The sequence below is a fragment of the Haemaphysalis longicornis genome, unplaced genomic scaffold, assembly GCF_048455015.1.
Source record: "Haemaphysalis longicornis isolate Haplotype H1 unplaced genomic scaffold, Haemaphysalis longicornis Haplotype H1 scaffold_8, whole genome shotgun sequence".
Classification (NCBI taxonomy): domain Eukaryota; kingdom Metazoa; phylum Arthropoda; class Arachnida; order Ixodida; family Ixodidae; genus Haemaphysalis; species Haemaphysalis longicornis.
Window position 1 is genome coordinate 65,499,262 of NW_027526445.1, and position 127,820 is coordinate 65,627,081.

At 44.7% G+C, this 127,820-nt stretch overlaps 2 protein-coding genes across 2 annotated transcripts; one reads left to right on the forward strand and one right to left on the reverse strand.

Moving 5' to 3' along the window:
- Positions 1 to 12,139: 12,139 nt before the first annotated feature.
- On the reverse strand, positions 12,140 to 29,241 carry LOC144148315 (PI-PLC X domain-containing protein 2-like). The gene is made up of 3 exons (XM_077679869.1): positions 29,211 to 29,241; positions 27,345 to 27,398; positions 12,140 to 13,484 (listed from the first exon to the last, which is right to left on the reverse strand). The coding sequence occupies exons 1-3, from the start codon at positions 29,239 to 29,241 to the stop codon at positions 12,247 to 12,249; spliced, it is 1,323 nt and encodes a 440-aa protein (XP_077535995.1). The 3' UTR covers positions 12,140 to 12,246.
- Positions 29,242 to 51,767: 22,526 nt separating this feature from the next.
- LOC144148759 (peptidase M20 domain-containing protein 2-like) lies at positions 51,768 to 96,545 on the forward strand. Its single transcript, XM_077680274.1, has 8 exons — positions 51,768 to 51,873; positions 59,736 to 59,784; positions 72,466 to 72,801; positions 75,329 to 75,474; positions 81,810 to 81,959; positions 91,042 to 91,183; positions 95,533 to 95,775; positions 96,180 to 96,545. The coding sequence occupies exons 3-8, from the start codon at positions 72,573 to 72,575 to the stop codon at positions 96,509 to 96,511; spliced, it is 1,242 nt and encodes a 413-aa protein (XP_077536400.1). The 5' UTR covers positions 51,768 to 51,873; positions 59,736 to 59,784; positions 72,466 to 72,572; the 3' UTR covers positions 96,512 to 96,545.
- The last annotated feature ends 31,275 nt before the right edge of the window (positions 96,546 to 127,820 follow it).

Sequence of the window (127,820 nt, forward strand, 5' to 3'; positions counted from 1 at the left end):
GGGCAGACGTGTTCGGTCCGTGTCCACATGTGGCCTTTTCGCCGTATACTGCCGCACTCCCATAGCTATACAACGGCAAGTGTCCATCGGGCAGTCGACCGGCTTATGTTAGCACGCCCGGATTCCAGCCGCAGTGCTCTGGCCATTAGACAGCCACTCGTGTGCTGCCGAATTATGGCCTCCGGAGGTCAGCCGAGATACGGATTTTGGACTCCACCCTGCTTACCGCTACCGGAAGGTATGCCATGCTACCGGCACTGGAGTTCAGTCAGAATACCTTAACTGTACTGAGGCCGATGGGCGACCACTGCAAGCCGCACTACCAGCTCAGTCATCACACTGAGCAGCAGCACGAACCCAGTATTTGGGGTCCACTGCATCCACATGAAATTGATCCCGCACGACACCACCAGCCGTCCAGCCTTCAGCACTGCCTTGCGTATTGGTCAGCCTCAGTTGACAGCAAAGTCAATTTATTAAACACAGCTCAGAAGTGGTCGTCCCTAGAATTGTTGTGCCTCTTATTCTGTCAGATATAGAAAATGCTAATTTCCTTGGTATAGCTGGAATTGTTGTATCGCTGTAACTTGCAAAGTACCGCCATCTCTTTTTCTCCGCCGCCGTGAGAAGCAGTGACATTCTTGGGACCGTTTCGGGCACGTAAATCGCGGCGACCAGCCTCGGTCCATCTGCTTGGTTCTCCTCGTCAGCGGCAACACGCATCACGCGTAAATCAGCTTCCTGCTTCGCTCTCATGTGTGGGTTTGTTACAATGCGTTTTACAAGGCAATGTATAGGTTTACATCATCTCATGGTGCTGGGGGTTAAGCTGTAGTAACCAAAGGGAGCTGGACAGCACTTATTTTGATTCCAAGAGTTCAAGGCAGATGAGAAGCTATCAGTGATATGGATACAAAAAGATTCGACGGGACTTACTAGAATTTATAGGGTATGCCAGTCTGTACGAGGGCTTTGGGTACGGCGTTCCAGTTATTTCCTTTCATATTTGAAACGCGTTGCAGCGAGATCGGTGTTACTGACAAACGGGATGGTTAAAGAGCCTAATGGCGGAAACGTTACGTGTGCGGAGTCGATTGCACAGCTGACACCGGTTTTGCTCGAGGGGCAGTAAAGAACGTCGACAAATTTTACTTGTTTTCCTGTGCTTCGTTCTGGCCGGGTCAGTTTTATCGTATTCCCCTACCCCCATCGCTAGCCAAAATAACGAAAACGCATGAGGTTGCGGAGAGTATACTTCTCGAATGTGAATTTTTAATTAGCCTACATTAATCATCCAGGGCAGGCAAAATGAAAGCTGCTGTACATTGGAGGTCGAAAGAGCATATACCCCTCAATGATTCTACATGCTGCTTGAGCTGACATGTTTCGCATTTAATTTGAATGTAATACGGATAAGCTCGAACATATCATAATATACGGTAAACAAACAACGCAAGTTCTTCGCAAGTGGCTGTGAAATGAAGGCGCCCTGACTTTCCCTCCTACCCATTATTATTTTGCTAGGCAGTGTTATATATCTTAGATCGAGGCCACCTGGAGCTGCCGATGATAGCTATAAGCATTTTCAAATTTTTCAACATTCAAAGTGGATTTCTTAATTGAAATTGTTGCTTTTTATCTGTAGGTTTTTCATTTTCATGAGTAGCCTCTTCGCCCCGAAAACACGAAAACAAAATCCTTCAGCAGTACGCCTTTGCGCATACTCATAACCTAGATCTTCCCTAATAAGCATCCCACGGATCACTGCCTGTTTCAAATCTGACATAATAAATGTGGTGGGACTTGGAACAATTCGGTAAAACTAACCATTTAATAGCGATGATTTTCACCAAAGAGTTCGTCCAATTTTAAGGACTTTAGAAACTAATAGCGGGCGACTCCATGGCACACACAAAAAAGCTTGTTTTTTTATCTTGGCGTTATTGTCGGTTCCATGCAAATAATACTCTTTTGAAGTCTCTTTTAAATTTAGTTCGTAAATTACACGGAATTTTCAAAAAACTTCCGAAAAAGTACTGAACCACCATCTGTAAAATATTCCTCAGACGCTCGAACAGCGATTGATACGCGTAGCAGACGACACGACCGCCGTTCTTGACCTAATTTTGGCATAACACTCCATTGTTGCCCGCACGCCGCCCACGCACAGCGCTACCTTCTTTTAAATGCAGAGCATTTCTTTAACTCCCGCTGTCACCCGGCGTTGGCGTGCCTCGGCATCCGCAACAGCCGTTCCAGGTGCGCCCTCTCCCCCACTTCTCCTCTCCCGCATCACGCTACCCTCCTCGCTCTCAACAACAGGTCCGCACCCCTCCCCCTACACTATATAAAAAATAATACTTACCGGCGCCTGGTTTCGATCCCACGCCCCTGCGGGCGGAACGCAAGGTACATGGTGCTCTACCCACTGCGCCACAAAGCCGACACACAATGGAAGGCTACGAACGCGCCTTATATCCTTGACTCATTCAAACTACGTCAAGAAGCTGCTGATACAACCCATTCACTACCTGTGGGCGGAACACGAGGTACATGGTGCACTTCCCACTGCGCCACAAAACCGACACAGAATGAAAGGCTACGAACGCGCCTTATATCCTTGACTCATTCAAACTACGTCAAGAAACTGCTGATACAACGCATTCACTGCCACCAACTCCCCAAACACTAAACCTTAACGCAATACACCCACCCCCTATGCGACGCATTTACTCGAGTCCCCCCCCCTCGCGGGGAGATGGGCCCTTTTCGTGAAAGACAGCCTACCCTCCCAAACTGTGACAATCAGTACGAAGCTTGAAATTCTTTGCATTGAAATAATCCTTCCCTCGTGTAAAAACATTCTTGTAGCCTGTTTTACAAAGAATTTAGCATGGTGCAGTGAAACGCGGTAAAAGTGAATTGACTTGAGACTGCCTCTGGCGTGTTCATCATAGAAGGAGCGAGTCGGAGAGGAATAGCATAACAGGTGTTGGGGGAAAGCAAAGGGGGCATTCATGTCGCACACGATTATCGTCTTACAACAAGATTTACAAATGGGTGAATTGTAGTCTCGCAGTTATTTCCACTTGTTGAAACAGGGGTAATATATATAGGAGTTACTAAGCTCCCCATTTCCCCAATGCACGACAAAAATCCCGCCATCTCCACGAAGTGAATGATGATGAGTGGAGAGAAGTTCCAATGCTTATCGGTAAAACCGTGAAACATTCGCCCACACATCATATAAAGACTCAACACGCTGTTATAGGGTGATTGTATTTACACTTACATACACGATGCAGATAGGTGGCGCGGCAGTGGAAGTGGTAAGCGAATATATCTACTTAGGCCAAGTTGGGACGCCGGATCCCAACCATGAGGCAGAGATAATTAGAAGGATCAGAATGGGGTGGGGTGCATATGGCAGACATTCTCAGATACTGAATAGCAGCCTACCGTTATCGCTGGAAAAGAAAGTGTATGACAGCTCCATCACCTACGCGGCAAAAACGTGGATGCTCACTAAGAGGGTTCAACTTAAATTGAGAACGCCTCAGCGTGCAATGGAGCGGAAAATGATAGGTGTAACATTAAGGGACAGGAAGAGAGCGGAGTGGGTCAGGGAGCAAACTGGTGTTAAAGACATATTAGTAGAAGTTAAGAAGAAGAAATGGACGTGGGCAGGGCATGTAATGCGAAGGCAAGATAACCGCTGGTCATTAAGGGTGACAGAGTGGATCCCTACAGAAGGCAAGCGTTGCAGCGGGCGGCAGAAAGTTAAATGGGCAGATGAGATCAAGAAGTTTGCGGCGATAAATTGGTCACAGTTGGCACAGGACTGAGGTAATTGGAGAATAATGGGAGAGGCCTTCGCCCTGCAGTGGGCGTAGATAGGCTGGTGATGACGATGATGATGACACGATGTTTATTATATAAATATCGATGCAAATAAATACACCTATATACACACAAGATGTAATCATTGAAATATCGATGAAATATATACAAGGAATACACAACTGATTAAAAAGCTGTGGGACGCGTTTTCCTTTGAAGATTTTGTGGTCGGTGAAGTACGTGGCGAGAGGCTCTTGGATGAGAGGTTGTAGTTGAAATTTCGAGAAGGCGATGTCGACACAGGTCTTTCTGATGGTGGTAGGACGCTTGTGGTCATACGAGCTGCACCAGAGACCGCAACGAGACATCATGTGAGAGAATAGCCAGGAGTCGTCAACCGCCATGATGTCCACATTGAAGACCCCGAGGAGCAGGAATGGACCGTGTTTTAATTCGGTTCTGTACCGATGCCTTCTCTTCTCGATGTAACTAGCGCGTGCGCCCGAGTATGCTACGGAGCTGCGGAGACAGAGGAGTACAGGTGTATGCTGTGCCGCCTTGAGCGGTGGCGGGTCAACTAGCGGGCGACCTATGAAGTATTGCACAGCTGCGCGAATAGCGGTCGCTCGAGAACTATTGGACACGGCGACGGCGTGACGAAGGACTTGCCCCGAGGAAGAGCAGCTCCGTCCCTAAAAGCCGCCCTACGACTGGCCCACTGTTCTCAATTTTCCGTACTCTGGTGGTACGTGTTGGTGACAAATTGGGCAACACAACGTGCTTCGCTGTTCAACTGCCTTGTGGCGCAGCACGACTCTGCGAGAAGCAGCGCTCGATGATAACGGCGAAAAGTGGTACTTGGGGGTTGGCTAAAATTTTTTGTTTTGTTTTATTAGAGCCCAATGCGCTCACCCTCCGAGAGGTTTATGCGCATTCGAAGTAATACTAGGCAAAAATTGCGACCGTGCTCTCAGCGATATGCGCATTCCTTTCGCACTGTAGTCTGCAGCGCATCCTCTGTTGTATTTCGGTGGCAAAAATGAATTCTCTATTCTATTTTACAGCTTTATGCGTGATTCAATGGTTTATTCAGAGCCACTTGATTACCGATTAGATTAGTCTTGACATACGCTGTGGATTAGGCAAAGGGACAACTGCAGATGTTGTAGGTCAGTTAGGACCTTTGTTACTGCAGGCGTGCCCGCACCAGCGCCAACTGTTTGACGCACTTGCGCAGACGCGAAACTTATCGCAACATTAAGACACATCATTTGACGAAAGCAATGAATGTGTTATGAACTCACAAAAATAAAGAATTAGGACCCCCAAAATAAACCGTACCGTCAAATTGTCAGTTCGCATAATAAGCAGGCTTTTGTTAGTTTGAGCGTTTGGTGGCCGCGATTGTGGCGCCACCCTACGCGCGATTCGACCTGTTATAATCCAGATAGGCCGTTTATTTCGCACTTTTTTTCTGTTTTTTTTTCTTTTCTTTGTTATTTTCACGGAGTAATTGTAGTTGCCTAGTTCAAGCAGACTGGTTGTGAAATAGCTACCTTGCGGCTTCGAATATAAATCATTGCAAAATATTCGCCTTTGTTCTTCCTTTATTATTGCCATGGTGCGTAAATGGATCTATTATGCCGTTAGGCGCTCCCTCTGAAACGTCCTGAGACCAAGCGGAAGTTCTGGTTTGTGAATTTTCGTGAAACTCCTAACAATGACTGGTCGTAGCAGTTAGTAAATTTGCATGCAGTTTTCTGGTATCACACAATGCTATGGCATGGCACAGCGTCGAGACATCTGGGGTTAAGGCCTCTGTGTAGGCAGATGCCGCTGAAGCACTGATGAAGAGCAATTGTTTAATTTTGTAGCGAAAAGAATGCCCACCGATTAGAAACTATAAAATATTTTTTGGCTATACCGAACAGGCAAAACATTAGAAATTTGTTGATGCAAAAGCAGCTTTTAATTTTGTTCCTCTCTTTCAAGAAGCGCTCTGTGGTTGAATTTCGTTGTCACCGAAATCCCTCATGCAAATCAGGAAGAAAAATAGACATAAAAAAGCCATGTACTATCTAAAGATTACTTCCACTGTCTTTGATCAAATTTTCTTCTTTGTCAATACACTATAAAAGTGCCAATGCTGTGCAAAAAATTGTTTTCATTGAACATCCTTTGCACTTGGCAGTAGCACGATTGTGGATATGGGCAAGCCTTGACATGTGGAGAAGAGACCTTGTTTTAGCCTAAGTAGGAGGTAGCTGTTCCCTTTTTATGGTGAGGAAACCAGAGTGTGTCGTCTTCCTCACTGCTTGAGTCGATCCTCTGGGCCACAAGAACGTCCGCTACAGGCATCGGAAAGTCTGGGAAGTTGAAGATGTATTTTTGTACATTCTGCAAGATGGGAATTCTTGTGAGTTAAGATCCGTGGGTTCTGGAGTGTCATGTCGAACAGTGAAAAAATACAGCTGATGGCGCTCTTAAGCCTTGGAGGCGTCCGGCCACATCGACCTTCCCCTGTTAGCATTGTATGCCTGCAAAATGTGGGCCTTGGACATCCACATTCGTTTATTCTTGGGCACACCAGCACCGGCACATGTCTTCTCGTTGTCTTTCATTCCACGGCGACATGAATATCATTGGCTTGTTGTCGCACCGCGTGAAACAAACCTGTTATTCGTCGCTTCCTAAACACATCTCTTATGTCCCATGCCCTCTTACATTTGGCTGTTATTCAGAAAAAATATTTTCACTGTTTGGTACGAGGAAGTTGATAGCTAATCCGGTTGCTGCATCAACTTTTTCGTCCAGCTTGTCAATTATCCCCGAGGAAGTAAATATCGCCGTCCTTGTGGTTACACTCTTTCTCAGTCTCAGGACTGCACATTCCTTAAAACCTGACGTGTCAGGATGAAGATACAATTTTTTTGCTATATTTGGAAACATGAAAAAAAAAAGACTTTTGCACCATTTTGGGTGGTGATTCTGGGAAACAAACTGCTAAGTTTAATGCACCCACCTGATGGTACATCCTAATGGTAAGACTTACTTGTCAACACTACCATGTCCTTCACGATGAAGTTTGCTTTACCTTCACAACTAGTTGTTCCTTCCACAACCAGGGGCCATATCGTCCACAACCTTTCCTTCGCTTTTTTGACCTGATCTACTTGAAGGGCAAACACGCCCTTAATGCGCCAGCTTAGTTTGAAATTGCGCCTCTCTCTAATGTTCCTAGCAAACGAACACGATCTTATTCCTTCTTCTTACTACATCCGAATTTTAGGTCATAGAAGAGCGAACTTTGGGATAGAAACCGCAGAAACTAGTTTCAGCTGGCCCGGATACGTGCATAGGCTCTTTCCAGTCTCTTTCACATGAGCTGAATTCATAGCGGTTGACATAGTTTCCAGCACTAAATCCGCAATGTACCCTTCGCGCTTCTCGGATGGTCGCCACGGGGTTAGCACTTCACTGTTGTCTGAGGTTACGCATTCCTCCACCCGTGTCCGGGGAGAACCGCAAGTAAAGTTTATGAATTACTCTGCTGTTACAGCGAAATCCCCAAACAAAATATCGGACTTTTCAATCACAGGCGAAGGCTGTATTGTGCTCAGAAAACACATTTGTAAAACGAAGCAGACGAAATGTCTGGTTTGAAAGTAAAGTATGCTTGCGTCCGTCCCATAAAATGTCAATTCTTAAGAGTTGCTGATTTTTCAAAGTGCCGCTCGTTTTGTAGATACAGCCACGGCGTTTACATGTTCCTGGCAACTGATGTCATTAACCGGTTTCAATTTTTTGAGATCGTCCTAAACAGCACAGTATTCAGGAACTTCTTCATCCCTCCTGGACAGAACGAGGTCAATGGATTGCCCGGCTGCAATTCACCGAGTATTCACTCGGTCTCTCGGCCGTTACGTCAAATACATCCGGTCGGTTTCTCGTAAAAGTAGTCACAACTTTTTTATAGAAAATGAGGAATATTTCGAGAAACACGCAGAGCATGAAGTAGGTCAAGACAGGGTGAAGGAGACGTGGGCTAGGTTTCGTTGTCTAACATACTGAACATCTCTTTTGCACGAAGCTGTTGAAACAACTGATGCAATCATGGGCCTCCGTCAGTAACAGACGCGTTCTTAGTACGTTAATGCTTTACTTCTAGGCGTACAAACGAAAAACACCGAATGTCAAGAAATTGAACTTACTAGTATACGCGCTGCAACAAAATGTGAACACAACTGACGGCTGCAACCTTGACTGCCTTCCGCATCGATGGCTCAATCAATAAATACCTCGCCGCTGGTTGCGCTACTCCTCACCACAACCATCAGTCCGGTTTTGTCCTATGCAGTAGAATAGCCTCTCTCAAAGATCTCCAACCGCGCCTTTCGAGTGCTTCCTCCAAAACTTTCATAGCTGAACTCTCCATCGACTCCTTGGTTTACCCTTATTGCATTTACGGTTCATTGGAAGCCAGTCTGTTAAGCAGATGGTCCAACTGTTGTCCAACGCGCGCATGACGCGACCCTCCCTGCTAATTTTTTTCGCTTAATTTGAGATATCACCCACTCCACACAATTGTGTTCCTTAAAGGAGCCATGAAAAGAAACAAGTTTGCTTCATTCGAAAGGATGCCTCAATGGAATCATACAACTTTTAACGCACAGTTGGCTCAAATAAGGTATATAATTAGGGAAAAAAGGAATGGCCATGCGACGCAGTAACTCATTTCCCGAAACACAACCTATGATGTCATAAGCCCAGCTGTGCGATCGGCTGAAGCTGGCAAAAGCAAACGCAATTTAGGCAGAGCTTATAAGCTTGCCGAACGAGCTATTTGCGCTTAAATGCAATGCATATCCTTTTTGCAGCAGTAAAGGTGGAGCGGTAAACAACAAAATTACGAAAATACACGTAAACGTAGAAGTTCCAATGTTGGTACTGTGAGCACTATGCTTCTTTTAGCTGCACAGAAGACCGACGTTCTGAAGTGGTCTTATACGACGCTGACCGATTGGCGTAAGTGACGTTGCCTTACGTGACCCTGTTTGTCAAGCATACCCCACGTTACATGAAGCGACATCACTTTGTGTTACGGTTGGAAGTAATGTTACGGTTGAAAGTAATGTGACATTGGAGCCCTCGTCTGTATAATGCTATTACTGTACTACTTTTTTGGAATGAATAATATACTGAAACTGAAACTAAAGCAAAAAGAAGCCAGGTGTAAATGCGGTCAAAAACAAACCAACGGCGGAGTGCTGAGTATGCTAGTGCCACCTGCGAGTTTTGACGGCAAACATGGCTGCATACCCGAATGGCGCAGTGGAATTTTGTTTGTATACGCGCCGTTATAACTTCATTGTAGACGTCACAAAAACACACGAGAATCAAAATTTTAACTTTATTGGTTAATTTCTCACAGAATGCGGCCTCATTTGCTACCGCGCAAGCGCAGGGGACGCTATAAAACACGATATCTTTCGAATAAAACCAAGTTGTATTTTGTCTTCATGGCTCCTTTATTACAGGCAGTTTTTTTTATTCCTGAGCGGGACCACTACCAATCTGTTTTTCGTAGACTGTTGCGCCGTTCTGCGTTTTCTATCAAGTCGTTTCTCCAGACAACAAGATTCTCCCCCCTAGGCCGTAACTGGAAGAATGCATTGGTTAAATACCAGATTTGTGATTGACAGAGGAACGTTACTACTCAGGTCAACAAGATGCAAGATGCAGTGCAGCCACCAGTTGATAAATTTGTTGGGCATGGGGTTTAAGGGAATTCAAAACAGCCATTTTTTCTATACTCGTCAACAGCTGTTGCCAAATTTATTAACTAATGGTTGTGGGCGTTCACATAATTAGAACAGGGGGGACGCAAATAGCAGAATGAATGACTCGAATGTATAATTCGTTGTAATCAGTAGGACTTTAATAAATATTTGAGTAGTAATAGACACAGCCAGTAAAGTGCATGTAATGTACAAAACTGGCACCGCCGTTCTCAATGAAAAAAATTATGGGAAATATTCTAAGCCAGTACTCTAAGTAGAAGAAAGGGGACGCAAGGACGGAAGAATATTTTCACTTTACAGGTGGTGACGAAGACTGGGGCCGGTTTTTTTTTTTTCATGAAGTAATGGGTAAGAAAAAAGGAAAGAGTTTCCGTTACATAGCCTCAGAGCAGTGATGCCTCTCAAGCGGACACGTCATACGTCGCTTGTTGAAAGAGCATCAACTATATCAACACCCGCGCAATTTACTTTAAAAAAATTGACCGCCTATGTGCCTGCTCCGCTGTTAACTTTGCAAAACACAATATTTGCAGATGACCTGAGGAATGCTGTCGCTCGACGTCACTAATCTGTCACCGCTGTCATTTAAGTGGCTGTCGCCTCTTAACCGCCTCAAGTTGTTACCCGCCTCCTTCGGTCATTCCGTAAGTAACAAAACCCGTTGTGAAATATAATTCAATTCATTTCTTTTCTAGCACACCCATGATGCGCTTTAAGTTTGTACCATTGCCTAATTTCCTGAGCAACTACCCAGATCAACGCTATTCCGGGAGCCCTTCATTTATGCAATTGCTAAAAAATTATCTTTATTGCTGTGGTTGCATGCGGCAAAGTAATGCCCTGGTTTTTTTTTTTTCTAAATCAATGCTGCAACTGCAGTCTTGCCTTTTGTGGCCGTATTACTAAAACTGTTCCTTCTCCGGAACTTTGGAAAGTGTAAAGAGTTGTTTTTTGTTGTTGTTTTTTAATTTAACGGACGTTTTGGTTCCTGCTACTTCTGCCTAAACCGCCGATTGAAAATGCTGAAGAAATGCCAAAAATTCTTGCATTTATGCAGCCCAAGAACACTATCGTTTTAAAGTGATGCCGACGTTTCGCTAACGTGGGTCTCCATTCTTCATTATTTTTACGACTTCATTATAATGCCTTCATGCGTGGTAAATATTGGACGCGGCTGCCGCAGAGTCTAGTGAACCACTGCCAAATTAGAGGGAAAGCTCTCCTGGGGTGCAACAGCCGTTTTGCTCCCTAACAGTATCATTCTATCACCGACATATGTGCCCTGTTACTGGTAACCCGCATCACAATGCAATATTGTGTATGGTGTTGTCCCGGCACTCGATGTAGCATATTGTATGCTTCTTGTTGCCAGTTATTTTTGCATGCGAATGCCTTTCGTTTTTCAGCGTACACGCTGTACGAAACGGCCGGTTTTTGCTGGAACAAAACTGAGCTGTTGGGACATCTTATTGACAGTCATCTTCAATTCGGTGTATGGCTAACGCCTAAATAGTGTAGGTAGGAAGTTTAATGTCTGGCGTCGGTTTTATATGCTTAATATAAGCTTCAACATGGAAGTTTATGTTCGAGTATGGCCGTGAGCTCCAGGGAGGGGCCCTTGCGTGTGAGACCGCAACAGTAGCCTGTGAGTATGTACCCGGAAAAAAATCATACACTCAACAATGTTTCAACACTGCGCACTTAAAGCTCGTGAAATCTGCATCCATGAGCTCACCTGTTGGGGCAAGCTTTGAATCTCTGACTTTTGTAGCCCTGTGCACGCGCAAAAGTACCCACAACAGTTCATGGACCGTAGGCGCACAGTCTATTATATTCCCTTGTCTAGCAGACGCTCCAAAGCGCACGGGTCGCTGGGAAATTATTGTCTTCGGTAGAACGCGATAATGTGGGAGTCAACGTGAAACACTTAATCAATATGTAGCTCTTCCTTCAGAGCACTGCAGTCATCGTTCCTGTGAGGCCCTCTCGCTATATCCTGAGCCGACAGACCGTGAAGCAGGGAAATCCTCCCATTCCACATAAAGAAGAAATCGTACATTATTTCACCGTGTAACAATTCTTAAAAATAATATTTGGTATTTGTGCGAAGCTACGCTGTGCTACTACGGCAGATGTGTTGTGGAAATTCTTCACCTAATCTTCATGGTTGTTGCCCATTGGAAATGTTTTGTATGTCTCTTATTCAGATGTTTTTTGGCTGCAATGATAATGAAGCATAGTGGCTAACTCGTGCTTGTGTTATCGGAATCTTGTTTTGTTCTGTGTATTGCTGCTTTTGAATAAGGTAACAAGCTCTAACTAGTTCACATAGCCCTGCTGCTGTCGCTTTTGTACTATTTCCGAGGTGAAGGCATGAAATGAAGGCCTTTAACTTACTGAGTCTTAGATTCACTACTTTCATTCAATATTAGCATCCAAGGGAATCCATCTCCTCCACATATTCTGGCAATATTTTTCTCGGCGCATACACTACTGCAAATAATTATATCAAAGTTTATTATCTGCATGCGGAGAAAATAATATTTTGCTAGCAGAAAGTCTATACCTGTCAAAGACAACTGTAATATCGATTACTTTAAGGCCATTAATGCCCGCATTTTCCGCGTTCCTCGCTGCGATCTTTGATTGCACCTCTGACTTGATTCGCCTCTATGGCCAGCTCAATTATGCCGGTACCAAGAAAGTAGTCTGACGTTACCACGTTTGTACAGTTCCAGTATAACTCCCGAAATGCTTTTGTAGCATTGAAGTTGACGAGCTCTGCTAACTCGCGAAGAACGTCGATTTGCTTCGGAAATTTGTCTGTTAGTTCTGCTTGCGCCGAGGACAATGTCCCAGGTGTTTTCCGACAAGCGGCCTTCTGTAGGTACTTTAACAATGTGTTGACATCCTGGGCGTCTGCCCAGTTCTGCACAAGTCCTGGGCACAGAAACTCAGAGTGTGGTCCTTGATACTTATAGTTGTACATAACAAACACCGTGCTGTTAGTTTCGTAAGTTTGCAGAAGCCCGCAACTGCTGAGTATGCTTTCAACTGTGACATTTAATAAAGCCCGTGGTGCCACCAGACCGCCAAGAGTCTTCAGTATCAGGTTAACGAGCATGCGATGACGTTCCTCGACAGGATCCACCCCTTCGTGAAAACCCAGTGTGAAGCGGTGAATGTCTAAGATGACAATCTCTCCCGTCGTCATAACAAAGTTCCTAACTTGTTTCAGAACTGCTTCAACAGTGACCTGTGCCTTGAACCTATCGTGAACAACCCAGAAAACACCATCGATGAAGCCCACCCTCAGGTCGAGTGACCTAATTCCGAATGCGAGCTGCTCCAGTATTGTTTGCTCCTGGGTAAAGATGAATCCACCAATTGGCCAACCGGATCGCACCCGATACATGGCCGAGTCATGAGTTCCAGGAATGAACAGTTCATCCAGTTTCAGTCCAGCGATATGGCAGCAATTTTCCCGCATCCATCTAGGGCGTCCACGCAGGCAGGATGAATCCACAATAGCTGCCTTTTCGCCGTCGTCATTCACATTTACCAGGACGGCCCAGTACCCGAGACATTCGCCGGTCATCAGGCGCTCAACTTGAAAGCCTGGGAATCCAACCGATGTTTTCACTCGTCCAACGCTTTCCGTTATCGGATACTTGGGAGAAATATTCCAATCAGTGGACTTAGGACTCTGCCGTAGAATGGCTGCGAATGTTCTGTTTTGATGGGCGTCGTCCACTCCATACCAGTTAATTTCAAATTGGTCAGGCTTGTGGAATAATCCTCCGTATGAGGACACGGTGAGGTAGACGCCCCGTGGTTTTAAACCTGCAAAATTCAAGGAGTAAATTAGCACAGAAATATTTACCAGGATAGGTCCTTCCAAATAAAATGTAGGGATCAAAGCTCCAATAAGTAAGAGCAAGCTTAGCACAAAAGGGCTGGACCCCGAAAGAAATTACTGTATTGGTTCCTCAGTAAGGGTAACTAAAATTGGTGCATAGAGAAATGACCACTGAGTATGAGGGCACTCACAATAAGTCTGCTGATCCTGAGAAAACTTTCACTTGCTTACAAGGAACGGTGCCTAAAATGATTTGATGCAGGATTAGAGACCACTGCGTACGTCTACGTTCGGAAGAAAGTTACGTTGACCTTAGCCAATCATCTTTCACTGGTCCTCCAGGAAAGACACCTAAGTTAAGGAAGCACCAAGTAGGGAAAAGTTAGCACGAGGACGGTCGGAAAAAAGCTCTATTTATCTTAACGCACACACTTCCTCTCGTTCCTATACTGAACGGCACCTAAACTTGAGGTGCCCGGATTTCAGGAGCATTCATCCCGATAACGCTCAAAATATAGGGTCGTTGATCCCAGAAAAGACAATTTCCCTCGTTTTATGCCTATCGCCACATGTTTGTGTTTAACACGGTGATATCCTATGAGAAAAATCCACCGCTCTCTTCACTAACGCGCAACCTGCGGAGGAGTGAACAATGTGGTGCATAGCTGTATTCTTGGCGCATTGGCGTTTAGCGTACGCAGATTTATCCGTAGGGGATAGAGGTATACAGCTTTGCTTTAACAAGAAGGGTTCTAGCAAAAGGCCTTGAAAAACTAGTAACGTGGTGCGTTCTTTTTTTATGGGGTACATTGTATTTCGAGGCGCTGGAAAAACGAGTGCCTCGGTGTTTGGGGATGGTGTTTGCCGTGACTACGACGACGACAGGAAACGCCGACATCCGATCCCATAAAGGGCTTCGTCCCTAAAAAAATCTCTGTTCTTGTCACGCGTCTCTACCGGCTGGGAAAGGACATGAGGAAGCTAGGAAAGCTTGGAAAACTACATTTATGAAAGAGCTAACTTCGAACAAACAAAACCCAGTAAAGAAAACCACAAACGCAAACAATCAAACTACCGAACCATTCACACTAATATATGTACAATTTCCTAAGACCCTTCTCCCTAACAGCCACAACTATGTCCTATAAAGATACACCAGGTGAGGCTTACAAAAATTCGGGGTGTGGACGGATGAAGCTGGTTGCTGGGGGCCGCATCACACCTTCCCGCGGGCCGCATGCGGTCAGGATGGCGCTGGTTTGGGATTTCCGCTTTAAACGGTAACCCCACTTAATACGGGAAGTTGAATCTGATTTTGTATTCAAATATAATGTTCGGTTTTTCTCTCGGGGAAACCTATTTGCCCTAATATAGCCCGGCATTTCGATAGCTTATTTGTTACACAAGGACTGTTGCTGTTCACGTTTGCGGAAATATATATTATAGGCGAGTAAACTTATTTTTTTCATATTGAGCAATTATTGATGTTTTTCCCAAACGTTGGCTGGCTCAAGTGATTTTGTGTCTCATATCTACGCTTTTCATCTGGTATGTTTCGTTTCATTCAACTTGCACTGAACATATTTTCCTTAAGCGGTTGTAGTTGTGCCGTGTGCTGCTGCTCTGAAATCAACAAAGCTAATGTAAATTGGAAACACCCGTGCACAAAACTACAATATATATTCATTACAGAAAAACAAACGCAAATGATCGGCCTACAGTACACCTTTCAAGCGAACCCACACTACTTATTACGGCTGATTTGCTATGTAGCCTTGCGCCTTGCTTTTATTTTTCCCCAAAAAGTATATGTCAATTTTGTTATTTGTTTTCATTTTGAGCATTATGTTTTTTTTACAATTTGTCTTTGGATATATTTAAAAATAACACTAACAACCTGATACATATGTTTGACGTAGTCGTTTAATGTCTCTTAATGTTATAAAAAATGCATCGGGGGCGTTTTTCGTATTTCATATAGGATAAAAGACTCGTGTGACCTACAGTGTTCCAGTTGTGTTAACAGTGCATGCTCAAGTGCGTTCATGTTTCGTCATTGCGTTTGTGTAAGCATTTGTGTAGTGTGTCTGTGTCATTAACCTTTATTTCACACTAACAAAAGGGTGCGAATACTTATTGCAGCATAACTGAGCGAAGCAGTGTCTGTCCATGCAAGAGCTGTAGGATAGAGCTATGGGATATTTGCCACTCTCAGTATACTTCAACATCCCCAGATCAGCCCAAATGCCGTACACAGTAGATGTGGCATTTATTTCGCAAAAAGGTGGCTGATTCTTCTTTTCAGGCAGAAAATTGTGGTCATTAGCTGCCATAATAATAAACTGTGCAATCTGCACTCATCATAAACAATAATACTCACTCTTATTGAACGTCCTTTTTAGCGCAATCTGTTTTGTTTTTAATTTGCGAAAGAAAACCGATATCAGAGCTCAATTTTGTGACGTACAGTGGCTTCGTGTTTTGGCACCTCCATCTGGAGTCTTGTACTGAGAAATAGTCGTCATCGAGAATCGCATTCTATCTGGGAAACAATGGAAATATATAAATACCTGATGTTAACATACAGAGCGGGAAAGAAAACAGAATTTTTGGCCGTAGTCGGTGTACAAAAAGTGTGTCAAAAGAACAGCAATCCTGAAAACGTAGGCGCTTGGGCGCCGCCACAACTTGTTTGAGCGAACATCAATGCACGCCACTCTGGGAGGTCTTGGAGTGACGTTATGGAATTTAAATTTGTGCGGCGGTATTTGTTACAGCTTTTAGTCGCCGTGGTTGCATTGGGGAAAGGCAGTGTGCCAGTGATCCCAGGGATGCGGTTTGAATGCCCTCACGGGAGCTGTTTTTCCCATTTTCTTCCAAAAATAGAATAGGGCCCGCATGGCAAGACTTGGGGGAGGATAAACATCCTGAAGTTGTAAAACTTAGCGCAAATCTCTCCCGCAGGGCACGTCCCATTGTCGAGGTGCCGTTTCAGCGATTTAGATTGCGGAAATTTGGAGGTATTTCTTAAACAGATGGCATTTAACAACCTTAACACGGAACACGCAGAGCATTTCAGTGAGGAATGAGATTAGCCAATCGCTTTGAACTCACTTCGGACGTGCGTGAATCCAATATTATGCACTATTGCATATTTTAAAGAGACACTAACGTTATTTTGAAGCATTCTGGGATTTCGAGTGCAAGTTGGACTCTGGGGCCCGATCACTATGTTTCGACCATTCTCGATTTGCTTACGATACTATAGCTAGTACAAAACTCAAATATAAAATGCCTTTCTCCTCTCTGCATCACAACGGCTGATTTTCGTATGCTGTTTCATATTACGTTCACTCGAGATTGATTGGTTTGACTGCCCTAGAGGGCGGCTCGCCGACCATACGCAGAGTGAGTACGCCGGCCCCCAGCGGGTCGCCGCAATTCTTTCGCTCTGTTAAGACTAAGCAAAGAAACGATCTGTGCTTTGAAAATGTTCGTTTAGTTCTCGTGTAGACGGTGCCAATCTTTTCAAAGCGTGTGAAATCAAAGCACCGCCACACAAGTGGACATGCGCTGTTCGCTGACTGGTACACTAGTAAAAAAATATGAGGCCAAGAAAGTCCGTCAAAGAGTTCAACGAAGTATTCTATGGCAAATTGTGGAACCACGGGATGGGATAGAAGCACTATTTGCGCACGATGAATGAGCACGGAGGACAGCAGCCCGGCTATCCATTTCTTATCACATTTCCGGCCGAGGAACGCAGCCTCTAGAAATAAGATAAATGCAGCAATGAAGATGATGCTTGCTGAGCGAACGTTATTCAAGAAATGTTAAGCGGAGGTGCTGGAATTGTTGAAATAAAAAGACGTTCGGCCGGACAGATGATATATACCTTATATTCAAATCTGCGACAGCCCTGGGTCAATAGCTGAGTGTCTAACAAGGTGCATTATGTCGCAGTTGGCACGTTCAAATCTCCAATAACAGCCTTTTAGGAGTACATTTCAGGCACATATGTAGGAGTTTCTATACTGAACGCACCATTTTTTTGCGGCATCCTCCATCGCTTCACGAGCGAGTTGGCAGATTGCGTGGAAATGGACACTGACCCATTGGCGAGTTCTCGTTGACGGGGGGTTGACTTAAGAAGCGACTATTTGCGAGCTCAGCGCCGAAGCAGCAGACTCACGGTGTTGTGCGGACACCACCCTTACGCCCATGGCCGACCCAAGCAAGCTTCAAAGGCGGGGTCGGCGCGCCCGCACGTTTGGGCATCTCCGATGACCTGGATGGCGCACAGTCAGTATGTACGCCTCGGCTAATAAATATTGCGATTCTAAGCGGTACTGACAGGCTTATTTGACGCATTCAATAGCTGACAACATGGCCGAAGTGCAATATGTCTATTCCTGAGATATTGAGAATTCTGAACCAGCCATGCTAAGCATGTTGTCGCTCAAAAGAGAAACGGAACATTGTTGGAATTTGAATTTTGGACATCGTCCATAGGCATCGTTAAATGCGCGTCACTACCTTTAGTTGCTGCGGCTACTTCGAAGGGTGCATTGTATTTTTATTTCTTTCCAGGCTTTATAAACGAAGTATTGCTGTAAGTTGTTATAACGAACCCTGTTATAGCGAATTATCGGGTATAGCGAACTAAAAGCGGACTTTGCTTGGTCACGCTTAAGTTCAATTACATTTATTCATTTCAAACGAAAGTGAAACCGTGAGAACCGTGCACAGTATCAGATATAACGAGGAAATATTCGGCCAACAGACAGAGAAGCTACTTGGAGTAAGGACGCCGAAACTGCAGAAGCAGGAAAGTGTGGAAAGCTTCCTCCTGCTCAGTGCTGTGAACAGCCACCAGACCAAGATCACACATTGAACATCGGTAAAAATTGAACGCAGGCGTGTTTTGTCAAATGAACCTTGTTCTGTTGTAATTTAAGGGTTCGTGTTATGGTTCATTGAGCTTGAAATGGCACAAGAACAAAGCCAATGGCTACATTGTTTATAATATGTTCAAAAATTCAAATATTGCGTTTTCGTATGAAGGAGTTTCGCGCGAGCCAGATTACCCATTGTTTTGAATCGATTTTTAGCTTACGGTGAGAACGTATATCAATTGTAACGAATTAAATCAGTGTCCCGATACTAATTAGTTATAACCATGTTCGATAGTGCTGCTGCATAGACTGGATAAAGGATGACAAATTGTTTATTTGGGCCAGTCAATGCAATGGAAGCAAAAACAGAAGTATGGCAAATTTCTTTCAGTGTTCTTTAGGCCTCCTTTAAGGGTTTTGTTGTTGCATCATTATATAGAAAGGGTACTATGGGCTATAATTACCAACCTTTTCCCGAAACGTGTTGTCCCATGGTCGTCAGCACAGCAGCTATATATACGACCGTCTTCGTTTTCATTTTGGAAATTCCTGAAAAAAAAAACGACATTGTATTTTAGCCTTTCTATGCGTTCTGTCTACGTGCTGTAGATACGTGGTATTCTGGGCAGCCGGTTATGATTATTTGATCTGCGGCTAACCAGTGTTATACACATGGACTAATTGGAAAATTTCATTTTCTAGTTAGTCGATGTTTGAGATACACCCAAAACCTAGTTATAAAATAACGGAATGCAAGGAAATAAGGGATATAACGAAGTAAATGAAATTCCCATTGAAATTTTCATAGAGAACGTTGAATTTGACACATCATTCTAAATGATGTAAAATTCGCGTTTCAATGGATATAACGAACCATATTGGTCTCCCCCCCCCCCCCCCCCCCAAAAAAAAAAAAAGATAAAAAAACCCGACCGCAGTGCGTGAAGTGTTCCGCGGAGTACAACACTCGTTCGGCGCGGCTGCTCCAAAACTCCCGCGTAGACCTGACGGCCATGCGCGGCCGAGCGAGACATCCTCCTCGGTCAACCAGCCGGGAGGAGCGAGCGGGCGAACGGGCGACGTGACGGCAATGTGAAGAGGCGTAACGTGGTTTCGCTCAGCGCCGATGCCGACGCGGTCACCACGGAGGAGCGCCCGACGGTGGGGTTGTCGCCGATTTCGCCGTACAGACCAACGCAAGCGACGACGAAGGCGCCGCGGTCTCGTGTGCACACACGTTCGACATGACAACTTCTTAGCAGCGATGAGATTGACACTCTACGTCATTTCTTCGGCGTTCATGGCGAGGTTGAAAACGGGATCAACGCGGTGGCGACCCCCGAAAGAAAGTCTTCGCTTGCTTTATCCGAAACAAAAGCAGTATCGTGGATGTTTTTCAGAAATATGTAGCGGGCAATAGAATAAACGGTGTGCGCCTGAAGAAGCAAAATGTTTTGTCTTCTGTTCAATAGCCATCGCATGCGGGATCGCTCAATTTTACTGCAGGTCGCGACGCGGTTTTCTTCTTGGCATGCCAGTAGTTGTGCACAGAACTCAGCATACATTGTCATAAGCTGTTACAACTGATATAACGAATAATGGGTATGACTAAATATTTACGTCTTCCCTTCAACTTCTTTCTGACGAGTTTAGAGCGCACGCTTCAAACGAGTGTCTCGATAAACGTACGACTCGAGCTTTTTTCGTATAGTAACATCGTGCGCAAAAAGAAAGAAAGCAATCTATGATTTCAGTAAACGGCATGAACCTATTGAACTATAGCAAATCGATCACAAAAACGGGCACTGTGGTATTTGTTCATTAATGGCAAGATTTGCAGGTACTTGCTGCAGTGCCTCACTCACATTCGCGTTTTTCTGCAGAAATCTGCAAACGTGAGAACGCGCTGCAGAAACCACGTGTTCAAAGAAGGTTTTTTTTTCCCTTTCGCAGGCTGGACCCTTTGCATTCAGAAAAAAAAATGCCATTGTCACCCATGGCGCAATCAAGGCGGCCAGAATTCTTGTGTTTGTCGGAAAACATACACATAATTACCACATCAACGGTCACTTAAAATAGTTTACATTTTGCGATTTCGGTAAACCTGCACCGTGGTCAGCAAGGAAACCCACGCCGGTGGTCGGCCAACCAACCCCAGGCCAGCAAAAGAGCTGAAATATTTCCGTGGCTAAAGTTATCAGTGCAAACAAGAATGCGGTTTTCTCGACATTGTTGCAAACGGAAGCGTAATTGTAAAACGACAAAACGACACGACAATTTGCATGCATATATGCCTGTTTTTAGCAAAAGTTCAATTCCTGTCGTTCGGATTTCTCTAGACTTTATCTGCATAAAATCCCGATTAGATGGCTTTAAGGCACTTCTACGCCCATGTTTCTGTTTTCATTAGAAGGACAAAAAATAAAGCGAACCTAGAGTAAAGCTTCAATACGCAGCAGAACTTCGATTATACGACTTTCTCGGAACTGTGAAAAAGAAGCTTCCTACAAAGCGGGCGTCGTTTTAAGCGAAGAACCAGAGGCACGCTTATCAATACAGTTTCGCGTGACGCAGTTGGAAGCCAAAATCAATGTAAACAACAACGGAATGCTTTATAGAGCTGGAAAAAACCAATTGAATAAAAAAAGTAAATGCCAGAAGAATAACGCAATGTAAGTCCCAATCACGCTGCATAAAACCGGGCCTTGTAACAGAGTCGAATTCAACGATTTTGGCACGCCAGTGTGAATCCTGGCAAACAAGACCTCGACAAACACATCCGGAAGATTAAGCCTCTCAGCGTAATCTCGTTGCTGATTAACTGTTGAGTTTGCGAAATTTACACCTGTTGCACAATGTGTCTGCCACCTCTACGAAACAAGAGACGACACCAGCGAGAAGAGGGGAAAGCGACTGTGAACAGGAGAAAGCGCCTGCTGGAGGATAGAGAAAGAAAAGGTGAGACGGACAAGAAAGCAATGCTCACAAAATCATTTGGGCACGCTCAACGCCCAGAGAAACTGCCCACGGAACTTTCATTTTGTCTGTCGGTTGGTAGCGAACTTCGAGCGGTTCGTTGGATACCGTGGGTCAGACATAAAGCGGCGTTTGATTACACAAAGTATTATTGCATTGTTTCTACGTGCACTACGTGGAGCACGAGTAGTCCGCTGTAAAACCCGGTTGGTAAAACCCGGGTTCGTATAACCAGGTAACGAGATTCCACTTTAATATCATGTGTACCTTCAATGTTAAAGGTACCTACCTTACAGCAGAGATAAAGCGTTGGTAGTCGTTATGTGTAGTGGTGAACTCTGTTTTCTCTGGCAAATTATATCTAGTGTAAGAATGTACGTATTCAAGAAGTCCACGAGGTAAAATTATTGACTGGACTAGACCATCGTAAAACCGGGCTTATCCTAATACCGGGGACGTATACCGGTGTAACCAGTATGCCATTGTACTAGCATGTGTAACTCCAGAATTCTAACGCGGAACGCGGAGATAAAGTGGTAATATTGTTTTTTGTAACGGTGAACTTTCGCTATTTTTTCGGATGAATTCTGTTCTAGTGGTAATATTGTTTTGTTTAGCGGTGAACTTTCGCTATTTTTTCTGATGGATTCTGTTCTACCGTCAGATTGTACTTACGCATTATGTCCGCAAGATAAAATGAATGACTTGAGATTAGCGCTTGGGCCTTGTACCCTACAGTTTGCGTCACATTACACGTGGCGTCGAGGTACTCAAGTGAAAATACAAATAAAGTTATTACAACTACACTCGCTTTACCAAAGATGGCTAATTCTTAGTTTTGTTTCATTGGAATGTTTGAAGTGGTAGCAGCGCATCTACTTGTCTTTTGTTCCGGATTGAATGGATTGCATTATAAGGGAAAGACGTTGAGTAAAATTCACAGAAAGCGGGTATACTATCGATGAAGAAGTAGAGCAAACAATAATCGGCGGAGACCATGAAGCGACTTCTCTAGTCCGTAGCCATATTGATATTTTAAAGCCAAAGATTTTTATTGGAACGAAGGTCGTCATGTCAAAGAGCTAAACGATTTTCTAAAAGGCTAGTTGGTGGATAGAAAAGATTTCATCATATCTCTAAATACATGGCCCACACGTGAAGCTGGGCTTGTATTGTGTCACAGCAGTTACTTGAAACTTGGGAAAGTGAACCGTTTCTATATAAGACAATACAACAAACGATTATGAAGAAGGAGTACAATAGTTTACCTTTCACTCATCAACCACATATCGGTGTACGGTTACATAATTCGTAGGTACGTTTAGTTACTGCGCAAAGATGTTTGCATATGTTCGTTCTTCTTTTTCGATTCCGAACTTTGAAGGCTTGGCGATTCATTATGCGCATTTTAAGTGACGGTTGCACGTAGTTTAGCGAAAGTAAGGGCGTTGTTTACGCAGTGTGTATGTGGGGAAGCTTTCCGGCTTGCCTTAACTCTCTTTGGGACGGGGTGGTAACCTTTTTAAAGCCAACAACGGGTTTCTCAGGTGCGATTCCCAGTAAATTGGGTTTAGAAGATATTCGCATACTCTTCGACGCTGCAGAAGATACATTTTTGCCTAATTTCGCAATAACTGTTTCGTGGGACAAATGCCCTTAGCTCAATTTTGGGGGGGAGCCCGGTTCTCCGCGATCTCACGCAGCCTGTTATCTACTGAGCCCAGGAATTAGGACGCATGGTAGTAACCCTTTACCTTTACAAAAGGCATAAAATTGAGCCTTCCCTCCTTATAGTTAGAACGATTCCAAGTTTAAAGATCCTCGTTTGTTGGTACGAGGGCAAAGTATTAAGAAATGATTCTTTACACATAAAACAAACACCAAGGGGATTCAAGCCCCACAAGCACATTCCCTCAAATGGTGTTGTCAAGCCACCTGATATACAATATGGCGGAATGCGAAGTGGATAAGCGCAAAAGTTATCAAATGTCCTCCCGAAACATTGACGTCTTTAACTGAAATAGTGACAACTTTTTGAAGCGTTCTTGCTCTTCAACCATTTGATTGATTGATTGATTGATTGATTGATTGATTGATTGATCGCATGGTTTAACGCGAAGACGCAACGCCGGCAATACGGCGCGCAATAGTGGAGGACTCGGGATTAATTTTCACCACCTGGGGGTCTTTACCGTTCGCCGAAATCTCGTACACACGGGCATTTTGGCTTTTCACCTCCGTCAGAAAAGCGGCCGCCATGGCCGGGAATTGAACCCGCTACCTCGCGCTCAGCAGCGCAAAGCCTTAATGAATGAGCTACCACGGCGGTCCCTTCAACCAAATAAATCTTAAAAGCTGTTGCCTCTGCCGCTAAAATAACATTGGTATGTATTATTAACTTCCCCTTGAAACAATTTGAATATTTTCTCACTTTCATAAAACAAAAGTCGAATTTTTTATCAAGATATTTTATCAAGACAGCGTTTAATCATATCAATATGCGGTCAATTAGTTTTGAATATGACCATCAACCTCAATGAAATTGCTACAGGTAAAAGTCGCGGCCATTGAAATTTGGTATAGTGAATATTATACTTCGTATAGCGACATGGTTGCTATTGCAAAACATCTGAAACCCTCTGGTAAGGCGTTTACCCTACTACAATTTATTGCCTCTGAACATAAATTGTAAATCGCATACGCCTGCCCTCTGACACTGAAACTTACACATAAAACGAAAGTTGTTAGGGTGATGGAATTGTTGCCCTTCTTATGGTATTTATAGCATCTGTATTTATTAGGGTGCGCAATTTGCGAACGTTGGCTGTAAATTTTGCTTTCCCGCAAAACTTGCACAGTTCACAATGAGATACAGAAGTATGACGAAATGTCTGGTGGAAGCGATTCATTCACCTTCGGAATAAAGTGATGCAAATTTAGTGTGTTTGAACGCGTCACCTTTCGGTTCAGAATGTCACTATTCTGATTGATAAAATGCAATATGACTCGTAAAACGTTAGAGTGATATTCTGAGTGTCGGGGGGTGTCAAATTGGGCTTCTACCAACGAGATGACACATACGATCTTCTTACTTCAATTCGTCACCCATCTATTAAAAATAAATACACGTAAATTCTACATGACATGATTACATTCCATTTTCAACAGTGTTACAGATCTCTCTGCAAACCTTGCAGGCGTCACAGGAAAAAAAACCAGCAGTGGGGAAGAAGCGACCTCAAAATCAATGGCCCGTGGATACAAAGACTTATTGCAACAAAAGCAACAATATCTATAAATACATCTCTACTTTACTAGGGTTCCTGGTTTTAAGATTCACTAATTGAATTGTTATTACCAGGAACACAATAAACCGACACCTTTGGAGAAACCCAACTTTCGTAATTTAAAGTGAGCGCCACGGTTTCAGTGGCAGACGAAAGTCACTATATTGCTTGAACAAAGTTATTTTGGGGAAATTCAAATTTAAAAACACTTTCGCCTCCCTTTGTTATATTTCAGAATTCGAGTTGGCAAGTTTACAATTATATCTCGTCATGTCTGCTAGCAAGAACGTGCCGCCAGACGTGTTCTTATTTGTTTTTTGCAGAGCAGGTGCAAATATACCTCCACGGGCCAGAGTCGTTTGAAAGAAAAACATTTGTTCTAAGTTTTTTTTGCTGGTCAGTGCGCCAATACGTGCGTGCGACTTATCGTATAAAATACTGTCCACGGCCGCCCGAGTTACCTAAGTGAATTTTTCTACAGCCTAGAACGTTCAAATTAAAGAATATATGCTCCAAGGCCCACTTTACGCTCAACCTTGCTCGACCGTATGTCAAGGGCCAAGGAAAGACGTATGAATGTTGGCAATCTGGCCTAGTGAGATCCTTGCTTTACGGTGGGCTTTATATGGTCTTGCTTGGACGTGGTTAACAGGGACGGGTTTGATTCTTCCCATCATAAAAACGATAGCATTATACCGAGTGACTTTCGTGTGTATCAGGTAATGCGGTGACGGGTAACCGACTTTTCTATGGAAATTTCTTGTGTTTCCTCTACCACTCAAGATAGATGTGAAATCGCTTGGTCCGAATCAGGTAACGCGTATTTTTGATGTACAAGTAAATATCTCTTTTGTGTCGTTATTGCAAATTTTGTCAACTTCTGTTGTATTCAATCGAACATTTGTGTTTGAGGCTTTTGGGATGACAAATTTATGTCGTATTTTTCTCGCTCCCATTTTTGTATATGAAGGCACAATCTAAATTTATAAAAATTGTCTTCGCCTTTCAAGAGAATAAAGTGGTTAGTAAACCGGCGCACAAAACTCGAAGTTATAATTTCGGGCAAAAAAACGTAGTAATAACATGATCATCGTGTTTTTTCCCAATTATTGCTATAACCGTTTAGATACTCTATAATGAATACCTTCTGTTAAAACCATAACACTTGAAAGATTATTACTAAAAGCGCCATCCCCACCCGTCCAACAAAAAAATAAAGATCGGTTGCTCTGTGGCACTGGAGATTTTAATGCTTTAGCGTCTAAAAAACTTGTAGAGACTAGTTTAAACACAAAATATTCCCATACCCAGCTTCCTCGCTCAAAATTACAACCTCTCGGGAACTTAGAAAAAGCACTTTAGGAAAATGATATTTGGCATAAACCTAGAAATCAACGTGAAGAATAAAACGCTAAAAAATATTTCAGGTTTCTGAATATTTTTTGTGTAATTTGCTGTCAAATCTAACTCCCTATGCATTTCTAAGGGATAGTTCCCATGGCTCAGGAACCCAGTCGCTCAACGTGCGCGACTTGAAACTGTGCACAAAGCACGTATTCACCCCAAATATTAGCTGTGCACAGGGAATTCTCATTTCGCTAAAAAATTGCAGAGTAATCACTGTTGAAAGGACTGCCATGAGCGGGAAAGCTGCACATGCCTTGCTTTGCGTGTTTCGAACGAGTACACAAAACAGCGCAGAAACGGACAGCCAATTTTGTTGCATGAAACGGTTCTGTCCTTCCGGGAGGGGAAAGCGTCAGCGAAAACTAAACAAAAGGCCGCGTTGAAAAGTCATTTTTTTTTGCATTACCTGCACAACAATAGCATTAGTAAGCTGGTTTTCACTCTTGCATTGTGCACTCTTTCCCTCTTTGTTTAGTTGCAGCAGCAAGGGCAGAAATGCGTGCACCAAAGCCCACTGCTACAAAAACAAATAAAAAAACTTTGAGATAATATAACAATAGCTTCATGGACATATTATGCAGGGGCAATGTTTTCCGGAAACAGCCTCCAGGCCTACTCTTGCACAACCATTTTCGGGTTTTTCTTTATCCCTAAACAAACACACGTCGCGTCTGTCTGTTCAAGTTGGAGTGAAGCCAAAAGAAAATTGAGGACGCTTGAAGCAGACAACCATTGTCTGCGGTATAATACCCCGCATTATTAGAATACCATAGCCTACTATATTAAAAGCATACGATACATTCATGTGTTTCTGCTTACCTACCGGAAGCATGAGCTGTTCCGGGGTTAGGACACTTGTAAAAAACTCATTACTCAATAAGTACCGTGATTAAGTAAAATTCTAGTGCGGTTCTCTAAGATACAAACGGAAACATAAGCCGACGTTTGTACACAAGTACACAGGGGTTGCACACCCGAAAGAAGCAACGTACCGCAGAATTTGTCGCCCTAGCGTCTGACATGAATACGAAAAGAATAATTGTTACGTCACGGGTATTTCGTGGCTAGGGTGGTGTTAATCGTTTTAAATTATAATAGGCAATTTGAGCCTCCTAAATAACGTAAATAAATCTGAATATCACCTTGTAGCTTTGCTGTCGAAGCTGCTTTTCTTTCGGGGACATGCGTGTGGAGTGTGGTCCACGATTAACCTTTCCCTGTAGACAAAATGATGCTGAATATTCAACATATGAAGTACCACAGGATGATAGCAGCTTACCTTTCTGGCGCCACGGCGGAGGAGATACCAAGTTCTCCAGCACCCGACGGGTCACTGATCAGCGCTTTCTTTTCGCAAGCCCTGCATTTGCCATATCTTATCAAAACATAGCCGGGTATCGTGTGACGACAGCAAAAGGGCCGCGTACATCATAATCTCGAGTGCTCTTCCAGATAATGCGCCCGCTCCGTCCTTTCGGAATTGGTTGGTTGCAGTAAAAAAAACAAAACTATCCATGGTGCGAGTACATTTTTGTAATTTTGTAACTTTCTGCACACTCATTTTTATTCGAGGTATTTTTTCACAAGCTACACCAATTGATTACAAACAAATACTGCAAACGAGAAAAACTGGGTGTGAATCTATGAAGGTCGACATGCATGTGCATGTGGGCTCTGGGATGCTGTCGAATTTCCCAATTTCTAAAGTTGTGATATTATAACCTACAGCAAAATTGCACTTCTTTGTTCTTCAAAAACAAATATATTCTGACGATTCGCCCATCCGCACAATAGCTATATTTAAGTATTTGTTGCTCTCCTCTGCGAGACGCCGTACCCTTTAAAAGACTGTTCCCACATAAAGCTCAAAACACTCCAAAATAAAGCGAAAAAGTTTTCTAAAATTTATAACGACGTTTGAATGGACAATTTTAGAGTTTTTTTTTTTTGTCGAATGTCTCGCTGCAGCTAATTTTAGGTCTTGAAACTGAGCTCTCGCTAAGGATGTCCGCATAGCGAGACAATGTAATCCCCACAAATAAATGATGCGCTCGTCTTTTCTCTGTTCTGATTTTCATGTTTAAGGCTTTTTTGTCATCCCGAGCGAGCGTCTCCTACACGTAAGTGCAGAAAGCGTTGGTATTGTTGATGCAAATTGCTATCTGCTTTTTCTGTTAACTTGAGCTTGGCCTTACAACCATGTTTTTGTCTTTTAATACGCTGAATGCCAAGACCGAGAATAGTAGTAAAACGGTAATTCGAAACCGCAACAAAAAAATCAATATTCGTCTGCTTAAGCCAGATGCTCTGTGCCATCATTAGTGTCTCAGCCTAGTGATGCCGCATCGAAAGTAGGAGATGAGTGCTAATTCGAAGGTAATAATACCTAGGAAATGCTTATCTTCCGTTATTCTGAAAACAAATAAAGATGCAGTTTAGAAAAAGGAATATTAAAATTTTGTTATGAACCTAAGTAAGGTAAAATAGTTTGGCTTTTATTTGAAGACAACAGCTTGCGTAGTAGAAATTTATTACTTGTGATAAATACAGGACGCCAAATCTCCCATTCCATATATCAAAGGAATGTCTGAACAATATAATTGGAACGATTGAGGCAGCCCTACTTTCTAGTCTATATTCCTGGAAGTGCCGCCAGGATGTAAGCGATAAGGTAAACCAAACAATCGTGTCAATGACCTATGTATTGTTCTACGACTAATCACAGGCAAACGAATGATGCCTTTTCAGGGAAGCTGGTAGTAGTTCTAACAAGGTCATAGGAAACGGCTAAAGGCACGCGATCGTGAATGTAGAGCCCAAGTTAGGGTCACACAGGACGCTGCCCCACTGTCTATTATTTCATGTTTACTGGAACAACATACCCACCTTATCGAAGGTGGAAGTGTTGTTAGAGGACACAGGTACAAATTGACGTGGCAGATGGGAAAATACAATCAACACTCTTATGATTGGGGCAGTGCAATACTATTGAAAAATTTGAGTGGATTGATGTTATAAAACGATTGATATGTAAGTAACTTTCTGATGGTGAAATAATTGTTTCCTTATTTTCGAGCCGAAGCTTTCTTTTCCATTCCCGGCTCTCCGAACGGTGCTGCCGGTGTGTGGGTAGACGCGCTCTTACCATTCTTCGGCGCAACCACAGGCGTGGTCATGTAGATGTGCAAAGTACAAATTTTGCCAGACCACTGAATACCTCTTTTAGATGCGCGCGACCTAACGACATGGCTATTACTTGTTTTTATTGTGGTCCTCAACTCAGTTATGAGCTTAAACGATTCTTCTGGGTCCTATGAATTTGTTTCCTGGTGTAACGTGATGCTGCCCGTGTACGAGCAGCAACAAGCACCGTCTCCGATTCCCTTTAACCCTCCTGTCTTCTATGGCACACACTCTTCTTCCTGGCTATCTGAATACACCCAGGTATACACTTCTGCTCTGTCACAAGTGACCATCATCCGGGATGCCTACAAGGCTACATTAAGCAATTAAAAACGTGCTAGGGAGCCTGTATGGGTCACAACTGGCTTGTGTAGTACTAGGGTGAAACCTGGTACAGCATTACAGCGTAATTGTTGCCCTCAATCCGAAGCAGACGTATAGCGCCTGATCACGGCGGTGGTGGATCACTGATACAGCGCATGGTGCTTGAATCTTTACACCTTGACAAAGCTGCCACTGGAATTGGATGATGGCAAAGATCATAGAGCGGCATCTCTCTATCCAATGAAGCTGCTACACAGGTCTCGACCTTTAAAGGGAAGCTGAAGCGCTTTCCAAAAAAAAAATTGAGTTAGAGGCACATTTATATAGTTTCCTTCGCGCTGACTAAGATTATCACATTGAATTTTATCGCACATGAGTCCATCCGGCATTTCTCTTGCAAAACGTGCCGTCCCGTTTGAAAGACGCGCAATCTTAGTCTTTGACGCCCCTGATTGGTTGCGCCCGTCATGACGTCAAAGCAGGACATCCTTCGTTCTCGCAGGTTGTCGGAAGTATTGGGAACGATCGCACAGCAGCGGCGCTTGCCTTTTCGCCAATTTAGCTTGCAGTTTAATATTCGCACATGACTGCCAATTTATTTTCCAACTTCCCGTGCTGTTGAAGTATCTTGGATTTAAATTTGCTTTACACCACCGAGAACATCAAAGCAGTGAGTGTGGCGTCGGCTAGAGGGTCCCGTCAAAATATTTCTGAAGTAGGCAACCGACATAGGGGTTTTTAATCCTTAAGCTAATACTAGGTACTGCCTGAACTCTTTGTTACTGTATACGAAACAATTTAGGGTAAAGAATAAGCGGCGTTTTATAAACAATGTACTAGCGAAAAGCACGTACGTTCACTGCAAGAAAAAGCAGCGTTCATGCGCTGTAAACGTATGTGCCTAGACCTGTGTTGCCGGTACACGCATAAGCCAAGAAACGAACTCTGCTTCCGAATTTCCTTTGTTCGTTCTCGCCCATCCAACCATACTCTTTCCTATACACACACCCACACGCGCGCACGCGTGCGGGCGGCATTTGGGCAGCGGCGCTAACGCGCATCGGCAATCACTAGCTCCACTTCAATGAGTGGAGTTGTACAGCTTGACTTGCAATTATTCTAAAAACACTGTAGCCTACTGGTCTCTCCGCAGCAATGTCGGCTCTAAGAGGGCTTGATTTTCGCGTGTGCCTTGCGCACTTTGCGACAATATTACGGCCACCTCGTTATAATTAACAGACCAGTCGGACAAGCAAGTTAAGTTGTAAATATGTTTCTTTAGGTAACAATCAGCAAACGTTTGTGATAATGAATCGTTGGCCTGTTTCAGCATTTTTAGTTTTAAGCATTTACCGCGCTAGTCGGACAAAGGCCGTATATTTACTCTTCGCTCCTACTTTTTTTAGTCTAATCGTTATATATATTAATTTCAATTGCTGGAGCACAGTTTAGGTTCAGCGGCAACAAGTGCTTGCCGGGTTATATTATGCATTCACAAAGACTCTTGGGCAAAGAAGTAGGCCCCCGCCGTAACACAAATTATGGTACAGCGGTGGTTCGGAGTGGTGTTTTTTTTTTTTTTCATTTTAGACAATTACCTTATTGTAGCATGTATACTTGCGAAATAAGTAATGTGGTGGTCTTGGTTCTTTTACTTTACAGGAATACTGTTCACATATAACCCGGGAAAGAACTTCTATCAGGATCGGCCCCTTGTTTTAGTTTCGCCAAAAATTGTCTTTCTAACCCGACAGGAAAAGAAAACTGACGCGTATAACGAAACAGGTACTTCCTGAACACATATGACTTTGTTTTTGGAAGAAAACAAAACATTCCGTGCCAAAGTACAGCTGTATTCACCATCCTTCTAAAGTCTAGCATCTATTGTGGACATTCATGCTCCCCCCCCCCAAAAAAAAGAAAAAAAATAGGAAAAACGCATTGGAGCGTCTTACAAAGTATCTAACGTAGTGCAGAATATTCTCTGTCACCAAGCACAGCCACCTCGGCTGTCGCTTCCGTATGTTCTAAAACATCCCGGCGCGGTACCATCCTACTTAGGAATACGGCATGGTAACGTATGCCTTGTTTGGCGTTCGTGCATACTTTTTGAACACAAACATTGTACAAATAAGTGCTATAAACAACAACAACAAGTATCATTCTTCCTGTGGCGAGCCTCTACAGAGGAAACACACAGAAAAAAATTATTTATTTTGCATTGCGCAGCCAGAAGTGGCGAAGACCGGAGATTCCGAGCGGAACGCGTTCCGCTCCCCGCTATCAGACAACGCTCGCTTTCCTAGCGCAACTCGCAACCGCAGCGCCGCGGTGGCGACAGTCGCGGCCAGCCTTCTCTTCACGGCCGCGGCGGGGAGATACGGAACTGAAACTAAAGCGTGGCAAACTGTTCGCATGGCGACGCAGTGAAACATCCCCCTCGCAAGGGGCACGATCAAATGCAGAGCATTTCCGAGGGCGCACGACGTTAAGTAGTTTGCGTTGCGTTAATGTTGTTGCACTTGTGGCAACTGGTGACGAGAGAGCGCTCGTCAGCAGTAAAATTGGCAGCCTCGGCGCACGTTGAGTCTGAGAGAGGGGAGAGAGTGTCCTTGAAACGTGCCTGGGCGCGCTATCGAATGTTGATCGCGCCGACAGCGAAACGTCTGAGCCGGGCATGTCGAGGCGAGCGATGCGGACTGCTACGGACGCCTAGAACCGGTGACATCGTGAGTTAAAGAAATGCTCTGCATTTAAAAGCATGCCAGAGGCGGCCGATCCGGCCGGAAGTCCAGGTATCACGCTCCAGCCGGTTTTCCCTTGCGATCTTCGGTCTTCCGGCATCGCGCGCCGTGATGTGTCGGGACATCGGGCCGCTTTTGTTTGCGCATTGCACCGCATCTATTACATGTATTGCGAAAATATTGTTGAGGGGCATAAATTAGATTCCCCGCAAAGAGGATGCCATACATGTACTGTGCCAGCCGGAATCCTCATCAAGAAGAGAGATGAAGAGGGCGCTGACGATTACGCATTCGTGGCTCAACGCCAATCCGGCCATGACTGCGGTATTGCCTACTCCAGCCGACTGCTGAGAACAGCTGAACGAAATTACTCTATTACGGATGGGAATTCCTTTCCCTAGTATGGGCGGTCACCAAATTTCGCCCATACCTCTACGGTCGACAATTTGCCATCGTGGCAGATCACCACTTTTTATGCTGGCTTGCCTCCCTGAAAGACCCTCGGGCGCTTGGCTCTGCGGCTGCATGAGTACTCCTATTCTGTAGTATATAAATCCTGCCGTTTACATCAAGACACTGACTACGTATCGCGCTATCCAGTCGAGCCTCACGATCCTACAAGTTCCGACTCACTCGCCACTTCGGTATATTTTAATTCCTCCTTTCAACAGCTTGCTGCTGAGCAGCGCCTTGACGTCTCCTTGAGCAGGATCATCGACCACTTAACCGCTGCCTCTTCCAACCCTTCACTGCGGTTGTTCCAAATAAAGGATGGCGTCCTCTAGCACCGCAATGTCCGCCCGGATGGTCCTTATCTGCTTCCTGTAGTAGCTGAGACCTTCGGTCAGACATACTCCGCCAGCTCCACGACGTTCCAATAGCTGGCCATCTAGGGGTTTCCCGGATCTTTGTCCACGTGCGACGCCGCTCCTTCTGGTCGGGGCTCTACCACTCCATTCGCCGTTACGTCGGCGCCTGTGACATGTGCCAACACAGAAAAGGGACTACCACACTACCCGCCGGTATTTTTTAGCCGCTCAATATCCTCTTGAGCCATTCTTCCGTGTTCATTTAGATCTCCTCGGTCCCTTCCTCCGGTCTGGGAACGGAAATAAATAGATTGCAGGGGCCGCCGATTATGCGACACGATACGAAATCACGCGGGCTCGGCAAACCAGCTGTGCAACAGATGTCGCCGATTTCCTCCGGCACGACGCCATCTTACCCCACGGTGCTCCTCGCCAGCTCCTGACAGACCGCGGATGATACTTCCTTTCCCGAGTAGTCGACGACATCCTCTGCTCATGCGCAACCGTTCACGAGGTTACTACCGCCTATCACTCTCAAACCAACGGCCTCACAGAGCGCCTTAACCAGAGTTCATAAGATATGCTTTCAATGCATGTTTCTGACAAAAATGGTAACTGAGACATTGCCTTGCCTCACATAACGTTTACCTACAATTCGTCGCGCCTTTACACGGCCGGATTCTCTCCCTTCCACCTCCTATTCGGCCGAGAGCCGACGTTACAACTGGAAACTTTATTTCCACACCCTATGCCACCTTTCGTATAGCCACAAGACGCCATCGCCAGCGCTGACTGTGGCCGCAACATTGCTCGCGTCAGGCTCGCTTCGTCCCAGCGCTCTCAAAAGGATCACTATGAGTGCCACCGCAGCACTCGCCACTTTGCACCTGGATCCCTCGTTCAGGTGCAAAGTCCTGCAGGCCGCGTAGGGCGTTCGGAAAAGCTTCTAGCCAGGAACTGCGGCCCCTACCGAGTCGTGCGCTAAGTGACTAAGGTCAATTACAAAATCGCTCCACTGGTTCCGTCAGACTCATTCCGCTCTCCACAGACATCGTCCACGTCGCACGTCTTAAACCATACCGCTCGCAACCTACAGCTTTACCCTGACAAGCACCGAGACGGCGCTCCTACCATCGCGGAGTTGTGTTAAGGGGCATTAATTAATTCCCCGCAAAGAGGACGGCATACATGTACTGTGCTACCCGGTATCATTATCAAGAAGAGAGATGAAGAGGATGCTAAGGGGGAAGCGCGTTCGTTCCCTGGCTTGCGCTGTGCTCTCTTCCACCGTGGTTCGCCATAACTAGCCTCTGAATGAGTATCGTAAATACACCATTGTAAATACAGCTTTACCTTGTATCCATATTTCGTACACGGGAGCTATTCAATGTGCACTTGCCGCTCGTCAACTTTTCTTCTAATTCTAAAACCCGTTCACCTTCCCTTTGAAGGGGGCGTCGACCTTTAAGTTGGATATCGAAGGATTCGGGAAAGTTCTCCTAATAGAAGACTTCACGAAGTTGACTTGCCGGCACATTCCTTGCTTGTGATAACGTCGATAAAAAGCCGCACAATGTGAAATTCTTGTTTCAGGTAGATAGCGCAGGATTTGAAGGAATTCAGCAGTTACATAGACAGAGCCGCAGTTGTGATCAAGCGTAACAAACAACACCGGATACAAACAGTCCAAGCCCTTCCGCCAATACCCACTTATGATAGCTGGATAACGACGCAGTAAGGTTTTACTCGCGCTAGGCGGTTTTCACGATGATGTCGATGCATCAGCACGGTTCAGAGGTGAGACACGATTGATTGCGGGGTTTACCGCGCCGACGCAACGCAGGCAATGAGGCGCGCCGTAGTGAAGGGCTCCGGATTAATTTTGACCACCTGGGGATCTTTAACGTGCACCGAAATCTCGTACACACGGGCGTTTTTTGCTTTTCGCCTTCATCAGAAAAGCGGCCGCCGCGGCCGGGAATCAAACCCGAGAACTTGTGCTCAGCAGCGCAAAGCCTTAGCAACTGAGCCGCCGCGGGGGGTAGAAGTGTGATACGAGAATTCAACCCAATTAAAACAAAGGTTAGGGGGGAATTTTTGTTATAAGTAGACACAATAGTTCTTGGGATGCAGGATATGGAATCGCAGAGAAATTCCTCGCCCTTGTTCAAACGATACATTTGAAATTCGCACGAAAACGTTCCAATGATATAACTTAAAGCAAAATATATCATTGTAACTGACTATCTCAGTTTTGTGCAGGATATGGAGGTGACAGGCAAGATTCCGAGAGGCAATCGTAGGTTGACTATGTGTAAGAGAAGCTGGATATAAAAAAAAAAGATAAAAAACTAGCCAAAAGTATAAAACGTAAGATGCAGTCGGTCTAGGTGCGACGCAGTTTTTTATAATAATGCCTTACAACTAATTTGTTATTCTAACCGGACATAACTAGGTAAATATAGGGGTACTAAAAACAGCCTTCTTAATCTGAATGAGCAGTTTTTGCGAGCGCAACTCTAACATCAAGCCAGGAAACGAAGAAAAGCATTGCGAAAGTAAGTTACCCAAAGTTCCTTCCCTGATTTAGGAGTTTAAAAATGGAGGTACCGCAGTTGATTAAGCAAGAAATGCTACTACTTTTCGTGCCTACGGCTCTACCGTGAATGGTGAATCCCTGAAAGGAGGAGGAACTAGCCATTCGCACAAACAAAACGGATGTACTTGCTCAATAGCGTGTCATCAACACTAATATTTGGGTGAGTTGAGGCTACATTTCTGATCACAGGTGGCAGAAGTAGGACGACCAAGGGGCTGATTTGTAACTTATTTATTTTCCCCGAAAACGCATTTTAAAAACGAAAACGAAAAATATTACCATTGACCGAAAAAGGAGGCACAAAAAAGAAACCACAAAACTACCAGCTATAAGCAAGTGTGTCATTCAGTGTGCTTGTTTCTTGCTAGGTTTTGCGATGAAAAAACGACCTCTTGTTCCCCAGACGCTCACTTCCGACAGCCTCAATAATTTCTTCATTCAATAGGTCAAAATATGCGGCACATACGCCCAGCTTTCATTCTTAGACTCCGAGGAACATGCATCGCACTGAGTGGCAGGATTTAAAATCGCCTTTATTTTATAATCATCGTAATCCCGAAGGCTGCCATACAGGCATAATCCTGTGTGAACTTTGTAGTGCTTCCGGGAAGGTCAAGGGAGTTTAAATACACATCATTCACATACTTTTTTGAAATAGGTAGTTTATATGGCATGAGCGTGTTCCTTTGACCAGCCTGTGTGTTATTCTGGAAAATCAAAATAACTTGTCTATAGACAGCAGAAAACCAGTTGAATGACCGCACCTCCAGGTATCGTTTATTTTTTGTGCGAAACAGTATACATATATGTTTTGACTTGTGCTCCAGGTTTTCGGACTGATCCCGAAAAAATAAAATCGCCACTCACCGAAAAATCTTGCAAAATTTTGATTTATACGATAAGCACCGATATTAGCGCACAGTACGGAAATAAATAAGTGTGCACTTATAAATATCTCCTACGTTATTATAGCCATTAGCAGTTCGCATGTTTCGGCGATAATTTCAAATGGACACCGGTAGCACAATGAGGCTGCTTTCTCTTCCTTTAAGGTCAGTACACTTGTCGAAACAAAGGCTATCGGCCTTGCTAAAGTTCCGCTCGCGAAATATTTTGCTTACTTTCAGAGGTATAAATTATGCAAATTGCTGAACCCATTCTTCTTTTGCAGAGTTCCCACCGGGCAGTGGCCAGTGTTTGCTCTCCTCAGACTGAGGCTCCCAGCTATACCTATTTATTGCGTAATCGTTGAAACGGATTTTTCATGCTGATAGCCATAAATCCAACGCATCACCCATGAATCAGCGAGAAAAATATTATACAGAATAAGAAGGGATATCGCCACAAGCTTTAGGTTATAAACGCACTTGCTTTGTCTTCAAATATTTTTGCCCGCGTGCAAAAATGTGTGTCTGCCATTAAAACATAAACAATTATTCTACCCCAGCGCTCTGATGGGCTCATGTTCCTATATCATTCCACCAAAGATTTGGAGCATATAAAAAGGGGGGAGTAAAATCCGAATTTCTGAGAGTTAGATAATTGATTGATTGCGGGGTTTAACGCGCCGACGCAACGTAGGTGATGAGGCGCGCCGTAGTGGAGGGCTCCGGATTAATTTTGACCACCTGGGGATCTTTATCGTGCGCCGAAATCTCGTACACACGGGCGTTTTCGCTTTTCGCCTCCATCAGAAAAGCGGCCGCCGCGGCCGGGAATCGAATCCCCGACCTCGTGCTCAGCAGCGCAACGCCTTAGCCACTGAGCCACCGCGGCGGGTGACTTGGATAATTGCAAGATGTCAACTTCAAAGAACAAAAAACACCAAACATTTCCTAACAAATAAAATCCGAGAAACACCCTTGGATTTTTACCAGAAAAAATCGAAACGGTGAACCCTAGTCATTACAGCCACTCTGAACAGCAAAGCTCTTTAGGTCGAGCGTTATCCCTATATCCCTGTAAAACACTCGCAGTCTAAACAAGAAAATGTCGGTAGGGAGGTCGCTGAGGTCTAACCAGGGACGTTTCCACCGTAACGCCGGCACCTAACCACTCGGCTAACCAAAACGCCGAGCGGTAGGGCGATAACTGCGGCGGGGAACAATACCATGTGCACCAAATTAGAAAAAAAGACGCTTCCAGTGGTTGGAATTGAACCTCGGTTCTTCGAATGACGAAACCGGCGTCTATTTCATGTATCTATAAACGATTTCCGGCCGCAAGGCCGTTATTTCGGGTTCGTATTGCGGGCGTCGTATTCGACTTTGCCGCGGGTATTAGTGCGTGCTAACTCGGTCCACGTTGGGAGGGATGTGAAAGCCTGCAACGAAATGCGAGCCTGCTGGCCCTTGAGAACTTTGAGCGGCAAGTTCAGAAATAAATGGGGGCTTGAACAGCTGGGTCCCCGAAGGAGGAACAAGGGCCCGTGGCTCTGTTCTTTCTCCAGCCTTGCAGCACTACTGCAAGCTGCGCCACTTTTTTCTTGTTTGTTTTGTGCTATTGTTAGTTTTTCGTTTATGATCCCTACATACGCTTCCATTACTCTACAGGAGAATCTGTGACGAGAAAAGAGATCCACGAGAAAGATGGAATTTGAAAGGCGACTTATAGTGCTCTGGAGCTGTCTTAAAAACTGTGGCTTCATACTTTTAAGATAGCCTTGGAAAAAAGGCGTGCAATATTTTTCCTGCGACTTTTGATTTTACGGACTAAATGTATAACAGATATTTTAAACTCGACCGATCACATTCCCAATAGACACACTTGCAGAGAGTTGACGCCCAAGATCCAAAACACCCACGTAATGCAAAACTGACATTGTATTCCCACGTGTAACTGTTTCCCATTTTTGAAAATTGTGCGTTTTTTCAATATTCATCGGGTACATTCAAATATGAGAGGAATCATCTTCATACCGGGAAATCCTTGCACATTTCACCGTGAACGCAGGTATACAATAATCTTTGATCACTGTACACAAGCCAGACTACTAAAGGAAATAAAGAATGAAATATTTCACGCCTCAAGTAAAATCTTCGAAGGGAATATTTGAACCCCCTTATTTGAATTGCACAATCATCCCCAAACTCACGAAAGCCTGAACTTTAGCCCTGTGAAAAAGAATACGGACGCCCTGCTCCTGAACTTCGCTGCAATGGTTGCGACTCTCGGCCGTATTAAAGCTGCTACTCTTCTGAAGCCCCTCAGCCAGTCGAAGACGTAACTGCTATCCGCCTCAGTAACTTAAAGATATAGTAATGTAGCCAAAGAAGGCGCAGGTTTCGCCAATGAAGAAAGTTTATCAGAGCAAACTTGTGCTCCACTAAGAAGTAAAAGTAGACACAATCAGAGAAGGAGCAGACACAAATGTATCGTGCACAGGCGAGTGTCGGGGAATCTAATGATTCTGGGCTGGCTGCGTGTGCATTATCTTTTTGTGTATTTATTTCTGAAACCGTCGATTTACATGCCGAATATCAGCTATCAAATGTGCACATTATAGTTTAGTGACGATAAGGTGAAATACTCTCCTTATAAAATATTGTCACCGGACAATGCAGCACAGCGCTATGACCCAAGGGAAGTGATGACAAAGAAGCGCCCGGTGCGCACCTGGCCTGGACGCTGTCAAGTCTGCCTCGAACATAATGTAAATAGACCGGTATCTATCTGTACCATGTCTCGCCTCATCTGTCCTACCGTCATATTAAAATATTGTTACGCACACCATCCGTGCCGTATATTCGCCGATGCGTTTATGACATTTCAACGGTCAACCCTGAGCAAGCTGATTGGAAGAAGAGGAGAACGAGGTTGCACTCCGGCTTGGCACCATCATTCACGGACCGCTCTACCATCTACGCTCGTCCTACACCGTCCGACCTCACTAAATAAATCCATCTCATAACAGTTTGGTGAAGGTGCGGGGTACGCCACGTCGGACCTCCAGGATTTCCGCCGCAGCCGACGTGTCGCGGGTCTGCCACTGCTGTCTCCTACGATGCCTCAAGGTGGGAACACTGTGCCGGCCTCCACGCCTGGCTGGCATCCCCCGCGAGAGCCCCGAATGTTCACTGGGAACGCCGATGAGGACGTTGAGGAATGGCTGACGCACTATCGGCGAGTGAGCCGGTACAACCGCTGGGATACCACTGCACAACTCTCGAACGTCGTGTTCTGGCTATAGATGAGACTGCCCTGACCTGGTTTGAGAACAACGAAAGCAAGCTCACAACCTGGGACCGTTTCGTCGAAGAAATTTCAGCCCGCTTTGGCGACTCCGTCGGAAAGAAGAAGCAGGCTGAACAGACGTTGCTGCATGGCGCCCAAGTCCCAGGTGAGACATGCACCACCTACACTGAAGAGGTGCTAAAGCTCTGCAGACTCGTCGACCCGCAAATGTCTGAGGACTATAAAGTGGGTCACTTATTAAAGGGGATCGCTGAAGACGTCTACAACTTTTTAATAGGGCGTGAAAAGTTGGAATCGGCGTTAGACGTTGTCCAGCACTGTCGCACCTTCGAGGCGTTGAAGAGGCGTCGTATTACGCCAGAGTTCGGTCGCTTGGCTAATGTAACTACTGTGGCAAGCGTTGATGTGACCCCACCACCGGACTTCGCTGAAACTATCCGGCGCATCGTCCGCGCGGAGTTGCTGCGACACCAAGAGCCTCGGCGCTATACTGACGGCTTGCACGTTCACGAAAGTTACGTGCTGCAAGATGTACAGGCCAATAGCCTCTCGCCCTCGAGTGCTCAGTTCCGTGAACCGAGCTATACGCCTCGCAACGAAAGCCCGCAGCGCCTCGACAATTGTGATTCAACACGTTACAGTCACGACGTCCAGCAGTTCTCTCGGCGCCCTCAACGTCCAACTTACGACCAGCGTCCTCAGCGCCCGGCTTATGATCGCCGTTTTGATGGCGTCTACGAGAGATCCTTCCCTCCCCGTGAGCGTGACCTTCCCGTCTGCTACAACTGTGGTTTTGAGGGCCATATTTCTCGCTACTGCCGCCGTCGCCGCCAAGCGCCACGGTACCAGCAAACTCCCATGTGGAACCACGCGAACGCCCGAAATGCCCGCTACGACACTCGTCTGCCAACAGCTTTGTTCTCCGAGGCACCACCGCGCCGCGATTCACCGGCTTCTGACCGCAGCTTAACCCCACCCGCTTCACGACAGCGGCGTTCACCATCACCCCGGCGTCGGTCATTGCCGCCGGAAAACTAGCCAGCGCGGCCAATGGAGGTGAGGCCGCGTCACAACTGTCACGTGAAATGCCTCTTACCGGACAGCCTAACTGGGAACTACCTTCGTCTGTATCAATGCTAAAAAACACAGTGGAAGTATTGGTCGATGGCACCCGAACGATGGCTTTGATCGATACGGGTGCAACAGTGTCGGTAATGAGTTCTTCGTTTAAATCCCGTCTTGGCCGCAAAGTAATGTTTCACTGGGACAAAATGGTAGCATTTCAAGGTGTCGGTGGTGAGTCCATATGCCCACTTGGTATCTGCTCAGTGACTGTTTCGTTTGGCGGCCACACATTCAGGGCGGAGTTTGCAGTATTGCCACGGTCAACTGACAATGTGATTTTAGGTCTAGACTTCTTGAAGCAGTGTGGTGCCACAGTTGACTTTCGTAATGGGGAGATATATGTGGATGGGACCGCCCTATCTGCCCTTGTAGAAGATTCTTGTCCCGATACCACCCACGCACTCTGCGTATTGAGCGACACCATCATGCCGGCGCGGTCAGCCGCATTCGTGTCAGTCCTTTGCACGGAAACTGATCTGGATAAATTTGTAGCTTTGCTGGAGCCGATTTCCCTAAACTGTGCAAAGAAAAATGTATTGGCGCCTCGATCGGTTGTTACGGTAAACAGGAGACAAACCTCTGTGGGGACTATCAACTCTTCGCCCGAACCCACTCTACTTCCACGCGGGCTGAAACTTTCCGAAGCGATCGAATATGTTTCAACTTCAGTAGGAGTTTTGTCCGAAGCCATAAATCCGTCCACTGATCCTGGACCGGTGGACCCTGCCAAATTGCAAAGTATGATCGACGAATCCCTCGAACCAGAAAAACGCCATGTGTTGGTTGCCGTGCTTACACAATACTCACGCGTATTTGACTTCGGGCGAACACATCGATGCTCGTCAATACCGCCCACACGGACCCACCATTAAATACATACTGGGGAAGCCCGGCCCATACGACAAAAGCCGTACCGCGTTTCACCATCCGAGCGCAAGATTATCAATGAACAAGTACGAGACATGTTGCACAATGGCGTGATTCAAGAGTCTTCAAGTCCCTGGGCAGCTCGGGTGATATTGGTCAGAAAGAAAGACGGGTCAAGGCGCTTCTGTGTTGACTATCGGCGCCTCAACGAAATTACTAAAAAAGACGTCTACCCTCTTCCCCACATAGATGATGCAATAGATTGTCTTCATTCGGCTTCGTACTTCTCTTCAGTTGACTTGCGATCAGGCTACTAGCAAATTCCCGTAAACCCCGACCATAAAGAAAAAACAGCGTTTATCACACCCGATGGACTATTTGAATTTATAGTTATGCCCTTTGGACTCTGTAACGCCCCTGCTACGTTTGAGCGTTTCATGGATACGGTACTTCGGGGCCTCAAGTGGAAAGTGTGCATGTGCTCCCTCGACGATATCGTCATTTTTGGTAGCACATTTCGTGAACACAACACGCGCTTGGCCACTGTTTTGGACTGTTTAGAAAAGGCTTGTCTCATCTTGAACTAAAAAAATGTCGATTCGGAGAGCGGCAAACTCTTGTCTTAGCCCTCGTTGTCGACAAACATGGCGTCAGACCAGATCCACACAAGATACGAGCCGTTAGCTGCTTTAAACAACCCACCTCTGCGAAGGAACTTCGCAGCTTCTTGGGACTTTGTTCCTATTTTCGTCGTTTTATACCTGGCTTTGCTGAGATAGCCCATCCTCCGACATGTCTTCTGCGGAAAAACGCTCCATTCAAATGTAGTACCGACTGTGCCGTCACTTTTCGTCACTTGAAACATCTTCTGACGTCCGGACCGATTCTCCGCAATTTTGATGCCCAGGCGCCTACTGAAGTTCACACCGATGCCAGTGTGGTTGGAGTTGGGGCCGTGCTTGTTCGGCGCCACAGTTATGGTGAGCATGTTATTGCTTACGCCAGCCGCACTCTCAGCAAGTCGGAGCGGAATTATACTGTCACGGAGCAAGAGTGTCTGGCAGTAATTTTTGCCACACAGTGATTTCGCTCCTATCTCTATAGGCATCCTTTTACCATCGTCACAGACCACCACTCACTCTGCTGGCTCGTCAACCTTCGTGATCCTTGTGGGCGGCTGGCACGCTGGGCTCTCCGTCTGCAGGAGTATGATTTCACCGTATCATACAAAAGCGGCCGCAAGCATGCCGACGCTGACTGCCTCTCCCGGCTGCCACTGGAATCAGTGGCCTCTGACGAAGACACCTTTGACCAGTATCTCGCCTCCTTTACGACATCTTTCCCTGAGCCGGCTGTCTTCAAAAGGGAGTAGTGCAACGACAAAACTTTGGACTCGCTTTTCGCTTTAGCCGATGAATCGAAGCCTACTAGTCGTTTCTGCGTACGAAACGAAATACTTTACAAGAAGAACTATTCGGCTGTCGGACCTCGTCTCCTACTTGTTGTGCCAAAAAGCCTCCGTAGCGCTGTTCTAAGTTTTGTGCATGACGACGTCACATCGGGCCACATGGGGCTCGCGCGCACTCGGCACCGCGCTCAACAACGGTTTTACTGGCCGAACATGCGCAAGACTATTGATCGCTATGTCGCCACTTGTACCCAATGCCAGCGGTACAAAAATCCAACAACTGCTCTAGCAGGACGACTCCACCCTGTTGACCCGCCAAGTCGTCCTTTCCAACAAGTTGGGATTGACTTGTTAGGGCCTTTCCCCCGCTCATCGCATGGACATCGCTGGGTCATTGTATGTGTGGATTACCTCTCTCGCTATGCTGAGACGGCTGCTCTACAGTCTGCCACTGCTACAGAGATCGCCGTCTTTTTGCTTCGCTACATTTTGTTACGCCATGGACCACCCCAAGTCATAATCAGTGACCGTGGACGTCAGTTTACTGCAAATTTCGTTGAAGAGTTGCTCCGCCTTTGTTCTGTCCAATTTCGCCATGCTACGCCGTACCACCCTAAAACAAATCGACTGACGGAGCGTACCAACCGCGCGTTAGCGATCATGTTATCTATGTATGTCAGCTCGGACCACAAGAACTGGGACGATCTGCTACCATTTATCACATACGCGTACAATACTGGGAAGCACGAAACAACCGGCTGCAGCCCCTTCTTCGTCATTTATGTAAGGCAGCCCGGTAGCTGTCTCGACACGATTTTCCCTTTCTTCAACCATGACGATCCTTCCTTAGCTAGTACGCTCTGCCTTGCCGAAGAAGCACGTTGGCTTGCCGGCCTGCGAAACCTGGCCTCCCAGAAGCGCTCTAAGCAGCGTTACGACAGTCGTCGTGATGTAAGATACACACCGGGTGATTTAGTGTGGCTTTGGACACCACTGCGTAAGCGCGGCTTGTGTGAGAAGTTCCTGCCTCATTACGTAGGTCCGTTTGTTGTGCTACAACGTCCCAGAGATGTCACATACGTCGTCTCGCGATTGACTTCGACTGGCGGACAGAGCAAAAGAACGCAAGTAGTCCATGTTGCCCGGCTCAAACGTTGTGAAGAACGCTCCACAAGCTGACTCGCCCTGGGGGCTTCGTCTGCGACGGGGGAAATGTTACGCACACCATCAGTGCCGTATATTCGCCGATGCGTTTAGGACATTTCAACGGTCAACCATCTGAGCAAGCTGATTGGAAGAAGAGGAGAACGAGGTTGCACTCCGGCTTGGCACCATCATTCACGGACTGCTCTACCATCTACGCTCGTGCTACATCGTCCGACCTCACTGTAAATAAATCCATCTCATAACAATATGATAGCCTGTGCCGGATTAAAAAAAATACCAGAAGACATCTTGGCTTGTAAAGCAGATAAGACACAGGGTGGGGCCAGACGCTGGAGGCACAACCTTTAAGTAAACAAAACAGACGGCTTCGTACCCCAATAAAAACTGAGTATGGCAAAGCATAATAGCATTACGGATACATTACTCCTTTTCCATCGAGTATAATTTGCAGTGCCGCAAACGCGGGGAGAACCTGGCTGGACCCTTTGGGATTCACTTTGCGTTAAGTAAGATCTCGTTTTCGGGGAAACACATGTCTCCTTAACAGTACCAGAGGCTGCTCGCTGCTTTGAGCTAGTGAGTCACTGCAGACTGCAACGGGCTCAATCTCAGACTACGCCGATCATCACTTTCCACGAAACAGCCAGGAAAAATCACCTCGATATCAAAGGCGCTGTAATGGAAGCACGGAGAAACTGAAGTTACCGTAAGAGGCCTCAAGACTTCGAACAAAAGGCAACAGGCTTCATTTGAATACGGTGAGCACAGCATCGCACCACCAAACACACCAATGCCGATATGCGCTCCTGAAAATATAGCCCCGAAATCTTGCGGTAGAGGCCGGCCACATTCGCGAGTTTGCTGCGGATTTGCGCTTTGGCGCAGAGGTATCCGAGACGAGTCATTACCGGCGCTCCAGGGCGTAGCCTTCCGAGGAGTGCGAGCTTCGCTGCAAACGTTTTGGCTAACAGAGGGACAGAGGGACTCACTGTGAGACTATTAGACGGAGTCGAACGCGCTTAGAGACGGGCACACATTCCTGCAATCCCTCAACATATTCGAAAAGTTGCGGTAGCAATAAAAGTTGTCAAACAGCCAGCATGTGCGATGTTGGTGTACGGTTCGAAATCACGAACTTGCCTTCGTATTTGGGTGAACTGTGGCAGCGAAAGTATGGTAAACCCACCTTTCGTATTCGTCATCATCGTGTAGTTAGTAGCTCTGTCGGAAAAGCCGTAGTCCATAAATTGTCAGTGAGGCACCGAACGTTCCCCCAATCTTCCGTAACAGCTGAACTTTCAGATTGATAACACGAATATGATCTGAATTCTAAACATAACGTTTAACGCGCCGACACTACACACTCGATGAGGGGTGCCATAGTGAAGTGCTCCGGATAATTTTAAAAACTTGATAATCTATAATGGCACCGATATCACAAACACACATGCGCTTTTGCTCGCCGCCAAGCAAAGCGTCTGCTGCATTTAAGACAAACATTCTTTATGTCATAAGTGCGAAGAACTTTTTTTCGTTGCCGCATTCGTGAATGAAATGCATTAGGCCCTGTTAACACTCAGCAACGAACCATTCAAAAATTTCTGCAACTCACGGAAAAAACTAAGATAGGTTGTGTGTATTGATGGATGCTGTTCTTACTTACCTTGTACGTAAAAGGTGTGCAATATTACGGCGTCATTTGCCTGAATACCTCAAAATCTATCTGATGTGATGCCTGCATGCAACTTGGTGTCGGTATTGTTTGATTATGCATAATTGTTTTTTTTTACCGAAATGTTTTGATTATGCCTACTCTGAATGTGCATGAAATGCTGCGATAATCCTGGCACTTTACCTGTGAAAGTTGCGCATCTTTTCTGTAAATTTGAATGTGTATGCGTGCGGCCAGTTTTCACTCCTGTGCTACTGGTTATGTATATTAAAACTTTTGTTATAGGCGGTCTGATTGCTGCATTTTCTCTCGTTCTCATTTCTGATTCCGCATCATTGATTTTACTCTGCTGCTCCTCTGAGGAACGCATGAAGCATTGCCTCCCGACGGCGCAGTGACGTGCGACCGGTGTTTGCAATTGCCACGTTGACGCTTGAAGTGCGGCGACTCGGCCCGCTGTTATCGCTCCATTTGGGCTTCGCACATGGGTCGCTGCCCGGGCGTCCTGAAGCGACAAAAATAAACCCCGCCACACTCTGTCCTTTCACTTTTATCTCGGCATTCTTACCGATTTCAACGGAAAATGCTCGCTGTACAAACAGCACAGTCGAATATCCCTTCCTCTAGTCATAAACAGCCATGGCTTAAAAGTTCGCCGGTAATAATACTGAAGCCATGAACTCAACAAGAAAGAGTAAATGGGGCTATTTAGAGAGCGAACTTGTGTTAGCAGTGACTAACGATTCCACAGCTAGAAAAACCCAATGCGGTCTTCAGTGGAGTCTTTCCGCTTGTTATATTGGCACAGCCCGAGGCTTCTTTCGTTTTTTACGTGAACCCACAATGATACAAAGTTACGTAGTACGAGTGGAAAATTTGGCGTGCAACGTTATAGTCATGCCAATATTTTATCGAGTCTCTCTTCGCGCGAAAATGGGCCATTCAGTTAACTAAACCATGACTTCTATGTCGAAAAGTACTCAAAACTGGTCTTTCATTGCACACACCCACTCCCAACTGTGATGGCGAGTTTGCGTGTGCTGTTGTCACTACATCTCGTGATTAGGCGAACGTTTGGATGCACTTATGCAATCAGTACCGGTATCGCCACTTTTCAAAAGATTTCAAAAAGCTGGGAGGATGCGTGGGCGAGACGGGCGATAATGCTAGTTGCATACGCGTGCGAGCCCTTCGGTACGCATTCCGCCCAAAATTGGCCGGATGCCACGGCTATTATTATTTTGCAAGCGCGGAAGTGACCACAGTCCACTCAAATGAGAAGTAAGACTCATTAAGGCTCAGCAATAGTGACCGTGTGTTTTCGGAAAAAAAAATACTTTTGAAAGAGCCACAAACTTTCGTGGACTCAAGGTGCGACTGTACAAGGAAAGACGCAATGTAGAACAAGCACAAAAAATCAGCCCCCATCGTACCTGAAATGCGAACACTGAGGAAATAACGCAGCTGATGGTCTTGACTAGTATTAACTGCACTTTAAATAGGCCTAACCCCATCCTAAAGAAAGGCAATTACAAAGTGACTCTCTCCCCGTGAGAACAAACTTATATAAAGGTTCCCAATCCGCACTCGTATTTTTTAAATGAAACTTGGAATGTCCGAAGCCAAACTCCACTTTACATCTGCTTAAGGGAAAGCCAACGCTGGGGTACGAACCTCAAGAAAATTCTGTGGGTCCCGAATGCGTTCATAGTGAAATGGGATAGACGCAGTTTTCAAAACGCGGAGTACCGAAGATCGATTTTGAACACAGGAAACATTTTTGTGGCTTTCGGATGGGATGCACATGTTATTTTTCTCCGTTATTCTTATCGCACCCCCTCCTGATACCTCTGGGTTTTCCCGGTGCTTTGGTTTCCATTTCACGGAGTAAAGGCAGCGGGTTTGCTTTCCGAGAATTAACTAACCACATTGAGGCGCACACTTCCAACACCTGCTCGTGGGCCCCTTGCTCCCCGGCCTCTTTCACTCACACATCTTGGCCTACCGTTTTTCCCCTCTCGACTTTTCTGAGTGGAAAATTTTGTTAATAACCCGAGCGGAAATACAAAACGTTAAACCAATCAGCTGTTAATTACCATCATGTTATAGAGAAAATGTTCATGTTAAAAAGCTCTCTTGGAGGAGGAAGAAGCATGAATAACACATAGCGAAACAGCGACCGCAAACGGAAATGAAAAGCTCAGAACCGCAGTCTACATGAGCAAATGACACAGAATGCCAGCTTCCGCCTTGTGGCATGCTATCTAACAAAACTATCAGGGAGAGTACTTTCGCGTAGATTACTTTGCAGAAATTTCCTGGACGATGAGTTCCGGAACATTTCCAAGGCCGCGAGAGAGCAGTTTAAGTATGACGTTCCAAAAGCACAGTATGCTCACTTTCACGCACTACGGGGGGTCTTTCCTGACGATACCAAAAGAAATGTGCGTTCACGCAGAGCAGAAAATAGGCGCAAAACGAATCTTTTGATGATTTTGTCACATTCCGAACAAGATATTCGTGAAGGGCGCATACACCTCACGTGTAAGTTTTTTATATGTGGTCGACGTCTTTTAATTCTTACGTCGACCGTTCCCAGGCAGTGTTATGTCTGTAAAACTGTTTTGTTTCAGCTTTTGTTGATGTTTACATACCTCTTGCGAGTATTCTTAAGTGCACAATTTTGTGGTAGGTAAAACTTGCGAAAAGATGCGAAGGCTTCTGGGCGTAATTGCGTTCTTCCAACAAACGTAGCTTGGGAGTTTTTGGAAAATTGCGTTCTGCCCGGCACAGCTATAAATATTGGAGAAGAGTAAGCTGTGGCACGCGGTTAAAAAACAGTTTGCGGATGCCTGTTTCCGAGCTCTTTTTGAATAAATCCCCACCATGCTCTTCAGTCCTCACACCGAAGATCACAGCGACACCCACACGGTGACAGGATGCACTGTGGTGGCGCCGGCCTGGATGAGCCGGAGCGTGCTTGCAGCGGCATGTACAATCAAGATTAGAGGACCGGCAGCAGCCGCGGACCAAATATGAACAGGAGAGGGAGAGAAAACAAGCATTCAAGTTACACAAACAACCAGAGCAACAAATCGCACGCTGTGAATATAATAAAACCGTTTTTATTTATCTTCTTGGCGTATTTGCCTCCCCCGTTAAATAACGCTCGTGTCATTTGAAAACTCATCTCATAGGGTAACATGGGTACCAAAGAGAATGGTATCGCCATTCGAGCAGGTAAAATTGATATTTCGAAGTGATACTCATGTTTCTCAGTTCACGGTCCTTCCGCGGTGTTTTATTTTCTACTATTGTGCCCACCACAGCATATGACCATAAATACCTTCGGAGTACTCAGAACGCATTTAGAAAGGGCAGACATTTACTTCGGGGGGACTTTCAGTGTTTGATACTACAGCCACCAGTCGTAAGAGGTAATGAGCGCCTGTGAGTGTTTCATTACCAATGAAATGCAAGTGTGTACCATTATAATTAAAAAAAAAAACGTCAAAGGCTTTGACTGTAATTCAATTGTACATGAACTGCGCCGAACCCCGAAATCAGTCAATGTAAGATTTAGGGTCACTCTTAAGAGCTTATGCGGCAATAGTAAAGCAAGAGAGAACGCTTTACGATGGTGCCAATAGAGCTTGCGATAACTAGCCACATGTTTTTTGAGTTGAAATGAAGAGGTGCATTTGTTTAATGTTGATCTATTCATGATAGAAGCCATAATTGGCACTATTTGCCACAATCACTAGCGCAATGATGTAGCTCATTCCTTGCGATGCCGTATCGGAGTTGACGGCGGGGGAACTTCAGGGCACTTATGTTGAGCTGATATTGTTGTCCAAATCGCTTCATCGGTCCTTTGAAGTGGCTGGAATGACCCATGTGGACGTTTTATCAAACCAGATAACGAATGACGCACACGGCATCTGTATACTTGTTACTTTCTTCCTGATGTTCTAAGATTATACCCTAATTTATTTTGTAACACGTGAAGATTACTGCACAGAAAGCCAAGGAAATTTTCGGACTCGTCTGTTCTGATAAAACGCCTGTCAAAATATAGTCGAATCTGCGACAGACAGATTTTAAATGTTCTGAAATGTAAACATTCCAACCCTAATCGCAGTTTTGTTCCGAAGAGGGTGATGTAAATATGCAGTTACAGGCTTCACGCGTGCTTTAAAACAATGTCAAGGGCTACTGGGAATCAATCCACAAGGAGGACGTGCATAGACCTCTACAAATGCTTCAGGTCTGGCTAGCTGCTATTAATCTTCGCGTTGTTTCGTGAGGGAAGTAAAACAGACGTAACTAATACAAGCAAATTGAAGGAGCCGCATACAAAAAGCTTCCGTTTTCTAACGCTTGTCCTCTCCATACAGAAAGGTCATAATATTAATACCCAATGTATCTAGGAAACACCAGCAAGACAAAGGAACAACTAGATACAGTGAAGAAAGCGTCAGGCAGTGCCTTATTGTTTGAATCTGCGCTGTTCATTGCAAAGTTGGCCTTTTACGGTAGGTTCACAAAAGTCGTTCTCAGAAGCGGTGCTTTATTTTTGTGCTGAAGTAAATAATTAGAGTGCTAATATTTTTGCAGTACGCTTTAAAACAAAGAAAAAAACATGTTTTGATTCATATGCAGAGAGGAATAAAAGTTGTGGACTATGCTTGGCAGTTTCACATTGGGCAATGTACTACGAAATTGCCCTGCGCATTTAATAGCATGAAAGTCGATTGATTGATTGATTGTTTGATTGATTGATTGATTGATTGATTGATTGATTGATTGATTGATTGATTGATTGATTGATTGATTGATTGATTGATTGATTGATTGATTGTAGGGTTAAACGCGCCGACGCAACAAAGGTGATGAGGCGCGCCGTAGTGGAGGGCTCCGGATTAATTTTGACCGCCTGGGCATCTCTAATGTGTGCCGAAATATCGAACACACGGGCGTTTTTGCCAATGGCCTGGAAGTCGCTCGAAGACGTAATTATGGTGAATTAGGCTACGGGCAGTTGCATTTGTGCATGGTGCGTTACTGGTATACCGAATCTTCACCTCATTTTCCTATTGGGGTTCTCTAAAGATATTCTACAGATGTAGGAGCCATTCTTGCATTGCATTGGCGTTCGGAGGATAGTTCTCTTTTCTCCATATTTTCCTTGAGGTTTTTGTGCTGAGAGATAACTGCTGATGTTGTAGATAGTGTAAAGTTTCCTCACCGGTTGGCAGATGTTAAGACATAACGTGTTGCATTTTTTTGTGTGTGTTTTTTTTGTATGCTCTTGTTTTGCAGTTGACATAGAGCGACGTCATCGATGTCGAAGAAATTGACACAACGAGTGGTGTCTGGGAGACACGTCTACAAAATATGATAAATTTCAACTCATTTTACCTCTTCTGGCAACGATAGCTGAATGGCTATGAACATTTTTTGCCCGTACAATATTCGAAAAAACGTGCACCTGCAAAACATCTGTTACCTCGCATGGCTTACTCACATCCACCGGCCTACGGCCTGATGATAGCGGATGAGCGAGAGGAAAAGCTGCAGACGCAGGTTCCTTCGCCTCCGGTATCGCCGACCTTATGCACGATCACCCGCTGTTCCACCAAACGCGCCGCGCTTCGGCTATCATACATCTTGCATGGTTCACGGCTACGGCGACAACGCTGCGACCAACAAACAGGTAACGTTCCGGTGTTTTGCTCAGTTCAGGTACCTTATACACGTAGCAGTGCTATGCTCTTCCTATGCAATGCTCTTCCTATAACACCCAAAAACGACATGGATTCCGAGGCGCAGTTTCCTGTCCAGTATAGTTACTAAGAAACTCAATGCTCCTAAGGAAACGAAACTGGGCGATGAAAACACGGGTGCGTTCAGGGCTAATTTGAAGCGCTGCTTTGTTAGAACTGATTGCCTACGACTTTGTGTTATCTTTACATTTTCAGATAGAGCGGGTATTGGTTAAGGCGTGAATGAAGTGAACTGATGTGCGGAGTGCTTTTTTCAAGAAAAGTAGCTTACGACTGCGGCGCAAGGGAAAATTAAAAGGAAGTTTGTTAACTGCGTAGCAGCGGCCAACGTGAAGTTTGTTACCGAAAATCAAAACCGAAACTGCTGAATACCGACTTAAAATACCAGGTTTACTTGTTAGCTATACGGGGGACCTTCAGAAACAAGCTTTGGCGGAAAAAAAGTACATGCTTTCTCCTAACCAAAACTGACGAGGAAACATCAGGTGTCTTTTTCTGGTTAGTCTTACCTTGCAACCCGGTCTAGTTTCAAAACAGTTATCATAGTTAGATATATTACTTTCTGGAGCCCTTTCATCAAGGAAATGTGATGGCAATGCAGCATAACCACGAGCTCTAAGCTTTTTTGTCAAGCACAACAACCACGCCCCTTTTCACAAAAACACGCAATTCAGCTCGCAAAAAAAACGCTGCAAAACAAAGTGAGTGTCGCTGCTGCGGGAAAATTAAAATTTATTTATTATTTCAGTACGTAGGTTAACCACTGGGTGCATCGATTGCATGATAAATGACTACAACAATCGTATATCGGGAAATAAAACATCGAACACCGGTTATCGATTTGAATTGTCCCGTTAAAGTAAGCGTTTTATTCATTTTACGGTTATACAATGAAAAACCCCGAAATCCTTGATTTACTCCTACGTGGCAAGTTTATAAAACTTCGGATGTAACTTGACTGTTGCTTGTAATGTCTCGCAAGCTAGAGCGGTATAAAAGCGCCCACTTGCCTGAGTGTGAAACCTACTCTACCTCATTAAAAGGTTAACCTAATATACTGTATTTATTGCCTCCTCCGACTCCGGAAAATTACATAGCGAAAATTTTTGTCCCGTCGAATCTTTCATACGCTTATTATATCACTAAATGTAACTTAAAAAAACTGGGAACATAACGTTGTGGTTACTACCATTTACCACAGTGGATGTAAATTTTTGTACAGAGTTGCTGGAGAAACATAACTAAGAATCAAGCACAACACACAACGTACGACAACCCCGAGTGCCGCAAAGCCGATCACACCAAAAGAGCATAATTTATGTTAGGGCTATCGGTTAATAGTTCTTGGCATTTTATTGTGCTTTCTCTACTTTAAAGGATTATGAAGTGCTTTTGGATAAATCAAGCTTGCGTTTATTTTGTCTGATTTCATGAGACCGTGTTTGGTCAAAGGCAGTGCTCCTATTGGAAATGTATCCGCAAATATCTACGAGTGAACAAAACCTGCCAAAATAATTTTCAAGGATAGGGCCCTAGTGAATACTTGGGGGTAAGAAGCACTTTATTGTGTTTCCGCAGATATAAGAATTTACGTGAACCGGAAAACAAGATTTATCCCGACGGGTTGGATAAGATGCTGTCAGTCGACGCAAAACTGCTTTTGACTAATGTGAAGGTACATGTATTTCTGGGCGAAAGCAGCAAGCGTCTTCCCGAAAGCTTACGCACGACATGGGGCAGTTTCCGGTCCGAAATAGCTCTGCTTCAGTATTACGTTCTTGCGCCCAAGTTGTATAATATACAACCGTACTCAAATATGTGATCAAGGTTATGGGGACGTCGAAGTCCCGATTGCTGTTAGCTTCAAGCCACCGTCGCGGACTTGAACTAATGAACACTTTCACTTTGGACACAAAACTAAAACCCTATTATAAAATATAGGAAATGTAACCATGAAATCCCCGAGTGCAGTGTTTTGAACCCAAAAATTATGTTCTCAGAGTTCAATTGCTTGGGTTGCGCAGTTCTGGGATTAAAATTCGCAGTATCAAAGTCTCCCGTATAATTTTGACAACTCAGAGACCTTTTCGTGCAACCGAACCTCGGACCACGGACAGCTTTGTTTCGCTGTAAATGTGAACATTTCCCCACACATCGATAAAAAACGCCTGAATTTCGGGTTCTTCGAAGTCAAGAAATTAAACAACATGCGTCTATAACAGGGATGTAGCTCTAAGATGAAGTAAGCTGTTTTGTATTGACGGCGTTTTTGGCACTTGGAGTCGTCCTACGTCGTTTTCTAGCACCTCAGTCAACAATGTTCATTTAGTGCGGCTGGTTTTACAGCAGCGTTCTGCTTCCAATATTGTTAAAATACTATTTAATAGATTACCTTTTGCAAGACGAAGCTTTCAGAAACTTTTCTCCGCAAACTTCCCCATCGGCTTAACTGGCGGTGAATGAAAATCTGTGAGGTAAAACATTCAATAACGCAGAATTTTTATGACACTTCACTAAAACCAAGGGGCTGGTAAGCTCCTCCTCAAGGTTCAAACAGCTGGGTTCTTTCGGACAACAGACATCACGTGTATTTGTCACGCGTATATATACGTCCGCCATGCAGCCTTCAGTTGACTATTTCTGGAGGTTTCAAACTTTTGAATGTTTGCTTCAAGTTCTAAAAAGCTTAAAGTTTAAGTGCCCTCAGCACAACGTGCCGCTTCAGTAAGCCTAAGGATTTTCCTTATAATAGCTGCCTTTGGAATTATTTTAATCTTGGGAGCTGCGGCGGAACCGTATTGGACGGCCGTGTGTTGCATCCGTGGTACCCGAAAGGAGCATAACTCTGATGTGCACCTGCCCAGGATGAAAACGAATGTATAGTTCTATTACTCATCATTTTAATGTCGTCAAGACCACTGTTTGATGAATACTCGTCTCAGTGATGTGGCTGGTTGCAGATACTCACCACGGAGCGTCTCTCGCGCAATTACAGCGCATTCCAGTTGCTGAACAAGCGGCTCTATGAATTGACCACTTGTGGCACTTTTTAGAGCAATGTTTCACTATTATCGTAAAGCGGTTCCGCCATCACGGTAAAGTTGACGTTCATTTGAGAGTATCGGCGCCGTACCATTGATAACGCGTCACGTGACTCGTTGGGGCGAGCACTGTGGAATGACCTCCGCCGATCATAAAGGTTCTGAGTATGTATAGCAGAGAGAAAGCTGCCACTGGGAATCCATATCGGCGTGGGGCACTCACGCCATTATGAGAAGGCCACAGCTCCTGCCTTGCATGTCTATGAGATACTTAAGCGTCTTCGTGTGTTTGCTTTTTAAAGCAAAGCTCTGTACCTCTGGTCACCGACTCAATGACAGCGTACGGAAGCTTCCGCAGGAGGGTAATCTCTTCTGCGGCCCGAGCCATTCTATCCAAGTGCAAGCCACCGGGAAGAGCCATAGAGCTCGTGTGGGTCCCGGCTCACTCGCGGGTAGCAGGCAACACCATCGCCGACTACCATGCCCGAGAAATGTCAATCCGGGCCGAGAACGAGCCGGAAGAGCTACCGCACCCGGTTACCAGCTTTCGGGACATTACCCGGATGTACCGAGAGGAGAGGTGCAGACTGCCGGAACCGCACCCCAAACTGACTAGGCAGCAACAGACGATCCTGCGTCGAGCGCAGGCGGGATCGCTTGCGCATCCCGTACTGATGAACCGCATGTACCCTGCGGAACACGATACGCTCTGTCCGTTTTGCAAAAGAGAGAGGGGCACCCTGCCGCACATCTTGGCAGAGTGTACAGAACTCAAGACCCCCCCTCCTTCCCTTCCCCACAACACCCCCAATCCCCAACCCCTTGAGCGATGGGAGACCTTGTTGACCAGCCCCGCCCTGCCGACTCAGCTCGCACTGACAGACAGGGGCCAGGAGCTGCTGGGAACATATGGGTCCCGTAACTAGGGAACCACCCCGTCTGGTGCCAGCGCGCACCACCGATTTCTTGGGCTCAGTAAAAGTTGATTCCTCCTCCTCTGTACCTCTGCCAGCCAATCAATGGTTGTTTCGTGGCGTGTGGGACAACAAACTCCAAACGCGGTGGAGGCAGCAGCGGAAGGGGTGGGGGGAGTGAGGGTGAGGGTTTCACAAACGCAGCACACTGTAGATAGCGCGGTCAATTTACCCAGCGTTCCTCGCGCGGAAGTGCCTGCTCACTGGAAGCAGTAGCGGCACTACGGCTTTGTCGTCTGCTTTAGCGACGGGTGTTTTAGGCCTGTTTTGGCTCAGCTTCACGTATATGGCGCGCTGCTTTCTCACAACTTGATTAACTTGTTCGATAGCATCTCCAGCGTACTCTGCACCCAACAGAATGAGGGGATCGTACGGTATAAATAGGTTCACGATTGGCTTGCAGGGCGGGAAAACAAGGTGCACAAACCACATACAGGCAGACATCTGGTCTCTAGACAAACCCTACCATTTTGCGAACTGCTTCCTGCGAATGGGGCTCCGTTTTCTAAATTATTGAATAACGATTCGGTTGTGTTTTAAGAGGTATTATAAAAGGCAAAAGGAACAATGGTTCTGATAAATAGCGATGAGAAACGTTCCCTCAGCTTTCTCGCCATTCTCAAACTTACACAACTAACTACAGTAAATCGGTATAAACGGGAGAACAATGATCTCACATGCCGAATTGTTTCGGTGTCTGCGCTTCTGTCGCGCGGTGGTGTAGCCCAAAGTCAGCACATCAGGATACCTAGGTTCCGCTGTTTCACCCTTCGAAAGGCGCCCCTCTGCGTTTCAGTCCTCCCGACTCACGCCCTGCCTACAGAGGCGGCGTCCGCCGCTCCAGCCCGACCGTGGCCGACGCTGCTTCTGCGTTCGGTACCCCGCTCCCGAGAATTCCAGGTAACGGCTGGCAGAACCTTTGGTTTCACTCTTTGTGGAGCCATGTGTGAAACTCAAGTGATGTCGTATGGGTAAATGTTGTAGGTGTCATTTAAAGCTTTTATATCCAAACACGTTCAGTGGGTGGATTGGAGCAAATTTTTTTTCTCTGCATTGCTGTCTACGAGGTAGCCGGTCCGCTCAAAATTGCTAAAGCTCGCTTGGCTTCCCTCGATTCGCTTTGAAACTTAAAATTCTCTCCATTAGTTTGTGCTATAACAGGTGTGATTCTTAGCAACGAAGTGGAAGGACGAGTGCCTGGGAATGAATATTAATAAATATTTACACATGTACAAATACACAATGCAAACACGATGCTTTGTGGTAACGAGAGTGCGTTTCTCTATTTCTTTTTTTTTTTGCAGTAGCAGTACACATGTTAACACCGCCCGTAGTGATGCCTGAGTGGGTAAATTTCTGCCATAAAAGTTGTAGAAGACGGTCCAATATACGAACGAAAACACCGCGAAGACATTGTTTACAGTGGTACGGGGATAAAATCTTTTTCAGCGTTTCACAAAATTCATTATTTTATCTGTTTGAAAAATGAGTCTTTTATAGGTTTCTCCTAAAATTTAGATTGCTGCTAACTACCAGCTTGGCCTGCACAATATTATAGCATATTATAAACGGCACCATTGAGCACCGGACCGCAATAGTGCACCTTATTGTCTTCGATTTACTACTCCGGAGCGCAGCATCTGTCCTGGATAAAGCAGCGCGTACCACCGCAGGGCAATTTCGGGTTGCCCAGTCGCGCACCCAATGAGTCAACTTAGCACTGGGGTGCAATCGCGAGAAGCATTGTGAAGGACGCCGAGACAGCGACTTCCTGCGCCGTCTACTGCAGCGATGGCGCCTCGACGCGCTCGTGTAAGGCGGTAACGTGTGCGTATTATTGTTTAAAGAATTAGTTTTACGTATTCCTCAGACGGCGGTGTGACAGGCTCAGAACGGCTGCTAATAAGGGCCATATTGCATATAACCGCCCAAACAATATGTGCCATATGGTAATTTTGCTTACTGCAAATGCTCCATGTCCAGGTAAATATTGGAGCTTTACAGTCGTTTTGTTCGAATGGGGTATCGCGCACAGTCACAGGAGTCCCTCGACCATAAACGTATTTTGCTGTAGCTAAGTGAGCGGCCGTGACTGCGCACTCGCATAGTTATGGCTGTCCGAAGAGGGGAATACGTTCGCAGGAGGTTTTTTTATGGCTATTTTGTAGAAGGAGGAATATGTTGTCCGCATGCGTGGGGGATATCGCTGTGTGGTGGCTTTCATTATATATTAGTTTGCAGCAGCGCTGTGACAATTTAGCTGTTTATTGGAACTTGTCAACGATTTGATGAATTGCTCTCATAGCCCGAGAGGTGGCACTGGTGTAAACGGCGCTGTTAGTCATTGGTCAACGCTTCATTTCGGTGCACACCGTCGTGGGGCATTGTACGGAACGGCGGTTTCGGGGGAAAACCTCGTGCGAGTTTATACTATTAGGCATAACCCTTCTGGATCTCTTTCCGTATAAAGAACAGTCTTTTTTATTTTTTAACTAAATCATCGTTTTAATATTTTGAAGTTATATAACAGACTCTGGTATGCGTTCTCGATGCACTGTATTTAAATGTACGGCCAATAAATTTCTTCAACTTCAGCCAATGATGATACTAAGGCGAGCGCACGGTATAATGACGACCCATAAAGACACAGATGGCCTGGGTGTGAGCCGTTTGGCTCTAGCGTAAGATTCCTTACTGTAGTATTTTTGATGAAACTCTATGCCCCCGATTGGCCTGTCCAAACAATAGATAAAAAACAAACCATACGCCAGTCCTGACACCGCGTTCCGCTCCGCGCATACTCTCTCCTCAGCTGGTTCGCACCTCACCACGTGACTCGCCGCGTGCATGGGAGATTTGCCATTAACGGAGCGAGGCCGCACCGTCTTCTCTTAACGTTGCGCGGTACCTGAAGGCTTTGAGCACCATCGACAGCGGCGCCTTATTGTTAGGCTGTGAAAACGGCAGTAGCGGGACCGCAACCGTATAGAAAGGCAGGATTTGGACGAATAGGATAGTAATTACAGGTAAATCAAAGGTCAAACCTAGGTTAAACAAGCAAACTTTTGCTTTGCACATCCAAGATTGTCTAGGATAAGCCGTAGCAATTCATAAAATACTTTTCTGGGAAGTCTCCTATCAGCGCGACCGCCGGCAGCAATTTAATGCGAAATTTCGTCGCAGCCAGGATAAATTGAGTTTTACAGCTATATACCGACTACCACCGTCGTCATGCAAGCAGGTGTGTTCTGTCCATTTCGCTTAGTGGCGGTGCAGCTGCACGGAGACCTGATAAGGTTCAGTCACAGTACATGCATACCAATTACTTCTGACAGCACCTGTACCTCGGCTTCAGTCACTTTGCTGCCGCTAACCATCCATTAGTTGCATTCCAATGCTGAAGACGAGGTATGATGTTATGCGGTCCGGTTGTTGCAATTATAGAGGGTGCTCCGGAATTCTACATGTCCTACGCTCAAAACCCCATTAGCGGGCCGTATTTGCCTACTCTTCTCTGCTGACAGTGAGTGTGACGGGAGCGCGTGCAGATATTCGCAGAACATCTGAATATATGTCCGCTCTTGTCTCCCGGTCGTACCCCTTTGAAATAAAAATTTACTTTGTCACAAGTTTTCTTTATTCTGTGGCACACATCTAGCGTGCAGCTCCATCAGATTACCCGAAAGCAAATGGCCGTTGTGACGTGTAGCAATTCTTAGTAAAACGCGTGTAGCCAAGGTACTTATAACCCTATTTGGTTTGTTTTTACTCATAAAGAGAACACAAACGACCAGCAAGCCGGACAACTCCAGGGCCCAAATCAATCGTAAGTATCTGAATCTTGTCATACCAAGTTATCAGGCATTAGTTGATGCATTTATTCATTTGATAAGGAGGCGCAATTTCATACATTTTTCTTTGGTAGCATTTAGAGAACTTCTGGTAAACCACGCATCCCTGCGTCTAACGATGTCGATGGTTCAACGCGACGCTGCCTCGTGATGAATTTCCTGTTTTTGGCCAAGTTCACATTTGACTCGCAGGGGCTTTGGACTTTTGCTTGATCAGTTTTGGCAGTGAATTCTCCTGAAAAAAAGGTTCGCGCTCAGCAATCGGGCTGGTTAAGCATCCATTATTAAAACTGAAGCGCTAACGTACACAGGGAAAGTAATAAAAATGACACCAGCGCTTACCATCAACTGAAGTTTTGTTAAAAATTGAAAGCACATATGTAGCCTGCCAAGTGCCAACAATCCGGCACGCGTGACTGTCGCACATGCGTACTGCCATACATAAGGTTAACCGCCCCCTTTCCTTTGTCCTCTTTTGGAGAAGTAGAATCTCCTTAAGACTGCGGCTTTAAGCAATGCTTCACAGACACGCAAATGCTTTTTAAACAAATAGACCGTGCTAGCAGGGAATTTGCCGAAGCCTTCCATATCCGTATTGGTTGTTCTGATTGTATAAGTCACCCGTAACTGAGCATTCCAAAGAAGTGTTTTTCCTGAAGGGATAGAAGAGGAAAAAAATGAAAAGAGAAGACAGGAAAAAAGGGCGGTTGTTCTCATGTACGACTGTACGCATGTGCGACGATCACGCGCGCGTGATTGTTGGGTCCTGGCAGGGTATATATGTGTTTTCGATTTTAATGAAACTTTCAGTTGAGGGTAAGCGCTGGTGTCGTTTCCCTTTCTCGTCCCTGTGTCACTTAAGTTTCACTCATGGATGTTCACCACCTAGTTCGTCTCTCCATTTTGCTTCGTGGTAAAGAGGGTCGTGCTGACAATGTCTTAGTCTAATTTTTCTCATCCGTGTACTCATTTTCTTATCCACGCTGCTCCAAGCATGTCAGACTGGCGTATTATGGTACACCTCTGCTTCATAGCGTGAGAGACCCAGGTACGATTCCCAGTTTAGGAATCGTGTTTTTTTTTTTTTCAATTCAACTACGGTCATCATCACTGTGAAAACAAGTTGGCTTTCCTGCCCTGCAGTTGCCTGATGCTACATGCGCCCTAAGCGAGGCATCGCAAGCTTGAATTTCATAGCGCAACTATTACTACTGCCCGGGAAAAGTTCTAAATGGGATAGATGCTCCTGCATTACTTATATTTTTCGTATGGGAAGAAGCAGGGACTTTTCTTCATTGCAGCCTTCAGAAGAAATCTAGGGAATCTACACGCGGATGATACTGCTTTGAACCGCTAATAATACAGAATCACCATTGATAATAACTATTTATTGCAAGCGGCATTAATGACATTCTTCTGCAGGAATAGTAACGCGTAATCGTAAGCTTGAATTCTAGACACTGAACCGAATCTTTCCATTTAAACAAAGAAAACCTCTTGTTAGAAGAAAAGGCTATGGCAGTAGCTTTCATGAATTGCTGCTCAGCTGTTCATAAACCGAATATATGACACTATTATTTCAGGTTCCTCTGTTTATTTAACCTTTCAAGCGCGAAGTACCGGCGTGTTAGGAAAACAAATTCACAGATACATTTCATTCCACAACAGTGTCTAATAAGTAACTTCCTAGAAAGCATAGTTTCATAACACCACTGCTTTAATGTTCCGCCGTTTGGTACAAAAGTTAGAACCGAAAACTGTGAAATCTGTATCTTCAACATCAGAAAGCCTGTTCCGACGGCACACCTGACGTGGACATGTATAGAGGGTGAAAGGTATTTGCGGACAAACATCTTCACCATGACGTTCTTTTTGCATAAAATAACACACCGCTAAAAACTGCAATAATACTTTTTGCAAACACAACGGTTCGAACGCCAAACAGGCGCTTACTCTACGTCACATACGCTTAGACCCCATCAACTCACTAATACCAAGCTCCTTTGCTCATAGAATATAGACTACTACTTTGGAAATTACATTTCGTGCCATAGTTTTGGTGATCAAATTTTATTTTTAAATAAACAAAGCCATCAAAGATACTCATATTTAAGAAAGTAATTTAAAAAAAGTGTACGAAAAACTATAGCGATGAATTGCAAACAAAACAACCGCTTCCCTGCGCATTAACAAAAATATTGAACAGTAAATGACACGCCATTAGAGCCTTCGAGCGCGGAAGGAGAGCGAATATTTTGGCACCGCACCTACCAGCGACGAACAATACAGGTTAAATTGATATGAAATTTGACCACTCTTGAGTGTTTATGGCCTAAGCGATAGGAGATACCTACACCCACAAACTTCTCTTTTGAATCTACAGGACGTCAATAAAAATGAAAAAGAAATAAGCAAAGAAATTAAATAAACTTCCTATTATGGGATAACCCTGGTGTCGTGACGGATGTGGGAGTGCTTGGAAGGGTAAAGTGCAGTGTCCGCCATATGGTAAGATGTCGAATTAGGCTAGGTTTGAGGAAGGACCGTAACAAGCTAGTACGAAAGAAGCCGATCGATGAGGTAACAGTAAGATGTAAAGTTGGAAAGTTTAGGATCGCGGTACAGAATCGATATTCAGCTCTTACCGGGGAAGCAGAGTTTACCATGCGGGAAGCCAGGGACAACCTTGCACGCATTATCACGGAGTGTGCAGTAGAAGTCAGGGGCACAATGGCTAAACAGGATACTGGTAAACTTTCCCGGAAAACGAAATATCTAATTAGAAAACAGCAAAGCATTACAATCTCAACCCCAGCTGACAGAATACAACCAGCGGAGCTTTCGCAGTTAATCAGTAAGCGTAACACAGCTGACACACGGAAGTATAATATGGAGAGGATCGAATACGCTGTAGAGAACGGAGGCAGTCATAAAGCAGTGAAGAGGCATCTAGGCGTGGGGAAAAATCAGATGTATCCACTGAAAGACAAGCAAGGCAATGGCCTAACAAATAGGGATAGTATAGTCATAGAAGCCGAGGAGTTCTATAGAGATATCTACAGTAGCCAGGACATCCAGGATAATGCCAAACGAGAAAGTAGTTCAGAGGAGATGAACATCCCACCAATAACTACAGAAAAAGTAAGGAAGACTTTGAAAGAAATGAAAGGGCGCAAAGCACCTGGTGAAGATCAGGTAACAGCAGACCTCTTGAAGTATGGCGGGCACATTGTACTAGCAAAACTGGAAAACCTGTACCCGCAATGCCTAATGACCGCGAGTGTACCGGAATCTTGGAAGAACGGAAACATGATCATAAACTATAAGAAAGGCAACATGATGGACATGAAAAATAACGGGCCGATCAGCTTACCGTCTGTCGTCTAGAAGGTACCCATACAAAAATGCCTTATGGGCGTCTATTGAAAAATGTATGGTGAGCTATGGCCGCCTATGGGTCTCTATGGTCACCCATAAAAAGGCATAAATTAGGCTATAGCCAGCTATTGAAGTTTTAATAGATCCTGCACTAAAGACTGTAAACCATACAATTCTCTTTAGATGATTATAGAACATCCTAGTGTGTTTAGTCTATAGAGTCACAGCTATTCAGGTAACTGTAGCCAGCTAAAGAAATATGTATGGCTTTAGTTCTATAGACCAGCCGCGGCAAAGCTCTTTTGGCTGGCTATAGACCATTTTTTAGCTTGAAGTCTACAGACTCAAAACCATTCAGCTGTCTTTTGCCTGTTATTGAAAAGAGTTCGTCCTAAAGCTATAGAGAGAAAGCCATAAAAGCTCATTCGGCTGGCTATAGGCCGTTGTTTTGCTCTAAGTCTACAGACTTCAAACCATTCAGCTGTGTTTTGCCGGCTATTGAAAAGAGTTCGTCCTAAAGCTATAGAGAAAAAGCCATAAAAGCTCATTTGGCTGGCTATGGGCCGTTGTTTAGCTCTAAGTCTACAAACTTGGAACCATACGGATGTCTTCTGCCAGCTATTGGAGAGAATTTGCTTTAAAGCTAAAGTGCGGCACCCATAAAAGCTTCTGCGGCTGGGTACAGTACAATATATAACTGTAAAACCTTTGGATGTGTGATAATTAAGCAACATTTTGCCGGCATTAAGAAAGCGTTTGGCGCAGAACTTACAAGCCTGCATCCATAAAGGCTTCTTTAGCTAACTACATAGTAACATAAGGCTCCAAGTTTCCAGCCGCTAATCAAAAAGTGTTAGCCTATAAAGGTATTATTCGAGCAACCTTTAAATCCTATTCTGCTGGTCAATATGACTTATGACGCCAAATTCATATACTCATGATTTACCTAGCTACATCTACAACACAGATTGGATAACGATGATGAGGTTGATCGGCCGGTTATATGAACGTATTTGTTCAATAAGGTTAGGTACTTATTATACCAACAATACGGGAAAAGTACAATTAAAAGAAGCTACTGATTAACGCTCAAATTCAGGTTGCAACTTTGGATACTGCGCGTCCGCAAAGCTTGCAAATCAACGTTGACCGAAAGACGTATAATTTCGTAGAATTATTCCTCTGTGGCCCTTCGCTGCAGGGGTCAAGTGCAAAAGCGGGCTTCTCTGAAAACGGCCCTCACAGCGTCGAAGCAGATTGGAAATAACTTTCGCGGCCCACGGGGTACGCTCTCTCAGAAATATGGTGGAAGCTGCGAACAACCGCATTCTTTCTCCCGCGGACCCCACTTTCAGATTAGTCATTGAGAAAGGGGGAGAGCGACCCACGCCGGACCGAAGGAGGCGCGGTGAAGAAATTCTGGGAAGCGATGAAAGGGTAGAGGGGACACCCCTGCTTCCTGTTTTATTTTCTGTTGTTTGCTTGGCATACTGGTTTTGGCGATGGGTACCGAAGGACACGGCCGTGCGGCCCGCGCTGTGTTAGTATTCCTGCGCGCAGCAATGCTAGTGACAGACAATGTTCCCTGAGTATTGAGAACAGATACAACTTTTTTCGGATGAAGAAAACAAAACGTTAAGCGATCTTGTATTTACCAAAAAAATAATTACCAGCGAACAAGTTAGAAAAAAATCAAAATATGGCCTTGTATCTCCGCACTATTTGCTATCGCGATGGACCTGCTTATACCTGGATGCACTTAGTCAGCCACATTTCGTCTCCTTGCTGATGTGCGCGGGCATGGCACGTGTTGCCTGGTGCTGGGAATTTCGACTCGACGGCAATGTGCTCGTGTAGATGGTGTGAAGCCAAGCAAATGTGTCGCTTTTTGGTGTCGTGAATTTCGGTGTTTACGGTGACAGTGTTACGATTAATTCAACATCAACTTCAAGTCATGCGAAAATGGATACCTGCGATACTGTGACAGGAATTTCATCGTACGCAAAACTCTAGGGTGAGTGATCTTACGAAATGAAGAGACTCTATAGTGCGAGAAATGCAGGACTTTTTTTGGTGTTCACGAATACTTTTCTAAACTACCCTGCACCACATGGGCACTGCAACATAGACAGAAGTGAAGATTTGGCCGCGGTGATGTGACAAAAATAATTTTTTCGCGAACTGAGAAAACCTACAAGGAACTAATAGAGTGTACTTTGAAAAACGTTTTTTTTACCATTGCATTGTGTGCGACCATCTTCATTGTTTTATTGAGAGTGCATTTCCATTTTAGCCACCGAACTTGCAGCTGTGTGCGTTGAGTACTGAGTGTAATGAACGACTTCTGAGTGTTTTCTTTTCTGTGGACTACCCAGCACTTGTAGGTATTTGTGTCTCGGCGGACATTCGCGGGGAATGTGCCGCGTAGTGTGGCTGTCGAGCGAGTCACTTAAGCGTGAGCCAGAGTGTTGGAATGCGTGTGCTGTGTTTTTCGATCGGCGTATGTGAACAACTGTTTACTGGTGGTGAAATAGCGTAGATAGTAGCCATTTATGTGATGAATGGAATGAATAAACCCCTTGATTTTGCTTTCCTTGAATGCCTGTGTTTAAGCCTTTTGTGAATGAAAACTGGCGAAGTGTTTGCAATCGCAACCTCGCACTCCCCCTATATCGCTGAAGTGTTCACGGAGCATGTATTACAGAATGCCCCTAAGTGCCACAGGACAAGTTCTAGAGATCTGCAAGGCTCTATGCCAGCACGGCAGCGTGCTAATAATTTCTCAGCGGCTGCTGCTGTCGCTGTGTTTCAAGTAGTGGTGATTCTCTTCTGGCTGCAGCTCATGCAAAAATATTGTATGGTCGGCTATTGAAAAACCTTCTTATGGTTGTCTTTAGCTATTTGGCCCAATTATCTTTAGACATTTCTATGGCTGTCTTTAGCCATTCCTATCGACATTCCTATGGGTGTCTTTAGATTCTTCTATAGCCATAGCGATATCGAAAGAAGAGCTAAAGACAGCCATAGAACCGGCTATAGAAGAAGCTAAAGACACCCATACGAATGTCGATACGAATATCTAAACACAACCACAGAACCGGCTATAGAAGACGCTAAAGACACCCATAGGAATGTCGATACGAATAGCTAAATACAACCATATAACCGGCTATAGAAGAACCTAAAGACACCCATAGGAATGTCGATAAGAATAGCTAAAGACAGCCGTAGAACCGGTTATAGAAGAAGCTAAAGACACCCATAGGAATGGCGATACGAATCGCTAAAGACAGCCATAGAAAAGTCTAAAGATTATTGGGTCAAATAGCTAAAGACGACCATAAAAAGGATTTTCTATAGCCGACCATACAATATTTTTGTATGGGTACTTACCAAAATAAGCGGTAGCAGAATTTCTCCCACCTTAGATTTCAGTCAACCTAACAAAAAAGCAGGGTTTCGTAAAGGCTATTCAACAATAGACCATATTCACACGATTAATCAGATGATAGAGAAGTACCCTGGGTGTATACTGTACCGCCATATATAGCCTCCATAGACTATGAGAAAAGATTTGACTCGGTCGAATCCTGAGGATTCATTTAGGCACTACGGAATCAGGGTGTAGACGAGCATTATGCAAGAATACTAGAGGATATTTACAGTGGGTCCACAGCTATAATCATCCTCCATTAGGAGAGCAGTAAAATACCTATAAAGGAGGGCGTCAGACAATGAGACACAATCGCTCCGATGTTACTTCACAGCATGTTTACAAGAAGCGTTCAGAAAATAGAATTGGGATCAGGTGGGAGTAACGGTTAGTGGAGAATACCTGAGTAACCTCAGGTTTGCTGATGACGTTGCCTTGTTAAGAAACTCAGGCACTGGTCGGCGACTTTGGCTAGTTTCGGTTTCCGAAATTGTGGCGATCCTAGCGGCACGGTGCTGCGGCGTGGCCCTTCCCTTTCCCTCAGTGTTTCTTTCTTTCCACACCGTCAACGCTTCCGCGCCTCCTCACGCATGCGCAACAGCTCACCGGCGGCAATTTTTTTTTCTTTCTCTCGGCGAGCACGGCGGGCCAGTTCGGTACGTGCGTGAGCGAGCCGGCGTGCGAAGGGTTGCGCGGGTTGCCTAAACGCTTCGACGGGCGGAAAGTTTCGCTGCATTATAACATACATTCGAATGTATTCTAAATATGGGGCAGCGGAGGAAGGAGTGTTACCACTCCTGCGCAGCTCTGTGGTGCTGCAACACAGGGCGGTACAGTTCCACGAAGTTTCTCGCCTTCGCCAAAGACGACAGGTAAGCAAATTAGCTTTGTACAAGTTATAGTGAATTCCTTAAAAGCCGACTGATTGCACTCTTCTGCTTTCAAAATAATTCGCGCATGTAACGTGAAGTTAATGAGACATGTCACTCGTCTTGGAGTGGAAACTAATGTGCAAATATATCCCAGCTGTGCAGGTACGCAAAGTTTTAGTAGAAGTAAACGCGTCTTTGGCACGCACACACTAGCTCGCAAGAACAATTTGTGGTGGCATTGCCGTTTTTTGATGATTGGCTTAGTAACTGCTGGAACGTCGATTCAGTATACTTATCAGGGTATTTTTTGTTGTTTCGTGCAGCAGGTATGAGTCTAGGTTTGGGCCCCAAGTCGAGGACGGTTTGCGACTTCATTGGACGTTTCCTCCGGTGACTCTCCTCAATCCATCCAATGTCATCACGACGCACCTGCTCACAAAGAAGGCAAGCTCAACTGTACGCGGTTCTTGCCTTTCATGGCGTACATACTACCACATCGATTGATGGCGTGGAGGTGCTGCGCCATAAGCATTTTTTCCTCCCCCGTCTTGCTCCAAAACGTATATTTGCGGCGAAACTACTGCCAACCGTTGCTTCAGAGCTCCGAAAAATCTGACGTAACTCCGCGGTGTTCAATGCAAGTCGATTTTCACATGAAGCAGTGGAAGGCCGAACCGAAATACATGCGTTGTCTGCAGCCGCCATTGCAAGCGTTTCGCTCATTAAAAAATAAATAAAACCAAGTAGCATTGCCGGCTTTGCTGTTCAATCTAAACTGCGCGCCCGCGCCTTGTCATCTTATCGCGAATGGGTTTTGTGTTCCATAGTTCTGAAGTTAGAATGGTCATGCCGTATCGGACAGGATGAGATAAAAGGCGCTGCCCAGACACGAGTTAGAGGGTAGCTTGTAACAACCTGGCCGATATCTGCGGCTTAAAATACAGGAAAGCTACTTTTTTTTCTGGGTGTCTTCTCCCCCCCCGCTTTTCCTCCCACCCCCGGTAAGCAGACTGTTAATTCACGCGCCATTAAAAGAAAAGACGGGTGCGTTCGATTTGTGTTCTGTGTTCTACGACGTGCACATGGTTGGGCATTGTTTTTGTTCGTAGATATAATCCAGCAAAGAGTGTCTACAGTGCGGTCATTGTGTTGGAACAGTTTTTTATGGCTGCATTTTGTTGGTGTGAACATGATTTCTCGGAAGTGTATGCAGGTTAATGGCCGGGTCAACGCTTTCTTTCAGAGTTTGCGTTAACTCGCCCGAAAGGCAGGGCTTGAAGCATACGTGTGCGTGCTTTCGTTTAACATATAGATTCGCAATTATTGTGTCTCTGAACTGAAACGAATTTTTTTAATGTCTAAAAAACATTCCTGTCTCGAGGTGAGCCCAAGAAATAAGTATACATTGAGTGGAACTTTCAAGTTCATTTCTTCTCCCGCCGAGGTGTGCGCGAAAAAAAAATCTGTGTAGGGACTAGAACTTTCGAAGTTCTTCTTTCGTAATCAAGTATTGTGTACCTAAATGTGTATTCATGGCTGTAACTTTTGCGCAACTTTAGACGGAGACCGATACAAAAAGGGACTCGAAGACCTGTACCTGTCACCGTGTAAAGTTGCGGAAAAGTTACAGCCATGAATTCAGAATACCAACTAGCCCGCCTAACCGTGTTATTGTAAATGTGTATGTAGCACGTTTTTTCCCTATTGTACTATATTGTATGCCTAAATTTGCATATGTCATATTTTGCTTAGTCCAATACTGTGTACATAAAATGTATGTGCAATATATGGGTGTAGTACATGTGTTTTCATGACTTCGAATCAAAGACGTCCTCATATGAATTTTGAATAAATGCATAGCAAAAATAATGTTTGTGTAACACTCCAATTATTATCGCCACAAAGACAACAATTCGACACCAGAAAACGTACTATTACCTACATGTTTTCTTCTTTCAATTATTAAACACGTTACTGCACACATAACAAACGACGGGCGGCAGCCATTTCGAGTCATCGGCGCCGCTCGTCCAACTTTCGCGCCTGGTGCCATTGCCGAGCGGCCCATGAGGCAGCGACCGGCGGCAGACGCGAAAGTTGGACGAGCGTCGGTTTCAGGGGCCGGCGCGCGGCGGCACGGCCTGGCTGCCGCGGGATAAATGACGTCAGCAGCGTCCGCGACGTCAGCAAACACCCTTTCCCCCCTCGCCACTCGTTGCCATGGCGATTAATGCAACGTTTCTCAGAGGCCACGTACTACTAGGGGAGGATTTGGCGCTGCTGGCGCGAATTACGTGGGACCACGGTGGATGCGAGAGAGGCCGCCCCGTGACTCAGGGGAGGAATTTCAAAGCATGCTTACCGCACTGGACAAACAGGGTAGAACCGTGGGCCCGAAACTTAATATGCAGAAAACTAAAGTAATGATCATTAACCTCCGGACTGCACAGCGGTTGAAGATAATTGGCGAGGCGGTTGAAGTAGTAAGCAAATCTATCTACTTAGGCCAAGTTGTGGCCCTGGTTCCCAACCATAAGGCAGAGATATTTCGAATGATACGAATGGGGTGGTATGCATTCTTCAGGCATTCTCAGATAATGAATGGCAGCCTACCATTGTCCCTGAAAAAGAAGGTGTATGACACCTGCATCTTACCGGTAGTTACCTACGGGGCAGAAACTTGGAGGCTTGCAAAGAGGGTTCAACATAAATTGAGGACGACTCAGCGCGCAATGTAACGGAAGATTGTAGGTGTAATTAAGGGACAAGAAGAGAGCGGAGTGGGTCAGGGAACAAACGCGTGTTAGGGACATATCAGTAGAAATGATGAAGCAGAAATGGATGTGGGCAGGGCATGTAATGATAAGGCAAGATAGCCCTTGAACAATAAGGGTAACAGAGTGGATCCCTAGAGAAGGCAAGCGTTGCGGGGTGTGGAAGGTGGAGGCAGAACGTTAGGTTGGCGGATGAGATCAAGTTTGTGGGGACTAATTGGTCGCAGTTAGTGCAGGACCGGGAAAATTGGAGATTAATGTTAGAGGCCTTTGCCCAGTAGTGATCGTACATAGGCCCGTGAGTGATGATGATGATGATGATGGTAATCAATATTTGCCCTTTTTAAACTAAACTTCTAAAAATGCACGCTCAAACATGGAAAGGTAAATATTCAGTTACTTGCCCAGCTTTGATGGTGAACGTGTTTCCCATTATAACCAAGTCACCGAGGATGCACAACCAGGTGATGTTAAAGATGTATGGCGTATGGTGGGCGCGTGATAACGGAAACGAGATTTTCGGGTACGAGAAGTTTGTGCTGGCAAACCATTTTCAAACCACTGATTCCTCTACCACACTTCATCATTGTGAACGTCGTAGAGCCTACATAAACATTTGATACACATCGTATAAAACAACCAATGAACAACTATTGGTAGCGGCGTTTAATTTATGTGAAAATAAATAACAGCTTGATTTTATTTCATCTCCCGGACGTACACACCCAACATACACATTTAGAGTAAGTTTACCAGGGTTTATTTGTTATCGGAGATTTTAGTACTGTGCATTTGCATGTCATTCGAAGTACTGACATGTTTGTTTTTTTACTTGCTATGAAATAAAATTGGCCCGTGTTGGATTCACGTTTGAGCTATTTTAAGGAAAGGATCTGGTCCAGAACTCTGTGCTTGTGGTGAAAGTCGCAGCTCTATTGTCGATACGGGGTATGTTTCGACTGCCTTTGCAGTATCGCAAAACAGGGTTGGAGCATTTTAAAGCAATGCTTAAGTGATCCCACTAACGGCGTCTGTAACGCAGAGACACCGGGCAAGAAACCTAAATTTCGCTGACAGAGATCATGAATGGTCGTGGGTTACGAGGGCAAAATAGGGCGCGCTTCCATGCGCGCAGTAATTCGCACACAGAATTGGTTACAGTTGTCTACTTAAACAGAAGTTCTTCCGCGGCGATAATTCAGCACTACATAGAAGTAGAGAAAGAATGTTGGCTGTTTTCCGCACCCAGTGACCGGTTATGCTGAATAACATAAAGCGTTTGCTACAAAACATTTTAGTTACTTTTTCTGTAATAACAATAACAATGCAATGCACTTTTAAATTTTTTAAGAGAGACTGAACTTTTCTGAACTGAAAATAATATGGGTGCACTGCCATGAAAATCGCGCATAAATTGTAAACGTAGGTGGCTGATAAAACGCGACAATTTCTGGACATATGTCATAGAAAGCCGTATGGTTTGCTAGCCGGAGACGTATCTGTCGCATTGTTGAAATAATGAATCATCGGATAAACATTGTAAACAAGTAATTAAACACACTTTTTGTAGCCTCTATCCCCAAAAAAACATGTGTACAACACATAAGCAGGTGCACAAAAAACGTCTTGTCTCTGTATGCTTATTTATGTAGCGTTTGTTTCAAAACTTGTTCTTCTGGTCAAACGTGGCGCTGTTCGACAATTTTTGATGTAATACTCTCTACCAGCTGCCTGTTCTTCCATTATTCGAACAGGTCACGCCTCACTCCTAGTGCGGCGTTAGAAAATCATCTATTTTATTCTACATATTTTCTAGGTGTTAAACATTTTGTCTAAGCCATATATTTACATTCGTTAATTTCCAGTGGTAACTACACCAAAGAATATGTTTGACACAGCCAAGACGGAAGGTTTCGCAAAACGTACCGCAATTTTGGGACAAATGTTGCTTTGGCTCTCTTTGGGTATATATTTTCCGCGCAATAAATTTACTCCTCAGAAAATCAAAGAACCTCACAAGCCACCTGAAACACACAGCTTTACCAAGCAAATGCTATTTATGGCTTCAGTTCCAGACGATCTACTTAAAACTGCAGACCGAAGTCTTCAGGATGCCCCGGCTTACTCCAAAACACCGCGATAAGGGCTATCTGGAAGTCTTACAGATCTTGCAAAGCTTGTCCTTTTTTCACGTTTCAGCACCTTCCGTCTTGGGGTGTTGAAGAAACACCTGCGAAAAAAGTACAACAGCCTCGGACACAAACGGACCTTCATTGCTTCGCACAAGTTTTGTCTCCTGGAGAACAATGGCTTCAGACCTTAAAGACGTCGTCCACGAGGTGATGGAGTTGAACTCTGCCGAGCTGGCAGAGCTAAGTTGCTTTTTGTGGTCACATCCGGAGCTTGCCCTACAAGAGATGAAAGCACACGAGCTTCTGACGGCCTTTCTAGAGCGACGTGGTTTCACCGTGGAGCGTCGATACCTTCTAGATACGGCATTCCGAGCGGAGTTTCGCGCACCCGGTGGATCTGACGGTAGGTTCAACGCTATGTGGGGTATGTCACGTCTGATACGTGAGAGTAAATATTGCTAGACATGACTTACTAAGTAACATGTCAAAATTCTTTATGTGAGCCGTTCTGGTAGAATAAAATCAGTAGAGGAACTTTTCCAAAGCACCACGCCTAATATCCTGGCCACAAGAGCCGAACCTTGCACGTAACACATTTATCTACGTCATGTTGTTCGAAAAGGGGCTTGGTTTTTGTTGAATTGTTTGCGTTTATAAAAAGAACAAATGCAAACAACCAGCATATCAGTTGACATTTCGAGGAAAAGTATTCGTCTTAATTGTCTGCAATTGCGCTCTTTGTAAGTATGCATGATCTGTGTTTCCAGTAAATTAAAAACTCTTTTTCTACTTTTTGTGATTTACGAAGAGTATCAATACAATAATACCTTCACTTTCTGTTATGTCCTATTGGCCTTGACATTATATAAAAAAACATACATATATATATATATATGTATATATATGTGTGTGTATATATATAGTCTGAAAGATAAAAACTCACACAGAGCGCGAAAAAATAAGGTTAGCAGAGACAGAGACACACGAAAAAGACGTAGAAAATAGAAATAAGTCTATTTTCTACGTCTTTCTCGCGTGTAGCTATCTCTACTAACTATATATATATATACATATATATATGTATATATATATATATATAAACACATAAATAAATAAATAAACTAGCAGATGCATACTCGCTTACCAGAACGCATAACAGGCGTGCCATTTTTTTATTCCTTGCTGATAATTCCTAATTCCCATATTCCTAACAGATTAACAGATATTTTCAGGAGAATGCCCGTTACAACAGTTATTCAGTTCAGCACAAGTGAATCCATCTAGTAAAAACCGTACGGCGCTCTTTGTGCAACTGTGCGCACTTGCTATGTGAGAGAAGAAGTAGCTAATCCTATGAAAACCCGTAGACAGCCGCGTAATATCTATATAACAGGTATCGAACTAATAAATCAGGCGTCACATCACCACCAATTAAAAAATGATTGCAGAACCTCAATTAACCGGTTTTTTTTTTCTTTTGCAAATTTCTCTCATGATCCCAAGCAGCTAAAACAAGTGCGGGTGTTTTGAACTTTCTACTAAATATATTGGTCAGCAAGCACAGTTCCCAATGTATTCTATGGTGAAAGGTTCGTTCAATTTTCCTATTAAGCAAAAACGCATTCATAATGGAACAAATTCAAGATGGGACTTTGTTCCGGCACATATATTCTTTATAGAGACTTCTGTGCAGTTATATAATGCAAGATTGTTCACTACAAATTTGGTTAGGTGTGACTCTTCCAGTATAAATATAAAAACACAGATGCAACAACTTCAGCTTTGTGATAAAGCCTGTAGCTACAAACCTCTTAGAATGTGTTAAAAAATATTTACATAATCTCGTAGGCAAGCGATTGAATTGTTTAAAACTTCCAACCACAAAACACACTCTTAGTTTAACTATTTTGAAATACTCAGGTCCCCGCTTTTAAAACGAAGCAAGCTGTAGAAACGTTTCGCCCCGAAGACTGCAGTTTGTTCAGTGGTTCTTTGTATAAATTCGATTTAATCTCAGAGTGAATATTGCAAGTCGATATCTCTGCTATATTTCTACGCCGCTCATATCAATATAAGGTTACTCGACGCAATTATTCATTCGCAAAATTTAAATTGTCGCAGTCGACAAAGTAACTTCATTGGATTGTTTGCAACAAAATTCTGGCTGATGGGATTGCTACCCCTTTTCAAATGCCTGTGTATTCTCGGCGCCGCGAACAATGCCTCTCTTGATGTGGGACCAATGGAGTCCTGAGTGTACCTTTCGCAGCACTTGCATCTATTGCAAATTCTATAGGAACGGCGGTGTGGCTTGCGAAAGCCGCAAGTTTCATAATAATACCTACCGACAGAAAATTTCGTCTCTATGTTTAGGGGAACCGTGCTTGAACGAACCTGCCGTCATGTATAGAGAGGACAAGTGTATTTCTTCCTGGTGGCTCCGCAACACGTTTAAAACTTTGCTGTTTTCAAAAAAAAATCTTAAAAATTGGTAAAATTCAGCATACCTGTATTTTATGATGAAAAGTATGTGTAATAAAATCCTTTTTGCAAAATAACAGAACCTTCACAAGAACTGAACAAAACAGGTTGCAACCTTGTAGAACTAGGGTACAAGCGGAATTGCTGGAAGTCCAACCGAATAAAGAAAACGTGGTAGCTCAAGCTGCAACTTCTGTGACGTCGCGTCACTTCAGCGACAGTTTATACCCCGGTAATACCGGTACATAGTCTACACGCCAAACGGGAATATAAAAGCTTCACTAGCAATAGGCTCCACAATTGTTACTTATTCTATTATTTAAAAAACACCCTAAATAATGTATCATGTTGGGGCTGCCAACTTGGAAATGCGTGTTGGGAATAGATTCGGTGTTCACGTCTTCTTCCTAACAAACCTGTTTGTATGGTGTGCGCGTAAATCAATGCAGGACCCTGTATCGCCTTGATGTGTGAATATGACGCTCTGCCGGACATTGGCCATGGTTGCGGTCACAACCTGATCGCCGAGGCGTCCATAGGCGCAGCTCTTGCGGTCAAAGAGGCAATGACAAAATACAAGAACTTGCGTGGCAAGGTAAGCTCAAACAAAAAAAAGAGACTGATTGCTTGGGTGTTTTTATGGTGTCGTATTCAATATCTCAAACACCAGGGCCCGCTTGCCCGAAGCGCAATAAGACAGTCTTATTTGCAGTCTAATCTTATTGGCAGTCTTTTTCGGTTTTTCGGGGTGTTGTGTTCCCTAGCCTATAAGAATCTTTCCAGAAACTTACTATACAGCGAATAAGACCCTAAATAAAAACTAAATGAGACTAGACTGTGAATAGGCCTGCTCTGAGCTGTCTTAATTACAGTCTGATTTTGACTGACGTGGCGGTCATTTCATCATGAAGATCGACATCTACACCGTGAAAACGGAGTGCATAAACCGTAGAAGTGGCGAACGATGCCGCACGGTGGCAGCTTTACCGTCTGCCTCGAACAAATAAATGCCTGTTCCGCGGAGATCGACGCCATTGGAAACGCCGCAGGGCGAGCGGGTGGTAAGTGCCCGACAGCGCCGGCACCGGAAGCCGCGAGGCCTATCTACTATTAGGTGCAAGCGACGGCTGCAGTCAGCCACTGTTTTCAACTTTCGCTGTGCGCTGTCGGCGTTTGTTTTGTATTACCTTGGAAGCGCTGCTTTTAAGTGCGAACGCACTCGTCCGCCGTCCGCGCTCCCCCTCTCCCCTAGCAACGGCGCGGAGGAGGAGAGAGAGCGTGCGTAGCAACGGTCTCGGCGTAGCAACGGTCTCCTGCTCGGCGTAGCTGTCTCTCGGCGCGCCAGCCAGGCCACTACACTATATAAAAAAACAGCAGCATCCGGCGCCCCGTTTCGATCCGAGGACGTTGCGGCCGCAGCGCGACGCTCTACCGACTAAGCCACGGAAGCCACGCTGATTTCAGAGTTAGGAACGCTCCTTATATCTTTAACGCATTCAAACTACGTCGTCAGCGGCGTTGCGTTGGCGACTCAGCGGCGTTATGGGCCTCGTGCACTGCAGTTTCAAATAAACATGTGGCGCTACCTGGGAGCGGCGGCGGAATTTTTTCTGAAGAACAAAATAAACATATACAGTAGTTCGTACACGGCTTAATGTAAACAACAACCGTAAAATAAGTATACAACAATTACCACGCTTTTTTTAATTCACAATTGTTATAATAATAGAAATATTACGCTCACGAGTTGTGCGTGAATACAAGCCGATTTAATTTAGAAAGCGCCCCTTCTCCAATAAAAGCAGACGACATTGCACGGATCAGCTGCCTGCGACGCCGACGTTCACGAAGCACATAGTACCCGGAAAGAAATAAAAAGGACAGATCCATAAATGCATCTGCGTATGTGCACGCTACTTGGCGCAAGACCACTGCAAAAAAAAATGCCGTGTATCCAGTGCATATTTTTGTAGCGCCTCAAATAAATAGCCTTTGGTGTGCACGCATCTGTGCACGCATCAGAAAATACATGGAACAACCCACGGATATGCATGCTTGAATTGTATGTACCAGCAAAATATGAAGCTTTAAAATGAAAACAGAAACGTAACTATTCACCCTACACTGCGACACAACCGTAAACAGATGGACACAAACCAGCCACAATTCGGAGACTCGCATCTGGACTTTTATTGAAAGGACTCTCAAATATCTCAAACATGTACAACTTGTAGTTTGTGTTTGAAAAACGAGTTCAAGTGGGGCTTGTTGCGCAAAATACTTCTGCTGACAAAAATAACTTGCACCAGCACAACTATTCACGCTGGCATGTAGTCATGCCAGCGTATTTATGCAAAAACATCACGTACAACTCTGTCAGCTTTGAAATTAATCTCCATTATTCAAAATGGTCTTATTTTATCAAGGGCACTCCGAATGCGAGAGGAATCATTCGTGCACAATTAAAGCTCCTGTTGTGCGATCTACTATATCTGTGCCCGTGTCTATGTCGAGCGATAAACAAGGTAAATAAACGTCCGGAGGCTTTCATGAAAGCCTCGTCTCGCGCATCTACGTCCAAAATTATTCGTATATTAAGCACGCATTTACAAACCCATGAAAGCACTTCAAAAAGCATTGCGATATTTTTATGAGCCCATTTAACGAAGTCATCGTAGTTTCAGCAGTTTGAGGTAGAGTTTACTCAAGCAGTTGGCATTTTCAAATACCTGCCTCTACAAACCTGAATCTTCGGGCTCTTGAAGCCGCTTATCTTTGGTGTCGCAATATACACACAAACCTTTCGCCGCGATTTCGCACACACAACACATCAAATCACTTCCTGACACGTACAAGGCACAGTGGAGCGTATACAAGGGAGAAATTCGCTTCTTCAAGCACCATGAACTCGCGTAGTCGGTCTTCTCCTCACAATTAGCTGTCCGCCAACTGCTTGGTCATGCCAACAGTTCTAACCCAGCCGTTCTTATCTAAGGCTCAATAAATCAAGTCCACCAAAGCGACGACAGCAACCAACTTCTCAAAGGCGTTGCTGGCGCGTTGGGACGTTATGCCGTTATTTCATGCTCTTCGGGGGCCGGCGGCCCCACAAAAAATTTTCCACTGGCGGAGCGATCACCCCTCCCTCACACATATATTATCGCTTCCGGGAGGCGATGCACACACAGACGCACACTCCTGCACTCCCCTCGTTCTCTTGGTAACATCGCGGGCTTCCGTCTTTTTATTTTTATCTTTTATTTGGGCGGCGCTGCTGGTGTTCAGCGGAAGCCGTTGCGAAATGACAGCGTGACCGCACGCTGCGTGGAGACAATCCGGCACTTGTATAAAACTGTTTTTTGTGTGATGCATCGCTTTCTTGTCGCCTTTGCGAACCATATTCTATTTAATAAAGTACCGTTTGGCTGTTCGTATCGCACGGCAACAGAATAGCGGTCATTTCTTCTTCCTCTTCTAATAATCGTACTGCGCGGAATACTATCCTCCGGACGTCGTTTGCTCACGGACTTCAGAAATTATGCCTCCATTGCCCGCAAGATGGCGCTGAACACAGCACATCAGTGGCGCCACCATACAAGCGCACGAGGCCCATAGCGGCTTGATAACTGCGTGGTGTACACGTGATACTACAAACCCGATGGAAGAGATGGAAGAGAAGGCGGCGAGGCGGTGGGCTGCGGGTGCCGAGCGCAAGCGCCGCAAGCGGGCCGACAACCGTGCATTCGCACTTTCACATTCTCCCCCTCGGGGAAATGCGGGGGACTTTTGTTCTCCCTCACGTCACACAAAGATGGACTGGAATTATCTTCTGCGGCCCGATATTTTTTCGAGCAGACATCGCGTGACCGAGCGTGCAGTGCGATTGTGTGATCGTCTGCTGCGTCGGCGTTCGCAGCAGTGGCTACGAAAAGGCGGCACGTTAATGGCCGAACAAGCGTATTTTTCATACATTCATGCCCATTAACACCGAAACAACAAACAGGCATTCGCAATAGAGTTTCAATGTGACCAATAGTCAACAACAAAACATTTACAGCTTGTTATATCTCTACCCGAGAGCGTTAAATAAAATAGCGTTTTCAAAGAAAAGCTGCGCAGTCTTCACGCCTCTCCATCAGTCCCTTCGAAAGCGGCGGTCACTCAGCTTGCTTTTTTTGCTTTGTACTGTTATTGCGCATTCTGGTTGAGCAGTCGGGATCTTTTGAGCGTAATAGCATGCATGATATCAACATTCGGCTTTATTCTATATTCTACAGAGCGATTGTTTACAGCTGGAGCCCTAGGGGAGCGAGCTACTGCCTAGGCAGCGGGTTATTGCGATCGCGTCTCAGCTCCCCTCGCGTGAGGCGCAGGTTTGCTCGTTGCATCCGAATGTATGACGGTGAACCTGAAGCCAATTCGCAAATGTCGAATTCACGGCGAGATGAAATTCACGAGTACTGTTGCGACAACGTGAGACAACGTGAATGGTATTCGAGTCAGCCCAGTGAGTATCTCGGGCCCACGCTTAGTAGCAGACAAACTTTGTTTATGGCTTCGCATAAGCGGCCGAGCGCCCGGGCCGATGCCCAGCCGCGTGAGTAGGCCTACCAAAGGTGGCGGATAATTGTAACGTATCTGTGACAAGGCCCAAATACGCCGTCTGATGGTCAGCATTTCTTGAATTTATCCAATCATAGTCCGCAATTAACGCTTGCCCAACACCGGCGACGGCAATAAGCAGTTTCGCGCCGTATTCCCCGCTTTCCGTTAGGGGTCTCTATCCTGCTCGTCTAGGTACCGGCGGTCCCTATAGTCTTCAATAAGACCGCTCTGTAGCTTGGTCTGAGTACTTTCGAGCACGAGAACTAGTCGAATCTTATTCGCGGACTCATTGAAGTCCGTGAATAAGTCTAGACTGAGACTAAAACTGCCAATAAGCACGTTTTTTCGTGCAATCGGCTCCAGATTCCTGTTTTGTGGCTTCATCAAAAATGTATATTTTACTTTCATTTCTTTCGTTCCGTTTTGCAATTGCAAGGCCTCTCACCAATGACACGCGGAGAAAACATGCACACAAACCGACCTCCCAAATTGCTTGCGCTGCTTCACGTCCGGGTGGTCTATTTTCAGTTAATCGGGGCTTGCGGAAAATACCCATTTCAAACAAAATTTATATGCTCTATATTGAGATTTCAGAATTGTCTGCGTCAACCTAGCGAAAAATACCTTTGAGTTCCCCACGAGCACCAAATAAGGTGTGTTGCGTCAGATTTTTCATATTAACTGCGGGACTACTATTTAGAGTACATTATTTAACTACACAAATGCTCAAAGAAAACCTATGGTCAATTTTTCCTGTAAAGCAGTGGCAACTGCTCCTACAACGTTCCTTTCGTGCCACATTTTGCCGTTAAGCACGCTCTGATAGTACGTACAAAATGTTCGGTTTGTTAGACTGGTCATTTAGAGTGATGTTTGAAATTGATAGGAAAAAAGGATTTACTTAACAAGCCGACTTGCTTACCTTCCTGTACCATGCACCAACCCTGTGCCAAGCCTAACGTTAGCTTCATCACATGCTAACATCCGAAAGAACCATCAGCACAGAAACCTTGGGTACGCGATAAACCTTCTGTGTCAAGGCGTAACGGGGTCTTCGATAATCTGTCGGATTATTTTCAAAGGCTGAAAGGTTGATTAAGTTAAAAAAAAATAGCATACACGAGGATATACAGACGAGGGTCTAAGACGCAAAATGCTGAAGCACGCCGCCAGGTTGTTCCTGGCTAATAAAAAATGTAATCGCAGCCAACAAAACATGTGATTCGCGCATAATTATTGGAGCAAATCTGATCCTTTAAAAATTACAGATAAAAAATTAAATTTGCAAGTCAATCAAGTGAATTCACGACACCTACTAACTTACCAACTACTCGAAATGCTTTCTTCAACAGGCAAAACCATTGCACGGTGTCTTTTTTTTTATTGTACACCAAAGTACCGATTCGAGTAAATACACATGTCAAGAAAAAGAACAAAAAAACTTGAGTGCGCCCTGAGAAATTACCTTTAATTGCTGTTATACATACAGTTCACAAAATTGGTGATTTTACAGTAAAAGTTATAATTTTCCGGAGTTGAATAGTGGTGAAATGGGTACTTTCCCCCGTAATATCTAAGCAACGTGCTCAGTAATACACTAAACGCGATTTTATGCAACTCGAAAAACCGAAATAAAAGTCTACGTCCTCTTTTATCAACGGCATTCCAAGAATAGCCGCGCCGTAAGATGGGCTATGTTATTGCGTCATCAAACCATTTATTAGTTTAATTTAACAAGGTCAGACCACCTCAATACTGCCTCCAGACAAATTTCTCTGGAGAAAAAAGCTCATTTTGGTATTTTTAAATGAAGATCTTCACAACATCGAGTTTAAATGAGAAGATTCGCATAAATAGATTTAGTGCTTAATTTAATGCGTGTTTTTCCTTCCCTGCTAACACTCATAAATAAGCAGTTTTTTTGTACATAGCAATCTTTCGTTCTCCCGTGCAGATCGGGCTATCCAAAGCTCTCAACACTGTTCAGCCAAACTCCTGCGAATAAGAGTTAAATATTCAGAAGGTAATAATGAAGTGCCGGCGTAGCAATGCGTCTTTGCTGTGTCCATCCACTCTGAAAAAGTGTTGGTGCAAGCCGTACTTGTAGTGATTATGAATTACTTGAAATCCATGGACCTCTCTCAAGTGAATCGACCGTAATGAACAGATAATATTGCTGCGCCTCCAAACGGAAATTTCAAATTAAAAAAGCAAGTTAGTCAATGTAGGAAATGTCTATTTGCATTATGCTCCTCTGGGGTGTTACGTTACCCTGCACAGCAAATGTACTACTTTCAAAATAATGCTCACACTTTGTTTTTGCAGGTAATCGTGCTTGGTACTCCGGCTGAAGAAAGCTTTTGCGGCAAGGAGCTTCTCATCCAGAAGGGGGCTCTCAATGGAATAGACGCGGCCATTATGTCGCATCCGTCACCGAAGGATGTTCTACTGGTTGGGTTTTCGGCGTCAAAACAGGTGAGGCGGATTCAAGAACTCGTCATTTTTTAAATCATTCTCTGCTTGACAACCCGGGCTTTTTAAATACTCAGGGTAGACGGTATGGACGGCTGTCTATGTCAATAGACGGCGTAGCATCAACTCTTCCTTAGGTCAACTTGTCCTAGCAAAAAAAAAAAAAAAGAACAGCGGTAAACCGGGTACACTGTTGTCCCAATGAAAGCACATAAATCAGAAATAACTTGAGGCTTTTGTGGAAGCATCTTAAATGGGTCAGTAAAAATCTATAAAGGAAGGCACGTCGAAGGATATCCATCGTAACAAAGAAATTGCTGTGGTTTATGATTGATTAACCGTAGTGTATAGCGAAAGCTTTACTGCCCCGGCTAGGCCCATAGTCGAACTGGGGTCGAAGTGTGATTTTGTATGCTGTTGAGACTTGTTTATAATGAATGCGCTGCTTATTCATCGTCTTTTTAGGAGCGCAGCACCTCGAGACCGAGACTTTTCCGGCGCCCAGCGTCCGTGCTCAGAGCAAAGCAACGTGTAAATTTAAACATCTGTAAACAAAACACTGAAAAAATGTAAACAAGGACCAAATAAAAGGTTCACAAGAGGTTAGAAAGAGAGAGAGAGAGAGAGACGGAGGGGGAGGGAAAAAGAGACAGACGCAAAGCACCGTGTAAATCGAAACATCTGCGAACAAAAGGTTCACAAAACTTTACAGAGAGAGGGGAGAGTGGAAGCTCGTGGAGTGCCGTGCACCTCATGCGTAAGGAGCATTGAATTAGATTGGATTTAGATTGGAATATTGAATTGAGATGAATTAGATTGGATTTAGATTGGAATATTGAATTGAGATGAATTAGATTGGATTTTAAATCCTTTTAGCAGCAGTAAGCACTCTCACTTGTGGTTTGCGGTAAGAATGATCCCAAGTGCTTCGCCCACTCTTCGTGATTCACTTTGTAGAGGTGCGTCGGTTTATTTTTTCAATTCACGGCGTCTTTTAACCCTCGCCGCTGTACGTGCGACCACAGATGGATGATCGTCTTCCTCCGTAGCACACGGCTCTGCGCCACACGTAACTTCCTGTGCTTTCTTTGCGGCGCGCAATTATCCCTGCGGCGGCTTCCTCCTCGCCTTCATCCGCCAGGCGGCGACATGTGTTTCCAAAACCGTATGACATCTGCTCGGTGCCGGGCGCTACGCCAGGTGGCGACACGAGTTCCACGAACGTGTACGCAACCTCCTCGCCTATCTCACTCCAGTACGGTTGCAAGCTGGGTTAGTTGGAAAGACACATTGTTGGGTGAAACCAGTCGAACCTAAACAAAGAAAATGGAATTGAAACCTAAATTGTATCGACTTGCGTTTGAGAGTGCATGAACTGCCATTAAAAGCTCCCCCCCCCCCCATTTCACCTTTCTTAAAATTGTACTAAGTGTCGCGGATGTAAACATGACGTTTCTGCACTGACATTTTATTTAGCAACCGTGAACAAACGCCCCGCGAAATTTTGGAAGCATTCCACATTGAAGAAAGAGTAGACAAGTGTGTCAGGCATGCAAAGGTGTGTCTTAATGCCAAAGAGATTGCATGTCTGCGAGGACCTTGATTGCTGCCATTATCTATCTAGTTACCCTATTACTATGGCTTTGATAAACTTCTTTTGCTCATGTCTGCTGCTTTTTAATGTGTGCTGTTAAGTGTTTATATTCAGCCTTCTTGATATTCAACTTCAGTTTTTCGACCAGCGGCGGTACTTGCTGTCCGCTTTAGGTTCGCGCTGATTTCATCGAATAGTGAGGTTATGTCTCTCCTGCCGCCTATCTGTCCCCGCCATCGGGTCGCTGTTCGGCTCCGGGCGCTTGCGCAAGGGGTTGTGGTATACCTCTATCTTTCAAGGTCAAAACTGGTCACCCCGCAAAGAGCGCCCGAGGTTGCGTAGTGTAGTTTTCGGTGCAATAATTTATTTCTTGGGTTTGGCAATCAAATTACATGTACACAACAAGAGAATGAAATTACTGACACAGTTTATCTGAGAATATTGGCTTTACAATATATGCATTCGGATGCTCGGATGAACCACTTGGTGCAAGAGCCTGCGGTTATTGCTCTTCTATGGTTGAGTGCGCGTTTGCATGAGTGCGTGCTTGCGTGTTTGCCATTGCGTATGTGTTCTGCTCACAGCACTAACCGTCACATTTACAACATATTCTACCGAACGGTGAACTGAAACGAGAAATCGAGATATGCGCGCCTTTAAAACAGTGATGTGCATTTGTATCCAAACCCCTCAGCAGCTGTTCATATTTCACAGTATAAAAAATACAGATTGCGCTGATCTAAGAAAGTAGTAATTTTACCCCAAAGGAAAAAAAAAGAAAATCAATTAGATAACCATAGTCATCCCAGAAGCTCGATACCAATTCTGACATTTAAATTTTTTTTAACCAGGCAGTTTCAAACAAATTCTGAATACCAAAAATATGCTCCTCAGATGATAATTGGCTGCGCTGGTCCAAACAGGGTTGGTGCCAATTTGACATAAAATTTCAGCATGTATTCTACACAGAAAAAGTAGAAAGAACGGAAACAACTAATGTGGCACTTTTGTCGCACATCACCCATGATGTACTAATAAATTGCAAACACGGACAAAAGGCGTCCCACCACCCTCCGACATTTCCTCCCCCTCCCCCCCCCCCCCGCCCCCCCGAAACAAAAGTGTGATTGAGGCGGTGCTTATAGTTAAGTCTGTTCATGACACCCGATTGTTAAACCAACGTAAATACACTGATAACTCAGTTTTGACAGCTATACCATTTCGAAACGGCTCTTAACCTTTCGCACACTTTTGTCACTTGTACGAATTAATTCAAGAAGTTATTTGTTTAACAATTACCTGCCCTTTAGACTTAGCTCTGCCAGCCAGTTTATGTGCTGGAAAATATTATGAAAGGGACAGAAGGAAATGCAATGTATAAGATGAGACTTAGGGCATCGGAGTACGTTTTCCTCGTTGCCGTTTCTCGTGCAAACACGGCGGAAATGCCATTATTGATACAGCGGTTTGGCCCCCGAATAATTCTAGCGTAGTTGTTTAATAAGTGGTGAACGAATTCACCTTACGGAAATGTGCATCTCGATGAGGTATCTGTAGGTTATTCTCCATCGAATGATCCAAGTGGGCTCGACTCTCAGTGTCTCGACAACTTCGGCTAGCCCAGCTTGCAAGCGTTCTGGCTTTCCAACCCCCTTGAGCCATAAGGCGGTTTTTGTTGCTTTGTTTGGTGTCTTCGTTTAAGCGATACTTTTATGTGAGCCGCCTCGTAGCGAGAGCGGTACCCGATTAATAGTGAAGATTTTGGATTTTAGGTGACATCTGAGTCATTGGTACCATAGGCGGTCTAAATGTTCTGTGTCATAATTTTTTTATGGCGCAGCATTTAAGCGCCCGCTCTGGTGGTTTCAATTTGGCCCATGGCGTCAGCCTTGGGCAACCGGCGCATCCAGAGGACACCTAAAATATACGCGATAGATCGAGCAGGAAAGTAACGAATGAAAGTGTGGCGAAAGTGTCAGGAGAGGAGGCGGGCGGTAAACCGAGGAGTCGAGAGGTATGCCCTCTGGCTGTGACGTACTATTAGATTACCGCACGAAAGAAGAGGCCGTCGTACATAGAATGGACAGGAAATGGGTGGATGAATGTAATGCGAGTGTGTGAGGTGTAAAGCGGTATACCGAGGCGGCCCGATGCATGCTGCCAGGTGGCCAGTCGCTATGAGACAACTCACAGGATAGCGCAGGCTCTCGTGCGTTGGTGATAACTCGATAATTTCACGAGACGCCGCAGTTATGCGCTGTTGCAGAAAAGTGAGGATCGGGCTGCGCTCCTACTTCGCCTTAGGAACCATCGTAATCGTCAGCCCTTGCCGATGCCTCAAGCTCTTCTATACGGCCTCTTAAGAAAAACGGTCAGACTGTCTGTAACGCTACATCTAATACACATTCGCCAACATAAAAAGTGCTCTATAAGAAACGTTTGCAAGCATTCGTAATCAACGCAGTGTGAATTCATGCGTTTAGTGCACAATACTGCCGGGTCTTTCCAAAGAAAAGACAAACATCGCCGCGTCTATCGCCGCGTCTATCGCCTTTCACAACGAGTTTCCGTGTAGCTTCAGCTCACCTGTCGAGAGTTATTTACCAGGCACAGCCCAATGCCAGACCAGCGTTCGTGATGTGTTTTTTTTCGCTGCAACTCCAAGCATTAGGCGAAGCTCTCTTACTTTTTGTTGTTTGTTACACAGTTTCTATTGCAAGAATCTCTTTTCTGTAGGCTATCTTATTCTCTCCTATATAGTCCTGTCTCTGCATTTCGTTGAACGAAGGCGACGTCCAACTGAGTTTGGCGATATCTGTAGTGCAGTGCTTCCGTTATTTACTTGAGCGTAATCCCTTCACTATGAATACATACGGTGAAGGAGGAGCGTGTTATGCCGGCGCACACACCCCGCTTGAACGCTTATGCCCAATTCCGTTGTCTGGTGTTAAAATGGGCCACCTGCCTCATTTATTTGTTTATTTGTTTATTTGGTCAATAATGCCAGCAGACTTTTGGCTGCCAATTCAGGAGCGTACAAAGCAGTGAAATGATGCATTTTGCAAACTGAGAGCACAGAAGAGGAACAAGAGATAAATTAGACACATAACACTAATATGCAGAGTATTCAAAGAACAGCAACAAGAACAAAAAAAAACAAATATTACGGAATTCTGTAATGTGCGAGGAACAAGTTTGCTACAGTATGATTGGGCATGTAAATTACCAAGTGCACACTGGAAAAAGGAATAGGACAGGCATAGCACTAGTTGCACGTTATGTAGAACAAAAAAAGGCAATAACGTCATGTATAGGCCAAAAATTCTCTCAATGGCGTCAACACAAGGCATACATGATCAGGAGAAATCCAGGCATAGAAAAAAAACCAGAGACAAACACCAACACGTCTGAATTCATATTATTGAATGGCCCAACGACACTCATATGTACGAAACCAGAGTGCAGCAGTTGTCGGGTTTCAAATAAGACATGCCGATTGAGTTCTGTGTTCAAGGATTAGAGCCGAGCGTCGCCAAAAAAGAATCAAAGGATGACGCGTTGACCACGTCGTACGAAAGAACGTTCCAGTGCCTTATCGTCCTTGGAAAAAAAGAGAAACGGTGGGCGTTTGCTTTACCACGAAGAGCCAGAAAAGTCTTATCATGCTTGCTTTGTGTCTTCCTTCATTGATTCGTTTACAATACTTCGACTGACGATTGTTCGACGGACTAGACTTCCGCTACTCTCTTTAACCTCTTCACCTAAGGCATTCCTCTCCCTTCTCGCTTTGACAAACACAGTGAACGTGTTTTTGGGCTAAGTGCACTTCATTGAGCACAAATCACCCATTTTATTACAATTTTATGGTACATTTGAGCGTTAAAAATTGTGTTTCCTGACGGATTCCGTGCGGTAAGAGCGCACGTGCCCGGGTGTGTACGCGGAGGGATTCATTATGCTTTCAGCAATTTCTTTTGAAGTTAGGGGGCCGAGTGCGTTTAGTGCTAACAAAATTTCAGGAATTTTCGCAGCGACAAACAGGCTATATCCGGAAATTGGCAAGATATTAGTCGGTGACTTTGAATAAGAAAGGTGCACTATGTCAGAAAAAATATACGGGAATATTGCCACAAAATGTGCTGCAGAATTTATTTTGTTTCTTTGTTAAGTGCTGGCGGTCTCAGAGGGTTTTCTGTGTTTTAAGAAAAGGTATCCCCACGTGGTTAATTTCACGGAGTGGGTTGTTTATACCACGTTTATGATTTCCTCCAATGGCCGTAAAATAAAGGGTACCCTGATATAGATGCATGCAGAGCAAATTTCGCAGCCTTGCATTAGCGAGTTTTGACAGTGAACGCGAGTTTGTTTTCTGCATCTTCGGCTCTTTCCGTTTTTGTGGTGGTTTACTTCATGAGCACGAACTAGCTCTACTAACTGCTAAAGTGATATTATTTCATTGGTTGCTGAATAGAAAAAAAATTTGTTTGTGTGTATGGTCCTTGGCTGTGCCGCTCGCCGAAGTATTAAAGTAAACAAGGATTTAGACGTTCAAATAGGAAAAAATTCCCCCGCATTTCCCCGAGGGGAGAATGTGAAAGTGCGAATGCACGGTTGTCCGCCCGCTTGCGGCGCTTGCGCTCGGCCCCCGCAGCCCACCACCTCGCCGCCTTCTCTTCCATCTCTTCCATCGGGTTTGTAGTATCACGTGTACACCACGCAGTTATCAAGCCGCTATAACGCCGCTGAGTCGCCAACGCACGCCGCTGACGACGTAGTTTGAATGCGTTAAAGATATAAGGCGCGTTACTAACACTGATATCAGCGTCGCGTCCGTGGCTTAGTCGGTAGAGCGTCGCGCTGCGGCCGCAAAGTCCTCAGATCGAAACCTGGCGCCGGATTCTGTTTTTCTTTTATATAGAGAGGAGGACTGCGGACGCCGCCGCCGCTGCCGGCGGTGGAAGGTTTGGGGTCGCTTATAAAGTGCATTCGCACTTAAAACATTTTCACTCCTTTAAATCTAGGAATATGTCCCATTTCTGTGCGCGAAAATACTCTTTTGAATAACATGCAACGAATGTGTTTAGTGTTGTATAAATTATGGGTCGTTACGTGCTCAAATTTCGCAATACCAATTTATAGAAAGAAACGGTTTTAGAAGAAAATATTAAACACAGAATGAAAATAAGAGTTTGAATTTTATAGCGACGGAGGCTCGCGCTCTTGACGCAAGCGCTATGTCCCCACAGTCCGAGCAGTGGACGCAGCAGTGAAAACGCAGTAAAATTGAACGCCTCAAATATTTATTGTGGGGGACGGGCTTAGACGGGGAAAGTTAGAGAAGCGCGGGTGACACAGGAGACTAGGTAACATGGCAGGGGTAACAGATTACTTCCAGGAGATTTGCAGCGACGCGAGCGGACGCGCGTCTAATTTGAAATAAAAAAAAATCCTTGCCTTCTGCTTCGCTTCCTGGTAGTAAAATATTATAAAATTTACATTATGGCCCATCTTTCTCATTTTAAGATATAAAGAATATTTAAAATCTTGTTTGGATAAAGATATAATGGGCGTCAAAGCATCGTTCAGTCTTAGAGGTTTGCATTTGTGTAATAAAGTGTTACGAAGGTGGGCGAAGCTGTGCGTTTAAAAAGAGGAAAAATACAATGGGTCACAATACCCGAGATCTCGCTGTGCCCTTCTGGGCCCCAACCCGCCGGTAAGCGTATGGCCGTTGAATTTCTGACACCCCCCTACGCACAGACACACGTGCAGGCATGCGTACCAGCACGCGCACACACAAGCAAACGGACACACACCGCACACACACTCACACACACGCACACCACACACACACACACATATACAGAGGCACGCGCGTGCACACACACGTGCGCGCACGCACACACACATGCCCAGAAACACGCACGCACACGCAAACACAAGCAGACAAACACGCATCACAAACACACACACAAACACCCACACACACACACATTAAACGCACACGCACACGCACGCACATGCTCACGCACACGCACATACATGCACACACGCACTCACACGCACACGCGCTCGAACTCACACGCACACGCGCACGCACTCACACACACACACTTAAAAACTCACACAAACACACCCAAACACCCGCGCACACGCACGCACGCACGGAGAAATACCCCCCCCCCCACACACACACAGAATTCGCTTCCAAGTTGAGCTAGACCGAAAATCGAAATTCAAACCTTCGATGCTTCGTCATGACAAAATTAACGCTCAACACCGCTCACCTGACATATGCTCGTGTGGTGAAGCGGCAATATTTTCATATGAGCTACGAAGAACGCTCAGTTCTCCGTATTTTCCTTCGTAGTGACCGCTTCATGCTGTAATGGCAACCCTACGCCGACGAAGCACATAGACCTGCTGCATGAAAAGCTGAGGGGAAAGCAGTTTTTAATTTTTGACAAAAGGATTATCGCCATTCCATCTCTGTGACGTGGTGAAATCAGCAACGGTCATGTTTTTCTGATGCCATTCTCATGCGTTGTAGGGTTCTCATGAGTTGTAGGGAATGTTCAAGGCAAAAAAACGGCGGCGTTTCAGGGCCTTGCCAAATATTCTATTTCTGATGGCTAAGGAACGGCAGCCAATTGTTGCAACGCCCCGTTAAGGGGTAGAAATACATTTCTGAACTTTTCCGTTTCAAAATTTTGCTGGAATGTATAAAACGTCTGCACGAAAAATAACTTAAAAGAATTTCGGCATTGAACTGTGAGGGTCAAAGGTTGGTTCCACAGAAAAAAAAAAACTTTGTAGCCGAATTTTCAACTAATAACGAAGCGGTCTTCCAAACATTAAGTGGGAACAACCTTGAAGAACTCGGTTGTTACTTCTTTATTTTGGAAGCTTTTTAAACACGTGTCATATTTCGTCTCATTGTTACTCCTAAGTCGTACAAATGTCAATGTGTTGACTCAAGGAAACCATCTAAAAATTCAGGATGAAAGCGCGTGCCTAGGTTTCTTGTTACTTTATCACTATTTAGGGTATTTTACTGAGCATTAGATAAATTTGGTACACGTTGTTAGGGGAAACTGGAGTATGTTCGATTTGTGCTAAGCGCTGTGCTTCAATAAAGAAAACGTGAGTATACTTGAAAAAGATAGTATGTGTTCCGCAGTGAATTAGGAGCGGAAGATGAAATTGCAATGAACAGACGGAAACATTTCTGTTTCAAGCTACTCATTGTCCCCCGCTCTGCACGCATTGTCAATTTAGTGTGTGAGAAAGAGCTGCTGCATAAGCAAGAACCAACAATTTTAATGAACTCCTAACTCGCTGGCAGCCGAGAATGCTAGCATTCCTGCTGCCTCGTACGCTTGGTTGTCCTCCAACCACCTCCACCAGCTGGTCATCTTCGATATATTTAGGAGGTATTTTTAGTAATAATTTTACCCGCAATAATGTATGCCTTTATTTTATCGGTCGCAGTTGGCGGTGCGCTTCAAGGGCAAGACCGCACACGCTGGAGCTTCACCTTGGGAAGGCCTGAATGCTCTTGACGCTGCCGTAGCGGCCTACAACAACATCGGCCTTCTCCGACAACAAATGAAACCGTCTTCAAGGATTCATGGTGCGCACGTATTGTTTATATATGTATACTGTCAACTCCTTCCCTTAACCTTTATCCCTTAGACTTTCGCATGACGATGTCCCGGGACGTGCCTGTTCCTGCTTTTAGGGTTTAGTGAAAAGCATTAGCGAAGGAGAGAGTAAGAATGACCGGCCCTCATTCAACCACCCGTCATATGCTAATTAATATTCCAATCATATCGAAATTCTCCCGGCATATACGTAGCCTGTACGACCAAAAAAGATTGACGACAATTACAAATTCTGCACAAGCCCAGCCATAACATGAAATATAATTATGGTGTACGTGTTGTAAGAACAAGGGATGCAGCACACATGCCAAGACCATCCGCCCAAAATTTCCTCCTCGCATTTAAACAGCCCCATTTTTTGCTTTCTACAACTTTAAATGAACGGCGCGATTACATTGAAGTTATTGCATTGAGTAGGTTGTCCCACCTTAGAATATCAGTAAAGCCGCATTTTCGTGCGATTCATACTGCGCAAAGACATTACTGTCCGGCAGTACTGACACTCCTCGTCCTACAGGAAATAATTACCCAACCCTGCACGTGCAGAATATTTATTCGAGAACTTTCTGTTGCGCAGACCTTTACTACATGGAGGTGTGCTGAATAATTTCATGCATTCGGAGAAACCTACATTAGCCGCGAACCCTCCCGGTACAGAAAGCCTAGGCAGGGAGAGTGGGCAAGGTGCGAGCAGCCGATTCCCGGAAGAGGATGGACGTTGCGCGGTAATGGCGTATAGCGTGAGGCGTTGGGTACCGGTAGTTTGAACGTAGAAATAGCGAGATTTGCACTCTCGCGCACTCTCCACGCAATCTCGATTCTGACGACCACCCTTACCTTATGCGAGGACTACTTGAGAGACTGCGAGGAAGCACGCCAATGGTCACGAGTATTATTGTAGCGCTGGACCCGCAAGACCATTTACACCATGTCGCATGAGTTCATGATCAAGGACCTGGGGATAGCTTAGCCCGTAAAAACGGATGATCAACATCGTAAAACGGTTTTTGCAGAGCAGCACTGTGTAGCTCACATATGCGAAGCCAAATACTAACACATTCGTGAACCATACTGAAGAACCGCAAAAAGGCATTTTATCGCCAATGCTTTTTAATATTATGGTGAGCTCAATGTAGAACAATGTACAGCATGTAGGAAGCATTCAATTTGGCATGTATACCGACGAGATTTTGACCTGGCCAGATGGGAATGAACAGAAGACCCCATACAATGTTGCAAAGGACCTAGAAAAGGCTCTTAACGCATTTCACTGATATCTCCTGTCTACGGGAAAGCAAAGTATCGTTCGCAAGACGCAACAGGTTTTAATATGCGGATCTGAGCAAGCTAGATTTCGTGTGCAGTCGAGCTGTGGTGGCCAATTTATAAATGATGAGATACTGGGTAGTAACGGATGATAAATGGTACTTGTGTGTGGAAAGGATATGAGCGAAAAGAGAATTGTTGTGGCAAGCGTAGACAATTTTTTAGTTCGCCACTACACAGTGGGATTTGATTACATTACTAGGGGATGATTTGGAATGCTAACCACCTTCAATGCTCTAACCGCCTTCAATGGCAACCCAAGCAATCGGCAAGCAAATGCTCTGCTCTTCTGCAACTTGCCTTATCCGTGCGCACTCTCCTGTGAAATTGTTTGGAGAAACATGTGACTAATTGACTACGTCCCTATTTGCTGCGTAGTCTCAGAGTGCACTGCACTTCTCGCCGTTCACGCTTATCTCCTGCGTGTAGGGCTCAAGCCACCGCATGTCCTTTTCGGTTTCTCAGATCTTAGCGAAAGCAACCATCTGTTTACAGTTTGCCGCGATGTGCCCTTCCTGTTTGCTCTTGTAGCAGTGTCACCGGTTTCCTTAAATAGGGTGCACTGTCAGAAGATATGGGGAGTCAACTCAAGCGAGCCAACAAACCCCACAGAATCCACAGTTCATAGGTGGCGAAGGGGGTGGCCATCTGATGTGCGGCTTTCGCTGACCAGAGCGGCAAGAATGACTAAGATCGTTGAAAAAAATACAGCCCAAACACTTATATTTATACAGCCAAAATACTGTACAAGCACGAGGTAATGAATGAATAGTGACAGACAACTTAGATCGAATTCTCTAGATCAAGAAACAGTTCAATATTAGAAAAATGATACAAACAGGAGCGTTAGCAAATGAATATTATGAAGCGGAGCAGTTAACAAAAAATTACGCCCCCCTCCCCTCGCGGGAACCCTGGTGTGATGTGACGCTGAGAGGGGTTCAAGCGCAAGCGGAGAGCAACCGTCGACCGAAAGGCCGCCGGAGAGCGGCACACCGGTCATATGCGCAGCGCCACCGAAGGAGAGGAGACCGCGGAGCGAGTGCCGTGGCTATGACGCAACACAATCCAACACAATCCACTTTAATTCAATCCAATCCAAATCCAATCCAATCCAAGTGAAGTCAAGCCAAGCCAAGCCAAGCCAATCGAATCCAATCCATTGCCCCTCGCGAGAGTGTTCGCTATCGGAGAGGAGAGGGGGAGTGTGGCTGCGGACAACAACGGACGCACGCGGACAACAACGGATGCACGCAGGAAGGACAGGGCCGCCGACAAGAGATGCTCTGAGCGTCGCATCTAAAAATGAACAGTTCAATGCATATGAGAGACAGAGTCCCAAAATATTCGTCGACCGGGCTGGATGATGCACTGCTGTCGGAGGCGATTCGGCTACCTGGAAGCGTGGCTTCGTTGTAGGCCAGGCCGTCCGAGACAATCACGGTCGGAGGCGATTCGGCTACCTGGGAAGCCTGGCTTCGCTGTAGGCCAGGCCGTCCGAGACGTTCACGGTGATTCGAGGCCAGGAAGTACGATGGAGTCCTCCAGGGCGCGGGTCGCCGATGGTGTGATGCACAAACTGGCAGGTGCTGTTGTCACATCCGGACTTCCAACGTTGCTGCTTTGCTTAGGCGCGGTTTCTCTTTTTATAAACGCACCGGAGCGGAGAGGGAGGGCACAACACACAACGCGCCCTCCACCGTCACTGAATAACTTCCCTCTTTCTCCCTTCTACAATCGTCGGTGCACTTTAGCGCTGGCAAGGCCACGCGCACCTCCTCGAAAGTACTGGAAGCTTCGACGTAACCGGAGTGGCGGAGGTTTTATTTTTGTTATTTTCTTGCCGGCGAGCCGCCGAGTGATCGTGTTACCGCCTCTTCGTTCGAGAAAGCTCTAGCATTGTATCGGGGCGAATAAACGAACTGAGTGAATCGCACGACTTTAACACGAATTAGGCGCCATTTGTTTCCCATACGGTATACGTATTACGAAAAAAAGAGGAGCCACCGAATGGTTAAATTAATCAAAACTTCATGTCCGAAGGTGGTTCCTCTAATTAAAAGAATTTCGCAGAAATTAGTAGGTGCCACATCAGAGATAGCACGCGCGCTGGTGCGCATTGTTTTTTCATTGTGCGCCGCTGGTAGGTCAACATTTTTCAACTTTTCTAAACGCCAAACAACAATTGGAAGTTCTGTACCGACGTCCTCAGCGGGTGGTTATTTGGTTAGAAGCTCTCTCGGTACGGCTCAAGAGATCAACCGTTATTCCCGATGGCCTCCTCAAAGAGCGATTATAGAAATGCGCAAGGAAACGGATTACGCACACGCGCACCCATCCCGATCAGGTTAATACTTTCGTCCACCACCCAAGCATGCACTAATTCTCCGCTGACACTCTTACGCCAATCGTTTCCCCATGCCAGGAGTTCCGTATTACGCAAAAACGCCCTCTACCAAAAAAAGACCTCTCAGGCATCACTGTCCGGAGTGATGAAATTTGACCGATGCCCTAAGTTTCAACACAAGGAACACCAAATTACGCCCCCGGAAACCCGACAATTAACAATGCCGCCATAGCAGCAGTAAGTGTTTCAAGTGATGACATCACAGATGGTTGCTAGTTCGAAAAGACACCCTGAAGACAACGCTTTAATTGCACTCAAGCATAACAAAACGCACATAATTTTTCTGAAAATGAATCTGCGCATTTAGATAAAGGTTGCCAGGAACACGCCTAGAGAGGCATAAAAATGCACTCAAGTCTGTACCCATGAGCAGGTACACCTACGCATTACAGCAAACGTCCGCAGGTACAGTAAAAAAACTGTTGTAGATGAATGCGCTTCACAAGTCACACGAGCGTTCTAAATGGGTGCGCGTCATGGCACCTCATTAAAAATTTTAATGAAAAAAATACTTTAAAAACTGCGAAACGCAGAAGTACAAAACTCGTGGTTAAGATGTGCATGATATCCCTTTGTCTTTCACAGGCGTGATTACCGAAGGTGGCAAGTATCCCAACATCATTCCTGAGGCGACTGAGATGCGCTTCTTTGTGCGGTCGCCATCCACCGAGGAGCTCATAGAGGCGCTGGGAAAAGTCGAAGCATGCTTCCACGGCGCTGCTGAGGCAACTGGATGCACTGTTACCATCGAGACGATGGGGACGTATATGCACGTTATTCACAATGCCACCATTGCCAAGACTTACCGGAAGCACGCCCATTCACTAGGTGGGTATCATTGCATTTCGAAAAAATCGTCCTGGGATAGCTATGTTTTGGAATAAAGATTTGACATTGCACTGTGGAATATCCAGACCGTCTCCGTCATGAAGTTTACTTCGCCTATTTTCGTCCAGCATTTGTTTTCTGTAACAATAAAACCATTTAATTGTAACGTAAGCTAATGTCACACTCAACGTTGAGATATGACGTATGAAAAAGAAAAATAATTGAGCATGAAGATTTTACCTATTTATACACACACAGCTGGTGAATGAATACTATGTTTTGTCATTTACTTTAAAATAAAAGCTTATTAACAACTTGGGGCGAATGCTACCTCCCCTTCTGGTCATAAGCAGAAGGCTTACAAGGAACGGCTGCAAGTTTTTCTGCATCTTTTTTTACTGCAGGCGTTTCCTTCGTGGACGACTTCGTACAGAACATGCCACCGGCGGGCGCATCGACTGATTGTGGCAACGTGTCGCACCGCATTCCCACCGTGCACCCAATGTTCGGCTTGGGAGATACAGCAGCTGCTAGAGGGCCAATGAACCACACCAGGGAGTTCACCGACTGGGCCGGGGCCGCTGAGTCGCAGGCTCCTACGTTAAGGGCGGCAAAGATCATGGCATTAACTATACTTGACCTGTTTACTGACCCCGAAATTTTGCGCCAAGCTAAGGAAGAGTTTTCTGCTTTGAGTATTCCGCCGGAAGAAGAACTCCGCACACTCGTGTCCTAGGTTTGCTGAAATTCCCACTTGGTATAAAATAGCATCTACGGATTCACCCCAACATTTATGCCAGCTTTTCTGAAAAGAGAGGTTTGCTATATGTCCCAGGATGATTTTGTTCGTTCACTCAACATATTCAGGAGTGGTTCTTCGCAAAAAATAAAATTGGCGGCCTTCTTTGATGAAGCGGTATTTGCTTCTTCTCCAGTGCACGTAAGGAGAAGCGTGTTACAGCGAAGTAACAGCTCCACTTCGCTTGTCTCTGCATATTGATTGCAGTGAGAAGTAATAATGAAAAAAAAAGTGGCCGATACTCAAAGCAATTTCTTATTTTTTGACGTTGGGCGCGAACAAGTTGTCACCATTTTCACCGGTAGTATTGAAAACAGAGTTCAAGTGTTGCAGCGCAGAAATTTGTAACCACAACGTCATTAACCCCTGACCTAAGGGTACCATACGTGGGTGTTGCATGCCAGTTAGGTGGGCTCTTCAATAGTAACAAAAGCTTAATCAGGGCTAGTTGGTTGAACATACTGAATAAATTTGAGGCGCTAAACAACCGGGACCAGAAGAAACAGGCAGACACAGACAAGGCGTCACTTGTCTGTGTCTACCTGTTTCTTCTGGTCCCCGTTGTTTAGGGCCTCAAATTTATTCAGTATCTTCAATAGTACATTATCGTGAACTTTCCGTTTACGACGCCGTAGAGTTCATCACTCCAAACTTAGCTATGGAAAATGGACGTAGGACAAATTACAATTTATGCTCAGAATGTGGCACAATGATGCGGCAGGACCAGGTGAGACATAAAATAAGCAATGAAGGCATTACATTAGGTTGGGCGACGCTCCACTACCTGCAACGTTTCAGGAATAGCTATCGAACTTGACACATTTTGACTCCTCGGTGGCTTGATTTTTGCTCTCCCGTCGTAGTTTCACGCACCGGTGTGACTGCCTCCTTTTTTGTTTGCCGCGCTCACTGCCTATCTCAGTTCCTTTCACACTTTTACACCTTTCACTCTTTACACCATATAGAGAGAAGACGCCACAGATGCCCACAGTTTTCTAAACTAAGATGCGGTGTATTGGCTTCAGCTGTCCCAACAAACGTGAAGTCTTTGTGGCACGAAAAAACGGGGATGGCTGCCTCAACGCAATCTTACGCGTCCTCAATTATCGTACTTGATAACCGACCTAAGAAAACAAGCTCAGGTAATGAGCTGATTGGTCCCGTGACCAGAATTTGAGGTCTCGTACATAGCTGAATTCTGGGAGCCAAATAACAGAAACGGCGCTTGCTTGTGAGCTTCGTGTTATATTTGTGACACTCCCTCTAAAAAAAGCTGTGACGACTTTGAAAGCACCGCTAGAAAACCCAAAGATAACTATTTATGACATATTGGGATGATATTTCTTAAACACAAGGAAACACAATATTAGGATTACGAATGAATTTGTTAGTTTTTATCTAGTCTATCGCAGGCGCGAGTAAAAAAGTGGCCAAGGCGGTTCGACCCTCTGAGATATATCAACATTTAGGGCAACAAAAGTGTTCATCAGGCCAGACATGTCACTGCAGCACTGCCAGGGGTCTTAAAGCTGCCTAATTGCTGAACACGGAACGTCAGATATTTTATGTCATGCCGACAATCCCTGTCTCCAATGCAATGCGGCGGAAGCTGAACCGCGGAAAGGCCGAAAGGGAGAGCTCTTCGCGGTCATCTCAGAAAGCCGGACACTAGGATTTTTCGTATCGATCAAGGCTAGTTAGACGTCATGTAATAGTTCCTACACGACGTGAAAGAGAAAACTTAAGATTACGTTGAAGGGTGTGATGTCGGAAGAAAAGACAACAGGGTGCCGTTTGCTGTCGACGGCGTAGGCATCACGCCACCAAGCGCATCAGCAATATCGCGAGGCGCACGATAAGATAAACGGCCCTCGTGCTTGTCACTGACATGTGCCGTATCTGCACGTTTGAGTTTAAACTGCGACTCGGGGCAGACAAGTTCCAGACGCGTCGGAAAGGGCGCTGGATAGCGTACTGCTATGACGAGCCCGAGCTCTTGCGCAAACTTTCGGGCTAATCTAGGGACTCGCAGCGCGACTGTTTTTTAGTACTTAGCATTCTTCACCAAGTAACACCCATCACGCGAGGACTTTTTAATGTCTTGCATTCCCACAAACATTATATTAATGTCTTGCCAAACAATACTTTGAAAAACAGAAAAATGGGAAACATTAAACATAGAAAATTTGAAACCTTGATGATACGAAATCAAGTTGGGTAAAGAAGACTTATCTAAAAGAGTTCGTACAAGGGCGCCGGAAATACAAATAAAACATTGAAAATGAGCAAGCTGTGAAACCCCGGCATTTCCACAAAAATGAATAACCGGAATTAACACATTCCATCCTGATATTATCGTACATAGCGACATTGGTAGAATACAACTATAAAAAATAATACAAACAGAAAACAATGAAGTTTACATAAAAATCAGTTCATTAAATCAAAAGTATGCACCCCACACAATTTGTTTAAAAGCGCAGTAAATTAAAATGACCGAAAATAAATATAGAAAATGCAAATAGAAAGAGCGAAATTAATAAACCCTGTAATGCCTTCTAATGCCCCGTACAGCGGAAATCGAAATATTTGGTCGAAACCGATTTTAAAAAACAAGAAATCACGAATTCGAAATTGAAAATATAGAAACTTCAAAAAATGATCTAGTAGAATCACATATGCATTTAATCTATAATTAATTCAGAAGAGTAAACACAAAAGCCCGCATAAAAGCGTTAGAAGTTCGAGTAAAAAAGCCCAACAGAGCGACTCAGCACTGGTCTTGCGTCTGCAGAGAACTATTTGCAAAATAAATTTGCATCATTTGTGTCATGATAAAAAGTAACATCATTTGGGAAAAGAAACAAAGCGCTATATTGACAAAAAGTATTTATTGGTTCGAAGAAATCAAACACTGTAAAGCAGTAAAATACCTAAAGGTATCTGGCTAGCGATAGCGAAATGCGACTGTAAGGAGCACACATTGTAGCAAGCGGCGCAAGAATGCAGAGCAATAGTGGAAGATTACCTGAATTTCAACAATTTTTGTAATTCGAATGCTCTCACGGATCTGAACAGAAACATTAAAGGGACTTTAAAGTTTAAAAAGAAGTTGACGGTGCGAAGAATCTAAATAAGCCATTCTCGCAAATACCAGTTGTTGTTTATTAGGAAAGAAAACCCCGGAAACGTGAAAATTGGGGAAGACCCTGCGTACGCATTTGGGTACTACGGTTTGTAACGTCCCAGATGATGTAAACGCAAGAGCCTATTGGAGAAGCATCTATCAAAAGTTTCCTCAAATACGCAGTTTTTAATTCTTGAGTCTGTGAAGTAATCGTAAAAAGAAACTTTTCGTGAGGTAATCTTGTTAAAAAAACACAGACTACAGGTTTTATACATTGCGAGGCAGACTTTGCATTTGCTGGTTTTCTAGGGCTTCAGCCAGCCATCATGTTTTCAATCTCGGTTTGAAAAAGCGCCGGTGCGCAGTTAGCGAAGTCAGTAATCCACGACGTTGTGCTCACGTGCTTCTCAAAGGGTTATGAAATTGGCAAAAGATGGAAGATTCCCTTCGGGTGATTAAGCAACCCGCCTTGGCTTTCTGTCTTCCGTTGTCGCACGCGGATGTTGCTATGCGCTGGGTGAAGAGTTACCGCGCCCAGTTCGAACTGTAGTGGCAGTGAAATATCCAGGGTACTTACTGCAGTTCTTATTCGACCGATCGGACCTTGGGCTATTGTCTACGCCGCAAGCCGCTGTGCTCTACCGTAGCCGCAGCTCTACCCTTGTTGTGTTTGTCTTCGGACGACCGGGTCAAGCCTTGGCGACTAGGACTACTCGGCGCTGGTGCCGGTGAGAGCGTGTTTATTTCACGGAACTTTCGTGTGAAAATAAGAATACGAAATGGTCGTTCTCGCCAGATGAAAGACGCGAGCCTGAGCGACGCCGTGCCGGGCGGAACGGCTAGGACGATATATCAAGCCGACATTTTCACTTCTGAAGGGATTTTGCTCGCGGGCCGCGAGCAGTGGTCTTGGTGTTTGGTGCGCGAGGCCGCTAAGACCCTCGAGTATTGTAAACATTTCTCGTTTCGTCATTGTCAAATATTAAAAGTACAAGGCAATCCCCTGGACCTCAGGACCGTTGTCAAAACTCGGTGGTCAACGTGGGCTTGACGTCGTAAACGCAAACGGTGCCGGCGTGAGAGCGCTAGGGCCCCCTAGCGCAAACCGTTTATGCTCGAGACCGCGCCAGAGCCTCGCTCCTGCTTTGTGACGCGATAGCTCCGCGATAGCAACGTCATAAAAATGAAAGGGAAATGGGAGAGATAAACACCAGCTTTATTTTCTTATGTCTCGGTAAATAACGCCGAGTGGCTTGTCGAACAAAACGCCCAGAAAAATACGAAACCTGCGACCTTTCAGTTAAGAGAAACTTTCATTGAGAGCTTTAATTGTCTCGGTAAAGGTCGTCACATAAAGCAAGGAGGAGCGCTGCTGTGGTGTATAGTGAACCCATTTTGAGTCAACCGTGACTTCCTACGTCGCAGCAAGAGGATACGTCTCATCAGCTGTCAGTTTCGACTTCGCGCGCTGCATGTCGGGATGATTTCTTCAGAAAAAGAGGGGCGACATATTACCATTGCGCAAATTTTTTTTTTTACTTCAATAGAATGCCCGGAGGAATGCATCGAAGCCCTTCCATGGAGACGATATTCGCCGCCGCGAACACCACCACCACAAACGGCACTCGTCAAAGTGAATGGTCGCAATGATGTGCACGCACATATCACCGTTATACAATGGCGGGGAACACTTTCGAATTTGATAGCAAACCAGTCCGCCGATAAGGGATTCCGGTATCAGGCCTCCGGGAACAATCAGGGTTCATTCCCCTCTGCAGCTAAGAGCTGCCAAAAAAATGCAGTATGTATTCCGCCTTCTTCGGATGCCTGAAAAGGAAGTGGCTCAGTTTGAACTCGGCGTCCGGATAGTTTTGTGCGGTTTACATTTTTCACATTTAAGTATTGAAGCATCGCGATGCCTAGCAGTGATCAGAGTGACGCTTCGAAGCAACGTGGCTCTCTCTTACCTAACCACATCATATACAATACGAATTACGCGCGAGCGTTTCCACGGCGCCCCACACATAACACGGTGCTTGTGAAACAGGAATAGAATGTTCTCTCGGGGATGTTATATATCATTGTATGGTACCAGCTTTGAAATCTACAAATTTAAAATGAACAATTGCACTGATTTCTCTATTTTTGGATCATGTCATCATGAATAGTTTATGCTGGCAGTTACCAATAAATGACTCCTACCTCTTTACTCTAAAAAAACATTTTGTATATCCAGTAATCGCACAATTTCATTTTTGATGTGTTCCAGCAATGCGAAAAAGTACTTATCTTTCTCAATTCTTTAATTACATAAGTACAAAACTACAAATGTACACAAGTAAAAAAGTACTTATCTTTCCCAACCAAATTTCCAAATTTAGCATGCCCCTTGACGAATATTTCTCGAAAACAATTGGAAAACATTTATGTTTCAACGAAGACATCCAAAGCAGTCTTCAAATGCGAATCTCAGTTTGTTCGTTGAACTGGAACACACAAAAAACTTCACTTCCGTACATGACACTGAAAATAATTTCTGAAAGCTTCGCTACACGCGGAGAATCGTAGCACTTAAAATGTTTTTTTCGTTTTGTCCTTTTTGAAGAGGATGCAGTGTTAAAAACGTTTTTGGATCTGTAAAAAATGAGCCAACCGACATTGAAACTCAATCTCTTGTGTTTGCAGTCAAATAATGATAACTTGAAGTAATGGCAACACAGCTCGGTCACACACTAAAGCGGTGAATTTTTGATCACCACCTCCTCAGAAGATGCATTTTCCATCGTTTCCATAATATGGTCTTCATTTTTCGGAAAACTCATATCTGTGCGGGGAATCGAAGGCAGCGTTTTGTTCCCAAGAATGGTGTTCTAATTATCGCCATCTCTCCCTTCGAAGAAGAACATTCCGCTGGCATCATTTGAAGAACAAGTTGAAGGATTGCATGAATCCTAAATTTACTCCAACATCTATTTCTTAATCGCTTCTCTACCTAAAGTTCTCTACTCTGGGAAAAATAAAACGTCCTTAGAAAGTATAAGAATCACTTTGGATTTGAAGGCTGGAATAACGGCTTCCTACGACAGCAAAAAAAAATTGCAAGCAGGTATAAATTCAAGAACGAAAGTGTCTACCGGTGACTTAGGGAGTTCTGGAAAAATATGTGATAAAGGGTGATATTTGTGCTTTGTATACCGGGATGATCGCTTATCAGGATTCATTAGGTCCATGGTGTTCTATTCCGCTGAGCCTACGACAACGCTACAAGAATTACGTTCTTCTTCTGAGAGCATGGGAAGTGCTTGAGAGGCAAAATGCAATAAAGCAATTTTTCTATCTTTCGGAGTAAGAAAACGAGACAATATTTATATATATTAGTTTTTTTTTTAATAAAAGAAGCGGTATCAACTCTTTTTATTGCCAACTTTTGCGTGTCCAGCTAAGTACCCGCCGCAAATTGAATTTGTATGTCTCATCAAATAAAGCCCACCTAGCAAAAGAACATTCCAGCATCCAACCAGGAATGCTTTGTCGCTCTCGAGGAGAAATGTTTTTGGTAAGATGGTGATGCCAATGTTTTCATGGAAAAAGAAAGCTCATTACAATACTGTGTTTCAGACGACATAAATTTGCATTTTAACGTCACAAACATTCTATTTTACAATGGCAGAAACTGCATTTTCTTTCGTAAAATCACCTAAGAATATTTCACACAAACAACATTTCGATCTTCCCAATACTAAATATTGCATTTTTCACCATCAGTTTGGAGTTACGACAGCAATAAATTAGCCTGAAACGCCAAATGCCGAGGTATATTTCGCAGATATTTTTGTGTAACCAGAGTAACGGAGTTTTATTTCAATAGGCTCAGTGTTTCATTCAGAAAATCTGAATTCTCATTTGCTACGACAAGAGCGCCAAAATATCCGAGCCGTACTTCGGATATTGTTCTGAACAGTTAAACTAATATATAGCTACCTGTTCTGACTACTGTTTTTTATCATCAAGTTTACCGAAGCAGACGAACGATAATACAGCTCAGTTACACTATTCATGCCCAAACAACTGAACAGCAGTTGTTAGAGTCACTTCCTGTGAACAAAAAAATGAAACGCATTAAACCTCAGACGAAAAGCGCCACAGGGAATGGCTGTCGTAACCCACAGCGGCGGCGCGCACCCGTATTCAATTGTATTAAGGAATAGCGCAAACAGATCACCTAATGCTGTTCTCTCCATGTTTGCACTCTGTGGTATGCACAGCGTTGGATTGTGACTTCCCTTCACACGTGTGCGTGGAGCTTGATTTCATCCTTGCTACACGGCGTTGTCTAAAATCGCTGGAATAACGTAAATGAGACGCTGCGTTATCTGTACTTTAATTTAGGTGAATAAGGACAATGCCACCCCTCAATACCTGCTGTTTAACTACATTTAACCGCAAGCAGTGAGGAGAATGTGGTGCATTTTTGAAGTAACATATATTTTTAGGCAAACGCTCAGAAGCGGCGAGTGACCCGTAAATAACAAAATTCTTTTTGAAGCCTAACTTTAAGTTTCACTGTAAATTTAGCTATCTAATAAAATTGAACATTCGTTTAATTGATTATACGAAATTTAGAACAAAAGCTCACTTCTGCTTGGTACTGATGTTGTCCAGAGGGTTTTACATGCTTTTATCTCCAAACTATCGCCCAACATGTTAGTACTACAAACACTAACCGAAATATTTATTGATTACTCACTTCAATGGGTTCGGCAAGTTAAAAAAATCATTTCCGCATTGTGCGGCTTACTAAGTGCTATTTGACTGGATTTTGGGGATGCTATGCTGTAATGAAGTGAAGTAGACATTTTTGGGTAAATTATTTTCATCAGGGTGAATATATATTTCCATATTGTCTGGGACATTTCGAGGTTTTTCTTTAGTTCTTTCACTGCGATGTACTAAAGTGAATTGTGAAATAACTGATACGTTGAAGGGCGAAGTTCCTTAGTTTCTGGGGCAGTTGGCGTCTCCTGTCGGTGTCGTCGTAATTGTCGTCTTATGTTGTCACGGTAGTAAAACACCGGGAAACTTATTTACGCCTCGCGCAAGAACGTAACGCGTGCTAAAAACTACCGGGACACTCGTATACGCCTCGCGCTAGACAGCTTCGCGCTTTAAAGACAAGAGACACTTTTACAGCAAAGCTGTATACCTGTACCTCCCAACGGTTGCATCTCCGTTGGCAAAAACACCAAGGAGCCGAGAATAAATTACGCACTGCATGTTTCGCGCCTTCCAAGGTTTCACGTTATTTCAGAGGGCCCGAGATTCTTTTATGGGCAAAGCACGTTAGAGGTGAGGCTTGCCCGACCGGCGGCCGTCGGACGTCCGTGCTCACGGCACAGCACCGTGTAAATCGAAACATCTGTATACAAATGGTTCGCAAAAGGTTAAGAAGAACAAGATAAAACATTCACAAAAAAAAGGTTAGAGAGAGAGAGAGAGAAACGCCGAGAACCGTGTAAATCGAAACATCAGATAACGAAAGATTCACAAATGGTTAACAACAACAAAATGAAAAGCTCGCAAAAGGTGACATAGAGAGAGAGAGAGAGACAGCGCTGCGGGGAAAATTCCTATATAAGCGCTTCTATATTCCTATACAATCTCTTTCTGCCACAGATGAAAACGAATATAAGGCGCGGCTTGCGGCGGCTCAACGTCTACGCAGAGAACAAGCTACCCCGGAGGCGAGACCTTGGGAAGAGGCGGCAGAACGGCAAAAATGACAAGCGGACCGGGGAGTTGATTTCTGTGGAAGCAGCGGGTCAACGACAGTGCCGCTACCACGGAGTATATACTATACACACGCGTAGTCTCTTATTTACGTGCGCAAGTGGGCAATTATCCGGGTGATTTACGGTAAGAACGATCCCCAGTGCTTCGCCCGCTCGTCATGATTAACTTCGTGGGGATGCGTGATTTTTTTTAAAATCTCCTCGGTTTCTGTTTACATTACCACCTAATTTACGGATTCTTCTTTACTGTGTTTATGAAGCAGGTGGAAAAGCGTAATACAACTCGGTGACGAAAGGAATAAGAATTTTTATTGGCGGCTTATTAAATATCTTCAATAACATGAGTCAGAAATGACGCCGTCTCGTTCCTTGACCCTAGATATCATCTACGAGTGGGGTCCGCGAATAAATAGGCCATGTTGTGTACAAAGTACGATAGTTTTATCAGCGGGATCTAGCACACCGCAGCATTCTGCTGTGTCTGTACCTAAATTACGAGATCCAGATTACTGCCAGAAAGTAAAATGCACACCGAAAGTTAGAGTGGAAATAAATCCGATAGTGTTGGTAAAACTTTTCCCCGACCGCCCGAGTATATTGGTTCCGTTTTTTAGATGCGAAGATATCATGCAGATGGCTGTGTCCCTTTCTCCATTGTCGTTGTTATCCGCCGTCCGCACACCCACTGCGTATGCCTGGCCAGGCACCACTGATCATGATTGTGGCAGGATGCCCCTAATGATTGGATTGGATGCGAAGCATCTCATGCTCGGGGCTGTGTCTCTCCCCGCCTTGTCGTTGTTGTTGTGAGGCGTCCGCACACTCACTGCGCATGCCTGACCAGGTATCGCTGATGATTGTGGCAGAATGCCCCTAAGAATTGTCCAACAAAAGAATCCGTCACGAGATAGCTTCGCGTTCAACCACCGTCGTCATCTTCCCGTAGGGGAACCCTTGGTAGTATGCGAGGCATTCCTCCTCTCCTCTAGACACTCCTCTCCTCTCCGGTATTAGTCCTCTCCTCTCTGGGATTGCGCAACGAATAGCAACAGCTGCGGCTCCACCCGGGATAATGCGAAGCAGCTTAGTGTTAGCGGCGCGACTGCAGCCGTTTCATAATCCGCTGGGGACGCCTCTGTAGCTCTGCTGCATAACTGACGCGCGCCCGATATCCGCTCCCCTCATTCTCCTCCCGCAACGCCATGATCGAACTTAAAACTAATGGGAGCTTGAGTCGACCCCATGGCTGCTTCGCATACTACTCAGTGTTCCCCTACGAAAAGATGGTGAATTTTTTTTTTTTACTGAACGTATTCGTGTAAATTAAAAGAGGTCAGCTTTCGAATGAGCCAATTTTTTCCGGATAAGCAGCGTGGCTTGTGGCACCGCTGCTGCTGTAAACATTTTCATGGGTCTGCAACACTGGCACGATAATAAAATTGTGAATTAGCCGTTCATTTTTGGCCCTCAGCACAACCTAACAACGGAATCGTCCGTCGCAGTGGCTCAGCGGAAACATCACGTCCTACACTTCGCAAGCAAGTAACCCCCGGCTCGTGGGGAGCAATGGGATGGACTTCATGCCAGTATCGCAAGAGACCCCGGACTGGGAAGCAATAATCTTTTCACACCCACTGCTTGTGCTAACCTAGCCCGTCCGCCTGCTTCATCGGTCACGTGAACGGTAAATAATGAGTTAGGACGGTGTTTATTGATAAAGGGAAATTACCCTACAACTCGACAGAAATCGCCACTCATAATATTAAAAAAAAGAAGTTTCTCCCAAAAAAGGGAGCCCGGTAACCGAGCTTTTCCTGCTTCAAGGTAGATTGCGCAACTCAGCACCGATGTTGATGATTGGCGGTCGAGCTACGTCCAGGTGTCCAGTTCCCGCGCACGTCCCAGTATGTTACTTGGCGTCGATTTGCTACCTTGCGTTCACTGCGACTCAGTCTCTAACATCAAACAGCTCTTCTTTTAATAAGCGTGTGCTCCATCGGGCACCAGCGCGGCCAAGTACCGCCTATTTTTGGAGCCCTTCGTAACACAGGATCTGCGGCACATGCAAGGCGGCGCGAACACAGGTTTTCCCTCATGCGTACCACGCCAGAAATTAAAACATATAGGGACCGGGCAGCTGGACGGGTGGTGCCACCACTCGGCGCTACCCTCGTCAGTGGAATGAGCCGGTGCATTAGACTACACAGCCTCCCGTTGTTTTTGTCGTGTTTGCTTCGGTGCTTTGTATGTTTTGGTGGCGTTGTGAGCAGACATGTGAGATTAAACGAAGTCTAAACAGATGTGTTGGGTTCTTAGATGCAGTAATGACTACGTAAACTTGTCGGACGCGTCTAAAGTTGGCTATCGGCTGCAATGGCATAAGCGCTTTTTGCAGCGTCTGCGCTTGGCTCCACCCGTTCTGAGTACGGATAAAACTACTATTATTAGTATTAGTTTCTTCTTAAATGCACTCACGGCTACGCAAACTTATTGGATGCTTGTAAGGTTGGGGAAGGGCTACATTGACACGAGCGCTTTTGCAGCGCTCTGCGCCTGGCTACGCGTGATCTGAGTAGAAATCAAACTATAAGCAATATTAGAATTCATTTACACCACTTTAAATTATCTTCACTTGTTTCAATGACTACAGTTTCCACGCCAGCCTTAGCGCTGGGATACCTCGATACGTGTGTTTTAACTAGAAAGGCACCTGCATACGAGATGGATTACCGTGCGGTAGTTTACACTTTCTGTAACCGTGAGCTTTGTACCTTCGGTTTTGGTGAGCGACACGGTGACAGCATGGGAGCCTGAAAGCCGAAGTGGAATACCCACGTTTCAGGTGGTCATTTTAGCAAGAGCCAAAGTTATTCACCAACTCAACAGCCCAAGCTACAAAACCATCCCTCCTCCGCTTCCCGTTTTGCCCCCTGCGTAGAATAAAGGCTGGCCCCGATAGTAAAAAAATGAGGCAGTGTTAACGTCAACCGGTGTTTTTTTTAATGCTTAAGTATTCTTTACAGAGTACCTAAAAAATCGTGTAATGCCTGGTGAAGACACCAAAAACGCCCGATTAGTTGCCTCAAATATGGGTGCATGAGCCCGAGTCCTCCACCACAGACACATTTAGATTAGTTTAGATTTGGAGAGGGGGCATGGAAGTTCAAAATTAAACAGCAAAATCATCTAATGATTATGATGGTTGAACACAAAGCTTTCTTCGTGCGAAATCGAACGGAAAATGGTCAAAGTCAAAGACGCTGCGACCGAAAGACCAAACTGCGTGCTGGTCAAATTCGACGCTTAACTAGCCAACGTTTAAATCCAGAAGGCAACCAAGGAAACCCATACGATAGAGCTTTGCGATAGACCATCATCGTCGTTAGATGGAGGGGTGCATAATTTTTCAAGCGTAGGTGGCAGCTTGTAAACCGGCCGCAGCATACAGTTGTGAAGCTGGGTACAGGTTTCGGGCACCCTCCTGTCTTGCGTCCTTCAGTCACGCAGGAATTGGTTTTTGAAAAACCATTTACCAACTAGCCAGAAACCATTGCAATTCTTGTAAAGCAATGCTTCTCCACAACAAGCAATAACATTCTACTATCATGCGGTATTTATTCTATCAACGATTCCCGATGACTATAGTAAGAGCATTTCTGTGAAATTAAACACGTTTCAGCCGTAGGTAACGAAGATAGGGAAGCGTCATCCGTCACAATTTCTGTTTTGAGGTAAATCTTCGAAGACACCCTCCAACTTTGTCTTTCGCTTCTGCACGACGTCGGCGCCGTTTCGTCATCAACTGCCAAAGGCCTGCGCCGCACCATTCATAGATCGGTTGCACACACCGGCTTTGTGGGAGCATTTAGCGGGAATATACTCCTCGATTCGCAAAACTGCATGCAAGCATGAAAAAATTGCATGAAGCAGCGAACTTTCACTTCCAGTTTGACTTCCAGCATGGCGCATTGAGCGTCGTCTGCGATTTGTGAATAGTGAGTATGGGCGTAAATAAGACACATGGCATACCTTGTAAACGTCACATCCACACTCAAGATTTACCGATCTGAAAAATGCACGTGGGGTTACGTTCGCTTTGCAAGCCGCACCGCAGAAAAATGACAGAAAGCCATGCACGACTACGCTGCGCTGACCACCACCGGCATTCCACTGACGAGCGGTTCGCCACGGGTGGCGCTGTTCGCTGAAACGACGGTGGTGCCATACAACGGCCGCCCGGTCCGTATACAACATTTACAGCGTGGCGCACTGATTGAGGCCATGTCGAACGACGTGCGTCATTCGTATTTGCTGGCCTTTTAGAACGCGTATTGGGCTCGTTTGCATCGGTTACCGTCGGCGAGGCTTGGTGGGCGAATTTGACAAGGTTGTTCATTTTTTGAGGAAATGGATCTTGGTGTCCAATTGGACCATGTGTGTTAGTGTTGAGAAAAAAAATTACGCCCACCTCCCCTAGCGGGAACCCTGGTGTGATACGACGCTGAGGGTGGTTCAAGCGCAAGCGAAGAGCAACCGTCGACCGAAAGGCCGCCGGAGAAAGGCACACCGGTTATATGCGCAGCGCGCCCGAAGGAGAGGAAACCGCGGAGAGAGAGAGTGCGGCGGCTATGACGCAACACAATCCAACACTATCCACTTAATTCCAATCCAATCCAAATCCAATTCAAGTCAAGCCAAGCCAAGCCAATCGAATCCAATCCAATGCCCCTCGCGAGGGGTCGTGCGCTATCGGAGAGGAGAGGGGGAGTGTGGCTGCGGACAACAACGGACGCACGCGGAAAACAACGGAAGCACGCAGGAAGGACAGGGCCGCCGACAAGAAATGCCCTGAGCGTCGCATCTAAAACGCAGTCATAAAAAATCCTTAATAAGCATTGTTTGAGAGCTTTCTTGGTGGGCGTCTGCCGTCTATTTCCTTTTCACGAGTTTCGTCAACCATTTTACCACGTGTTTAATCAACTTTCAGGCGCACTTAGTTTTTTTTCTATTTGTACGTGCGTTCTAAGTTTACACTTTAGCATCACGTAATATAACGTAATTATGCATTTATTAATAATGTCGTATAGCTTGTTTTGAAAGCTTTCCTTCCCATGCTATGATCGAATGGCTGGCTGTGGACGCACACATTATGGATATGAAAGGCTATAATTCACAACAGCCGGACAAGGGTGTTGGAAAGTGTATCTTAACTGTTTATTTATGTCACGAGGTACGATGAAAAAGCTTGCGCTTTCAGCGCTTTCAGTTGACTACATCGTCACCTTGCACATGTCTGTTCCACGTAATCAGCCGTCAGCGGTTCGGTGTGTGCTTGGGTGCGGCTATACAAACACGCACGTTTTAACTGCTATGAGGAGCGTACAGTGAACAATCAAAGAGAATATCCCTGGCAAACAACGTTGAGCGCGTTCGTAGACAAATCGCAAAATGGTACTTAACGCGTCAGTAAAGTTTAGTAACCCTCATATAAAGAGATCGTGCTTTGTTATCTCAGGAAAACTTTTTTGATATTTTTTGCGACATGGTAATTAAGGCAGTTTATGTGACCACCTTTCACATTACATTGCACATTGTACTACAGAAGTGGTATTGTAATATACACAACCCGGTAAGTTCTGATCGTACATCGTATATATTTTATTCTAGGCATTCGTGTATTATTTTTATCAGATATGCTGCGGCAAGTTTGATTCCTTCCTGGTCTAATGGCGTAACTGCGATAACCGTGCGTGCCGCCGATTAGAACCCGGTCTAAGATTTAATTATGGAGAACTAAAGTAACGAACATCACAGTAGTTGGCGCTTTTCAATTTTGCGCTGCACCGGACTACGCATAAAATGCAACGCTCCGAGAATTTTCTTGGGCGTATCACGAATAGCGGAACACTTTGATTTCCCAGGTAGTTTTTTCCAAGAGGCCCCTTTCAAAAATGTACGTGGTGCGCTAAGAGGGTACAAACTGAGCATACTTCAAGAGCCGGAGTTGTGCTCGGTAAACGCAAACGTTCTTTTGTTACTATATCGCACTTCGTCGGGTATACCTGCCATACTACTAGCAAGATACCGGGCTTATGGAGGGAACCTGAACTACTGGAAGCGAGTGATTGAATCCCGCTTGGTGACGTCGCAGCTGTGACTTGTCAAGCTTCCGTACATTTTAGCGCAAGCATGAGGTACAACTGCATCGACTATACTACATTTTCAATTCGCTGCATGCGTAACACATTTTGCGAATAACGCACTGCGAGCGGACAATGGCAGACTGGAGCTGAGCTGAAATTCGAAAAGGCCAGTAGTTGCGGGTGCGGCGCAAGCGCCATACGGCTCAGGTGGTCCTAACATTTCGCTGTAAGCAGTCGAAAGCAATGGGCTCCTCAACAACTAAATCAGGCGGCAATCTATATAATTTTAGTACTCTTGAGCACAGAGAAACATTCCGCATTTTTAATGCAAGCCACCAATAAATAGGTCATCTTTGCATTGTGTTTAAACAAACATACTTGGCTGCTTGATTTTCGCGATATAAAATGACAAACAAATGCTTAGAAAAGAAAAATATTTTTTGACTTTTGAGTAAAAAAGCACTTGTCGCGTACAGTGTTTCCAGTGCAAAGGTTCCAGTAGAAGGTGCGAGAAATAGAACGCGCCAAAACGAATTCACAATTACAAGCCTCCACTGAGATTATCCATCGAGGGGTGAAAAGGGAAGGTAAGAGGGGAAGAGGATGGTGGGTAAGTTAAGAGAGGGACTTGCGTTGGAGGTGCGTTGGAGGTCGAGGTGACACTTGCGGCGAAGGGAACAGAGACGCGACCTGATTTTCTTACACGCGATGCCCGGTTCGGGCAATTGTCATTTTTTTGGCTAAAATTCGGTTTATCTCGAAAGCAAATGTGTTATTCACGCTTTCCAGGTAACAAAAGATATTTAAGTGTTTTCGTTTAAAAAGATTTTCGTCCTCCATAATATTACCGCCTTGTGGGGTTAAGATTCTGGGATTTAACCCTCTACATCACCGATTCTTTGCCGGAGGGGACGTCAAACTATTGTATAACGCAGCCACACCAATTATGCTGACCCAGTTGAGTGCGTTCATATCAATCAAGCTTGTGGTTAATTCGCAGTGGCGCGTGCAGCAACGTTATCGGTAGACTTGCACCACCTACCAAACCATATGATGCAGTTTGGAAAGATTTGTAGAGGGAGAGGAACGTGACCGCTGGTTGCATACTCCGCATGGTATACAATCGTTCCGTGACCCTGGGCTGCTATCCGGCCTATTGTCACTGCACCAGCAAAGAAAGGACTAAAACAATTCACTAGTGAGGAACTAAGACGAAAGAATGCGAAGTGTCAGCAAACGTGTTTCCCGCGAAACAACTTGAAGACGGGAAGTTTGAAAGTTCCTATATGCAATGACGCCATCAAAGAAGATGTGAGACTGCCGCCACGCAGTGCCGCTACACAGAAAGCCGCAACTAAGAACAAGCACGCGAATTAGAGTCCGCCGATACGGAACATCCTCGCCGCAAAACGTGCTCCATTGGATACGGATGATTTACGTGTAATATAATCGTGATGTCTATCGGGAAATCGAAAGAATAGCTTAGCAGCAGAAAAAGTCCAGGTTATACTCGCCTAACACGCAGAACGCCACCGTCCACCGTGCCTCCGCGCAATTCATGAAAAACGTCAGCGAGAGTACCCTCGCCCACAATACTTTGCGGAGGTGCTCATTGAAGACAAAGTTGGATGCTTCTGCAGTGCTGCAACTGACCGAAGTTTCGACCCGGCGTTGTAAAAACGCAGTCATCTAACTTGGACACCTTTCCCCAACATTCCCGAAGTTGCGTACAACAGTTGGTGCTCCCCGAAGACATAGGAATCCTCGTAAGCGGAAGATTTTGACAAAGTTCACGTTGGTAAATTTTGAACGTTCTCATCTGCTGAACGGCGTTGAAGTATCACCAATCGAAATATTTTCAGAACTGGCGTGGTCCACGGGGCCTCTGGGGCCCCGTCGACCGGCGCAACGTGCAGCATTTCCAGGTCGTTTCTGGAATAAACATTTTTGATTAAAAGCATGTGAGTTGGGTATTGTTAAACAAATCGTCGTTAATATTGACCTAGTTCTTTGTCAGAACGGTGGGCGGTGGCAAGTGTCTACACAAGAATTTCACTGGGGCGAGGTTGCTCTCTCGTGCGTACACAGCCAACGTGCTGTTCAGCCGCAACATTCACACACAGCATCCACGAAACTGTGCAATGCTCCACGGCTATCGCGGCCGAGATATATGGATGTAGTATGCATAATTTGGCAGTTTCGTTACAAACTCCAACCTAGGGTACCATAGTTGGTCCTCGCCCCCGCCGCCTTTATCCCAATAGATGGAGCTTGCTATAAGTGGGCGCATATTTCTTGCTATGTTGTTAGAGGAGCTTGCTTTTGTGTGTACGCTAAACGGTTCGAGATAAAGGCAAAAAGCGACATTTTTTTTCGCTTTCACAAAAGTGCCTTTTTGGTTTATTCTATACGATGCTGTATCGGGGTGGTCGCTGAATGGACTTGGGACCAGTTGTTTAATGCGCATATCATTGCGTGCTGCTGCGGTTCTTTGATGTTACCAGTTCCTCTCGTATTGGTCACATGTAGCACAGAAGAAACATTCCAGACTAAAAGTATACATACGGACGAGTGCCAACTTCAAACATTAGCACTCGTCCGTGTGTATGCTTTTCGTCCTGCGTGTTCCTTCTGGGCTAAATTTGCCCGCTATTATTTACCAACTATCACAGTCTTCAGCTTTACTAAGTTCTCTCGTTTAGACGTTTCGACAAACCACGCAAATAATTATGCTTACAACCACTGAAAGCTTGTCAAAAAAAACTTCAGTTGGGCGTGTTAGTAAAGGTTCATGTTGGGAAAAGCGCGTACAATACTAGGAAAAAAAGTAGACAGAACGAAATGCAATCCGGAGTTGTCAGACACACTCCTTCTTGAAAAATACAGAAAGCGGTCCATGAGAGAGAATATGGAAGCGTTTCAAATTAAGAAAGAAGGCGATAAATCTGTAAGCAAACCGCCGGTCATGTCATCAGACGCTGAATTTGATTTGCTGAAAAAAGGTGGATAAAGAGTGCGAAGTCTTTCCTTGTGGGTGTGTACACGTTTATTGTGATTGTAGAGTTTTTTTATTTTTCGCGGTGATTTTACGGCATGGTCGATTGCAATGTACACTATGTCATTACAGGGGCCTTGACTGTATGTATATAAGTATGAGTGTTAACGATAAAAAATTTGAGTTGATAGTAGCCCTCTATCTAGTATTCTTTCTTGTCCAAGTACTGCTCGCGCTTTTCCCAACATGATGGATACTTATTGCTAGTTTGTTCTCTCCTTAATTTGTTACTGCCTTACCTTGCTCTGAGCCACGTGCAGATATTCACACCAGGGATGCGAAGTGAGTGTGAGAGCGTCGCCTTCTCGATTTGTCGGTCTCTTTCGGTGAAAGTTCCTGTAATTATTTATTTATTATTTCTGTGTTACCCTCAGGGCCGGAGGGCGTTACAGAGGGGAGTGGAAAATACACAATAATACAGACAAAAGCAGCAAAACAACCATAAAAATTACAAATAACAGCTTGTTATGAAAACAGGTTGGTTATGGCTGAGCGAAAAGCAATCTCATTGCCGATTGTAGCTACAAACCGAGGAACGCGATTCCAACTTGCACAAGTGCTGGGGACAAAGGAATCCTGAAACAGGTTTGTGCGACCCGATGGAACGTGACCTTTGTGCTGATGGTTGATCCGGGACGACATTTAAGATGGACTGGACAATAGCCTGCTTCTGAGGATGGGATTAGAATGATAAATCTTAAGGAACAAGAATAAACGAAACACTTTTCTGCAATTTTCAAGAAGAGGCAAAGATAGGCTTGCTTTTATAGATGTAACACTGGATGTGCGGTGATAATTTGAAAGTATGAAAGGCGAAGCTCGATATTGAACGCTTTCTAACTCAGAACAGAGGGGCGCCGTGTTCGGATCCCAAACAGTGGCCTCATACTCCAGTTTTGGACGAAGTAATGTTTTATGGAGAAGCAATTTCAAAGAAGAAGTAGCCTGATTTAAGCTTCTCCGTAGATACCCTAAGGTACGATTGGCGTTGTTAACAACATAAGTGATGTGAGTTTTCCAGCACACGGTAGATGATATGTGCACGCCTAGGTATTTATAGGACAGGACATCTTCAAGAGGAATATTGTTAATATACAAAGAGAATACTTGGGTCTTACTTCGAGAAATGCGCATGCTTTTACACTTATTAATATTGAGTTTCATTTGCCAGACCTCGCACCACTGCAAAACACGGTCAACATCGGATTGAAGTGTTATAGCGTCAGAATTACTGGAAATTTCCCTGTAGATTACACAATCGTCGGCGAAAAGGCTGATAGATGAAGAAATATTAGTTGGTAAAAAATTTATGTATATTAAAAACAAGACTGGCCCAAAACGGGACCTTGTGGAACCCCTAATATACTGAAGAAAAATTCGAATTAGGGCCTTTAACGTTTACGAATTGAATACGGTTAGCCAGGAAACAGTGTAACCAAGCAAGTACGTTTGGGTCTAGGTTCAGATTCGAAGGTTTGAAAAGCACTTATTTTTGAGGGACTGTATCAAACGCTTTAGCAAAATGGAAGAATATGCAGTCTGTGATTGACCCGCGATCAAGAACAGTATGAAGATCATGCGTAAAGCATATTAGCGGTGTTTCACGCGAAAACAATTTTCGGAACCCATGTCAAAACTTAGTGAAAATGAATTACTTTCCAAAAAATTTACAATATGAGAATAAATTACGTGTTCCATTGTCTTACAGCACAGGCTGGTTAGTGACACTGGTCGATAATTATTCGGAGAATGTCTGTCGCCAGACTTGTGCAGTGGGACCACCTTCCCTACCTTCCATTCATCGGGAATACAGGATGTTTCAAGTGACTGCGCAAAAAGTCTGGTCAAGATAAGAGAACAGTACACTTTAGTATTAGCTAAAAACTTTGAGTTTATAATATCAACACCACATGATGAGGAAACTCTCAGTTTACCAATTAAACAGTCAACGCCATAATTATCGAAAACAATCGGTTCCATGGAACATGCATGAGGACTTTCCTAATCAGGGTAACAGTTGAAATTGTTACAAGTAGAAAATGCAGAAGAAAACACAGAATTAAGAACATTGGCACACTCTTCAGCAGGAACTGCTGAATCATCTGGATATTTAAGCGTTACAGCTACATTAGGTTTTCATTAACGATGTTCCAGAATTGTTTGGATTATTTATTAGCATATTGGGTAGTGTTTTATTAAAGAACGTGTGCTTTGCATCTTCCAGCGCATCTTTATATTCGGTAGCTGCAGCTCGATAAGGATCCCAGTGTGTTTTACTGTTCGAAATTTTGGCTTAGCGAAACAGGCCCTTTTCTTGTGGCGCAGTCTTTTCAGAGACTTCTTAAACCATGGTTCCTGGTTACTAGAGATAACCGTCCTAACCGGAACAAACGTTTCTATTAGAGAGCTAACCTTCTCTTTAAACAAAACCCAGTTATCGTTAACAGAACGCTGCGAAAAATCAATCAAGTAACTTTCTAGAAAGCACATAGTTCTCTATTCATGGAACTGAAATCAGCCTTTTTGTAATCTCTAATTTTTTTCGGAAGATTTGAACGGGAATGTACGGGGAAACCAAGAGTGAAATGTAACAGTGAGTGATCACTTAATCCGGCTAAATGAGATATCGGAGACACATTTTCCGCCAAAGGAGTTAGTACAAGGTCTAGAGTACTTGATGTCGTCGGTGTAATGCGGGTTGCTCGAGTGACAAGCTGACACAGATTGAAATCGGCACACAAACGAAGAAAGCTGCCGCACTCACTTGGAAAAATGCTAAGTTGGAAAGGTACGTTGGACCAAACAATATTGGGATAATTGAAGTCGCCGACTTAAGTAATAATAACAGTAGGAAAGCGTACGACAATGTTATTAAGAGCGTCATGCAGTTCATCAACAAATGTGGATGTGGATTACGGTGGGCGATAACGAACACCTAAAATAAATTTCCTAAAGTACATGTCTATTTCCCCCCAAAAGAATTTCCAAATCACTAGCAGTATGGACAGCAAAGGAACTGAACTTATCCGCAACTGCGACCAAAACGCCTCCGCCACACCTTTGCCCTCTGCCACGAGGATGAACATTGAACTTTTGCTGCCGCTGAAAATTTCACTGTTACTTACTTCCAAAGGCAGCCACGTTTCCGCTAAGAGTACGATATCGGCCTGACATTAATCAATGACGGAGTTGAGATGTTCGCGTTTCTGCACAACACTTCTTATGTTCGTGAAAAGAAAAGAGAGCTGTTTGCTTTGCGCATGCGCTTGGGCACTGCCCCTCACTGATCGCTATCGTTCCTCCATAGCTGCCGATGAACCAATTTCCACATCAGGTTTAGAGGTTGAAGTACATTGCACGTTGGGGGAAAGATGTTCATACACTTTCTTATCGGTATGGCTGTACCCATAGCATTTGTCATTCATGTGAAGTGTTTTTTACCGTATTTTGAATGCGCACTTGCTCATTTTGCCGAATTCAACGAGTTTTTTTCTTGCTTGACGCGTTGCGAACAAATAATCTTCAATAATGCTCACACTTTTATTCTTAAGTTTAGCACTTGAAAGCAATGCCATCTGTTACAACTTGAAAGGGGAAACTTTTACAACCACAGGCCTTCCTTTATCATCAGAAAATACGCCAATTCTATGCGCCCGTTGTATCATGTCTTTAGAAGGCGGTAGCTTCAATGACTCAGGAATTAGATTAAGAACTTTATTTTCCGTATCCTCCCACTTTTCCAATGGCTCATCTTGTGAGCCATAAAACAAAAGATTTTCTCGACGCATTCCATCTTCAAGTTCGGATTGATCGTCAATTAATCTGGCATATCCGAGAAGAGTATGTGGCAGGAAGATATTTGCTGTTTAACGCTTTAGGCATTCCTCTAGGATGTAGGCTGTAGGCTATAGGCATTTTAGTGTCCACGGTTGCGCAAAAGCAAAAGCTAAATGCAAGTGGGTGTGCCTAAAAATATTCTGGAGGAATACATTAAAACAATGCTTTTACTTGGCGTTCACCGTCGCTAAAAGGGTAGTCAAGGAATATCAGCATTTTTTATCGCCGTGAACTGTTTCATACCTGTAGCCAATTAAAAGAAAGCTACAGCGATGTTGTAAAGGCCTGCCACTACATTGTATACCCCGATATTGTCACGAAGCCAGGGACGACGCAGTTGTTTTGGAAAAGAACCCGCCGCGGTGGCTCAGTGGCTAAGGCATTGCGCTGCTGAGCACGAGGTCGCGGGTTCGATTCCCGGCCGCGGCGGCCGCTTTTCTGATGGAGGCGAAAAGCAAAAACGCCCGTGTGTACGAGATTTCGGCGCACGATAAAGATCCCCAGGTGGTCAAAATTAATCCGGAGCCCTCCACTACGGCGCGCCTCATCGCCTGCGTTGCGTCGGCGCGTTAAACGCCAGAATCAATCAATGAATGTTTTGGAAAAGAAACACGTTTATTGGAGCGAACTTGTGCTCCCCTAAGAACTCAAAAAAATACCGAGGCGGCGAAACAGCGGTCAACAAAGTGACGTGCGTCGGGGAACGTCGCAGAATCGAATGCCGCGGCGTCTGTTGTGCAGGCTTTTATCTTTCGTCGCGAGAGTTTCTGGAACCGTCGATTCACATCCAGAACATTGTAGATCACAGAAGATTATTCTGGGCTAGCGGCGTTAGGGCGAAACACTCTGCTTATCTCAATGAGATAGCCCGTGCGGCATAAAAATAAAGAATGGAACACGCGCTTCGCATGGGACACAGATAACAGATCCGGGCGCGGTCGGGCATTAAAAACAAATAAATAAACAAATCCTTATATGGTTCGCGGCAATATTGTATACCCCTGAACAAGGAAACTCCCAAAGCTTCGCTGTTTCCATCTGCACTGGTCGTGTAAAGGGTTAGCCGCTTTGAACTAAATCAGAAGACGTTTTTGAGAAACAATTTCTAATTTTGGTCGACCTAAACAAAGGGCGCGGCGATTATTTCTGCCAATGGTTAAGAAAACACCGGGAACTCCTTCAGGTCTTCTCTGTTTTTCAATATGAAGACGTACTTCCCTTGGTGCACCTAACCTGTAACGAACGGCTTGCAGCTTCCCATTGTGCGAACGTCATGGAAAAAAAGGATTGTGTTGTCTGCGTCCAATTTAGCCAGTGCGCGTCTTACACTGTGTAATTGAACGTCCCGCTCTAGACCGCGAGGTTTTTTTGGAAACAATGAAGTTCTAGAATTAAATTATTGCTCATATTCGGAGAAGGTACTATCTTGATATAAGAACAATTATGTGATATAACGGCGTCCATATCGAAGTTGCCCTCTCTGCGAAATTGTTTAGGATTTACTGCTGCCGAAAAAGATTTGCCAATTCTTTACCGCGTTTTAATTTTACTCAAAATTGTTTAGACCTTGGGTTTGTATGCAGCTGTAATTTTTCACTTTTTAAAAATACACGCTGAGGGGCGCATTTTCAGCCCGGCAACCACCACAACGAAAGGTTCCGGGCCGATACTTCTAATGCCCGTGCATGAAACTGGGTCACAAATACTATCGTGTAGTTATTATGATAAGCTTTTGTAACCTCCACTGACAAGTAGGGTGGACAAATTTGAAGTGCCGCTGGGATGACAGTACTAGCACGTTTCACGTCCCTAAAAAGTATAACAGATATCATTACCTTCCCAGCTATCCTGATGGGGCAGTCGTATCCTCACCCCTAAGCATGACAACAGTACAGGGAACATTTTGTTCTCCCAACATTTTTGCCGAACCGCATACGAGGAAATTTTACTTATCCAACACCTCTTGTTGCTCAGCTATCCGTTACTGAATCCAAAGCGCTCTCTACTTAAGAGAAAATAGTGATTGACGTGGTGCCACGCAAGTTGGGCAATTTTCTCGAATATCGCCAGCGTACTTCCCCTATTTCTACAAAAACGGGCATTGGTACAATATAATCTTTATCAAGCGCACCATTCAAACACTGGTTTTTCAGTGACTTTGGGGTCACAAATGATGCACACCTTCTTCAGAAGTCGCGATGTCAGTATGGTGCTAGATAGGTACATTCATTTATGACGGTGATGGAACAATACAAGACCACTATGCCAGTTTAAGGCTATTAGGTCCCTCTTCAAAATTCTTGGAGAAAAATACATCCTCTGATTGTAGACCAAAACACCTTTATTGTGTAAACCAGGCAGCACAACCCACTGAGTTCCTCGGCCTTGAACAGGTACAGATTTAAATCTCTTTGTCTTCCCATAAAAATATTTAAAACGGCTTCACTTCTGGGTTTAAATTACTCGTGTAGGAATCGGATACCGAATATATCTAATACGCTTTGGTATTCTTGCCTTGTCTTCCCATGTGCCTGAGCTATGGTGTACTATTTGTGTGTTTAGTACTTACTACGTTGTTATTAGTAATCACTAGTGCTATTGGTCACTTTAATTACAAGTATTACACCCTGACATGCTGTCTTATGACGCCGTAGTAATCTCGTGTATGTATCCCCCTTTATGTAATGCCTTGGGGGCTATTAGGGTAAATACATAAATAAGTGAATAAATAAATAAACAAAAAAATTAATTAAATAAACAAATGAAAAAACAAAAAAAAAATGCTCACCCACAGCAAAGGTATAATTGGTGTGGCATAATGGCGATTGGACCAGGCGTAGGTGATTTTACCGAACCGGCCGAACTGCTTTCGCTCACTGACTAGCCAGAGTCACTGTAATTATTAATAATGACTCTGGCTAGTCAGTGAGCGGAAGCGGTTCGGCCGGTTGGGTAAAATCAAGACAGACTGATCTGTTTGCAGTGCGAAACGACACCAGCGAGAATTGCCGTACTGGATGGGAGCAGTACGTACGTCTTCATTTTTACCCAACCGGCCAGACCGCTTCCGCTCACTGACTAGCCAGACTCATCATTAATAATTACAGTGACTCTGCCAACTTAGTGAGCGGAATTATTAATAATAACAGTGAGTCTCGCAAGTCAGTTAGCGGAAGCGGTACGGCCAGTTGGGTAAAAAACAACTATGACTGCTCCCATCGCCGCCAATATGCCACCCTAATTAGACTGTTGCCGTCACACAGGCCCAGGCGCTACAGATCGCTGATGGTAATACACATTCATAATTTAAACCGGCTATAAATTTTCAAGGCTACCAAGACCCCTAAACCTTAAGGGATGGTTGGCATAAGAGCTTTTGAGTTGGTTAATTTAAAAGTTCAGAACTGTTCTGGGTAACCGTGGGTGCTAGAACCCCATCCACATAAAACGGTATACGATCCTGGTTTCAAGAAATGTTTGCGATATAAAAGGTGATATTGAAGTACCCTTAAAAGCGCCATGAAGAGAAAATATAAGTTTGTTTTATTCAAATGATTTCGTGTGTGTAGTAGCCCCAGCGCTTGTCCGGAAGGAGACGATGCTTTATTCACTGCGAGATTAATCAATTCTGCTAAAATTTTGATTCCGCGCCAGAACGTGTGTTTGAACGACGTTTGCAGTAACATCATAACAGGTCTTTCAGCTAATTTTGGTGTGGAGCGGAGACTTGCTTCATATTAGTCAAGCTAGAGGGCGCCACCTCACTGCGGCAAGCCGTTCTCTGCTTTTGGTTTGTTTGCGGCCGTATTTAAAGCTAGCTTGTTTTTGCTCAGGAGAGACAATAATCGTTTCGTGAAACACAGTGCTCTGTAGACAAATATGGTCTCGTAAGACCCGGCCGCTTGCGTCAATCGGCCAGTGTCGTTTGAGACAACTCCAAAGCCCCGCAGTGCTGTGCATCTAAACGAAGCATAGTGCGCGCAGTACCAACGACAGTACGCATAGGTACTTCTATGTTTACGTGCGCTTACATAACTTCCACGGTTTGTCCCACCATTGTTACTGATATTAAAGTAATGTGCCTAAATTTAAGCGCGAACGGTTCGTTCGGGAAGCCTAGAAGTTCTGCCTAATTTGCGTTTGCTCCGCCAATCGCAGAGCTGGCTGGTGTGCCATCATGGGTTCTGTTGCGGGAAATGAGCTAGTGGGTGGCATGGCCACTTCTTCTTGTTCCAAATTATGTAGCTTACTTGAGCGAATTCTATGTTAAAAGTGGTGTCAACGTTATTCTAACGAGGCAATCTTTTGAATGAAGCAAACTCGCATTTTGTGTACATGGCCCCTTTAGGTGCAATCACTGTAATAAGAGCGCATGTATTTTAGCTGTGTGCAGACCTGAAAAAATCTAAAACTCCAAAGTGTGTGTACCTCTGTGAGAGTTTAATAAATATTAAGCACAGCTGTGGGAAGAAATACTTCAGTTTTGATATGCCTTAACACTGGAAATCATCGGTTTTTAGTCAAAGAACGACCGCGGACTGCCCGGTGCACGATCCGTCGCTGGGATTCCCGTGTATTTCTACGGGACCTCCGGTACGAAGGTAGGTCTATTAATCCCTGTGCATGACACTGGCGAAGCAGGGGTACCCGCTCCAATAAAACAGGACGGCACACACTGGGCAGTTTTGATTCGAATCGAAGCAAAACCGACTACTTCACTCGAGAGCCAATCAACGTTGTACAGGATGATCAAAGTTCAGTTGACAGATTTGTTTATAAATTATGCGCTAAGATAAGCGCATATGAATTTTTTTATAAATTATTCGCGAATTATACGCTCAAGTATCGATCACGATATTCCTGTAGAGGCCCATTTCCTAGATTTAGGAAAAAGCTTTGGATAAAGTACCACATAAACGCCTTTTTTTAAACTTCCTCTTTTTTAAACTTTTTTAAACTTTATAAACATTGACCCAGCAGTTCTTGAATGAATACAAAATTTTTGTCAAACCGGGAACAGTTCGTTTACTCCAACCAGATATCATTTACCATGCGTCCCATCATTTCAGGTGTACCTCAGGGTACGCTGCTCGTTCCTCTTCTATTTTTAATTTATGTAAACGACCTACCTAGCAATATATTGTCCCAAATCCGTCTATCCGCTGACGATTGCGTGACTTATCTCCCTATTAACTGCCCTAATAACTCCCAGATCCTTCAAAAAGATCTAATAACTATTGAAACCTGGTGCAAAAATGGGCTCATTACTGAGCATTAGGAAAACATCCTTCATTTCTGTTCATCGCAGCAAATCCCACCCGGCTCCTTCATACTTTTTTTATGGTTGCGGAATATCCCCCATGAATTCCTACAAATATTTAGGTGTAAACATTACGCCAGACCTTACTTGGTTCTCCAACATAACAAACATTTCTAACGGAGCAAACAAAGACCTTGGATACCTAAAAAGAATCCTGCGACTTTCTCCCCCTTCTGTTAAACATTTAGCATATCAAACACTAGTCCGTCCGAAACTTGAATACGCTTGCGCAGTCTGAGATCCCCACCAATCTAATCTATCCAACACATTAAATTCGGTCCAAAATAGAGCATCTGGGTTTATATATTCAGATTAGTCGCACCACTCAAGCGTTACTAACATAAAAAGCAAAGCCCATCTTCCCAACCTTGAACAGCGACGCAAAGCCGCCAGATTAGTTCTTCTTCATAAATTTTTTCACTCACTGTCCCACGCATCTTTAATCATGCACGCGCATCGCATATCTTCCCGCACTAGCCACAACAACCCAGTTTACCCTGCGCATGCTCGTACAGCTGCTCAACTTCGGTCATTCCTTGTTCAGACAGCGAAGGATTGGAATGACCTTCCACCCTATGTCGTGCAGCACTCCAACCCCATACTTTTCAAAACGCACATCAAAGAAACCCTGTTTTGAAATGCCCACCCCTCATGTCACCCCCCGCCCTGAAGTTTTTTAGGTATAATAAATAAAAAAATAAATAAAAAATAAAAATAAATGTCATCATAAAATAAATGACACGCAATAGATCGTGACCTGGACCCTAACCTGTTAAAATGCTAAGCGAAAAATTCAAACAATAAAAAGTCCCCATTTTTCAACTTAATGTTTAATCACAATGCTCAGTGCATGCGATTATAATAGCAATTTCCACATCAGAAAGCTGGCAGCTTACTCAATCCTACAGAATTTACAGTACCAGTGCGTGCTTGCCAGTGAAGTGCCAATTTATTCTGCGTCAGTAAAAAGTTAACTCAATAATTTACTTACTTCTACTTCAGACACCAGTAAAGTAGGGGTAGAAACTTTTCACCTGGCTGCTTTTTCAAAGGGTAATTATTTCAATATTTCCTTTTAACACAAGCAGAAACGTGATGTTGCGGAAAATTGTGTTTGCCCCTTTGGATTTTCATCGTTCACTGAGTTGCAATGAAACCTTGAAAGGAATGAAGCACAACACTAGACCTAGGACAACTTTAAGGGCTGTAAATGAAATGACAACAATAGAGCATGCTTTAATTTAGGGATGACGTAAACAGTTCTCGGCATTTCATTGACTTCTACATGAAGTGATATTTGGGGGTTTTTGAATACATCTGGCTCCAGTTTTGTATAGTTTCAATTGTGTACGCCGTGTCTAGTTAGTCGAGGCCAGTGCTCTGATAGGAAGTGAATCCGCCGACATCCACATGGAATTAAAATTTAGAAAATACTTTTCAGGGCCAAGGTACAAGTGAAAGCTTTTAAGCTGGAAGCTATTTATTGTATTTCCTGCGAAATGGGCATTTTGTATAAAACGACAAAGATATACAGCGGTTCCGGAGAGATTGTGTCAGTTGCCTTAAAACCACACGTGTCGTCTAGAAAGCTTAGGCATGATTCATAGAAGTACCTGGCCTGGAACAGCTCTGCGCTATAATTATTTTCTTTTGCACAATGTGGAAGTTATGCAGACCTATTGAACCATGTGATTCAGATTATGTCGACGTGAAACACATGGTTACCTTTATCGGCCAGCCACAACCACGGACACGGACCAATCAGCATTTTTTACCTAGGTTCAAATCTGTTTTTATAATATAATATATCTGAAATGTAAAAATGTAATACCCGACTGCAGTGTTTTGAACTCGAAAATATTGATTGATTGATTGTAGGGTTTAACGCGCCGACGCAACGCAGGCGATGAGGCGCGCCGTAGTGGAGGGCTCCGGATTAATTTTGACCGCCTGGGGATCTTTAACGTGCGCCGAAATCTCGTACACACGGGCGTTTTTGCTTGTCGCCTCCATCAGAAAAGCGGCCGCCGCGGCCGGGAATCGAACCCGCGACCTCGTGCTCAGCAGCGCTACGCCTTAGCCACTGAGCCACCACGGCGGGTAACTCGAAAATATGTTCTCAGTTTTCAAATTTTCGCGTTTTACGCATCATGGCTCCAAAACGCGCTATGTCAATAAAGCTTCCGCATACATAAAATTGGCAACTCCTAGACCTCTGATTCCCATATTATGTGGACACACGGTAATTTGTGTTACACAGTAACGATGAACATTAGTTCATGCATCGATACCACATGACTGAATTCGAAATCTATATATGTCTGGAAGGCAAATAAAATACGCTAGTAACTGTAAACTAGCACAAAGGTCAAGTGTTCTCTTTTTTTGCGACCGCGTTTTCTGTTACACTGTTTTCTAGCAACTCAGTGAGCAATGTACATTATATATAGCAGATATTGCTGAATCATCAAGGTTTGAATGGTGTAGAAGTAAATCAGCCAATCAATTAGATTACGAAAGATCATGTTTGCACAACGTTTTCCTCGTCGATAATCTCATACGTGGGAAGAAGCGCTGAATGATGAACTTTGAGGTAAAACTTTTAGCCGTGCAGCATTTCTTTGGCACTTCATTAAAAAAGTTGCTGGTGAGCTTCATTACTAAATATTAAGGCAGATGGGTGCTTTGTCAACCTGGACGTGGAAGTATGTGTCACGAGCTGGTAATTGTGGCATTCAGCATTTAGCTGACATATTCCGAACTTTTTATTCAATCTAATGTTTCCTTTCCGTTTAAAGAGCTTAAACCTTTGGTTCTTTGAGTACCACGTTCCCCTCAAGTAAGGGTAAGCCCTCCCCCCTATACAGAGCAAACAAAACTTGGATTTTCCACGCCTACTCTCGAGTTCAGGTGAAAACCATAACCCAAACAAAACAAAAAAAAAAGAATAAAAAATTATTTCATGGTGTCATCTATGTTGTCTTAGGAATAAAGTGGGTTCATTTGTTTCAGTAATAAATTGAAAAGATCTCCAAAATTTATTCGCATTTTAGATGCAAATACGGTCGTTGCGGGTGCTTTGAGAAGTAACTGGAACACTAGAGCGGTGGCCGAACCGCGTCGGAGTGCGCTGTAGTTTCACCAGCGATAAAAGGAAGCAGCAGTATACGCACACGCGCCTGGCGACGGTAAACACCATCTATACCCCTAAGTACATTTTTATAGCGGTAAAAAACATTTCTCGCAGTTTTTTCTCTTAGCGACGGCTGTGATAGCCGATGCACACCGTACAACGTCTGTCGAAAAACTGCCCCCATACGCGAGCTGCTGGAGAAGCGTCGTTGCCAAAGGGTTCTGAATTGACAGTTTCTATTATTTTATGTGCTTATACCACTGGCGCCACGGCAGATAACAATACACTGCCCGAAACGCTCGACAGCAGGTTAAAAAGTGGAGTGAATGGCATCAATAGGCTATCCCCGTCGCACTGCCAGCACGCGTGTTCTGCTCCTTTCGCATAACGGCGCAGCAGGTAGTCGACATTCTGATACGATTAGGTCAGGGTTCACGGGTACCAATCAGTTCTGACAGCACCTGTACCTCGGCTAGAGTAACTTTACCGCTAAGATCTCTCTATTTGCTGCAGACCAATCCTGAGCATGATATAGGACTTTCTTAGGTCATGCAGCTGCTGTAAATGACGATTCTCTTAACTTCTACCTGTCCTGATGTCAAAGATTCAATCAGCGGTCAATATTTTCGTACTTTTATCTACAGACAGCGACTCGGACCGCAAAGCATTCAGATGTTCGCCGAATAAAGGTCAGTACTGTCAGCCAGCCGCATCCCTTGAAAACGAATTTTTCGATGTCATAAGTGAGCTCTTTGTTCCTTTTAAAGCATCAAGCGTACAACTCCAGCCGATAACCCGAAAGCATACTGTCGTTGTGGACTTTATACATTTCATTAGTCAAA

Excerpts from the sequence above, each read along its gene's own strand:
- LOC144148315 (XM_077679869.1), bottom strand. The coding sequence starts at position 29,241 with ATGACCACGCCTGTGGTTGCGCCGAAGAATG. Across the intron at positions 27,399-29,210 it reads TGTGGTTGCGCCGAAGAATG|TGACCCGTCGGGTGCTGGAG; the intron begins GTAAGAGCGCGT and ends AGCGCTGATCAG. Across the intron at positions 13,485-27,344 it reads TCCGCCGTGGCGCCAGAAAG|GTTTAAAACCACGGGGCGTC; the intron begins GTAAGCTGCTAT and ends TGAATTTTGCAG.
- LOC144148759 (XM_077680274.1), top strand. The coding sequence starts at position 72,573 with ATGGCTTCAGACCTTAAAGACGTCGTCCACGAGGTGATGGAGTTGAAC. Across the intron at positions 75,475-81,809 it reads ACAAGAACTTGCGTGGCAAG|GTAATCGTGCTTGGTACTCC; the intron begins GTAAGCTCAAAC and ends TTGTTTTTGCAG. Across the intron at positions 81,960-91,041 it reads GGTTTTCGGCGTCAAAACAG|TTGGCGGTGCGCTTCAAGGG; the intron begins GTGAGGCGGATT and ends TATCGGTCGCAG.